The 144,179-nt window shown below is 38.5% G+C and overlaps 2 protein-coding genes across 4 annotated transcripts; both read left to right on the forward strand.

The window, feature by feature from the left end:
* Window positions 1–8,603: 8,603 nt before the first annotated feature.
* col11a1a (collagen, type XI, alpha 1a) lies at window positions 8,604–86,032 on the forward strand. 3 transcript variants are annotated; one of them, XM_010736089.3, is made up of 67 exons: window positions 8,604–8,991; window positions 13,825–13,986; window positions 14,674–14,887; window positions 17,348–17,510; window positions 24,205–24,330; window positions 26,227–26,319; window positions 27,592–27,690; window positions 29,173–29,457; window positions 30,910–30,975; window positions 31,228–31,269; window positions 31,382–31,444; window positions 32,629–32,703; window positions 32,840–32,923; window positions 33,708–33,764; window positions 34,927–34,980; window positions 35,096–35,149; window positions 36,240–36,293; window positions 36,458–36,511; window positions 37,613–37,666; window positions 38,094–38,138; window positions 38,364–38,417; window positions 38,535–38,579; window positions 39,148–39,201; window positions 40,083–40,127; window positions 40,835–40,888; window positions 42,052–42,096; window positions 42,618–42,671; window positions 42,802–42,846; window positions 44,559–44,612; window positions 44,746–44,853; window positions 45,003–45,056; window positions 47,341–47,394; window positions 48,442–48,486; window positions 48,669–48,722; window positions 48,966–49,010; window positions 51,305–51,358; window positions 51,989–52,042; window positions 56,145–56,198; window positions 56,316–56,423; window positions 59,120–59,209; window positions 60,399–60,452; window positions 62,488–62,595; window positions 62,744–62,851; window positions 63,363–63,416; window positions 63,622–63,675; window positions 65,363–65,470; window positions 67,823–67,876; window positions 67,956–68,009; window positions 68,215–68,268; window positions 68,808–68,861; window positions 71,393–71,500; window positions 71,902–71,955; window positions 72,129–72,182; window positions 73,173–73,226; window positions 75,802–75,855; window positions 77,645–77,752; window positions 78,062–78,115; window positions 78,569–78,622; window positions 79,443–79,550; window positions 80,692–80,745; window positions 80,849–80,884; window positions 80,977–81,030; window positions 81,137–81,377; window positions 81,932–82,044; window positions 82,412–82,480; window positions 83,948–84,181; window positions 84,785–86,032. In XM_010736089.3, the coding sequence occupies exons 1-67, from the start codon at window positions 8,877–8,879 to the stop codon at window positions 84,929–84,931; spliced, it is 5,427 nt and encodes a 1,808-aa protein (XP_010734391.3). In that variant the 5' UTR covers window positions 8,604–8,876; the 3' UTR covers window positions 84,932–86,032. The 3 variants fall into 3 exon arrangements, with proteins under 3 accessions (XP_010734391.3, XP_010734392.3, XP_010734395.2); XM_010736090.3 differs by lacking the exon at window positions 26,227–26,319; XM_010736093.3 differs by lacking the exons at window positions 26,227–26,319; window positions 27,592–27,690; window positions 29,173–29,457.
* Window positions 86,033–109,016: 22,984 nt separating this feature from the next.
* olfm3a (olfactomedin 3a) lies at window positions 109,017–128,365 on the forward strand. Its single transcript, XM_010736088.3, has 6 exons — window positions 109,017–109,324; window positions 123,750–123,893; window positions 124,314–124,469; window positions 125,340–125,559; window positions 126,682–126,788; window positions 127,125–128,365. The coding sequence occupies exons 1-6, from the start codon at window positions 109,205–109,207 to the stop codon at window positions 127,800–127,802; spliced, it is 1,425 nt and encodes a 474-aa protein (XP_010734390.2). The 5' UTR covers window positions 109,017–109,204; the 3' UTR covers window positions 127,803–128,365.
* The last annotated feature ends 15,814 nt before the right edge of the window (window positions 128,366–144,179 follow it).

The following is a 144,179-nucleotide window of genomic DNA, read 5'->3' on the forward strand; positions in this document are numbered from 1 at the left end:
TGACACGTGAAAGTGCAAATCCATTTAAATACAGAAATGACATGTTAAGTTGCTCACATAGTTTGTTAAAAAGGAGATTCCTGGACAGTGTCCATGTTTTCAAGCTAGTGGTTCTGTGTTTTTATCAGATGTATTTTAAATTTAGTGTACTTAATAATACTACACCTTTTTTTCTTAAGTATGTTGTAGGTGTTTACAGTCATTATTCTAAAAAAAAAAAAATCGTTGAGCCGTTGAAATTTTCCTACCTTCCAGGCAGCTATTGGTTACAAGCTATGACTGTGTGGTATGAGCACCAACGTGCAGAAACGTGTAACCTGCCTGACATACAGTAGGTAATCCATCACAGTTAATATCATCACTGCCATCATTGCATGGAACTGTTTGGTGTGCTTAAGTGCCCTCTGGGTATTACAACATCTCGGACAATAGAGCTAAACAACAACAAACTTGAAGAGTTTGACAAAATGGCATAATGATTTTACATTTGATTTGATCTTTTTTAACTAAAACAAGTACTGAAATGAAAACTGAGTAATTTTCTTATGTTACATCCTATCTTTGAGCACATTTTACAGCACATTTAAGTCCTAAACAAATAATAGGGTAATCAGAGTTGATGGAAATCTCTACTTTTCCCTGTTTTCTAGCATTGCACACGTATGCCATTTTTTAACACTAGAATATTCAAGGAGTGTAAACTGGGAAAGCATTGTGTTTTACAGTGACATAATGGCTTTGTTTAGTATGTATACACATTTGCAAATGGCACCTTTGTATAAGACAGCATTACATATTTTTACACATGTATAAATGAAGTTGTATAAACTAGGTTTAGTTTGAATTGAATCATAGAAAAGACCTTTGACTACCATTAATCGGCATGTACAGGTATGTAGGATACAGTACTGTATATGGGCTGAAGCAGAAAACATGACTGGAGGGGTCATGTAAGGGAACAGGAACAAGGACCTCAATGACATAATGAAAATAGCTTGGTAGAGCTTATTTGCTCCCTTACAATTAAAAACTATATGGTGGTCACAGACAGACTTATTTGCATCAAACATGCATCGAAACAATCCCACATCAAATGCCTACAGTAGCACACACACCCTGTAATTTTGTAATATGAATAGGGACATACAGTATACAATTCATCACTCAGCCAGTCTGTGAACCCTGCCTCATAGGCTTCCATTTAGAGGCCACAGTATTTCAGTGCCGCCCCTATGGGTGCACACTGCATGCTGTTACAGGGCAGATCTCAACAACTCAGTTACAGGGTTTGAGGGAGACACAGAGACATATGAAAAGGAGCTCTGTGAATGAGGCTTGACTTCCACTGCCCACAGAGCAAACCAGGAAATGGTCTGTGCCGACTAAGAAGAGCAAACCCCTGCTCTATATTGGTAACATGTGTGCTGCTAAGGCACTCTATGAGTTATAACTGCATGATAACAGGATTCATGTATAAAAATATTACACACTGTGTGTATGTCACATGCTGAATTTGTTAGTTGGCTTGCATTCAATGTTTTAACATATACATGATATCATGATACATACATAACTACATATACTCAATATCCAGTTTATAAGCTACACCTTGCTAAAACCAATGCCATCTAATACAACAATCCTGCAATAAATCCCCCCTTTGTGGTTATGATATTCAGTTTTAGTTTTAGAGAACTGATGATTCAGCAGTTCTACATAGAGGTATTTCTTTTATTTTTCCCAACCCTATGATATAAGTGGTGAAATATTAACAATGATAGAAACATCTGTCAATATTATGCAGTTGAACAGTTTAACAGCACAATAAACTACATCATCAGAGGTAACCATGCAGTTGGAATTAACATCTTTTTAAAAGAGTTTCAGTGAAAACTAACATTCATGAATAGATGATTTATTGCAGGACTGTTTTAGTAGTTTAGTTTATTAGATTACATTAGTTTTAGCTGTTTGCACTAATTAATTGGTAACTGAGTGTCATCCATATATATAATAGCCTGTTGCCTACTGTAAATGTATTCTTCATGTGAAATTATCTAATACAAATACTATCCAGTTAACTGTCACATTTGACACATAATCCTGTCTATTTGAATCTACACATACTCTAAGTCTATTAATAATTTATTGCTGGAACAGTTTAATGCTTAATGATTTCAGTGTATGTTTGGGGTTTCAATCCAAGTCTCAGTGTTGGTGTTGCAGCCATTATTGAATCAGAAAACCTGCAGTTTATGACTGCAGAGTTTACTCCTTTTCCTCCTCAAAGGGGAGTGTACTGAGTTCTACAGCCGTTCTGTGCTATTGCTGGTGTGAAAGCTTAAGCCTAGTTTCTGCTTCAATCATAAATATGCCTGGTAGATGGCTCGTTTACTGACCTTGTTGCACACACACACACACACAGAGACCTAGAGATAGTTAAAGCCACCCACTCACTTCACAGTGGCCCCTCTTTCTTCATTTTCAGCCCGGCTTTCTTCACCCACCATTTTGCCAGGAGATTTACTAAACTTTTCTTCTGTGTCTGAATATCAGTCACAACAACTTTCACCTTGTCACCTGTAATATAAGGATGGTTCAAAGAGGGTGTACAGTATATTTGCTGCAGAGTTTGTCTGCTGTCTGTTTTTTAACAACCACGGACTCACATACCAAGGTCATGCAACTCTCCTAACTCTACATTTTCGTCCTGAGGGCTCACAGCAGATCCTCCCCGTCCAGGTGGTGCAAACACACAGCTCTACCCTCACCTTTTTATGATTGGCTGAAAGCATAGCTGCGCAGTAGGTGATAAATTGTTCTATTAGGGAGGGAAATTGGTGTAGCACTCAAAGTGTCTATGAGGTTATCACAAAGAGTTACTATGCTGTGCTCCACAGCAATTTTGCAACTTTCACAAGCCCCATCAATTTCACATGAACAATTTTTATGTTATGGCTGGAAATTGCCATGTAAGAAATCTTTTGCTGTGGCTGACTACGGTTTATGAGCACAAAGTGGAGAGTTGCTCTTTAAACAAAGTTGAAGCGCTTAAAAGGTATTAAAATAAATGGCACAACTGAAAGTGTAGATATATTTTATTTGTCCTTTCTATGACAACCTTAACTGAAATCTGAATACCAACTATTATTATTTCACAATGTGGATTACTGTGCCTCATACCACATACATAAAACAGTAATTATCAAGTCATCTCACACAGAAACATTACATCAGCCCTTCCTCTCAGCCTGAATGCGCCTAGACAGGGACATTCCTGACTTTCTGAAACATATAAAGGGCTTGGTGCATGTCTGATTGTCCTTTCTCTCGTGTGCTGTAGAATCAGGCTGCTCTCCATTATGAACACCTGTAGTCCAGACCGGGCTGACTTCAGTTCACAGCACAGATTTGTTCTCTGCATTGTTGAGATATAACTTTAGATGTGTCTTGTTTGTCTCATGCTTGGAGTAGCTTTTCTGTATGCAAACCACATTCACTTTTTATGCTTAAATTTAGAGCACAGCCATCACAATATGTTAATCATACAATGATTTTACATTTGAGAGAAAAAACAAAACCAGTGCATGCTCTATATTCACTGACTGCAGTACAGTACTATTGCAAATAACCTGTAAGAAACAAATATTAATGGCTCTGAAAATCATGACAGTCCAATATGTCAAGTGAGTTAGATCTTTGTACTCTGTGTCAGCTCTACAGCTGATGCACATGTCAATCCATGTCATATTTCTGCATGTTTATCTAAACAAAATAAGCCCTCCACTACCACCATGTCCATATAATTGTATATCTTGGCCCTGCATGTGACATCTCGAAATGGAGGTAGCATTTAGCATTTAATTCTGGTGTGCTACATGGTAGACCACATTGAAAATGCATGGTTGTCACTGTCAGGATGCTGTGTATGACAACAAAGAGTCATTTAAATGGTAAAAATATATCCCGAAAAACACACAAAAAGAACCATTGGCATAGAAACCTTTTAAACAAATGAAACCCTGGCTTTCTACAGATTACCTCAAATTATCCAAAATCGGGTTAGGCTTCTAATGAAAGCATTTCAGTGCCATGATGGCTTAATTTACCAAGTGATACAAGTTTATAAAGTGTATTTATTCTTATGAAATATTGTGGTAGCCAAAAATAATGTTAGTGAATTGAGGCAACTTTTTCTTGCTTGTGTTAGACAGAGGACTAGAGTGAGTGTGGAGAAAGAGCTCTTTATACTCTCCTCTGCGCGGTGTGTAAACAGTGACAGACAGTGGCGGGTGGTTGGCTTGAGTGTGCCTGTGAAAAGTGCTTGTGTTTCGATACCATGTCAGGTAAAACTCATAGTAAGTAAAATAACTTTACTCATTTTAACATTTCTATATATAACAGTTAAAACAAATATCAAATTTTGAATTCAGGACCTTTTTGCAGCACAAAGTTTGTTTGTCTTTTTGTAGTCATTGGTAGCTTGCTATAGGATCCTGACCTGGGATTTGCCTTTTCCCCCCTATTTAGTGAAGTACCAAACAGTGACTTGCTTATTTTTTTGGTTGTTTTACTGATTTCAAGTACTTACAAGATGGTTATGATATTTCACCTCCTGTACGCCAACAACACAACATATACTTTCCTCGATATCATGATTGTACTTAACTGATCTCATCTGACCCAGTCCACTATTTAACCTCTTATTAAGTTAATGTTGGTTCTAATCTAAAAAATAAATCTGTATACATTTGAACAGTGGAACATATTGTGTGACCTCTCCTAGGCATTTCGGTTTTATTTACCTGGCCATATCCCTATATAGACAACATGGAACAGTGCACCGGTAATTGTTAAAACATTGAGGCACTGAACCCCTGTTAATCTGTGTGAGGTTTTGCATTCCAGAGTAAAAGCTGCTTTCCTTCCCTTTTCATTCATAAAGAAAGCTACATACAGTCTGAATCTGTTTTTGTAGGGGTTTTTTGTCTGTTGTATTAAGAGAATTCATGTTGTAACATAGGCTAATGGCTGTTGTAATTATGATTATTAAGTCCATCTGGATCAAAGGAGATCCACAAAGTCTGCAGATGGAGGAGGTGGAGCATAGATGGATGAGTCAACAAAACAACAAACATGGAAGATCTGTTTACTACAGTTGTTGTTTCTTTTAACTATTAGGTCGTTCTCTAATGTTTCTATTATTATAACCATGAAGACGAAGGCTGTTTGCATTTTTTTATTAAACACATTTTATTTCTGAAATGGCAATATCTTCCTGTTGATGGGGGCATCAAATGAGAAAACACTTACAGGGGCCTGTAAACATGTTATTTTTGGAGGGCATCGTCCGACAGATTTTGTTGTTTATTTGAGGGACTTGTTGGAACAATCTGTCTTTATTAGTTTGCACCCACATGTTTGCACTCACTCATTTTCTCATTTGCATATACAATAGGAGTTATGTGTGCAAATTGACATGATCGTTTTTTTTCCTTATTTCTGTCATTGCTGGCAAAAAGACAGACAGAGCAGTCCTTTTCTTCATCTTATCATGGATGGTCTTCAAATGCTGTGTATGCCCTAAGCTTTTCAGATGGATGGTCATGCTCTGCTCTCAAATAGCTTCAGTGTTTAGTAGTTAGAGCTGTCTTTCACTACTAGGTATTGCTAGTAAGGTGAGCTAGCTAAAGCGAGTAGCTGAGCTAGTTTCTAAACCTAGCTCTAGTATTTGGATTGATCATGGGCAGTGGCATGTGCAAAATGCTTCCTTCAACAAAAGACAGTGCAACTGCCATTGCGACTATTTGTAAGCACATGTAACTTTAAGTTTAAAACTGTAACATTAAAGCATGGATTACATGATTTCACATATTAGGATTTAGGATCTGACAGTTTGGGTGGTTGAAAGAATTGTGGCAGGTAGCCAAAGCACAACTATTCCCAAAAAGTGCAGCAGCATTCGAAAACCAAAAGAACGGAGTTTGAGTCAGAAATACCGTATAACGTTTTACAAAGACATACCTTTACTATTACCCTGATTGAGGGTCCCAGTCTTATCTTGTCAATGCCTTTACAGCACCTCCTTCCAGAAAACAGTTTTGAAATCCCTGAACTTACATCTTACTGCAGCATTTAAACAACACAGGTCACTGTACAGAATCACTAACTGTATCTGATACAATAGTAAGCAAGTAGACTGCATAGCCAGACAGATTATTCATCACTTGTCTGGTAGCATTTAGTTGGCTTGGTTATGTGTTGGTTTTTGGGCCATCTCATTAGAGGGGACAGTAATAGTTTTAGACAAAAGCTGGTTGTCATTATAGCCACAGCTGATAACAAGTATGTGCACATGCTGCCAGTAATCATGGGAGGATATTTGAGACAGACTATATGTTTTAGACACATATTTGACTTTTATTGTTTAGTTAGTTATATATACTAGTTATATAGTTTTAATTCTTTAATCATTACAAATGATGACTAATCAACTGTTTAAATCTGTGTTAAAATCTAACTTCTAAAATGAAAATCATTTCGGTTAATTAGTCAAAATGTTTATTGTGCAATACATCTCCACCATTTATCCATATTACCCTCTGCATGATACGAATGAGGCAGTAACTGTTGCTACAGTGACAAGTAATAAAGCCATTACTGCCACTGCTGAAGTTACCAAAAGCACTGCAGTTACTTTATCTACTGCTAATTCAGCAGATTTGGATTTACATTTAACAGGCCTGAAAACACTGTCTATTATAGTTATACTAATGAAGCATTTGTGGTTTATTTGGTGCCAAGTGTGAAGCTTTTCTTGAATGAACAGGGAATGTGTGACTTGCTCATTGTCCAGATTGTCCCCATCTGACGGGAAATCAAACTTCAAATCATACGCACGCTTCACTATCCCTGAGGCTACCATCTGCTGCTGTCACTCTAGCAATTTTCAGCTGCATCACCCATTGCTGACTGCCTTACCATTTCTTCTCTTTTAAAGTGCACACAGTTATTTTAATGATCTGATGTAGGAGATAATATCTGAAAGCCAACACAATATAAAGCATTTTGTTTTTTAAATTGGAATAATTTCTTAGAAATCAAAAAATCAAATAAATATTATTACTTGGACATTGACAAGAATCCATGGAAGACACTAGGGCCACTTTGATTGCCCATGCTCTCTGAACGATGAGAGGGTGAGATGTAGCATGAAACCTGTTCTGCCAGATGCCGATTCATTCCAGACAAATGGCTTTACTTTATGCCACTGGGCATCCAGGAGGAGCATCTGATAGCATTTGGCTGAAAACAGGCTGAGTCTGGCTGGCGAGGATGGACGAGCTTGCTGACAGACAGAGCCTGGTCAGGATCCATGCCTTCACTTGGGTGAGCAAAGAGATACAAGGAGCTGACTGTCTCCCAGACTGACCCTTGCTTCTAAAAGGCCATTAGAGGAACCCTAGAATCCTTCATCCCCCCACAATCACTCTTTCGGGTTGTCCAAAAGTGTATTTTGGTCAGCTTGCCTTATTGTATTTTGTTTCAGGATATTTACAGAGTCATTTGCAGAAAACTCTTGAAACAGGGGAAACCACTGGGAACGTTATTAGATTACAACAGTTGTTCTCAGTGCAGATAGCTTTTAAAAGCATAGTGATCCTGCAGAACTTTTTAATGATAAGGAAACTCTGATATATTTATATGGCATTTCAATGAGAAATGAATTCACATGATTGTGTGGTCAAAAATAAATTCATAGAGTACAAAGGGTGACAAACTATGTGTTAAGTTTTTTGGTATCAGTTCAGTATCAGTTTATCTGTATCAGATCTGTTCTCTCTGAGTTCTGTGCAATTCATATGTAACCAACATTCACATAGTGAATTTCCCTCTTAAGGGATTATAAAATCTTATCTTATCTTATCTTATCTTATCTTATCTTATCTTATCTTATCTTATCTTATCTTATCTTATCTGTGTTTGGAGCATCTGTTACACAGGTAATACTAATAGTCCACAGCCACAATTATAACTGATCCAGTGTCTGCACACTGATACACCATTGAACTGCACTGATTTCCTTACACACTGATGTCAAACTAATTTAAGTTCACATCATTCATTTTCATTTGGTGTGACTTGTGCATGTTTATTTATGTATTTCTGTGTGGTTTTGACTTATCACTGGCTACTATGATTTTGAATTTGTTGTGGTTCAAGAGTTTTACGAATTTATTAAAGTGCTTCATTGTCAAGGAGGAATCGTGGTAACATATTATGTTAAAACTGTTTCTAAAAATAATTTTGCTTACTACTGTGTTTATGATGCACACAACAGCATTTATCGTCTCAGCTGGTGTACGATTAGATCAATATTATAGACAGACCCTGCATGCACAGTTCTGCCATTTCATCATCCCCAGGTCGTTCAACTCTGTCACTGTTTTATTTTTTCTGCTCTTTCCTCAGACGCACTCGGAGCAACTTTGGGGCGCATTACAAAGTTGATGGGTGGACCCGAAGGAGAATTTCCAGCCCCGTGATTTGCTAATCGGGGGCTGGTTCCCTTGTCATTCCCCTGTAATCGTGGCTCCGGTTTGTGGAGCTTGCCCAGCCCTCCTGTCCGTGGACGCACCAAGTGTACCGACTGCACTCTGTGCGTTTTGGTTAAAGCCCGACTACCTTCACTGTGAAGGCTGGGCACTGGGAAGGAGGATCGGGGGCCTCGTTGTGGCTGAGAGAAGAGGCTAAAACTCCTCACTTATGGCTTTTTTGTAGGACAGTTTCCATCATCACTTGGGATTGTGGAAGGGACGTCATTAAAAATCACCTGAAGTCGCCCAAAAGTTTTATTCACTTGTGGGCGCCCAACCATGGAGATGCAAAGGTGGTCCACAAGGTGGAAAACGAAAAGGTGGCTTATGGATTCCCCTGTAACCGCATTCATCACTTTAATCCTGGTTCTACAGGCTACCAGTGTCAGAGCAGGTAAGATTATTAGGGACCAAACGTCTCCAAATAAACTTTATCTGGCCGAAAGGGGACGGAGCAGCGACAAGCTGGGAAAACTCGGTAACTGATGATGGAGACCGGGGGATTAACAGATTTACCTGGTCACAGCGGCAACATGTTTACTTCTTTGTCAAATTTACACGCGTTTTTCAGTGTTCCACAATCAAAGTAGTGACATTGAGGCGAGATTACCAAGAATATACCTGTATGTTTGAGCGCATATGGGAGCCACCACACAAAAAGTTTGGGTACAGTAAACCTGCATCCTGCTCACCACTGTGGTGAAGAGGACGTGTTCTAGACAGATAGAGATCGTTGCTTGGAGGTGCACATATTTTGTTTGCCAGAACTTTATATTAATTAACACAGTTAATAGCGGGATAATTGTACGCATGAATAGAAAACACTTCCGCCCCGAAGATGAAACATCTCGCCTAATTAAATTCATCCTCAGCCGTGGTATGCATTTATAGAGATCGGGAACACAGAGCAGCGTTCCCTGCTTTCTAAGATTGACCAAGGCTGAAAGGAAGCTCTTTGTTTGAACCGTGGTCCGCTAGGTGGATGTGGACACGGTTAGCAGGGTGGACACTGGACGTTTGTCAGATCTTGGACGTTGATAACATGTCACTTACAAATGTTGAATTGTATCTTATCAGGGTGATGGGATATTGAGTTGTGTAATATTGTCCGGTGGTGTAGTTATATTTTTATGTTGACCAGATTTTCAGTATAGAGGCCAACTCTTCTGTGGAAGTGGTGGATGCAAGTCTACCATGTGAAGAGGATAGACTATGCAGGATAGATGGTTAAGGTTATTCACTATTTTTTATTTTATTCTTTTTTTGGAGATGTGAGGATGTTCTGTCAGTGCAGAACATTATTGTGATAATAAATGTAGTAATGCAAAGGCCTCAGTGGATCTCAGACCTGTCAGTTCAGAACGTAAAGACCCTCTTGGTCTGCAGGGGGCTAAGTAGTCAGGCAGGTTCACCCTATCTCCACACTGCCCTGGTCCACACTGAAGCCCAAATGCTGGCTTGTGCACCCCCCACACCCCCCACCCACTCCCAGTGCCCAGCTCTTCCCCTCAACTTTGCACTTAGATGTTTGGTCGGCTGCAGGACAAGGCTGTGTTGTGTGAGTGGTGGGAATGCTTCCCCTCTAAGTACTGAGCAGTTATTTGATGATGGTCCTTGTTGCACTTCCCTATGATTTCAGAGCCTTCAAAGAGCAGGCCTGCATATAGGCCTAGCCTGCAGCCATAATGGCCACAAGTCACAGGGTTCAGGATTACATAGGCCTCACACCTTGGCCTATTGACAGTGACAGGTCTTCAGTAATTTTAAAATAGGATGCATATAATTGTATTATTGTATTTCCTGATATGCATTTTGAACAGGTTTTAATGAACACAAGCATGCTAGAAATCCTAACAAAAACAAGTCAGTGTAGTGCCCAACTCAATTTATATCATTTTTATTAATTAACCCACTTAAAATGTTCTTCTTTGATAGTCTTTTGTTTCCTGCTAGGATTATAACACAAAAGTTCAGAAGATACTGGACTGGAATCGTACTTCAAATCGCACTTTTCTAAGCTCATCAATGCCTCTCTTTTTGAATTTTAAGTATTCAGCTGCAGGCTCTGTTTTCCAGGGTCTCAGTCAGTCGAAGTTGTTTCTGCAGGGTGCCTTCTCCATCTAGCAGTGTACAGACACGTTTTCTCAGCCCCCGGGGCGCAGGCTCAGATGTGCATTCCAGCAGACAAAGCTAGCATTTTCAGAGTCCTCTCCCTAATGTGCTCAACAGGGAACATCAGATAATCAGCTCCTTGCTGGACCTTTGTCCTTTGTAGCTGACACATATTTATAGTCATTGCTGGATCATTTGGAGACAAGCGTTTCTTCCTCCACACAAAGCCACTCTCTTGAAATTGTGCTCGAACTAATTTAAACTCAGATTTTCAAATGTGGATGATCACTGTGGCTTTCAAGAGACCTCTATTTATATTACACAGGCTGTTGAGATTTTTAAAAAATGTCACTAAACTATATGATAACATACTCTGATATTCATATAGAGACATACAGTAAAACGGATGAATGAGAGAAAAAGCAAGGGGAAGAGTAGAGGGGAAAATGCTTTGAAAAACTGGGTAGGTCTCAGTGAAGTTTCTTTGGTATGACACCAGCATAAAGCTGTCTTGTTTTAGCCAGCAGCATGGTGGAAGTTAAAGGAAGGAGAGAGGGAGAGTGGGGGAGAGAGAGAAGGGGTGGGGTGGGGGCGGTGGGGGGTATATATAGAGAGAGACATTCTGGCTGAAGATATTATTAGAGTCTCAGGGAGCTGCAGGTGAAAAGGTCCTCCTTCATTTACCAGCCAATTTCACCTTTCTGTGAAGATGTAAGAGCTGAAAATGACACAGCAGGAGGGGGACTCATGATATCAGTATGCTCAAGTCTTACATATTATGTGATAAAGGGATGAGCTGAGACAGACTTTTTTTGGCCTCTGTCCGAACAATGGTATCATGTTATCTTTTTAAACATACTATTTACATTGAAGTACACCTGTGAACATGATGAAAATGATATCAAATTAGGAGATCTATGTCTTATGGTAATGTTTTATACTGCTCCTCCCTTCCCCACACATCTCTGTTTGCATAATGAGGTTTGGGTGATCCAGTAATAGAGAAATAGAGGCTGTCTTGTCTGATCTTAGGGTTGGCTTGAATTCTCTTCTACAGATGAAGGAAGGTCCATCTCTCCATACTGGTAGCTATATGGCCTGTTTGCTCAGCCCCGAGGGCAAACTCACACCAGCTCATCAGATGCACTCTTTTAAAACCTGTGCACACTCATTTGGCCACCTTAATGGATTGGCCAGTATTGACGTTTTCTCAGCACCTCTGTGTGAGGGTCATAGCCTGGCCAAATTGCCACATCTGGAACATATGAGTCCTGGAGTTTGAACTAAAAGCGACTCTGCAGGAACTCACAATGAGGTCCTCAGTTCACTCTCCAAAGTAAGTAGCTGGTTCATCCTCACAAGCTACAAACAGGCCAAGTGATGGGATGCAGATGCATGCAGAGAAGCAGTTTGCTGATTTTGCCTCAGTTTCAACATGACTTTTTCCTGATGTTTTTATATAATGTTGCTTATCTTTGTTTTGTCTGTGTCCTTGGTTGACATGGGAGTGAGTTGGATTGTGGTGGGATGACACTGAGGATGCCCCTTCATGCTTATGAGCTCAATTATTCCAAGTACAGTGATATATAAATATCCATTAGAGGTAAATATAGTTTCTGCCATCAGGCGCATATATCTTGTTTATTAGGTGTTTCCATTTTTGGACTGCATACAATTGAGAGTTGTGTAATATTGAAAGAAGATGCTCTCTTTGCCATCATCATGTGCATCTGGTCTATAGCATGTGTTGCATAAAGTGCTTAAAGAGAAGGAGACCAGATGTAGGTGGGGGCCTTGAAAATACCTTCAGCATGATAGTAACACAGAAACGTAAACTATTTATTCAAAATGTTCTGTTCTTTGCCTTCCATTTTTAAAATGGATTTTTGCACTCATTGTACATGCTTTTCTGAACAGAATGTAACAGGCAACAACATTTAGCCTTTTCTTGCTACGGCTGAAATGCTGACTAGAAAGTGTTTAGAGCGATATCACACTTTTTTTTAAAGAAACTTTCAAAGTGATATGACCTGTACATGCCAACCAAAACAGGGGTTTATAGCTGTCAGATAAAGCTTTCAGACACCTTGGCATGCTTATTACCCCACGTTATTATTACCCCACAAGAACAGATTACTGTTATTACATTCATAGTCAGCCACTGTATTGTCTGTTTTAGTCAGATATTGTTGTATTCTGTGGAGTGAAGTAAGTAAGCTTTGGTGTGGGGCTTTATTCATAGTGCCCACTTACTATCTGCCCATTGAAAGCAAAATGTGTTCTATAACTAGAATAACATTTACCTTTGTTAAGTGTGGACTGTATTTTTAAAAAGAGGTGTGTAAATAATGTTGTTCTCATCTTGCATTAATGTAACCTTTTACTGGACCTTTCATAGTAAAACATCTCCCAGGTACAAACGGTCCTTGGTAGAGGGTCGGTATAGTGCAGCACTTTAGTCTCTCTCCTGTCATGTTCACTAAGCTAATGTTTGATACTGACACAATGTTTATGGGCATCATTGGGCCACGCAGGCCACACTTTATGTAAAGTGCATCAGATTGAAGAGAATAGAACATCCTTTGGTGACTCTTATCAAGGTAAACCTATCCAGGTGTTATAGATCTTTTTTTGCACATTGTTCATTATGCTCTCAGGTTAGCCTTGACAGATACATTTCCACAGGAAGGCAGCCTTTTTAGACATGTGCAGCTCATTGAGGAGGTTATTATTGATTGAGTGGTATTTAATGTTAGCTATGGTCTAAAGTAATCATAGACAGTGTATATTGTGTCAATGATACTGTAATAAATGTGTCAGTGTTATTTCAGTGACATAGGATATATTCCTCAGCCTAAATCTGATTAATCATCGTATATTTTTTGGATCTGAATCATGCAGTGTCTCTATCACTGCCCTGTGTATGCTTACCAGAACAGGACATGTGCCACCATATAACCAACTGAAAATAAAATGCTTTGTTACAGTATGCATTTCATTTTCACTTTTGTCATCCACCCTTTGTGGTAGATATCAAGCACACCTTTAACCAAATGTTGCTAACAAAAACCTGCACTCTGACCTAACTGATGTTTTATCTGCTCCCCTGATGCAGAGCCAGTGGATGTGCTAAAAGTATTAGAATTTCAAAATTACCCCGAAGGAGTGACGAAAACATCAGGATTTTGCACAAACCGAAGAGCATCAAAGCCGGACGCCGCTTACAGAGTTGCCAAGCAGGTCCAGATCAGTGCCCCCACCACGCAGTTATTCCCCGGTAAGATACACTTCTCAACCTTCAACCTTTATCAACCTCTGTCAAACCTGTGTCTATCTATGCAGGAATTCTGTGCTTGTAACAGATTTTTGTAGCTTGAAACTAGACTAACAATTTAGTGATGCATAAGACTAAGGTCACACATTTGCGAATGCAGGTGAGTTACCATTACCTGCCAGGGCAAATGCACATGGTACTTCTTATCGGTTGAAGCTGCAGCTTCACCTTCACCAGTTTAGGTGAACTGGCACATGTGTGACCGTGCCCTAATGTTTTTTTCAAATTCTTGGAGGCTCAAAACACTGTTATACTAAAACAGAAAAACAAAATTAAGTATGTTTTCATGATACATAGATGTAGATGTAGATATATCAAATGTTGTATCTACCAAGGTAAAAATGAAGACATGTAAAAGATGCTTTCATAAAGTGGCTGTAGATGACATCATTATAGTGGTATATACTTCATTATATACAGTGTGATTAAAGACATTTTTAAAAAACTAAAAAATGTTTTAAAAAATAAATAAATAAATGTTGCTATAGATGAGAAAACTGAAGCTGAGGCCTTGTTGTATTGAACTGAAAGGAGAGTGACCAAAATATATATTTTTTAGAATGTACAAACTAGTCAGTTCTCAGTCATAATAACTATATTCTATATTCCCCTCCTGTTTTGGCCATGCAGGTGGTGTTTTTCCTGAGGACTTCTCCATCCTGACCACAGTGCGCCCCAAGTCCGGCCTCCAGTCCTTCTTGCTGTCCATTTACAACGAGCAGGGAGTCCAACAGCTGGGCGTGGAAGTGGGACGCTCACCTGTCTTCCTGTATGAGGATCAGACTGGCAAGCCAGCCCCGGAGGACTATCCTCTGTTCCGTACTCTCAACCTTGCTGACGGAAAGTACGTCAAATGTCATGCACGTAACATACTCAAACACACCCACGGACACCCTCAGATTCACAGTTGAAGCTGATCCAGAAGGAATGGGTGGAGCATGCAGGGAGGGGAGTAAAGTCATAGCAGGTGACTGAGAGTCTGGGTTAACAATGCTAGATGGTGCAAAGGAACATACTAAGTGTAATCCAACTGCACTTAAAACTTGTCCATACTATTTCGGCCATATCTATTTAGAGAACTAAATGACATTATATAAAGTCATACAGCATTTATAGTCCAGTTCTTGCAGCTGATACAATTTGATCGAGTAACTGCTGTTCTAAAAACTGGCTCGCCAGTGGTACTCTCATTTCATCATATGTTTGTGACTGATCAGTACATTGGTTGTCTAGAGAAAAAGTGAAATGGATTATACTATATTTTGATGTATCCATACATAAATATGCAACGGCAAAAATAATGACCAAATCAGCTAAAACATTCAAAAAGACTCAAACATTTCCTGATTTCCTGAGTGGTCCTTAATAAAAGCAAGAAAACAACCCAGATCTTCCCATTGTTGCACAACAGGTGCCCATGACTGGATTATCCATCTCATCAGGGGTCTGTGGGCACAGAGACAGGTCAGACATAGGGAGACACTGGATTATTGGGGCACAGCAGGGACTGCTATGGGCAGCTTGACCTCATCCATGAACTCACTGCCTCTGTTATTTTAGAGAGGGGGAAAAGGAAGGAGGAGAAGGGGGGCAGTCCTAAACTTCCTTTTTACCCCCTTGGATTACCTCACCAAACCAAAAACAGTGCTCCTAACCTTTTCACATAAACCTGATTATTGGCTCCCAGGTTCAGAAATCCCACTCACTCAGAGCTTAGCTGACATGAGCCCATATGCAGAGGCACGGGGGGGAATAGATAAACAGATAGAGTGCTGGAAAAATGCGTATTTTATAGTGTCTGCTGAGCATGCTATGTGAGCATAGTTTATTTTTTGAGCTTTTGAAGGAAGTCATAACCCGGTCACTATATTTATGTGACCCAAATTGTTTCAAAATGAGGTCTAGTGAGTACACAGTTTGGTAAATCCTTCAGGAGTCAAGCAATAACTCTGCTCTATGTGCAGGTTGCAACAAAGCTAGCTTTGTGTTGGTCTTGTAGGGCTGTTTTGTTCAGTTTTTGCTGTAGTTTTTGTGACCCACTGTCTAAGCAGCAGTATTCTCTCTAGAGGATTTTTAACTCTTCTTTGTCTGGATGAATTCCAGCTGCAAGCCTTGTCTAAATCTTCAGTGACTACAGCGCAGCCTGCATGCATTGTGCAATTCCTGTGGATGTATTCATTGTTACTAAGAGGCATATGCCAAGCTTGATAAGAGAAGCACAAAGATGAAATTGATGAGGTGAAAAAGAGCATTATCCTTTTCTTTAAAGGGAAGGGGAGGATTTCTACTGAGCTGTTCCACTGTATACCATCAGTTCTGTCTTATTTAGGCTTTAAAAGCTCCTCATGCTTTTAAAAAAAAATGCATTTACATTTACTTTTTTAAAATACAATGTTACTGTTTGTCTTCTGATCATTGTACACTTCAAAAGTTTAAGATATTTTACCTATTGAAGTCAACATTTGCTTTTCTTCCATATAAGGTGACATGTAATCCTTCATGCTGTACTGCTAAGCCCAGAAAGTGTTACACGTTTCTATTCCTCCTAATCTCCATTGCATGCTCTGGAATGCATCTGTTATCTAGCTGTGTTCAAAGGGAATTGGTCATTTTTATATTATATTAATATGATATCAGATATATGTCTGTGCCCGTGATGAACACTTCTTGTATTGCTATCTTGAGCCACAGTAGTGCCAGGTGTCATCTTCCACTTCAGAACAATGTTTTGACTGTATGTCTCCTGCTTTGGCAAGGCAGGCCTTTCTGAATTCTGACACACACTTTCCACAATGTTCACCGTGTCTGTCATACCGAGTAACCCAGAAGGAGGATTAAGTTTGGAGTTTAATGAGTGTAATCCTGTGTTAAACAGGGCCAGAGTGTGGGGGTAAGAATGTGGTCCACTGCTGCTTGGTATGCAATAGCCCTTAAGTGCAGTGGCAAATGGTTCAGAGGCAAGGGAGGTGTCAGACTCACGTGTGACCCCAGTTAACTCTTTGCATCTATGGGTGTTCATTGTCCATTGAAATATATCACAAATAACTCTGAAATTGATGTGTGTCATGCCATTTGCCTCTAATAAATCACATTGTACAATTTTCTCCTTGGGGTGTGTTGTGATGTATAACAGGTGGTCTCTAATCCTATTAGAAGTACTGATAATTGAATTTCATGTTATTTAAACATTTGCCCCACAAAGTATTCACTGTGTTCATTTTTGCACGTTGCTTATATTACATCATGGTCTTATTTTAGTAATTATGGTACACAGCTTAATTCTAATTGTTTTGTCCTTGACCAGGTGGCACCGCGTGGCCATCAGCGTGGAGAAGAAGACAGTCACCATCATTGTAGACTGTAAGAAGAAGATCACCAAAAATCTCCTCAGGAGTGATCATGCTACCATCAACACCAACGGCATCACCGTGTTCGGTACCAGGATCCTGGATGAGGAGGTTTTCCAGGTAAATATTTTAGTGTGGTGGAGTGTGTGAGCATTAGTCAGTTATGAGTTGCTTAAGCTTCACATTGGCACCGTACTTAGGTCATGTATTTGCATATTAATCAGACATGATGTAACAATGATTTATACGACTGAAAACTTCCCCAAAAGTGGTGGTTTACTAAACATCAAGTTCTTTGTCTAAGGGGTTTTGATTAGAAGTACCATGAGTCTGCCCTGGACCTCTTTGATGCTGCCAAAAAGGAATGTGGAGATGATAGAAACCAGGGATCCCCAGATCCACTGGCTGCAATCCTTTTTATTTCATGAGAAGTGTGTATACCATACATACTGTATATCTCAGATATCTGAGTCGTTTTATTTATGCTGCTGTGCTATAGTTTAGTTTGATGGCCATGTGGAACAGTCCTAGCAGCAGCTTTTTTCTTTTCTTGTTTTTGACCTTCTGCTTGACTACATGAGTAACTTGGTGTTATGTGCTGATATTTTCACTGTGTTGTCAAATTGCTTTAATTAAAAATACTTAATACCTAAAAATATAAAACTCAAAGTGGTGAAAACACCTTGACATGTAGCATTGTGATTTGAATGATGGTGAAAAGCTGATTTGTGACAAATGTTTCTTCCTCACAAGCTCATCCACACATCAGCTGAGGTTCATAAGTTATCCATGTACCCTTTAACTGTAAATCGATGGTGATACTTGTCCTCCTTACCTGGTCAATGCATTTTGTGTTATTTTTTAACTATAGCCATGTCAAAGTGCTTGGACTTGGCCACCTTTTGTCTATCATTATTGCTTGTTTGTGTGATTTTTCTACAGCACACACATAGGCTTTTGGGAAACTTCTCAAATTCTTTGGCTTCTCTTTACATTGTAAATAGAGACACCACCTTACATGTAATAGGTTAACCAAATGATTAGGGGTCATTCATGAAACGTTCTGTTGACTTTTCTTATGGTTGACTTGGAGTGAAGTGGTTGAATTGACCTGTAATTTAATTTCTCACTTAGATTCTCGATTAGATTGATAGCAAGTACAGTAGCAGGTATGTTGTATTCATCCTATTATTGAAATTGTATAAAGCATATTAGTTTGGGGAAAAGGTTATGTTTCTGCCATGTAAGCATGTGTTACTTGGCTCTAGAGAAGAAAGATTCCTGCTTCTATAATCAGGTCACTTTCTGGGATTTTGGGTATGTTACCACCTCCTTAGTCAGTGATTTGAACATTTTGCTTTGAGGCAGAGTTTATCCAGAGGTGGAAGCTAGCATGGGGTCAGGCTGATGTAAATAATGACAGACAATGGCTGAATTGTCATGACACTCATGGTCTTCTCTGGTGGGAAGTAAAGGTCACTGTAAGGCTATGTGGGGGCTATGTTTGCTTGTGGGAGAGTGCTGGTTTGTTTATGGGCAGCAGGAATGACGAGTCATTATTCTGATGCCATGTTTGAATGATTGATGTTGTTACTATTGTTTTGAAGCCATATTTTTTGGCATGCCTCCTCATCACCATGGTATCCTGGATATTTGAGGCCATTTTTGTGTGCACACAATGATTTTATCTGCGTTGCTCCTTTTTGTTGTCCTTTCCTTTGCATTATGGGCTTTATCTAACCTGCTACACTGAGGTCATTTGGATTATGGCAAGTAGAGTTAAATGAAAATATATATATATGTTTTTTTGGTCTTTTATTTGATAGACAGCTGAAGAGTGACAGGAGTTACAGGAATGTGGGGATAGAGAGATGGGAATGACATGCAGTAAAGGGCCACAGGTCAGATTCGAAGGGGCCGCTGCGGCATGGACTGAGCCTTTGTAAATGGGGTGGATGCTCTACCCACTGAGCTAACCAATGCCCCAAAGAAATTATATTTCATAGAAAAGCTTCAAATCATTTTGAAAAGATGCTGCCATCACACTTTGCATAGAAGTTATATCAGGTTGATGATATATAGTATAATGTTAAATATTATGGCCTTATTATTATTTTATTATGATGGCTAATTAATATCATTTTATCCTCCGTCTTTATAGACTGACAGATATTGGCAATTATTGTTTCTGTTTATTAGTTTAATTGACCTAGGAAAGTTATTAAACTAGCTTGCAGTGGGGTCTTGCTGATATGTGATTGTAGACTAAGGTTACTGTGTCATATTACTCATCCACTAAGATCTGGGGACTATTTTTTTAGGTGCAATGTTATATAAACAGATTTGCTTTCAGTTTTGATTAGATTTATGAGAGGGCACTGAAGCCAGTATTTGTATGAAACAGTATGTCAAGTCAGTGGTTGGTCAGTGGAAGGGCTGAAAATAGGAGCCATAAGTCAGTTAACAGGGTCTTCTCTGTGTGGTTTTTGGAACAGGTCTCCTGTCTGTTCTCTGTCCCTGCTCTCCTAGAGAGATCCACAGGGCCCTGATGCATGCTGGGATATGCAGGGGAAGGAAATACCTTGGCTCTCTGCATTCATACCAGTGGTTATAATAAAAAAATAATAATAACAAAGAAAAAAATTAATTGGTGAAATCAGTTTAGCTTAAACGTATGTCGAGGAAATTCTGCACCTTAGCAGATTCTCTGTCAGACTTGTTATTTTATTTTGTCACTATACTTTGATTTGGCAGCATTTACAATATAACTTGTTTCTTACTTGAATGTAAGAAATATGTGGACAAACCTATCATGTGATGTGTATTTATTTACTTTTTCTTCCAAAGTTTATTTTTTACTCCCCTTTTAAACTGAGGTGGGTGAGTTTTTGAGTTCTAGGGATAAATTGAATAATACATTTGTAGTAATAAAACATTTGCTCCTTTATTCAAACTCTAAGATTTATTTTCTCAAGCTGACCCGCATTTTTCATAAATGTTTATTCATACCATACCTACCCCAAGTTGGAGGCAACCACGTCGCAAAGGGATCTGGTTTGGATGAATGGAAGTCTTTCATTGCCCTGTCAGGCCTTCCTCATTTCCTCATCTCCTCCCCTCCCGTTCACCACCTCTTCCACCCACTCCACCCTCCCGACCTGGAGGCCTCCCTACCGTGCCAAAGCTATGAGACTGTCTATTCATGCCTGGCTGACATTACCTGTCTTAATGGAGCACCCTCATATACATACCTGCCTATTCCCTCTACTTGTGGGTAGCAAACAGTCATCAGTACTCAGTGTGTCTCACCTTAAGGAGTAGAAGGGGCTGAGGTGTTCGTCTAGATGCAACACCACCAGTATTGCCAGGAGATGTATCTTGTCTAATACCAGCAGACCTGGTTGTGTTGGATATTGCTTATTGAGTCAGCTATGCTTCATAGCTATTACCAAAAGAAACATCAATGAAGAGGGCCTTTTTCTGTGCTTTGCTCTTTTTAGATGGAATATGAAGGTTCCAGTTTACAAATTCACCTCCAACTGTCTGGTGTGTTCTGGTGTGGTCTGTATTTTTGCCTTTTCATGGTGTCTTAGTTTCCTTGTCTCAGGGAACTGTACTATATGGACTTTGGGGGAGTGACTAATTGTTGTAAGGGGTTGTCTAATTACAGTTAGCTATGGGTGAACTAAAGGTATGTTGCCCTGGGCAAAGGTATGTCAAAGGACCAATGGTGACGACTACTTCTGTTTTGATTTGGCCAGTGATGCCCTGCACTCACCCTGTAATTACAGCATACAGTTGTATTTTAGTAGAGAAAAGACAAAAGAGATGTCTGTCACAGCAAAACTAAACACTGCTACAGTATATGCTGACCATTCAAAACATGAGGTTTTCTCCTCTGTGGGAATCAAACACTTGTACTGTGGACTAATGTAACCTTTGACCCAGGGCATGTGTATTTATATCCCATGGTGCCTTGTGATCAGGATGAGGTCAGGGTAGATAGTGCTTATAGATAATGTTATATGTTGTCATGAGCTCTGTACTGTCATCAAATACCTTTATTTTCCATGTTTTTTCACATTATCAGTATGTGCCCATCATTTAATATTAAGAATTATAATACACTTAAATGTTTTCAAAAAGTTAATGATGCATTTCAAATACTTCATAAGCTCCACTTAAGGTGAAGACAAGAATGTATAACAAAGTAGTGGCTATAGCAAAGGTTCACAAGTTACAGCTGTTGATCTTGACCCCACTTCTCTTTCCTTTCTTGTTGACTGACACTGTGGTCATTAACACACAGCCTCACAGGCCTGTTTCTGTGCTACACTGTGCTCTTCTGGGCATATTTTGCAGCACTGGCATTGCTCCAAGTTGCCAGGGGCTTTTATCTCAGCAGTCTGCAATGCAATGGAAGACAGGCCTATAGCCTCGGCATAACTCTCCCCAGGTGTTTCCCAGCACAAAACATCTTTTACCATCCCAGCTGCTCTCGCTAAATCCCTGCCTGTCTGTCTCTGGATCCCACATGGTGTTCCCTTGCTGAGTTGATATCAGTTTCTCACTTGTCTTGTCTTGGTTTTGTGAGTTGGCTCAAAAACGGTATGTGACTCAGTTAGGGTTAGGGTTGGGTTAGGGTTAGGGTTACGTACATTTAGTCTTTTCTTGTTTTTGTGTGCATCTATTGAATGTGTCTGTCATGTTGCTCATGTCCTGCCACGAAACAGTCAAAAGTTTCCTAGTGGTGCTGATCTGGTCTGGGGTTGAACACCCTGTCTCCACAGCCTATTTGTGTACAGACGGGTGGCTCTCAGACACGGACTAATTAGAGCTGACTCTAGGCAGAGTTCAAGCATTCACTGTTGGTCTTAGGGTGACACATGAGGTAATACATGTCAACTTGACTCAGGCCAAGGCTTGATCTCTCTTTCTCTGTCGAGCCTTCCCAAACACATACACACAGACACCCAGGCTTGGCACCTAGATTTACTTACCCATGCCAGCTTTGGCAGGTCAATTTTGTCTTTTCATGGTCAGTATAGTAAATGTTTTCAATGGTGAACACAGAATTCAACCATTCAGGAGTCAGGAGTGGTGCATTTAAAAAAAAATCTGAATATGATGCTGGAGCCATTTAATGTAGTAATGTTTAATGTGCTGGTGGGTGAATTTTGTTTGGATTAACTGTATCCTATAGCTGACAGGAAGATAAGATCAAGTATTTGGCAATCTGATGAACGGTCCAGATTGCTCGTTATCTTGTTTCAAGTTTGGCGTGCAGATGCAATGTGTTTGTCTTGTAACTGACTGATTATATATACTTTTTATTGTTAGCGATGCATTCAACCAGTGAGAGAAATCAAGTTAAAGCAGCATTCCACCCATCCAGAGGCTCCCAGGGAGGAATCTCTGGACTGTCAACTGAAGCTGTGCAAGAAGATGTTGATGGATGGTTGCACAGAGAAAGTTTCAAGGAGCACTGCTTGTTTTCCCATGGGACAAGCCTTAGCATATACATGTTTATACTAAGGTGCATGTTAAGGATCCATAGATCTAGTTTTAACACATTCTCTTGACAAGTTGCAGCCTGCTTCATTTCTCTTCTGTTTCACTGCCAGTCGTCTATTCTGCCATTCAACATATAGTGTCCCTGCTGACACAAATGCATCAGGATTTTACCTCTGGGTCTGGCATCTCTGTGTGCTAGCCTGCCAAACATCTGAACCAAAGACATGCCCCTTCAACCACCCCCTCAGCTGTCTTAGCAATGTGTATAAAAGCTCAAAAACCAGCCCCCAGGAACTTGGTTGAAGCAATTATAGACTCCAAAGAGCAATCCAGATGCTTTCACCAACATGTTCAATGTCTTGCAGTGAGCTGTGTGCTTTGGCTGTAGGACTGATAACAAGGTGAGACAATGCTGGAATGGTTTCAAGCGTTGTGGTGTCGTGTCCCAACCACAGAGAGAACACTGTGGTTTGAGTGACTTTCCCAAATCATGTCTGAGGTTTACTTCTTCCTGTGTGCTATTTTAATGATTTTCCCAAAGAGTCATTGTGTATTGTTGAATTTGGTGTTGTTGTTCTTTTATTTCCAAGTTTAATTTTTCAGTTTGTGCATAATGATTTATTTGTATATGAAAAAATTAAAACAAGCTTTTTTTTTTGTTTTTTGACAAGGATCAATTAAATTTTGTTTGAGTTAGGACAACATTATGTACTGAGGCTGGATATTTTACAACTGCAGCAGTAGATATAACAATAAATGCTGAAGAATAAACCACACTGAAAATTCTCTCAGCCTTTGTTATTGCCAGTAAGAATGAAGTCTTTTATTGTAGCACACATGCCAGGTGTTGCTAGTGTCTTGATGATACATGTTTATTTGATTTCCTGAGGTAAACCCCGGCACTGATAATAATAATTTTCCTAGTGTCTGAACTTAGTTTCCTCCCTGAACCATGTGAGTGTGGGCTCTGTGGGCTGTGTCTCTAGCCGTTTGATCAGACAAGGGGGGATTTACTCTGCCAGACTCTATAAGTGTATAGGACACAAGAGATCACATCTGCAATTTAAGATTTACATTTATGCCACAACACCCAGTATGTGTGCTTGTGTGAGCAAGATGAGACATGACCATCCCCTAAGTATGCCTGCACAGCCATGTCTTGTCTCTTGCTAGTGATCTGGTTTTATCAGCATTTGTAAATAGATGATGATTTCTAATATTAACTGTATATTTCTTAAACTGTCATAGAACTGTCATGACACATGGGTGACACTGACTCCGTTTTTTGTGTTTTCTGCAGGGTGACATCCAGCAGCTTTTGATTGTGGCTGATCCCAAAGCAGCATATGACTACTGTGAGCATTACAGCCCAGACTGCGACACTCCCCACAGTGATTCCCTGCAGGCCCAGGAGCCAGAGGAAGAGGTCAGTCAACCAGGGTGGTGGTGGGATATTCAAAAAAGGATCAGTAGAGGGTCCTAAGTCATTTCAGTCATTTTCTAAGAGAATTAATTGATTATTCATCTGTGTATAGCATATTTCTTATACTGTATCAATGGTAGACGTAATAGACATGCAAAGAATCAGTTTAGAGGAAGACATTCTGCAGTCTTAAGTCACCTTATGTTGTACTTATTCAAAAGGTGGTATATAGTTTCAATTTTATTTTTTCTTAACACATTTTATTTATTCATTTATTTATTCAGTCAGCATTGGTGTGTGCCCTCAAAGGGTAATACAATGTAAAACAACACTTGAGGCAATGCATGGTGTTCATCTGGTCACACCCCAATCACTGATGTCATAGCAGGTGTTTTCCATCAGCTGTCAAAGGTAAAATACCTGATGTGCCCCTTTTAATCCATGGTAAGCAGTGCAGCAGCTGTTGTCTGACCTGTGATCTTTAATGTATATTTACCATTCAAAGTATCAACATAATGACAGGATCATTTATTGATCATAGTGCATAGTGCCCGGGAGTTAAATCAGCACTGATTGACATTCAGTCTAAAGTATTCATTTTGAATTTATAATTAAAGCAGCTGATTGGATTACCATTTCTGTCTCTCTGATCTTTTTCTCTGTCGCTGAATTGTCTTTTTCAAACTTAAGGATGCAATCTTTAAATGCCTTTTAACCCCATCTATTTGCTTCTAATTCTTATTCCTATGAGTAAGAGTTGAAAACAAGACCAAGCAGCAGCCAAGGACACAGTGGAATATGTCTCTATTTTTGTTTTGGTTCTTTTTATATTTGCTCATTAATCATCCAGATGATAATGAGGGATACAGTGAAACAATCATGGAGACTGACCAGCTATAAAATTGCAATGTGGAGCATGAACCTAAGTCAGTGCCAGCTTAATCCCAGAAATAATGTTTGATTAATTTAATAATTGGATATACACATGCTGCCAAGTCCCATACTTTAAGCTATTGAGCACAGTGTCGTGTTCAGACTTCACTTCCAAGTTGCAGCTTGAAATTATAAACTTTTATGATTTAAGGCCAGGGGGTTTCCCTGCACTTCATCTAGGTATTACTGTTTTGTGTAGTTTTTGTCTACTTAGCAATGAAGCACATAACTAAAAGATGGTGCACTGTCTTTAAATCAGACCACTTAATTGTAACTGAACTTGGAACATCTGAAGCGTATAATTTACATGCTTGGAGTGAGAAAGTTCCATTACGATATCCCTGAAATACAGCTGGTATTTTTGTCTTTGAGGTTTCTCTGTTGTTTTCCTTTGTTTTATGAGCTTTTAAACAACCCACCTGCTTACATGCTTGTAGGCTAAAACCCACATGGCTTTCATTTATTTACTCATTTGTTGACCATATGAAAACTATATAATTTAGCAATAACACTGTGTTTTCGTTACTTTAAGGTAAAGATGATTTTTAAATTATTAGTAGACCTAAAACCTAATATATTTGTATATTAAAATGAAGAAACCTAATAAATAATAACATAACATTTTGTGCCTCGTAGATTTTCATTTGATGCTATGCATATAATATTAATAATGCACTATTATTGACCCTCTAACCGTTTTTCAGTGCAGTTGCACTGATGAGCACTCTGGCACATTTAATACAAATTAAAATATTTTTTATTCCATTGTTATTGCAATTCTATATTTTGATATATTTTGTCATAATTCTACATACAATTATTTGGCTTTAACTGTTAAAAAAGCATGCTCACGATGATATGTGCTATATGTATCATCTTCTTGCTTAAAGACGCTAATGCTAACACTAAGACCTCTCTTCATCCCACTCTCTCTCCTCTCTCTCTCTCCTCTCTCAACTTCTCTAGTACACTACTGATGATTTAGATTACTCTCAGTTCTATGATTACTCTGAGGGAGCCACAGACATCATTCCAACTGATGAGTATTCTGAGCCACAGGTAAATGGAAAAAGGAAAAGAAAAGATGTTTCCTGTAATGTTTGTCTTGTGTCTTGTCTGTGTGTCTCAGTGTTATGTTTACCTGCACACCAATAGCTGGGATTAATCAGCTTTCTAATAATATTCTGATTAGAACATTTCTCTAAAAGCATCAGCCAGATTTGTTGATTTGCCTCATTTAATTAGACTATGCAATAATATATGTGAGCTGATCTGGTTATGACCTTACAGAAAGGCAACAGAAAGGAAAGGAATTTTGAGTGCATGTAAACATAGTCAGTGTGTCAGCCTTCTTTGTGTCTGTTGTATGAGGCTGCTGCCTTTTCTGACTGTAAAAATGCCACCTGCTTCGAGTGTTTTTCGTTTTTGTTTTTTTTGCATTCCAGCATGTCTTTAAAACTATTGTATACATAATGAAATATCATTTTAAAAACTGCAGCGGAAGAAATCACCGTGGCTAAATTATTAATGCAATAGCTCTAAAGAGTTGCTGAGTGGCAAATGCTTTGTGTTTTTGCATCTGACCCAGATAGATACTTATATGTGCCCCAAAATTCTCCTGTGTGTCATATGAAAGGCCCAGTTCTTGATTGTTGTGTAGCACCCTTTCTGCCCAACTGTCACATAATTTAAAGGTAATGTGGTCCCCATTCTAATTGCAGCTCTTGTAATTGGTGTACATGGTCAACATTTTAAAGAGCACCATGTAGACCAACTACTGTAAATGTCCTGCCACTGGAAAGTGGAGCACAGGGATCTGACAGTTGCGCTGAAAAAGACTATACAACAGTCGTGGATTGTGCCTTTAAACCCACTTTTGAATGTTCCATGTTTGTCTTGGTGTTTTTTGTCGCCGCTACCTCTTCCAGAGAAAGAAACGTAGTGTCTCCATGAAAAAGAAGAGGACCAGAAAGTCTATCAGTAAAACTAAGGCCAAGCCCTTAAACTTTTGGGCTTCCAAAAAATCACCAGCTAAAATGTTTGCCGCTAAGAAGAAGCAACAGATGCCTGGCTACCAGGCCACAGCGCCAGAACGACCCAGAAGCAATTTTAGGGTAAACGTTCATGTAAAGAAAAGACCAAATCCCATCAAGATCTTCCTGCCTTGAAGGGAAAATCTGTGATGGCAGACTTAGAGATCCCTAACCTCTTCTATGTAGAAGTAGCAGAGTCTGTAGCCAGCTTGGAAGGACCCCTACCAAATAACCTCTGGTTTGAGCCTTTGTGTTAACCCTCGCTTTATATTTCTTTCCTTTTTTCAACATGATTCAGCCAAACAATGTAGAAGGAGATTACAATACAGGCATTGACTACGGAACTATAGATGATACTCAAACTCAGTCTCCCTTTGCCACGAGCGGACCCAATGAGGTAATTTTTTATCTTCATTCTCACATACTTTTAAAAAGCAGTGTTAGATGTTTTGGGAAATGTGAGCCAGGAAGATTTTACCCAAGGAAGTATCTGGTATGAAATAACAAAGACACAACCATTCAAATGAATCAATGTGTCTTTTGACTCACTATGATTTTGGTGTGTGGCAGAACTGATGGACAGGGGAAGTTTTTTTTAAATGTTTCACAGTTAAACCTATTTTATAGTATGAGGCCCTATGGGCTGTCTATAGTATGCAGTGCTTACTGTACCGTATGTTACTATTATGATTAGGAAAGGATATTTGTTCTGGAAACGTGCTCTTTACCAAGAGCCAAAAATATGTTTTGTGATATTAAAGACAGATCCACAAAGGCTTGTCTGCTTTCAAAACACCCAAAAAAATAGAGTTAAGGACCCTAACCAAGGATGAAGAAATAGTTAAGTCTTTCTCAGTCAGTGCCACTTACAGTAAATAATACTGAAAATTATCTGTTTAATAATATATACCCTGTCCATCACACCATACGCTTGGTTTTGATTACTAGTTCTGCTAATTACTTTAAAAAGAACTATGATCAACAAGCCTAAAATCTCCTCACAGCCAGCTATAAATGTGCTTTTTCTACTGCAGTGTTTGACAAAGTGGATGTTATTCTACAGGCAGTTCTAAATATATAGAAGACTACTGCCAATGAAAACTGTGTAATTGCGTCCATTCTGTCACTCCTTAAATCTAAATCTGCAGTGATCATACTGTGCCAACTAAGTTATTGTGGTTGTAGTACTTTTAGTGCCAATACAGAGTGTACCAAGGCAAATGCATAGGTGGCTTGAATCACATTCTTTATTTTGATCAACATATTAATTAATTGTATGTATCTTGATGCACTCTGTATACCTTCACAGCTACTAGAACCTGATAATTGGTTAGATGTTAAAGTAAATTGCTTGTATCATTTCAGACATCTATTTCAGCCTTTCTTTTCTGTCTGTATCAGTATATCGTGTATGATTGTATGATGAGAAAGAAAAGAATGCTGAGATAGCTTCAAGAAAGCTTTGATCATCAGTTAATGATTTTATTCTGTCATTATGGTAACACTTTATTTGTTTTTTTGTATTATAACATTTCTATAATACTAAAGTGAGGTGTACTGCACTGATTTCATGACTGTGTGATTTAACAGAGCATACAGTATTTGTAAGATTGTCGATACATCATCAATACTTAATCTGTAAATGATTGATTCACTCCGTTCTTCTCAGATAACTTAAGATCATTATACTTAATAATACTTAATAAATAAGGTGTTACCATTGCTTTTCAAAATGTTTTCTGCATATCATGCTGAATTTTAGTCTGCTTTTATAACGTCTAAAAATAGACTATTTGCCTCAATTGCTTAACTAACATCATTATTTCCTTGGTTACTCACCATTGCTTCCACACATCTTCGCTTGGGTAACACCTGAAAGGCTGTGAAGGAGGATGTTGTCGGTGCATATTTCACTGAGGACACTCCCATTGCTCCGGAGCCCACCATTGTCCCAGAAACTGTGGACAACTCAGACGCTGGTGCAGAAGCATATGACTTTAAGGAATATGACCTAAAGGAGTATGACTTGGGCGAGGTTGACAACAGGTTGTATGATTACGGGGCATATGATGAGTATGGCACAGCCCCGCCCAAACCCACGGCAACCTACGATGATGAGGTGGGGCCTGGGGTTGCTGCTGAAACCGACGTTTCTGAGAGCACCGTAAGTACCACACCCTGACCTGGTGACTAAGGGGTGTGAGCATGAACGGCACGCGTCAGGGGTCTCTGTGTTTGTTATGGACTCACACTGTCTTCCAGTGCACGCCCTCCTAGTTGATTGCTTGGCAATGTGTCATTGACGTGTTGAGTGTGGAGTTTTGCTGCTGTCTCACCGGTGTGTGATTGGTGATTTAATGATTGACAGCTGTGATACGAACAATGCTTGCATCTGTCTTTACTTAGAAAGGGTGATTACTTTAGTTAAGTTGATCTCATTATGATTAATTCATTATTTATGCTCACACATTGTTTCTTCTTTCTTCCATTTTAATCTCGCTCCACACACAGCCTTCAATCAGTGTATGTCAGCCCAACCTGCACTCCACGCATATATCCTCAACAAGCCATACCGCCCCCTCACCACCCACTCATCTCTCAGCAGTCGTATCCCTCCCTGTCCTTCTCAGCTATTTTAACAAGTAGTTTGTCTACATACACAACCACACACACACACAACCACACACCCAGACGTAAAGTTCAAGATGTTATGGATTCCTTTCACTCCCCTTTGTGCCTCCAAACTTCACCAACCATCACAGCTTGTCACAGTTTGTCATCTAGTTTGGATAAATATTTAGCATATATCTCCTTTTCTTTACTTTGTCTTTATGTTTGCCATTTTGGCTTTAGTGTTGTTTAAATTTACATACTGACAGAACATTGTTAAACACAATTGTGTGTCTGTGTGCCTTTAGGCATTATTACCATATGAAGGAAAGGACTTTATTGGTCTTGCACGCCTTTTAGTACTGCTCTACACACACACACACACACACACACACACACACACACACACACAGCCCACCCGCTCATTCACAGACAAACACACCCTAATCCTTCCCATCTCACCTCACCTTCTCCACCTTCATCCTAAAACACACAGACACACAATGTAGCTGAGCTAATTTACTATCACTAATGAAATCACAGCTGTGTCCAACTATTTATTTAGGTTTAGAGATTTTTATTGGCGCACACAGAATGGGAAAGAAGACACTTTGCCAACATTAACCTGTTGGTGTTAAGCACTGTTTTATTTTGTCACGATTAGCCACACTGCACAATGGCAATGCAATGATAGCATTGCTCCATTTCAAGCACATAGAGGTCCATTCTTGCTCATTATAACTAACAGTTTGCCTGTTTTGTTCCATAATGTCATCTTACTGTGTGTTGTTCTTGTTTCACTCTCTGTCTCTCACATAGCTACAGTAGTTGCACCTGAGTATATAATATTGATTGATGATGAGTAAAATTTGTTCAGACACTAACACACATTCTTTTCACTGGCTGAACTCCTCAGTCATCATTGCTCATCATTGCTATTCATTCACCTGTGGACTATAGCTGCTGTGTGAAGAATGTCACCTCTGTGCTTGCTTTGTAACTACAGATTGCTGGTGTTGGAGGAGCCTTCGGCCAGAAGGGAGAGAAGGGCGAGCCAGCTGTCATTGAACCTGTAAGGCCCAAAAAGTTAAAGTTATGTGATCATGACATTTCAGGTCTGATTATTCTGTTTACAGAGTGAGCTGAACTCTCTTTATTATTAATTGCACATTATCTAAAACCAAGTTAAAGCCAACTCTTGAACTACAGCATTACTGTTTTACACTGAAAACTTGCAGGAATTTTACCTAAAATTTGTCGACTCATCCTGAACATGTCTGTTGTACTGGACAGTGTTTAAGTTGTGAGTGTTTGTTTTTTAAAGGGCATGCTGATTGAAGGACCACCAGGACCCCCTGGCCCAGCTGTGAGTATAAATGATATGAATAGTATAGTGAACATGGCTATACACTATTGTTGTCATAATTTAATGAGCTCGCCTGTTGTGGTGGTTCACTGACTTAGTTTTGTCCTTTTAGGGTCTTCCAGGTCCCTCAGGACTACAAGGACCCCCAGGCCCTGCTGGAGATCCTGGTGACAGGGTGAGTTGTCATTTATGTCCCCTAACCAGCCGCAGATTTTCTTAAAATGTGTATGCTGTAAAAATAAAGAGTGTTAATACAGTCGATGATTGTGCAGCAATGCCTCAGACCCCTACAGGTCATTTGGGCCATTTGATGAAACTGGGTAAAACAAAGTTTATACAAAATCAGCTGAGTTGAGCCATACCACAACCCATTTTACTTGACATAAAATGTAGACAACAACCCGAAAACCAACTGGAGATACACAGATACAGTATACTCGTATGTACTGGAGGACCCATGACTTGGCTGCAGCATGTAATGCCTCATAACGATTGATATTTGTGTAAATTTCATGTAAGTTTTATTTTCTACACAAAATTGACTATTGGCATAATTGACAGAGTTTTAACAGGTCAATTATTATGGTCAAACTTTTGAAGGTTAGAAGATGAGGAATGATATTTGCCTCGGTATATGCATATTTAATGCTTATAGCTCTTTAGACTCTCTGTTCCACAGACATGCTCACACACACGTAACATACACACCCAAATTCATGGAAAAGGATGTTGGTTTTGGACTGTAGACAGTAGCGTGGTTTACAGATGGACAGGCCTAGTCTATGTGTGCTGGAGGAGGAGGAGCACATGTTAATCAAACTAACAAACACAGCACACCACTCGGCATTTACTCCTCCATCTGTGTATCTTCTTGTGTGTGTGTGCATGTGAAAGTGTGTGGTTGTGCTTCCATATTACTGCCACTCTTAACAATGCACGTGATATCAGAGTTCAAGAGTCTAGACCAAAAGAACTCAGGTACACTTATAAACACGATATATATGGGACATTTTGTCTACACTTTTATTGATGATGATGATTTTCAGTGATCTATACTATTATAAAAAAAACTGAAAATAAACCTTATTTGAAAACCACAAGAAGTGCATATGTGGGGCAGCCAACAGAGTAGGCTAGGTAGTTAGGCAGCTTTAATTTAAACAACAAGTTATTAATTTAGCTATTTAGATATGAAAACATATACAGGCACATACAGTCATACAGGAAGAGGAATTCCAAATCTCCATCAACCTGCTGTCTTTTTTCAATATTCTGTTTTCTTAAATATGTTACAGTAAATCATTCTCATGATCAAGTTGATCACTTTATTAATGTGGTGATGCCTCCTTTGTATTGCAGGGTCCTCCTGGTCGTGCTGGTCTGCCTGGTGCTGATGGTTTGGCAGGACCTCCTGGTACCATGCTGATGCTGCCAGTAAGTTCTCAGAGTAATAAAACACAGAAGTACATACGAGTTACCTGTATGTAATTCTGATTTCTATGATAATGAATGATGAGGACAAACAGAATTAGCAACTTTTTCAGTGCCTGTGTCTGTGTGTTTTCAATAGTTCCGCTTCGGTGGGGATGGTGAGAAGGGTCCAGTGGTGTCGGCCCAAGAAGCCCAAGCTCAGGCCATCCTCTCCCAGGCCAGAGTAAGTAGAAAAGGACATTAAACTCACTGGGAAGCCAAAAGGCTGTGGACAAACCCCCACCCCCACCCTGTCCACTACACACAGCTGTAGGAGAAAAGGAGGGGAAGGATGAAGAAGACAGTATTTTGTTGGGGAGGGGAGGGGGAACACTGCATTTCGTTGGCCTTGCAAGGCTAAAAGGGGACATGCCGAGCTGGCTGAACAGCAGCAACATAAAAAAGGCCCTTTTAACAGATGGACAGACTGTTAAAAATACTTGAGGGGCTTTTGACCTGTGTGTGGGCTAAACCAACAGGTGTAGAAAATGTCTTATATGTGTCTTGTATATGTGGTAGCAGTTGGAAGAAAATAGAAAATCTGACAAAAAAAGAATGCCATGTGAACTCTATAGTATACTATATATACTATAAATTGTCATTTCAGATGTATTGGATGCATTTTTTAATATAATCAATTTAAAGTATAAATAATGAACAAAAATAATCATTTAATTTTTAATTCAATTTATTTATTTATTGCCAAATCCTAAGAAAAGGTATCTCAGGACATTTATGGACACTGTTCTTATATAACAGGTCTGGACCATACAAATATAAAAAGTATGTAACATTTAAAAATGCATTACATTCAAAACTGAAGCATGACCCAGGATACAAAAACAATTAAAGTGTGGAAAAATATACAAAGCTGTACAAACGCCTGTAATATATGCTCAATAGTATGAAGATTATCTTTTTTATTAGTAGAATTTGACCATGTTCTTGTCTGTGTGTCTGTCCTGCAGCTGGCTATGAGGGGACCTCCAGGGCCAATGGGTTTGACAGGAAGATCCGGGCCAGTGGTGAGTCTTATTTATTATTCAACCTATTGTAAGTACATATGATAATTAAAGTTGTCATGTGTCACATGATATCCATTCAGATGAGATATATTCAATATTATGACACAGTAACATATACTCAAAGCTTGATATTATATGCTCCAGTATTTCAGAAATTTTAACAGCTTAATCAGTAAATTTGCACTGAAGTCTAAGGGAAGTATCTTCTATGTGTGGTTTGTATATTTTAGTGTTTTTTGGACACATGTATTAGAGACGCAGCAGAAACCAGATTACTTCTGTGAAATGTTATTGCATCCATGCTTGGTGGCTCAGTAGCCATGCTGCCTGTCTGTTAGGTTCTATCAGCTGCCAAGAAAATTTCATTCTGTTGTTGCCCCCCACCCCTCCTCCTCCTTTCTCTTGGGCTTGTTGATACACGATCCACTATTTATCTGCAGGAAAAGGCCCTACAAAAGACACAAAGAATTGCGGTCTGTTAAATCTGCTGTTCTAGGCCAAGCACAATGATCTGACACGATATAGCAATAAGTAGATAGTACGTGTTATGTATTATCTGCTGCAAATGCACCTCTTTAACATGTTTCCTTTCTTGATTGATTACATGTTTAAAGCTCAGATTTTCAGTCATTTCAACTATTTATGATTCTAAAATCTCTCTCTGTAATTGCCAAATTACCAGCTTTGAGACCATGCTCGTCTGCAGACAGATTACAGTATATGCCCCAAATCTTTGTCTGGGCTAACAATTTAGCATTGCATTTTTAGACTTAAGTATATGCCAAAAGACACCCAGTTGTGTTAATATGCCCGCATCTCTTTTAATGTTAGACTAAGCCATCTGGATAAGATCTGATACCTTTTTAAACTGATGCTAATAACCGTTAAAAAACAAACCTTAACCACCCAAGTCAATAGCATTGTTATCCCTTTAGGATTTTTTGGTCTTTGACTACCTCATTTGAGTTCTCAGGTAGTACTTACATGTGTAGTAAAAGGAATGTGTGGATTCATGTTTCCACAGAACACAAAAAGAATTCCTATATAAAGCTAAACATCGCCATCTGCTGTTTACTTTACACAACCTCTCTGTCCTGTGGCAAACTGCATGTCACAATTTCAAAGACAAATATTGATGTTTGTTTGTATTTTCTTTCTTCAGGGTCTACCTGGCAGTCATGGACTAAAAGGTGAAGGTGGAGACCCTGGTCCTCAGGTGAGTAAGAAGTAATAATCTAAATAATGTGTGAAAATATTCCTCACCAGAAGGCCACCGAAGGCCAGGTTATTAGTCCTGTTGGTCACTAAGTGTTCTTCATGTGTCTGTGCAGGGTCCCCGTGGAATCCAAGGGCCTGCAGGACAACCTGGCAAAGCTGGCAAGAGGGTGAGTGAACTCAATGACCTGGTGTTGTGTGTGTGCTCACATGCCTTAGTTTTTCTTGATGTGTCATTGTTTGTACTTGTGGTCTGCACTCAAACGCTGAGAGGCTTATTTCCAGTCCAACAAACAATTGCTTGATATGTGCTTAAAGGTCTGCGCTGCCTCCAGTCCTCGCATCAATGGGTGGGCAGTTAATCTGTCTGAAAATGCCAAAATGGGAAAACTCGCTATGGATGTGGGGCGCAATTAGTATCATGGTGCAGTCACTTTTCAGGGCCAAACGTCTTGACCTAATTGGTTAATAATAAACGTAAATCAGTCATAGGGAAATGGGTAATACATTTATAGGTCAATTGTGGCCAACATGTAAACTGCTCATCTACTGCTGTAATATATTATTTCTTTCGAAAACAACTAATATAGCAACCAAGAGATAATAGTAATAGATAATCCAAACAGGATTTAATAAACATCACTGCAACAGGGAAATAAGATATACAGTATATTTCAGATTTGTCATCTTTTGTATGTTTAATAGTATTTTTTTGTTTGTTATCATGTCAACTGTTGTAAGGAACTGGATAGATGATTCCCAGTCCTCCTTAGTTCCACTTCTTGAATGCTTAATTTTTATACTGCTTTAATGCCGTTTAACACTTTGTCACCCAGTGATTTGTGTCAGTCAGCGTTATTACTTCTGTTCTACTTCTAGGTCTTTGTTGCCAACTCTGTCTGTGACTTCAGGCTGTGTATTCTGCTGAGAAACATTTTAAATATTTGTTGTTTCGTATAACTGATAAGACAAACTCCAACAAACCACATTGACCCCAGGAGAAGTAACTGTTGCTTTGGTAACAGTTGATTGGCATCCAGATAAATAAGCAAATAAATAAACATGCAGGGAATGGCTGTTGCATTAAAATGTTACTATTTGATAGTCATGTCTAAAATAAAGGGCACTTAATAATTATAAACCTTATTGCAATTTACTAGACTAGGTGACATTTTGCCCCAAAACCACTTGAATACCTGACAACTAAAATATGTAAGTCATTATCTATAGGTGTAATTTTTTTCTCCTGCTGTCTCTTAGGGTCGTGCTGGAGCTGATGGGTCCCGTGGAATGCCCGGAGAGCCAGGCTCCAAGGTACCATATGCCATCACACAACCTTTCATGTTCACATGACTAACTACAAATGAGAAATAGTGTAGTTTTCATGAAGCTATGAGCATGCTGCAGCCTATGATTACTTTGATGTGTGGTGATGTTGTGTGTTCTGGTGACAAATCCTCTGCTGTGTGTCTGCACAGGGTGACAGAGGCTTTGATGGACTCCCTGGACTGCCTGGTGAAAAGGGACACAGGGTGAGTTGTCAGTTTCAGTTTGTCCAAGTTCAGTTTGTCAAAACCGTGTGTCAAAAAAAAAAAAGTATATAAAAAAATTAAACAGCTTTTTAGTCTTTTACTGTTGCAGTATCGACTGGGGTTGAATCCCTGTGAGAATTGCTCATTGAGATCCAGAGATCTGGAAGGACTCCTAATGAACAAGTGAATGAGTTATGTTATTTTGCCTGAGAAACAACTGCTGTAGATGTTTTTAATCTTATGGTCATAGTTGTTGGGGATTTTGTCTTCAATTACTATAATTGACTGAAGGATTGGGTATCTTTTAGATACTAGCTAAGGTTTTGGATGTAATGAAATATATTTGGCTGCAGTCAACAGTCATATTTGGAATTTCATATATAAGATTACACTGAGTAATTTGCTTAAATGTAAGTGTGGTGAGTGAATGGCTGCAGTATCATGAGGGGAATAATTCAATAAGAAGTTGTAATTTGTTTCATTTTCCTAATGTATATAAGACTGACATCTGCAGGCAGTTTTTCACTGATACCAGGTAGCCATTTTTGATAGAATAACCCGCAGTTTATGAAGTAGTTTGGGAAACAGAAATTACTTTATTATGAAGGTCAAGAAAAAACAAATGAAAGTATCAAATATGTCTCTCACCCCAGTGGAACTTCCCCCTGTGGAGTATACATTTTTATTGGAAAAATGTAATTTTTGATGCTTCTTTAGATTAGAGAGATGCGCTCATAACAAATAACATCATAATATAGGAAAAACAACTCATCGATACATAGGAATGAAGAAACAAAAAGGTTTTAAAGTAAACAACAATTTCAACATCAGTAGAACAGTATAATTGAAATGTATAAGACATAGAATACTGCACAATACAAGTTTTCAACAACATAAAAGGCAAAATGATGCAGAATGTATCAAATATGAAAATTGAGCAAAGCTAAAAGAAAATGTACCACACATATAACAAGCCTGTATCTGATTGGTTAAAATGTTTGGAACCTAGATTGAAACATTAAGGCCTAATCAATTTATAAAATGATGAATAAATCCAAATCCATCTCTCTTTTTTCTTCTCCCTCTTTTATTTTCTCTCAGGGAGAGCCAGGACCAATGGGACCCATAGGTGCCCCTGGAGAGGATGGACAAAGAGTAAGCACTTCCTCTTTTAACTAACACCCTTAATAATGTTTAAGAGAATTGCACTGGACAGAGGTGATCCACTTCAGTTACGTCAGCAGTGGCCCGCCAGCTGAGCCCTCAGGCAAGAGGGAGCAGGGTGGAGACTATGAACTGGGAAGGAGGAGGGTTTGTGTTTAACCTTTCCTCCCCCTGAAAACTGCATAACCATCACCCCCAGGCCCTTGCTACAGTCTGATGTTTAGTTAGGCTAAGATTAAGCCCGAATTAATTCAAGCTTTTGAGAGTTTATTACAGGTGGTGACAGATGATATTTACTGTTTCAAAACAAGATGCCATTATTTACTTCAGATTTTATTTATTGAACTCCAAGATTATGAAACACTGAAGCACTCTATTAAAGATTAATTCAAAATATTTATGTCTTTTCTTCCCTCAGGGTGAAGATGGAGAGATCGGGCCCAGAGGATTAGCTGGCGAGAGTGTAAGGCTTTTCTGTTGTTGGTATAGTTTCATTAGGCTATCCCAAACAGGGGATTCCAACATGTAGCAACAAGATCCTCTTGAGTCTTGCTTTTCAAGTGGTCTCTGATGTCTGATCTCTCTTTGACAGAAGTATCCGCCAGAGCACTACTGGTGGTGCCCTATTGAACATTATTTATTGATGTATTGAGCAGAGAATAAAAGTCTTTGCTCTCATTCTTCTTAGGGTCCTAGAGGTTTGTTGGGACCTCGTGGTCCTCCAGGACCCCCTGGAGCTCCTGTACGTATCATCACCCACTACCGCCCTTTCTGCTAATATCACTTCATGTACCTGGCATGAGTACGTGTAGAAGTACTGCTAGATAGTACATGAGTTTACTGACTTGTCTCTTTGCAGGGTGTTGCTGGAGTTGACGGGCCTGCAGGTCCCAAAGGAAACATGGTATGAACTAACTCTCAATAAACATAACTTGAATGTTGCTCTTTCAGCTCCTAAGGTTGAAGAGATCCTGGGACTTGTCTGAGCTGTACATTACATTTTCTATAAGTTTACACTGTCTAGGTGAGGCTGTTAAAACCCTTTAGGATGTGCAGCTGGGAGGTCAAAGGTCATTCTTTTGCCTCAAGACCTAAAAAAGGGAATAGGCTCTAAAAAGGCAGCACAGGATCAATTACAATTTGTGGTGCTAAGAAGTAAAAAAACATGTAACAAGAAATGATCACTACTTTTTCATGTTCTCCAAAGTCAAAAAACAAGGGCTTCATATTTGCACTGTAAGAGTAGACCACAGTTTAAAGTAACTACACAACATTGTAAATAGAATACAGTAGGTTCACAGCACTGGTTAGTTAAGAGGCAATCTGAGAGGTATTCATGTTGGTGTAGTTGAAGTTTTGTAGGTACAGCATATTGAAGACAAGTCACAGATTGATGTATGTCATTTGGGACAGAGGATTGCACTGGGACTAGTGTTTGTTGTCTAGTTTTGACAGCCTCTATCATTTTTCAGGGACCACAAGGAGAACCAGGCCCACCCGGGCAGCAGGGAATCCCCGGAACACAGGTGAATGAATCAATCATATACCCATGGCACCCATGACAAGAGCAAAGACAAAATGCAGTGTAAACTCATGCACCATGTCCACAGACACAAGTTTTATTCTTCATTGCTGTCGACATCTTCCACAAACTCTAAACGCAGAGAAAAGCAGATATACGTTGGACTCATTGTTGACAGCTTGTAAGCTCAGAGATACAGTTGGTAGCTTCATACTGAGCATCAAACAGCATTGTGTGGTGTTTTTTTTTTTATTTCCAGGTGTAAAAGACAATGTTGTACTTGGTTAAATTTAAGTTACATAATCAGAAGTTATTTAGATTTTATAAATTTACTCCACCACCTCTCTTCTACCTACCCTTCTTCCATTCCTCCTTACCTTCCTTGAAGACATTAAAAAAAGTACACACACACACATGCACAGACGTACTCCCCACGCGCATTTTATCTTGGGAAGGGTAGTGTTTCGGGGTAGATCCATTTGAAAGCATCTTATTCTTTTTGGTGAAATTCCTGCAAAGCTGCCACACCTGTTGGAGCAAGCTTCAGAGCCTCAAATTACCATATGACACACACACACACACACTTACCCACATACACAACACTGGCACACATCAGGTCACCTTGAAGTGCATATATGGAAACGTGCGCAAATATTTAAGTGTAGGCAATCCTACAAGCATGCTAAATGCTAATATGCCGACTGACCACCCCTCATTACAAACACACACACACACAAAGACACAGGTTTTACATTCCTTCACTAAGTCAACTATTTACGGCTCTAACAAGTTCTCCAGTTTATACAGCTTGTGTCTGTTGTGCTTGTTGCTGCTATAGCAACAGCAACAACTCTTCATATCTACTTATGTGTACTTGTCTCATAGGGTCTTCCTGGTCCTCAAGGCCCCATCGGACCACCTGGTGAAAAAGTATGTAGCCTTTTCTTTTATTATGTATTATGTATATTTATTATTTTTTTATTCTTTCTCAAAATGTATATTAAACCTTGAAGCACAATAAGCATGACATAAAATAGAAGCCTGACTGATGTTTTCAGACTAATTAGTTATCTATATTACTACTATAAAAGGTTTCATGTAGGATGGAAAATTCCTACTATACTGTTGCCTTTCAATTAAACTTTAGGTAACCTGCAGGTCCTGAAAAAGTCTAAAAAGATTAACTATACTAGAATTGTAAAGAGAAAAAAACTAAATGTAGATATCTTAGTTTGATATATGAAAAGAAAATCACCACATTCACCATGTGACATTCTTTTCACCATACATACAAAATAGGGTTAGTAAACGTCAATAGTCAATTTTATTTATAAATGTCAAAATCACTAATCACCCATTTGAATCCTGTTTAATCTACTAAAGATGGCCTTTTTGTCAGGTTTCATGCCTTTTAGCTTAAATGAAACATATGTAGTGTTAACACATTTAATTCATGATTTTAGTCATGCTCTCTTAAATCTAACAAAGTAAATGTGCTAAAAATGTTTTATGTTCAGCCTTTGGCTACACACTCTGAATGAACTCTATATACTGTAGCCTAGGTAATACACGATTCTGAAAGTTATTTGTAACCTCTAATCTTTGACCTTCTTTGTGTTTTTCTTTTCCTCACACAGGGACCTCAGGGCAGGTCGGGGTTGCCTGGATTACCTGGAGCTGATGGGCCTCCTGTGCGTGCTCTTATCACCTATATACGTACATACAGTATATGAGTATTACAAACACACAAAAAAACAAAAAAGTGACACCACTTTACTCCTAATACATCCACTCAATCTTCAGACACCATTGTTTCTGAAACTCTTCTGCAATAAATGTGGATACACTGTGTAACGATGGATTTAACCTCACAGAAATCTGTCATGGCGTTTTCATCAGCAGAAATATAATAAGTGCCTTTGGAGCTTTGTTATTCTACACCTGTAGTCACTCATGTCATCTCTCCTACTCTGCCCTCGCTACAAGAGGTGTGCAAGTTCAAGAAGCAGGTATCCGTTAATTGTCCCCAGGCCCCAGAACCTGGTGATTTACAGCCTTCTGCCTCAGCCTCACACCTCAAATTGAAAGTGCCAGGTGTTCAAAGCTAAAGGTTTCCATGTATGAGGGCGGGTATGGAGCTGTTTGTATGGGCATGTCTACCTGCCCCATCACCCTGACACCACCACGCTGGTAGCGATTAATCTGCCCCAGACTTCTACTGAGAAAGTCAATTTTTTGCTTTACTGACATACACAACATCACTTTATGTTAGTTTTTCTCTTATGCTGCCCTAATAGTCACACAAATATGCAAAGATTATATTGTGTGAGACTGAACACCTCACACACATCTTTCACTAATTAACACACACGACTGAATTGGTGCAGCAGAAAAAAACAACATAGCGCACACCCTGACAAAGGACTAGAGAAAACCTGTGTTGTTGGTGTGAATCAGTCCAAATGCTGACAGTGTTTTATATGGATTCACCACTGCTCAGCTTTGGTGTGAAAAGGCATATACAGGTTACACAGTGTGAGTTTTGAAAAGTGATGCTCATTAGTTAGTTAGCCCCCCGCCTGGTAAACAAGCTTTTCTTCAAGCAGTTTGGTCACCCCTTTGCTCTTACTCTCAGATTTATACCAATGTTTCTTTGCCATGTCATCTATAGCAGCTATTAATGACAAAAAAGGCCTTTTCCCCTGTAGTCTATGGTGGTGACATCAGTTCTCATATACTGATGCTTAAAAAATATAAATGATCAACTAGCTGAGTAACATCATTTATTCACACCATTCACTCTGTTGGGTGTTTAGTTTAAAAATAACATTGTGGCAACATTCTTATTTTATAGGGTCATCCTGGTAAGGAGGGACCTCCTGGAGAGAAAGGAGCCCAGGTAGGTATATTTGCAAAAGAATTGTGTCATTTGGATGAGATATTTATTTGTGTGTGGTGTGGTAAAAAGACCGTAATGTCATAATGTGCAGTTGGTACCAAGGTGTTTAAAATTATGAAATGTATATAGCTTGTTTTTAATATACTCCAAAGATAAGTCTTTATAACAGAAGCAGAAAAAGGACAACAGTATCTTAACATTTTCGTTTAAATAAATCATATCACTTTTATTTATATTACATTACATGACAATTCAAAGAACATGAATGATACTCGTATGGTCAGTTATCAAATGAAAATATATTTGTTGACAAGAAAGTGTATGTTTCTATAAATTTAAAGTAAGTAATATAATTAGTTACTTAAGAACAACTGCAAACTACCGTCTTACTGTACATAGTCTGCTCAGTTACAGTAACTGGTTACTAGCATGTAGAGTAAATGCCACCTGCATTTAAATGCTCATGAAGACATGTAGGGTAAATGTATTTTCTATAGTAACTATTATTTTCGTCTCTCCAGGGTCCATCTGGTCCACAGGGTCCTATTGGTTATCCTGGTCCTCGTGGTGTCAAGGTATGGTATTAGTTTTTATCTAGACATTTGAATGATGAGCTCTATTCCTCAACGGTTAAAAAAAATCATTTGTTTTATTGTACTGTCTTTTTTTATGCTTGCTCATTATCCTGTGCTTCCTGTCCAACAGGGTGCCGACGGTGTCCGTGGTCTCAAGGGGTCAAAGGGAGAGAAGGTATGAATTGCTCAACTGTTTTCACATTATTTCTCAATTTACCACCCAGATTATAGCCACCGAAATCGAACAAAGATTTATGAAGTTTTCTCAACAGAAGTTATATTCTGACCCACGACAACAACAGAAACATTTTATTTCAAGTGTTACTACTGCAGCAGATATATTTGCCACGTTGAATCAACAGACTATATTCAATGAGTCCAAACTGACAATGTTTTATGTCAAATTACTTGTGTGAACTTCACCTGGTGATGGAGGTGAAGACAGCGAAATAAAGTTTGGGATCAGCCCATAAATATATTCATGTGAGAGATGTAACTGTAGCTGTTCATGTGCCCTCCCAACTTCATTTATCTCTTGTAACTGGAGTGGACAGCTGCTGCAGCCCGAAAGTACTATTCAGAGGTCAGTCAATAGCCATCTTTAGTGGAGACAGAGACTTTTCTGGAGTGACCCTCAATCAGTTGTTGGATGTAAAGTCGTCATGCTCGAGGCTTTTGGTTTCACAGCAATTCATCTCAAGCACTTTTGAAGTGTTCTGTGTTACCATGTAGAATTTAAACTAAGCTGCTGTTTAATATGTATGACATTTATTTAAGATCGATACAGTTATGCTGCTGTATAAAATCCATTATCCCACTGAGGGGTGTTGTTCTCTCTACAATGACAGGTATTCATATCAGTTTTTTATTGAATTATTTATGGCAAGAGATTCAAAAGCCAAAACCTGAGGAGAAAGGGTTTGTTATGAATAAAGGATGTGCTTTACTTCAGGTGTGTGTGTGGTCTTCGTGATGCGAGGTTTTGGCAACAGACATGCTCAGTGCTGCATAATGCATCAGATAAGGTTGAGAACATGGACAGGTGACAGACTAGAAACAGAAAGTGTGAAAGAAAAGAGGCAGAGGTTAGGCTGAAGTGAATAGTGCCCTTCAACATCCATTTGATTTTGTTTAAAAATGTTGGTTTATTTGCAAAAATCATAGAATTGCAATTTGGTTTCATTATTTTTACAAAACACTGTATTTTTGAAAAGGATTTGAAAATTTCTCACATGTGAGTATGGGCTATATATTAATGTATTAAGTTTATCACATCAATATATCCAAAATGCCTAAAAATAGTTGGTCAAAACGTAGGGCACATGTTAATACGGCACAGCTCATTTACCAACGGCGAAACAGTTCCTTACATATGTTGTTCCACTAAACGGCCAGCAGATAGCAGCATCAATCCTGTGATCCACAGAGTGAACATGGGCAGGCTGAATATTTAACAGATGTTCAATAAATACAAAATGGTCAGAAGGCTTAATAAGTTCCCAGTGAAATGAAGAAAATACGTTATCCATTCTCTCTCAGTGGACCAAATACCTTAAAGGTCCAGTGTGTAAGATTTAGGGGGATCTGTTCACAGTATATGGCAGAAATGGAACATACTATGCATAACTATGTTTTTATTAGTGTGCAATCACCTGTTTTCTGTTACATAAGAATGAGCCCTTAACATCAACAGACACCAGGGGTTGTCTTCCATTTAGTTCAGCTCTAGATAAAGCAGTTTCACAGCTGCCATAGTTTTTCTTTAATGCTTGGAAGGCGAGGGTGAGGCCAGGTGGTTGCAATTAGAAACTACACCACTAGATGCCACTAAATTCTTGAAACAATAATATGATTAAATAACCGACTGGCAAATGTGTCTCATTTTAGGGCGAGGATGGTTTCCCAGGTTTCAAGGGAGACATGGGAATCAAAGGAGACCGGGTGAGGAACATTTCTGAAATAACATCATCTTTCATGCAAATAACTTCCTACGTGTCCAGTCTGCTCTTTTTCTTTTTTTTTACATAGAGGGAATTACTGTACATTACTGTGATATTCTGTGTGTGTGTTATAGGGTGAGCTTGGCATGCTTGGGTCCCGTGGAGAGGATGGTCCTGAGGGTCCTAAAGGCCGAGCTGGCCCCAATGGAGAGTCAGGTCCCATTGGTCCTGCTGGAGAGAAGGTAAAAGGGTTACTACTACTAAGGAGTTTTGAAAACTGATACAAGAATCATATCTTGCCATGTTTTAATCTTAGTTCCTCTTTTCAACCTTGCTCTTGTTATGCTTACGTTTTGTTGTTGGCTGACAACTTCCTGTTAATGTTTGTCAGGGTAAACTGGGCGTTCCAGGATTACCAGGTTATCCAGGAAGACAAGGACCTAAGGTAAATTAGCATCACTCTCACCACAATAAGGATTTTTTTTCTACTGTACCAGTCTGCTCTGTCCTTCTCTGTGTCAGTTATAACTGTCAAGGTGCCTTGATTATCGTTGCACACTGGCATAACACAACAGGCAAAAGACATCCGTCATAACTAATAGCTGTATAATGGCTATAAAAAAGTTTATATACCACTTACCATCCATTACTAGGAACTTTTGGGTTGCCAGATTGTAAAAGAGAGTTACCCACGTCCAGCGTGATATTTCTTTTGTCTTTTCGGCTCCTTAATTAATCAAAAACATTCCAGTGGACTGTTGGACCACTTACGCTCAGTGAAGGTGCTCCAGAGCGTTCCAAAATACATTTTTGATCAGCATATTGCGTTTTTTTAGTTGCAGTCTCATGAGAAAGCAAGAACAGATGAATATGACCAAGATTTACTTCTGACGAATATACTACTACATTATTACAAAATAGAAAACATTAACAACAATCAAAGGGATATTTTAACATCTTTTTCTACTTCTATTATTCCAGATAAGTCCCTAAAACTAATCTTTGAATCAACTAAGTAACTAAGTCATTAGTTATTTTATTAACCCTATTTATTAACCCTTATTTAGGGTATTTTAAAATATTACAGAATTTTTCATAAATCACTCTTAATGGATTTTTGCACAATTATGATGATACAGTTATTCTAAAATAATAAGACTCTAAATCTGTTTGTGTTTCTTGAAACAAACCTTATCCTATAAACACTGTTTTTATCTACCCACCTCCACCTCACACACTCTGTAAACTGTAGCTGTGACTGTGCTAAAAGAGCAGTGCCCTCCATATGAAAGGTTTCCTGCCAAATCTGAAATGGTGGCATGTATTGTAAGATGTAGAAGTTAATCATGGAAATTATACCTAATGTCTTACAGTGTGTGATAAAATGATTTATTGATGTTAAAAGATCAAACCATTTTTCATTTTGGTTTCTTTTAAAATCTTTCATTCTGTGAAATTGTTAAGCAGAATTTATCAGTCCATAGAACAAACTATATAATTCAGATACTGGATGGGATGTACTTGCATTTATTATTATAGGGGCATTATCATATAACATTATTTTAAAACCTAATTTACCTTATTATTATTATTATTACTTATTATGTCTGAAATCATTGTGCATGCTGCCCACCATCTACTCTGTCTGACAGTCCTGTAGAACCAGTTTTTGTCACCATTTGTCGAAGTGAACATGAGTTCATGTTGAGAGGTGTTGCCAGCCTGGATTCTGATGAAGTAGTGCCACAGGCATGTCTAGGCACTGCCTATGAGACTCCCAGCCACAGAATACTCTTTTATTATTGCAGAGATTTGTATCTAATCAGAATTTACAAACATTTGAAGTTTTAAATTACGGCAGGCTGTCTGAAGTTGACCCACAATCTCAAAATGAGGAACTAAATGAACAAGTCAAATCTTTTGACAGTGCAAGATTTATGTACAGAGACGTGGTTTATTAGAAATAAGGAATAACCGAGCAGTAGTGATGTGTCATTGATTATTTTTTATTGAATGTCCCTGATGCAACGTGTGATGCGGTGCTGCAGAATGGGTAAGCTGCTTTTTAGTCCCCTGCTCACAGAGTTTGACTGAAGAAAAATCACATGACCTTGTCTTGTGTTTACAGGGGTCTTGTGCTTAGCCTGTTGTTCTCTTTGTGAATGTGTGTGTGTGTGTGTGTGTGTGTGTGTGTGTGTGTGTGTTCCCCAAACACTCATTTAAGTTTAGTTAATTTGCCTGAGAAACTTCCTCTGTTCTGCCAGCTTGATAAACTGCAGAGATACCAGCGTGTGGAAAGTTTGTGAATTTTGAATTTAATTTTTTTTTGGCTTGGGAAGGCAGTTGAGTTTTTTTTTTTTTTTTTACCTTTTTATGTAAAACTTTTCACTTCATAGGAATATAGAGACAGTGTTTTACAATTTAAACACGTTCATTGTATTAAATAGTGGTGTTCAATCCAGCTGAAGCAGAGACATTCTTTAGATAAACAACACTAACAAGTCACGAAGGAACAATGTATTGAGGTCTTGGAAGTGATCACTTTTGTATTTCAAACCTCATACTAAATTCATGGAATTTTACATACAGCCATAGTGCTCAAGATGATATCCAAGAATAGTGCAGATGAAAACAGGATCTGCCTTCATTATCATGCATGCCCTGAACCAGCCAGCCTCTCTCCTGTTTCTCTCATCCCCCTTCATGATATCTTCCTTTCTCATTGACAGGGCTCAAGTGGTTTCCCTGGGTTCCCTGGAGCCAACGGCGAGAAAGGAGCCAGGGTAAGAAAACACACACACACTCATTGAATACACACACTGTGCCTGTTTGTGTATGAAAATCACCACACCATTATATTCCAGAACAAAATAAAATTGATTCCTATTATAAAGACCTCTGGTTGGTGACTTGGCACAAAAAATGACTGCAGCAAAATCAATGTTGGGGAGAGAACAAAAGATGTGGAAACCATTGTACTTATATTGAGCCCCTCTCCCCATTTCTGGGCTTAAAAAAGTTTCACTCACACAGTTTTGACCCAAAGAAAGAGTTAAAGGCACAGGTTTTGCTTTCAACAGTTATCTATGATCTATAATAAATCTTCACCTTATTTAAAATGTTGTTTTATGGAGGTAATCAAAAAAGTATCAACTTTGGATGATCTTAAATAAAGCAGTGGAAAGAAATTTGTTATATCCTTTGTTGAGTACATCAGAATCATGTAATGGTCACTTTGAAGTACATTATCTCACTTATGCCAAGGCTACCTGCCAAAATGAAACACTTTTTTTTTTTTTTTTTTTTCATAAAATCAAATTGTGTCCAGTGTTGACTTAAAGCCAGAAAGTCATTTCCAGCTTTGTATAAATATTTTCACTGCATGTGTTGGCAGGCTGTTTCTGCTGCTTTAGTCAGCCAACCAGTGGAAATAATATTACAATTCTTTGTTGTCATTCAAAAAGTGCATGTTACAGACAACTCTTTTTCTTGTCATTGAGATATGACCTGTTGACTTTTTTTGAACAAGGATTAATTTACATGTTTTTTCCCAGTATTTAATTGGTACACTCAGGCAAGTAATGTTTCTTAGTGTAATGTAGATCAGGAAAATGTTTTTAACAAAACTACAGTTGATTTAAAATGATGGAATTTCAAGCTGCTGATTGAGAACAAGAACAATTGTTTGCAGCTGTTTGACACAGTAGAAGTGATTTTATCCTTTTTCTGTAGGACAGATGTTCAAGTGCTTTCAGAAGTAGATGAATGTTGAATAACGACAAATAGTTAGTATGTGTGCCTAAAATGTTTTGCCTTTGATTATCTGACAGGGTGTTGCAGGCAAACCTGGTCCAAGAGGGCAAAGGGGTCCAACGGTGTGTATTTTAACTTTATGATTTCCATGATTATTAAAACAAATTGTGTTAAATCTTGTATTCTCCTGAAGTCTGTTAACTCTAACAGTTTTTTGGATATGACATCAATAAATTAGACTGTTGAAACATGTACATAGTATTACTAGACTAGGTTTGACTCTTGAGTTTTTCTGTCTCTGTAGGGTCCTCGTGGGGGTCGAGGAGCCAGAGGTCCAACTGGAAAACCAGGCCCTAAGGTACACCAACTATACTTAACACAACAAAATACAACTCTCACACTGATTAGGCTTTTTACAAGGTAGTAGTTTCTCAAGAGGTACAACAATAAAATAAACCAAATGAAACTTGAAATAAAATTCATGATAGATTTCTGAACAATGCTGACTCCTACTGCCCCTGTCGTGTCCCATGCCAAATACACACACAATACAGTGCAAAGATATGACATGGTCATGATTTGTTATTGTTGTGTGTTGCAGGGCACAGCAGGCAACGATGGTCCTCCAGGCCCGCCTGGCGAGAGAGTAAGTCCATAATACACTGTGTATGGGATGGCTGTAATACATGTGAATACAAGAAGGGTTATAGCTTTGTGTCAGTTTGTCATTATTGTCTTTGCATTAAAAATTGGGCTTAGGCCATTCAACATCATTCAGCCATTTAAAATCAAGCTTGTAAACCTTTGAGTTAGTGTGTGTTTATGTCTTTCATTTTATCAACTTAAATGAAATTCTATGAAGTATTACTTGCCACAGAAAAACAAGTTTAGGTTCACTGGTTAAAGCTACACACTTTCCACATACTGCCACACAGAACAGAGGCTGTCATCTGGGGTTCCTGTTCCTACCTTTATCTAATAGACGGCAGCACTTTTGTTTTGCCATCGGTTCTCAGAGTTCATTTATCCTTTATAGTGTTTTTCAAATATAGATTTATAGATTTTTTTATTCAGCAATGAGTTAGTCTTAGTTGGCTCACTCCTTGCTAGCATTGACAATCTCAGCAGTTGCTTTACAATAAAAGCATTGCAACAGTGCCACCATATTTAATACCTTTCATTACATTTTGTTAGATTTCCAGTGGTCCAATTTGCTCTGTAACAAAGAAAATGGAATCTGGTGAAGTCCAAAGAAGGCATGAAATACAAAAGGATTGAACTGTTAAGCAGCTGCAGCAAGTAACATTAACTTTTGTTTAACACTACAGGGCTAGAAAATTACTTAATTACAATTCATCAGATCATCAGAAATCAGAGCTTCCCTTCTGTAAGATAAAGTCTGGAACCAAACTCTATAAAGGCACCTCTTGTTTTTCACATAGCTACACGACTGGATAGAGTCATCATACCTCGTTAAAATAGTCACATTCAGTGTTTTTAATGTCAAGTGCCAGTGTGAATCATAATCACTAACTAAGTCATTATTTATAAAGTTTAAGCATCTTAATCTAAGTTAAAGTTTAAATTAACTGAGGCCAAAATGCTGGCTCTCAGTCCTTCAGGACTTCCAGTAAAGTGTGTTGGCATGTTGAAGCGGATGTTGACAGGCAACTTTTCACTTTCAAAAGTCATGATTCTATGTAGGCACAGTCCAATTCTGAGAGATTCAAAGTTATGAATCTTCAGCTGCACAAACTGTCAGTTCATGAACTCCATCTGTATTTCCAACAGCTTCTGCAGTCATGTTTCTTCTAATAAAACATATTGTAAAAAAATCTTTCCAAACTTATATAGATCTTCTGATATCTTAATCAGTCCCAAAACAGGGCAAGTGAGGTGAAGCTTCAAATCTGATGAATATGATTTAAAGATGAACTTAAATGATCAAGTCAGCTTTGAGGCATATTCTTATTAGAATGCTAAACATTAAATCAATTTGCATTTGATATTTTATAAGTGAACAAAATTGAATCTTACTAAATGCCTTACATATTTAACCATAACTTTCACACATCTTTTGAATATGAACATGTCTGCCAGTTAGGTTCAGCACAGTGACCTCTTTTTCCTCACATTTCACACTGTCACCATGTTTGCCCTTATTTGTGTGTGTGTGTGTGTATATATATAATTTGCTTATAATATATATCATGCCATTTTGGGGGTGCATACATTCAATGAAATATTATTAAATATTTATAAAATATCCAATTGGATTATCTTAAAACTTATTACATAATTAACTTTTTACAGTCAGGAGAACATTATGTTAGTATACAACATTTTGAATACAAAGACATTTTCCTATTGACTGGCTAAACACATTACTACCCTTTCCCCTGTATATCATAGTTCGGCATTTAACAGGAAATTACCTTATTTTATCAAGCAGTTTATTCACTTACTCAGAATCTATCTTTTTCAATAGTTAACTCCAGAAATGCTCCTTTTTAAGAAATATCACAACTCAAACATTAGAGTACACTTTTATATTAAGCCTGGTTGGACCACTAATAAAAAGACAGAGAAACGTCTAAACCCACAATTACTACTTTTCTCTGTGGCTGGATAATGGAGGGAGTGTGAAAGCTTCTTTTTTTTTTTTTTTTTTTTTTAGTATTTTGCCACTTCAGTTTGCTTGCTTTAATAACTTGGTGAACATTGACTGACAGCAATCATTTTAGATCATTTTCTGTATTTATGTAATAATTTTATTTGCTTTCTCAAGATGCGCTGAAAATAGTCCACATGACATCCTTCCAACTTTTAAACTAGTTACTGTTGTGTTTTGTTTTGGTTTTACTTTCGCATAATGCAGTAAGATCACTCATAACTTTATTCTTTGTGCATCTCTCAGCAATGTTTGTTTGTCTACTGCAGGGGCCTCAAGGACCTCAGGGACCAGTGGGCTTTCCTGGGCCAAAGGGTCCACCTGTAAGTATTTTACCTTAACGGACACTATACGCACTTGACAGGTAAATGTACAGTAAAGCTTGTAGTTTCTCACTAACCTCAGTAACTAGTTCAGTGTCTACACTCTTCCTACTGTCTCAATGGTAAATTAGCCTAGTGTGCAAACATTATAAGTCGCAATTGATTCAATTTGAGGAGTTCATGGGGTGCAGTAATACATAGCAATATCCTTAATTCTGTCCAGGGATCATTAGTCTAACTGTTATTGAAGCAGAACCCATTTTCTCACTCCTCAGTCCAGGCAGGAGACAAGTGGTAATTTCCACCTATCGATTCAGGTTAGATTCATAGCTGGCTCTCGGCTCTCAGCCCTCAGCTCTTAGCCTGTGATGTGCCTTTCATAAAAAATAGAACATGTTATTTTTTCATTAGTGTTCCAGTAGTCTTAAGTATGACTGCCTGCCTGAAAATGATGTTTGTACTACATATATTGTGCCTACAATGCATCTGCACAATACTTCAATAATAAAATATAATTGCTTGGAAAAAAAAAAAAAACGTTTATTCCAGAAACAGGGATAATCTTGTGATGCTATTATTCACTTCAAATATGAATGTGACAGTGATAAATGTACTATTTCTACCTCACAGGGACCACCAGGAAAGGATGGGCTGCCTGGACACCCTGGTCAGCGCGGAGAGACAGTGAGTTGTAAAGCTGCAATATCCTGTTTGAGCTTTCATAACCCATGTGGCTCTGTTTTAGTTTCAGCCTCTAACTTCCTGCCGAGAGCAGAAAGAGAAGACCTCACTTTGAGCTGAAAACTTGATATTTGGGCAGATTTGGCATATTTCCACTGCAAAACTGTGACACCTCATAATCTATGAGGTGAAATCTATAGTCTTGTTTTAACCCCACAGGAATTAGCTTTGTTGTGTTAATGGATGGTAGTCTGTGTATTCACTGCCATTTAGGTTAAAGTTGCCAACAAGAGCCCTTTACCTCTCATTCTTCAAATTGCCTTTCGATTGTAGGACAACTCTGATCCTCCCAATCAGTGAGCTGCACTTCAATTGAATCTCCCCACTTTTCCTCCTCCACATCTTATCTCTATTGCTCTTGTATGCAGGGGATTACAATCAGAGATACAACATTGCAGTGGGATGCCAAAAGGGTAGACATGTCTCTTAAAGCAAAACTCTAAAGACAGATCCCTTGTGAACATTGTCTGAGTTTATCTGCTTGTCTCCATTCGCACGCACACACACACACACACACACACACACACACACACACACATAGACAGCATACACTGAGTTATGTCTGAGTGAATCCAAATGGCTCAGACTCTTATCTCATAAAGATGGACACCAGGGAGTTGGGCAACCATTTCTGATGCAGTTTCTATAGGATGCTGAACCTAGATTGTCCAGTTGCAACAAGGTGTCCTTGTATAACATTGCGTAATCTGAAATAATTGAACGATGATACCTGAGATATAATCCAGAGACATACAATTTATTGCAGCAGCATAGAATGGTGGTTTGTATAATCTTTTTTTCAAAATGCAGTTATGAGCTTAATTGGAAAAGTCCTAGTAAATCTGTACTGAAGATGCACTGATGCATAGATGCCGTATCCCACGGGACAAGATTTATCTGACAATTAAAAAAGAACAAAACAAAGCAAAGTTTGACTTGATCTAGTTGCAATCTCTTACTCTCAACTTCGATTCCTCTGTACTTGGTATGCATCAGTGCACCTTGGTTTGACGAGGCTCAGAGGGCAATAAATTCTACTAAAAGCTTGACAGATCATCGCCTCTATCATTAAAGCTTCCCTTTCCGCCTGTCTTTCCTATAGATAACGTAATACACCACACACCAGTGCTTCCCTGCCTTCGCTACTATTCAAGTAACAACGATAGTCTTCATTAAGGTGTTTATGGCTGTAGATTTATGCGCTGATGAACAAGCTCCACAATATGATAATATATCACAGCAATAAAGATGCTTATAGGCGCTCAGCCTCAGCAACGCAAGTTGCATTTGAGGAAGTGCAAATAAAGATTTAAGTCGGTGTCTCTGATTCAGGGCCGATACTGTAACAGCATAGCCTGAGGGTTTCCTTTGAATAATACATCACCATAAATCACAACACATAGTGATCAATAGACCTGGAGTAATAAGTCAGCCAGGATTCTAAGGCCTTGGATTTGATAACTTTGTTTGGCTATGGGATAATAAGTTACAACTGAAATGAGTTATAAATGCAGTGCCTCAGTGAAAATTAATTATGTATGGAGTCTGATGACTGAGGGATTCAGAGATCAAATGGAAATCAGCAGAAAAGTCAGTCAGAATGGAAAGTCAGCACCCAGCGCTCTGCCCTTGGAGTTTGATATGTTTGCTTTATGCTGATCACTCCCAAACATTAATAATGGTTTTCTGTGCTCCCTCATGTCATTTTGTTTTAAAATATTACATGTTTACATATACTCAGATAAATGTGCCAGATATGTCTCCTTTAGATTATGAAATCGATGTTATGGTAGCAGTCTATTATTCTGTCTTTACACACTTTGCATGCTGTATTAATTCACTTCACAGCATCACAATGGGTTAATATTTAGGGATAATAGAAAGTACTTGGAAGAGGACTCAAGCCAATGTAGATTGGATTGTTCCTCTCACAGCAAGACAGAAGTTTATCTGATCTGTGCTGTAGTGTTGGAGTCAATGCCTAGGATGTTGAACTCCTATCTTTTTTGGCTTGTCCTTTTTTACTGTGTCTACTGAATCTTCAGCAACACTACCTGTAATGACCTCATCTAGAGTGTGTTATGGGCTTTCATTTATAGTAAATTACAATGCATTCATAACACATTATGACTACAGTCATAAACACATAATGATTTATAATGTACTATATCATAAAACATTACATGACTTATAATGAATAATAACCAAATGTTGTGTGCATGCTCTTGACTAAACTAGGGGACTTATAATGCATTATGACTACGTATGCACACACCTCAACAATAAAATGTAGTAAGAACACATAGCATGCAATAACATTCTGTGCAGTGTGAAGAGTTACAGCATGTGTTAAGTAAAGTACATATTGAAGCATCTATAATAAGGCAGGCTTGCATTTATAATAAGGCAGGCTGGCATGGACTGTTATACCTTAAAGAATCCTCACTAGCACTTAAGCTTCTTATCGCACTATACCTTGATTGTTCCCTTTTCTGTAAGTCGCTTTGGATAAAAGCATCTGCTAACTGCATCTTCTAACTACATGTTTACATGTTTACTAATGCCATGGATCCATTATAATTCACTTATAATATAATAATATATATATTATAATGCCCCATAATGCTCTATAGATGTGGTCTTCATAGAAAGTGTTACTGGAGCTTTTTAAGCATATCCATAAGGAATGCTGCAATGAACAAATTAAGCACATACTGAATATGAACAAGTTTGCTACAACTAATTGGTCTGTGTTGTGCAGGAAACAACAAAATTGAACAATGGCTTATTTAACTTTTTTCTCACATTTAAATTAACAAAGACTTCTACATTTAAAGCTGCATGCAATTGTTGACAACTATGGAGCAGGAGAACTCCAAAACACACGGATGGAATGATATTACCATTAGTGTATAGCTTATAAAGCTGTGGCTAATGTGATAGCTAACAGATGCCTAATTACACATTCAGCAGACTTAGAGCAACATTATCATTCCATTGTATTCACACATTTTGCTTTATCTTCATATTCACTGGTCTTTTAACTCTGGTTTGGCTCATCTCCTCAGAGAGAAAACTAAAGGGGTCTTTGGCTATAAATGGTGTACTCTCTTAACCAGCCACTTGTTTGCTTGGGTTTTTTATTTGTGTGACTCTTAAAAGAAGCTGGTTAAGAAAGATCTTTTCAGGGTCTTTAACAAAAATGCCCTGGGTGTCCCAATGGATCTAATTCATTTAGCTTTGGTGGTAAAGCTTGTTTCCATTTCTAATCATTAGCCTTTGAATATCTCTATCAGGTCTATCAGATCTTTGCCTGCCTCTCCCCAGCAGATGACTACATAGAATAATGCAGATGCCACCACAGTGTCACTCCAAAGAGTTATCTACTTCTGCATCCCTCTGTTGCCTGTGTGCTTTTGTAAATCTCAATTTCTAAGCTCATGTGATACTTAATTGCTGTACTCAGGGGCAATAATACGAATGGCCAAAGAGATAGACCTTGTATTCATGGATATGGCATTTCTAAGCATGATATTAATATAAAACATAAAATGAAAGGTTTGTTATAATGGTTTCCCACATACTTTTTTAGAAAGGTATAGTGTCTGGTCAGATTTATGGTCACATCTATTCATGAATGTGTCATCTATTCCATCTATTCATGAAATTTGATTCCAGCTAGGGACCTTCATTGCATACCATCGCCCTCTATCTCTTTTCTGTTCGTCGCTACTTTTGATTGTCAGTAAAAGTTAAAACCCCTAAAATCATATCACATCTACTTTATGAAGAGATCAGTATATGTATATTTAATGTATAACAAAAGGTTATACATTTACATGCAGTTATGTACCAGCCAGCATTGTAATGTCATAAATTCTACCCTTGATTGTTAATATAACCTGATGACCTTTATGTTCCTACATCAAAGCTGTAACATCAGCTGAAACAAATTCGAGTTTCTTTATTTGGGCTTTAATAGATAAGCTGTGTGTTTCCCTTGTTTTTATAAACAATATAAACAAGGCTTTATAATCCTTTTCAGGGTTTCCAAGGAAAAACTGGTCCACCAGGCCCAGGAGGTGTTGTTGGGCCCCAGGTAAGAGAAATGTGTTTTTAAAGTATAAACTTATTAAAGTAAACGTGTCTTTTTAGACCTGTAGTGTCCATGTTGGTTCATTGTTATGTTGAATACAAGTGTGTGATGACATCTTAGGGACCAACTGGGGAGACCGGTCCTGTTGGTGAGAGAGGCCACCCTGGACCCCCTGGCCCACCCGGAGAGCAGGGTCTTCCAGGTGCTGCTGGCAAGGAGGGAGCGAAGGTATGTATATATATTTTGTATAGTAGCACAACATGCTAGAAATCCCCCCTTCTGTGGTTAATAATTTGTTCAATAGGACTGCATTAGATTTGGTTAGTTACACTGAAGAGAAGAAGCGAAGGTGGCTATATAGAGGTCAACAGTACAGAGGGGGGTGCAAATTCAGTTTATGCAGTTGCAATTATCATACATGATTTGATTTTGCAGATTAAGCCAGAGCATTGACAACCAGTTATATTTCTGGAGGGCGTGCAAATCTCCATAGAGTACTGGATTGCTTAAATAAAAATGAGAAAAAGCAGAAAAAAGTCTATAGCTATAGATTTACTCAGAAACACACCACAGCAGATGCCAAGTCTCACCATTACTCTCTGTGCTACATAAGAATCTAGCAAGTGACTGCTGAAGATACAGTAGCTGAGATTTGGGGAGCCTTGAGTTACATTCCCTTCCTGGCCCTTTCCTAGACAGCAATTGAGTGCCCATTAGGAGCAGACAGTAGCCATTTTGTAGAAGTATGGGCTACGCCAAACCAACCCCCTGACTCCCAGGACCACTCAGCGTCCCCTGTCCCCCACCCTCTCCTTCAAACCCCCATGTCTTCTCCTTTCATTTTCTCCCTGTCTTCCCGAAGCAGACAGTTTAATCAAGTCCGCTGGCTAACTCCAAACTCTCCACTCCTCACAGCCCCACTTTCCTTCCCACGCTGCTCAGGCCTGTGCATCAGTATGCCAGGGACACTTTGTGGAGGTCTTGGCAGCAGAGCCCAAATCCTCTTATACCTCTCAAGCCCACTCTTCTGTGCCTCCCTGTTTGCAGATAAAGTCAGCCTGCCAATACAAAAGAAGCCAGAAGTAACTTTTTCTGAAGTCAAATGTCCTTGTTTTAGAGACGTGGTGTACAAAATCAACCAGGAGGTAAACGAAGTTGCTTTGTAATTATTGGCACTATTCCTTTCCTGTAGATAGACTGCAAGGGGACTTTTAGAGTTCATTCATTGTCTGAGGTTAGGGATAGAGAAGTGTGAGAGTATGCAAACAGTTATAGAAGCTGGACAAATTTTAGCTTGTCTTTTCCTTTTATTATTCCTTATAGCAAGCACTCTGTCTGCTCATTTCAGTCAAAAACTTATCTTTGTCCATATTATAGTGTTATGTAAAGTCACCCCAGATTTGTTGTGTTTCACATGGAGGCTGATTTTGTGAAAGCAGTGGTGCATTAATTTTGATTAGAGTTGAGGCTTATAGATTGACTGTGTGGTGACAGTGCTAATGAATCCACAGAAAACATACATGCTTCAAAATAATTGCAGCTAATGGGCCATTAAGATATATGTCAGCTACAAAACAAGTACACTTCTGTTGCTGGGGGGATGTACAAATCCATTAGCATATTATAGATTTGCTTGTCATATGCTTTTTGATCTGTATTCACTTTCTCAGCTGTTCTCAGAGTTCTCTTTTGCTTGGCTGCAAGCTGTATAGTGTGGTACCTTTTTTTAATATATAAATGCTAAAACGTGCATGCTTGTGTACTGCATGTACACATTTAACCAGGGGGCTCAGAGGGAGGATATTAAGCATCCGATTTACAAGGTTCTGTCGGAGTGCAGTGCAGTTCTCAGATACAAGATTTAGCTGTCATGTGCTTTGCATCCTCAAACCAATACTGACACCATGCCAACACCAATTCAGCACTTCACAAGCAATAAAGTTACATTAGAAGTTGTGCATGTGGATAACTCAATTTTAAAAAATAAATAAATAAATAAGAAATCAATCTAAAATAAGTGAAGTTCTAAACTCCTAATTTGATTTTGCAAAGAGTCAATCTGTGACACTATGAGGTGCCACTGCTGCAGCAATGACTGAAGGCCCTTTCAGACTGACACAGTATAAGAAGAGAGGCTAAACTGAACCTTGCATTTGCTATGCAAAATAATTATATGCAATTTTAACAGTAACAGTTGCAGTCTGGAATCTGTAAATGGGGACCACTGATCCATCTGGTAGCAGTCTCATATGAAAGAATCAGAGGTTAAACACTTATTCAGTAACGCTTATCATACGGAATGTATAATATGATTATGTGGATACTTCAACTATGAATCAAGCTGCCTGAGGGACTAGGATAGCACTTTGATTTTAATATATGAATTTTATGTTAGTAATCTGGCATTGCCTACAATTTTTGCGCATTGTCTGGCAATGCTCAGTTGGCATTTTGCTTTGATGGGCACCATTTCAGGTAGGCAGCAGAGCAGATGAGTTCTCTCCTTCACCCAAAAACCCTTCTTACACCTGATTGGATGAATGCACCACTTGTTGAGCTGTTATTAATCTTTGCTTCAATCTCAATAAATCTAAGATGAGCAATAGGTCATGAAGCATCTGCATTTTCTACATTCTAACCCCCAGTTTAAATAGTTCATCAGGTCAGGTTAGTTTGTTTGGTTCTTAAAAGAGGCTTTTTGCTTTGTGAGACGTAGTCTGACTCTGTGAGGTTGGTATTTTAAAATGCTGCTGTAATTTTCTATGCACTTTGCATCACTCATGGAACAAAGCATGGTCAGAAATAAATTATTTAAAAATGTTATTATTACATTATAGTATTTTAATTATTACATTGTTGTATTGATGAATAGCTTATAAAGTACATTAATTCTAACACAGAAATTTTTGATTGTGTGTGTATAGGGAGACCCTGGACCACAGGGATCCCCTGGCAAAGATGGCCCCCCTGGCCTTCGTGGCTTCCCTGGAGAAAGAGGTCTACCTGGCGCCACGGTAAGAGCTCCACTCTACCTGCACCTATTCATCATAGCATCTCTTTACATGTATTTGCTAGTAGAAAGTGACAGAACATTGTTATATAACAAATGGACTAGCATCTATCTCGAGCTATTCACTTCATTAGAGACACCAGCCCTGGAATTCACTCCTAACAATCAATCCAGTGTAGAGGAAATCCAAAGCGACGTCTTACAAATGAACAGGCGTGCCTCTGCATTGCTCCGCCGGCACTGACACCACTGTTTTAACCACTGCAATGCATCATGGCCGTCTATTATAGAAGTAGGGAATTGTTTGTTAGGGAGCCATTTGTGAGATCTTCCCCAGATTTAACTCAAGGACTTGTTTTTCATATTTCAGCATTTTTGAGGGGCAGCAAAGTTGTTTGTTTGACTCTATATGCATTATTTACTCAATAAATTATTAAGTGGGAAATGTTGGCAATTAGACTGTGGTGGCTGGGAATGGATATACTGTTGGGAGACAAAGTGTTTTGCAGCCTGCATCCTCAAGGTCAGTCAGACTCTGCAGGCCAGCACGGCTGATTGTTTTCTGCCATTGTAATTTACTCCAGCACACAGCCAGAGCCAGTAGAGACTCATTACCCATACTGCCATGTGCTTTTTTGTAGCCCACTAGGGACCTGCACACACACACATTTTGGGCAATGACAAACATACAAGAAAGCATACTTGCCTACAACAAACTCACGAGCACGCATGTACAAAATGAAAATTGCACACAATTACATACACATGCAGTCCACATGCAGCCATATATGTGCAAAGAAGTCCCACCACTCTCTAGCTACAATATCCATAGGAGCACATTTATGAAGGGAATGATGTGTTTTTTTTATTTTAATGTGTTACCCTATTATGGATGTTGGATTTTTTCTCATGGACTGTATTTTCTGCCTTGGATTCTGGCTGATGGTCTCCCAGAAAGAAAATGTCAATAGCAATGATGTTTCTTGGAGCAGTGCGCTGAGGTTAAATGCAGTCAAAGCACATTTCCAGTGATGCCTGGCTAAAGTGACAAACCAGTAAACAAAGGCAGACAGTCCTAGCTGGAATGGCATCTGATGATGGAGGTTTTGAAATGCAGGGCTACTGCATAGGGTGATTTAAAATTACAGAGTTCAACAGCTAAGTACTTGTGTGTTTTTCCTCCTTCTCCTCAGGGCCCAGCAGGTCTGAAGGGAGGAGAGGGGCCCCAAGGTCCACCTGGTCCTGTTGTAAGTATTCTGTCACCTGTGTACCATTGGGAAGTTGACTTAAAAGATGCCTTCTTTCCTCTCTGTGTTGGATTTTATATTTGATTTTGTATTGATTAGTGTGGATGCTTGTACATTATATTCTGTGTTTTAGTGAGGCCCACATATGCCAAGCACCACAGGGAAGGTTACATCATACATTTGGACAGGAAAAGCTTTAAAGATGGCTTCAATTTACTATGGCCAACTGCTCGGCCATCTTTATACTTGCTTTTCTTTTGACATCACCACCAGGGAGGAAGGACATTTTAGGCAGTGCTGTTAAACTTATGAGAGACAGCTATCATTTATTTATGTGTTATAACACTAATAAACCCAGGTACGGTTTAGTGAGCAGCATGCTCTTTTTAAGCTTTGTAGTTCTGCACATTCCTGAATGTATACATACTCGCACAGCTAGGTTAAATGCCTTGCTCGAGGACACCACAACTGTAGCTACAGAAAGAGAAAAACTGATGAACTGCAAAAGCGGTGACATTGAAGGCAGACATCAGAAAAAAATCAGTCATAGCAAATTAATCTAAAAGTACATGTGTAATATGTATAAACTTATTAAGCTATCTTGCTCACATTATCTGTGTTTTATTTGTTAATTTTCCAGTGAAAGCGTCACCAAATTTCATCTCATCCCACTGCACACAGCGATTTGTCACAGAAGCGATCATGCGCTAGAGTAGCTGGGTATCAAGACTGTTTGCTCCATTGCTTCCTGGCACACAGAGACAGAACCAAACAAACAAACAAACAAACAAACACATAACAAAACCACACAGCTAGAAGAGCATCCATATGGTGAGTCACGGTGTCTAGTCATTCTGGGCGGTGCTCCTACACATCCCTCATTTGTCCCAAAGGTTGCATCCTGGCACTTTACACCTGCTCTGTTCTCTTACATTCTTCTCAGGTTGTCACAAAAACTCAAGGGCCTCTTCATAAGACTCTCTCTTATCTTAATCATTAGTTTTGCATTTTTTGATTCCTCAATTTGCATTCACTTATGTATTAGGGCCATGCTGTAATATTAAACATTTCTGAGGTAAACTAAATCATCTTCAGGGCCTAAATCATTGTCTCTAGACATTTGACATAATGTACTTTGTTGAAGTTGCAATTTGAAAAAATAAGAATTCATTTGATGTGTTTTTTTTTATTACATAGATGTGGTTTACAGAACAATTTCCATTAGATCACAGGTGACAGAAACATGATATACATAATAAAGACCAAAATCAGCACAAAATATCAACACCTCAACAATCTTTAATGTGTAGATTTCACAGAACAGTCTTCATTTTCTATTTTGGCTTTAAATTTTCTTGCTTTTGATTGGCTCTCTGTTGTTACATTACCTTCATTGTTCACGGTTTTGCATTGTCTGTCAAAGCACTTTGCAAAATTTGCTAAAAAATAGTTATGATTATGTTTATTTTTTTTATCATTCTTACAGTTGACAGTTGTTAGGTAAGGCTATGTATATTTTGGAACATGAAGTCTGTGTACAGGTACACAGCCAGTTAATTCAGTGCAACACAGATTAAAAAAAGAGTGTCATTGTCATGTTTTATGGATTTAGAAGAACACTGAGTTCCTGTATCTGAGTACTGATACACAGCAGCAGCCTCTTTTCGAAATGCATTTTCAGCTGCAGGAGTGAGATTCTCAGAGCTTCTAAGCCACCAAGACATCAACTCCTAGACAGGAGATAATACTTGCTGCTTTCAAGGAGCAGCACTGCTTTATCAGAACTTAAAAGCCACCTGCCTCTGTGTGTTGCTTCAGGTTTCATCCTTAAAAGGGTTTGTGTATGTAGGCGTGTATGTGTGTGCAGCTCAGTTGGGTCTTTGTAGAGGTTTTAATGGCAGTGGTTATTGTTCAGCATACTCAGGTTATATTTTTGCATAGGCCAAATGTGTGTCATTCTCCAGAATAAATAGAACACGGCTTCTGCCTTTTCTTTTTAAGTCATCATCTCTCTCTGTTTTCCTCACACTAACAGGGTTCTCCTGGTGAGAGAGGTCCTGCTGGTGCAGCTGGTCCAATTGGCTTGTCTGGTAGGCCTGGCCCTCAGGGTCCCCCAGGTCCTGCTGGAGAGAAGGGAGCACCTGTAAGTACTTTTTTTTTTACCTATAGTGGCCGATTAAAAAATCCTCCTTTTACCTTAAGAGTTTTTCTTTTTTCTTTTCCTTTGACCTTCACTTCTACTGTTTTAGTTTTTCAAAATATAATTAAAACAAATGTCTTTCCTTTCCTAGGGCGAGAAAGGGCCTCAAGGTCCTGCTGGTCGTGATGGTGTTCAGGGTCCTGTTGGTCTGCCCGGACCTGCGGGACCTCAAGGTCCACCTGGAGAGGACGGTGACAAGGTTAGTTAACCACACTCACCACTACCCATCCTATCATGTTGGCCCAGTTACAATTTCTGCTCTATTCCCAAACTGAAATATGTTTTGAGACTGAACCAGATTGCCAATCAATCTTCATCCCCATGTTCCTACTCAGGCCATCTGCATCGAAAATATGTCTCTCTCTTCTCCTCATTCTTGCCTATCCATCTTCATAACCAAATGTGTCAGTAAACACTATTAGAGGAGATGCAAAAGTGAACTACGGTTGCTTGTTTCATCTCCTGTAATCATTATGCCCCTTAAGGTTACTATCAGGCATTCTATTGAGATGCCAAACATATGCCAGTGCAGAGGTTTGACAGTAAAAAACACATCTTTATGTTTGTGCATCCATACAGTTCTGCACATAATAGTTATGTGTTAAGCTGAGGGTTTTCAAAGATTTTTCATAAGGTGTTAACATTTAGAGAAGATGCTAAACTCAGCTGAGATTGTTCACTGTTTACGTGTGTGTATTTCTCTTTCCTAGGGAGAAGTCGGTGAGCCCGGTCAGAAAGGAAGCAAAGCTGACAAGGGAGAACAAGTATGTCATGATAAGTGAAATCCATTCACTCCTTACTTGCACAGACATTTACATCAATTTTTCACTGTAATTAAGGAGCTGGTGATGTTGCATATTCTCTTAAAGGGTTCCAAGAGTGAGCTGTGTTTTACTTACAAATTACAAAGAAATACTTGAGTGCTTTTATGCGATGTTATATTAGCAAGTTTTTCTTGTTTTTGTTCAGGGTCCTCCTGGCCCAGCTGGTCTCCAAGGTCCTATAGGCGCTCCAGGTCCTGCTGTAAGTACAACTGTCCTGAAAAGCATCGATGCAACTTATCTAATGGGCCACATGTGAATGTGTAATATCTATAGCTTCACAAACCAAACAGAAGTACAGACAGGAAAATACATGCAAGCTAGAGATGCTTATAGTATTTTTAATTAATTGGCAATGCAGATAACTCAGGGGTGAATTCAGAAGGATGGATAGCAACAACTTAAAGCTCCATTAATTGTGCATCACTTGCAACATCTATTTATCCCCTTTTCAAGGTCTGACTCAAAAATAGATATTGCGCTAATGATATTAGATATACAGTCCAAACACAGCAAACACTGCAGCTAAGTGCAATTTGCCTCTGTGTTGTGTCTGATTGCAATTATCCATCTAATTATCTAAGTATAAATGCTGGCTCTGTGCCAACACCGTAGGCAGGACAAGGAAAAGAACAAGATAGGGTGTAAACCTAATATATTGTCTGGTCATCAGTGTATACTGTATATATATATTGTTAACGTTAGAAATGCAGTTGCAAGGGCAATACTTTCCAAACACAAAATGTTTGATTTGAAAGAGAACTTATTGGAATTCTAATTATAACTATTCTAATTACATATTAACCCCCTCCTGCTCGTTCATTTGTTTTATCTGCGGGATGTCAAATTTTTCTATGACTTACTCAGTATTGAGTATTTGGGGTGCTTTAACTGTGCGCTTTCCGTCATGCCTCTCAGCACATAGAGAGCTGTTACAGTGCATAACCATTGTCTCTGTTTCTCACAGCAGTAGGTTATATATTGTTTTCTAGTTTCATTCCCTCATGGTGAATATCATGTATTGCACTGTCTCTGCCATCTGTGCGCATCTGGTGTACTCTGGTGCGCTATTGCTTCACCTGGCTATAATCACTGGAAAGTCCGAGCATGACGTTCTGTAGAAATGTGCTTTAGTTACCACCAACTCTCTGAAGACACTAGGATATATATATCATTTTCACTCATTTCCACTCAACTGTGTGTGGCTGTTACAGTAGCACAGGTGTTTGTGATTTGGACTTTTTGATGCTCATTTGCATAAAAAAAGGATCATACTAAATATGTGCAAATAGCACTTGAGCACTTTGCTGTTTGAGCAGTTGGCTGCTTAGTTGTGAGTTAATTTCACCCTTTGCGGGTGCTTTGAGAATTACCCAGTTGCTTTTTGTCCTATTTGTGTAGGTTTAGCAGCCACAAAAGCCATGCAATCCTTTTGTCAATTCGCCTGTCAGAGTCTAAAAATACCCCAATGTGTTTAATTTTCAATGAGGAAGAGTACATTTCCTCAAAAAGAACTGCACTACCAAACACTAGGTGTTTTCATCAAGATAAATCACGATGATCAAGATGAATTTCCTCCACAATATCAGTAAACAATACACACATTTAAATGACCATTATTTACAACACCATTTATGCCAGCGTTGATTTACAAGCTCATTAGAATGAATATGTAGTTTAAGTATAACACAACAATGCATTCAATAAAAATGTTAAACTTGGAAGGAAAAGTCACAGTGTTTGTTTTAACATTATTGTTTACTATGTAAAGTCTAAGTAGAAACTTTGATCACTATATGCATTTTACTAGTAGTAGAAGTGTAGTAGTCAGTAAAAGATCTCAATAAACAAAGCAAACAAACAGTGAATGAGTGTGTTTTTTTTCTCAGGGAGCTGATGGAGAGCCTGGTCCCAGAGGTCAGCAGGGTATGTTTGGACAGAAGGGAGATGAAGGTTCCAGAGGTTTCCCTGGACCCCCTGGTCCCATTGGTCTGCAGGTTAGTACCATTTACACAACACAAATGCTACAAATAATGCCATGTGTCATGTAAACAGCTGTCCAGGATAACTGTTTCAATATTGCAAGTCTACATTTGACATACTAAGCTATGAGTAGAAATGGTAAGAGGCATTATGGATGTTGTCTTTCATACATACATTTATTTTGCAGTAGTGTTAAATAGTTACATTTACTTTTATTTGTGTACATTAATACCTCCACTCTATCAACACTATAAATGATTAATTTACTGTGACAGTTACATTTATCATTTTCATAAAAGCATTAAAAGCATATTGTGTAAAAACACATGTACAGACTAGAAATCCATAGCAACTGAATTATATATTCCAGTCATTTACTCACTCATTCTGCTTGTGGTATCAGTAGCAGTGTCTAGTGATGACAAACAGAACAGAAGAATCCGGATCACTCAACTACCTCTTGAAACTGTGCGGAGCTATGACACTCAACCCACGCTGTGCTACAGTGCATTATTGGCAAAGACACAAACTCATACGCTTACACAGTTACCCATTCAGCATACTCAACTTTAATTGGATCTGTGGTGTGCATTGTGTGTTGACCAGCCTTTCGGCCCACAATAATTACTCGCTGGCACCTGGGTAAACGAAGGCCAGTAAGGACTCAACAAGGCTTATCTGTGTGTGTAATTCTTTAGGCATATACACATCACGTGTGCTACTTTTTCTTCATGTCATGTTTTTATAGATGTGTATCTGTTAATATTCTGAAGTAATGTAAAGTAGACTCTGCATATCAAAAACACAGCTGAAACCAAACTGAAAATATTGGGGTAATGTAAAAGGCAGATCAGCTTCATGCAAAAACAAGTAAACCAATCTACGCAACAACTAGGCTTATTGACGTTTTCTATCACTGTGATAATAATGTAACAAGGTCGGAGCTTCCCCTCAGTTCTTAGCCCATTTGTTGGTAATTATCTGTTTTATTAGTAGTCAACTTCTTAAACTAAACACGTTAAGAGTTTGCTGCAGAGATTGGGTTCATTGTCTTGAGAAGATTACATAGACTACTGCTCATCGTTCCAAGGTACTATCCTATCTCTGCACGATTGTATTCAATGGACTTTTAATTGGGAGTAATTCACTTCCCATTGCGATTCCATTAATTGCGTGGACTGACCTGCTCCGATCGTCAGTTTCTCATCGAGCACATTTACCATGCTGCATAATTAGTAGCTCTGCTAACGATCTCAGACTAGAGGAGACCTTTAGATAGATGAGATTTCTCAGCACGGCAGGAATCAGCATGCGACTACACACACACACACTCTCACACACACACGCGCTTTTTGATACCCATGGAAAATACTTGCAACAAGGGGCGCAAATACACACACATAGATGTAGGGCAATGCACATATACACAAACAGTCAGCAAAGAGTCCCTAGTTGTGAGTATTTGTGGATGGTGTAAGCATATGTATACGAAGTAATCCTTTGATCTCCTCCCTAGCAAACCTTACACTGATAAACTGCCTCTGAATCAAGAACAGACACACACACAGAAGGCAAAGTAGGGTAGAGCGATTTAATCTTAGCAATTACTCGTAGAAATGTCAGGGATCAAACGCACACATGAGGTCTTGACCATGCTGCTCATTTAATATGCCTGAGTGAGCTGAATCTATGTCTGCACTTTGAGTGAATATGAACAAAGGGAAAGCAAATTGTGTTAGTATTGTCTCACATGTTTGATGAGGTATGGGCAGAATTGTAGAATAAAATAATTTCAGACTCACCTGAGTGTTTTGAAAGGAAGCTTAAACCCCTGTTGTGCTACACAAGTGTGGAGACACGTCACTGAGTTCCACACTACCAACAGCTATTTAAGAAAATCCTTTAATACACAGTATTCAATTTGACATATTTACTTAAAGGATTAAAATGACTCCTTCTATCATCACTTTCACTGCTTTTCATTCTGTTAGTGCTCTATTCCGTTTATAGTTCTAGTTTTTTTAAGGTCTCTGGTTCATCTCGTTGTAGACTTCTTCTTGACCTTTCATATATTCAGTGAATATTTCAGTGAACGGATAATAGCACTATACTGTAGTTAAAACATGATTCAAGTCAGTCATTTATTCATGTCTGGCTCACAGATATTTTTAACTTTTCAGTGCATTACTACAGTGTATTCCAGCAGTCAAATCAAATGTCAGATTAAAATCTCAGGCAGGATCAGATGTTGTAAATGCAGCACAAACAAATTTAAATCAATAAGATCACCAACAGCACCTTGTGCCTTTAACATGATTATATTTTTTTCTATAATATAATTGTTTTTTCATTTTTGTCATCCTCAGGGGCTTCCTGGACCTCCTGGTGAGAAGGGAGAGAACGGTGATGTTGGCCCCATGGTAAGAGACACATCTGTTTTTGTAAACACTCTTGTTATATTTAAATACACTTTAACAACACTGCATTTCTTTTCTGCAGGGCCCTCCTGGTCCCCCTGGTCCCAGAGGTCCTCAGGGTCCTAGTGGAGCTGATGTATGTATCGATAATTGTTAACCATGTCTATACACAAAATTATATAACCTGTATTAAAAGGGGCTGTGACATAAAATTAACTACATCTTTAGGGGCTTTACCTCACCTATCTTTTGCTGCAATGCCCCTCATCAAGCATTGTCTCCCAAGTTGATGAATGATGACTCATCTCTTTCTTTCTTTCTTTTTTTCTTTCCTGCTGCAGGGTCCACAAGGTCCTCCAGGCGGAGTGGGCCCTATGGGATCTGTGGGTGAGAAGGTAAGAGTCAGAGCCCAGGGTGTTTTTCTTTGATTAGTATGATGTTGGGCACTAGGACTGAAATACTGCTAGCCCACCCGTTCCAGCCCACTCTAGACCACCCAGCTTACCCCACTTTTGTTACCATCTGCAGTCGATTTATTTAATATACCCAGGCTTTTTGTCTGAGTTAGTGCTTTGACACTATTAATGTCTATTTTACAACGCTTCCAACAAGATTCGTCCATTTTACTGCTATTTGGCAGACGGCTGCACTATAAATACTTAATGCTGGACCACGGCTGTTAAAATGACTGAAATATGAAACATGAAGGGCTAGCACCACTTAAAGAGGGCACTTGGAATACAGTAACTTTTAACACCCCTGTATCAACTACAATTATAGACTCAGTCAAGTTAATGCCTGGCTTTTGTTAAAAAATAACGTCATTGATGTAAGAACTATTTTGTTTTTCTGAATTTTGAAACTCTTGCATATGTAAGGGTGAAGGTTTATCTGTTTATCAGACACTTGACACTAGACATTTGTCTAACCACAGGGTGAACAAGGTGAGGCCGGAAACCCAGGACCACCTGGAGAGCCTGGCACTGGGGTAAGTGAGCTCTGTTATTGTTTTGCTAGTTTATCAAACTAAATATGGATTGCAGGCATACAATGCTCGTATGTACTGTACGTGCCACCACTTTTTCTCCAGCAAGGTAAGTAACAATATCAGTAATAAATATGTGTAGGTTAACCCCAGGAAAAAAACTGTTAATGGATAGCTTCAGACAAATATAGAACCAGGGCTTATCTAATGAGAAGGTTATTTTCTTGAAAGTGACACTGTGAATTCATCACACTGAACGTAATTGCTTCTCACATTTAGAATAGTCTCAGCATGGTTCTTTTGCTTTGCACCCCATGTCCACATGGCTTGCCAAATTAAGTCTCTTCCTAGACTCTTAAGACATAATTACCAGGAGGATACGGCTGGCTCTACTGTCCTTAAAGAACAATGATTGCAGCCACCATGAAGCGAGTCAGCATCAAAACACATACCCACTTTGCTGAGTATAGCTTTTAGCTGTGTTGCCATGTTTTGATAGTTACAGTGGGGTAGAAGTACTTCACAAGTTTTGTAAGTCCTCTTCAATACCATGTATTTAGATGGTTCTGACTATCTTATAGTTTTTGTTATATTAAATATCAGATTCAATTTGAAATTATTTTGAAAGATTGCATCTTAATCTACCATATCCATATGCTTGCCTATGTTGTTGCCAGACAGAGATTTATGAGAATTTGATTCGCCTTTTTTTACTTTTACCAAACACCCATCATTGATGGGTCTATTAACTCTGCTGCCTCATTTATCATTATTGAGGTACAACAGCAGATTGAAAAGATGGCCTTTCTCCAGTGGGAGTGGCGGAGGAGCATGATTACAAGCTTTCATAATGTCCTCTGCTAGTTCCCCATCATACTGTTGGTGTCATTGATATTTCCAAAGTCAGTGTGCAGCACAAGTCCCCATCATAAGCACAGCCCAATCTAATACCTTACAGCTTTTTTTTTTATTTGTCTTTTTACATCAGTGTTACATTAGCACTGATGGCATAAAGCAAAAAAGAGCAAACTACAATATAGTATTGAGACAGCATTAAACATTAGTTACTACCCACAAAAGAAATGTAACTAAGAAAAAAATATACCAATACATATGATTAATATTGAGTTTAACTTACTTAAATTTAAATTTTAATCTACTGTATTTTGTAAGGTCCCATGTACAATATTCAACACAATTATTACAATTGGAGCTTTAATATTTTTAATATAGCTTAAAGATAATTCCTTCATTCATCCTCATCATACATTAAACAAACACATGAAACATACACAACAGTTAAAGTGGAAATAGACAACCATTGTGCTTTAACTTATCACAATGAAGTAAATGTTGTTTGCACAATGTAATGAAGACAATATAGAACAATGACACTATCCACATTTAGAGTAGTTCCCCACTTTCAAGCCTCACTTTCACTATATAATTCAGTCTGCCACTGGTCATGATATTTCCCGGGGGAAAAAAAGACTCAATTTATGAGGCTAAATGAATGCATAAACTTATATTTTTCTCCTAATGTTTCCTTTAATGTTAATTTTAAGTCTTACCTCCACCTGACGCCAACCCCTGCTGTAGTAACTTGTTTGTGCAACAACGTCACTCAAACTATGTTATTACTATGCACTACACATGATTACAATAGCTTTTGTCAGTTCTGAAATTCAGTCTAAAATTGTAACAATTTTAATCTACCTCATCATTGAATCTCCTCTCTTATTCATAGAGCTATGCTCCGAGAAAAACAGAAAGTGATTTTGTTGTGGTCATAGAGGCATAAACCTCCACATGGAAACACTTGGTGGGGATGCATAGTGTGTACAAACACCAAATAAAAGACTTAAACAATGTTTCTTTTAGCCAAAAGAGTTCCACTGAATGGAACATAAATAGCTGACTACACAAGTGCAATCCAGCAGATGGGTACATACGGGACAATCACTCATTCAAATCATCAACAGATTTGCCACCAAATCACAATTCAGAGAATCTGCTGAATTTCTTCTGGTCACAAGGAAAAAGTGGTTTTCACATGAAACAGGATGAATGCACCATTGTATCAGCACAAATAGAACTAGAAGCTGGAGTTTTCAAAGTTTATTACAGTACAATGCCAGATGGTGAAGGGGATTAAAGTAAAATCATGTCCAACATATTCTCATAAGGGATTATGGTGTTTCTAGGAAACATAGACTTAATTGTATGGATGCTTGAAATGCCACATATTGCACCTTTGAGATTACTGTAAGTTGCCCCTTCCAGGACTGTAGAGGCACAGTAACATCATATCTAAGAGATCATGGTGCAATACCAATACAATACCAGTTTCCAGTGTCATTTCTGTTAACCACCCAGAGTTATTGTCCTCTGCACACTGAAATCAGCCTTGGCTCTCAGCAACCACAGGCCACAAGTCAGTTTTTAGACTCCATTCAATTCAGTGTAGATGCTTAAAAAAATTATGCCCCATGATACTGATGTGATGAATACCCTCCCCCACCCCAACACTATAGGGACCTAAAGGCGAGAGAGGAGAGAAAGGAGAGGCTGGCCCCCCTGGAGCTGCTGGACCTGCTGGTGCTAAAGGACCCCCTGGAGATGACGGTCCAAAGGGCAATCCTGTAAGTCTGCCAGATATTCTCAAAAAAAAAAATGTTTTCCAGCACTCAGTCTAACAGGATCAAATGTACTGCTTTAAAGGAAATGTCCCCCACCAGTCTTGAGGCAGGTAATTTTAGCCTAGAACATATTCAAGAGCTAAAAAGCCTTTTTATTGAGGGAGATTATATTTTATGCCTGCATGGTAATGGAACGCAGTGAGGCCTTTTCTCTTGGATTTGCAACATCATCATTAAGTCCATCAAATTGCCTTCAATGGTTGTAACCAGGTCCACTAGGACTAAATTACTGTCTAAATTACTAACCATGTCCTTAATACCTGTATCCAGGGAAATTATGTCTTAGCAGCAGTGCCTCAGGTTTCTTTTGCTGTGCTGATGCATCTCATTTCTCTCCCTTAAAGGGTCCTGTTGGATTCCCTGGAGACCCTGGCCCTCCTGGAGAGCCAGGTGTTGCTGTGAGTATGACATCTTATAAGCAATATTTACCCTATACAGTATTTTTTTTCTGACTTTTTTTTTTTTTTTACTGTGAATCATGTTAAATCCATAAAGTAAACAGTATGGTAGATATGGTATAGTATGGATATTTTCATTGGCAGACATCTAACAGCACACATCTCTTTTACAGGGCACTGATGGAGAAGCAGGAGAGAAGGGAGAAGATGGCGAGGCCGGACAGCCAGTAAGTTGTCATTTCACGGATTTTGCCCCGAGTTAATGACTGCACTAGTATATAGCATGTATATGGTTCACTTGAGAGATGCTTTATCAGTGCATAATTGAATAATCTTAATAAGGAGCTTTTTTGCTACTGTGTATGAATGATTATGAATATTTCTTATTTATGTTTATTTCATATTCCATATTATAGCAGTCCACCACAGGTTTCCCTGCAGTAAAAGTTGTAATTAAATCTAGTTGGTAAATAATTTACACTGTAACGCTTGCTCCATACTCTTGGGTGAAGTGTAACTAAACATGGATTTAGATTAAAGTATTAGAAAATATAAACCGAACACTAATGTGCTGGTCATGTGTAAAGTGCAACAAATCAACAATTCTTATTAATATTCATATTCAACGTAAATTAGCCTTTATAATTGCCAATGAAAAACACACAAAGTATTTGATTTACTGAATGTTACATTTATGAACTGTGATAGCATACTATATTATATACAGAAACTTCGTGTAATGGCACAGTTTTTTTCAGAGTAAACATGTACTAGATATCCTTCTGTTGTTTATGTTTACATGTAATTGTGTACTCAGCCTGTAAAATAGCTGAATAATTCTGCTTTCACTTCACTTCAGTACTGCAAAATATTTACCAATGCAAATGATTAAAAAATTGGTTTGATTGCCTGTAATTAACTGAGAGATAATTGGATGAAAGTGTCTTGGTGAGCACAGTATGTATCATTTCAGGCAATACAGCATCTCATCCAAGTTTGGGTTTTGGCGTAACTCTTCTGGACTATCCTGGGGTTGAATATTCCCCAAGTGTCAATGTCCTCTCTGTGTTATTGTCCTTTTGGCAGACATAACGAGATATTTAGTGAAGCATGCTGTGCTCATCAAAATTCATATGAGCACTGACTCATTTGTTAACACAACTTGTCTCATTGTCTTTTAATAATATTCATCATCTCCTTTCCTTGCTTGTTTTCAGGGACCTCCAGGTCCATCAGGAGAAGCTGGCCCACCTGGACCACCTGGCAAGAGAGTAAGTCTCATTAAAACTAAAATTGCTACAGTATTTTTTATTTGTGTGCGCATCACTGGTGTTCTTCTGGCTATAATCCAAGATAGACCAGTGTAATGTTACCCCACTCATGTCATCATTGCATGAGTGAGTTGTTGATATGAAATGGTTTGCTGACCAAAGCTTTTGTTAGTTTTAAAACCATGACTCAACAAACCTACAGTATGTGAACTGTCTTAGCCCTGTTTTTAAACAGATGAAGGGAGTGTGTATCTGTTGGCATGTATTATGGCTCCTTAGCCAACAGACTGGTATTCCGCCTCACTTCGCAACAGCTCCTTCTCAACAACTCAGTCTTGGCAGTAAAGCAGGAGAGATTCATTTTCATTAAAAGGAGAGTGGGGAAAAAACAAAGTGGGAGATTTAAGGGGTCAAAGCGTTGCGCTGTCTGTACAGAAATCCACCTCAAAGACTATTGAGAAATGAATGGCAAGATGTGAAAATCATTCTTTTTTCTTAGTAAGAAATTGAAAAGGCTTACCAAAAAATAGCTGTCTGTTGCAAACTCATTTACGTCCTTGTGGCAGTGGGAAGAAAGTGAGGGAGATATAGCAAGTCTGACACATTATTGATCCATGGCTGTTTGACTGACAGCCAGAGCAAAACAAAGGCATAACTTGGACGTGGTAAAGTTGTTAAGAAGTTATGAAAGGAGAGGGGCTGGCTTTAGGAGTGCCCAACAAGAACAAAGGAAATTGAAAAAAAATGTAATCATTTAATCTGTTGTTTCTGATGTGATCATGATCACCCACAATTTTGTCAGGCTTCACCAGAGAACCTGAGTCTCTGAGTCTCTAAGGTTAATCAGAGTTAATATAAAATACACATTTTTTGCCACATAGAGTTTATGCTTCTATGATGCCCTTTCTCACTCTACCCAATAAGAAATCCCTTTCACAAACCCAACATTATGAGGGGGACTGCACATATGAGAGATGGAACATTAACATATTTTCAATATGATGTGAAGCTTAAAGTCCACATGAAAATGGAGAACTATTCTCATGTTTTGAAAGAAAACTCACAATCTCAAGTGACTGACTGCATTTCAAAGCAAGACTCCAAGGCTCACTCCAATGGGGAAAAAACATGTCATGCATTTTTAAACCAGGGTTGATTGCTTTTCTAATGTGCCCAATGAAATTTGCATTCTGCGTATTTAGCATAGTATCAGCATATGCTGCACCTAAATGGCCAAGGGATTATGGTAAGGAAAAGGGCTATTTTATCACACACAGGTCTTCCCGTAATCACTTAGAAAAAATTGACCTGAGGTGATCCTGCTACTTCCTGACAGTTAGCTCCTTTAAATATGTAATTCCTCAGCAAGAGTTGTTCATGATCTGTTGGCCCTTTTAGTGTCTTCTCAGTATTTTTCCTGTAGAAATTTGAAAGAATCTTGAAATCTCCCTCTATCATGGTCACTAATTCTGAATAAGTCAATTTAGCATAGCAGAACGTTTAACCTGATTTGCAAGTGCCTTAATACCGCAAATGTATTCAACTTTGCTTCTTGAAAAAAGAAATATGGAAAAGTTATTAACCTCATCTGGCTTTAACTTTCATTCGGGCTCAGGTCACTAATGAAGTTTTTACCCTTCTGTCCTTTCTCAGTAACAGGTAGCAATTTTATTCAATTAAGAAAAGTAATAATCTGTGGCTTGTACACCTGATGCTGCAGAGCCAACACAAAGGTGCTCTGGCAACTTACACACCTACACGTCGCTACAATTGAAATGGCTCTTTGTGCTGATCAAGAGCCTGCCTCTTCACTACCAGTAATAGGTACACACACCAAGAGAAGATGAAAGCTCCAAGACAGAAGGCAAGCTCACATTATAGGCTCTCAGTCAATACCACTCAGACCTCAGTCGGCCAAATGAGAGTGGAATTTGGATAGAAAACATTTTTTGAAGAGGGACAACTGGAGGAGGAGTTGGAACAAATCACTGTGGGCCTGAAAGATTCTGACCAGAGAGAAAAGATGACCTGCCGAACTTTAGCATGAGTGAAGCCGGTTGTGTGTGTTTTCTGTGCATATTCATACATGGCTGCTTAAACTGTACAGTATGTGTTTGTGGGCAGACAAAGCCATGTTCAAGTCACTAAAATAGGCTGAAGTAATAGTGTACTTTCAAGGGCACTGGATGATCATCTCTGCTCGGAGACAGCACCCACCAAGTATTCATCAGGCACAACAATTCTATAATATGAAATCTAATAAAAGTAAACTGAAATGCCAAGAGACTGGAGATTCAACCTGTCTGAATGATCTCTGGTGGGGATGTAACGTTCCTTGTGTATAACATAACAGAATACAACTTTTTCAAAGAAAAAAAAGAAAAAAAAAGAACCAATATACAAACAGATGTATAACTTAGTTATTTTTCTCACTAGTGTTTATGATTAGCTACAGAAACAATGTGAAAGATCAATGATGAATGAACATTCACTTGCTTCTACAGTCTTGTTGAACTGTTAGTGTGTGTTTATGCTGTGTTGAAATGCTAAAGCAATGTCCTGTCATCCTCCTCAGGGGCCTCCGGGGGCTGCTGGTGCAGAGGGCAGGCAAGGAGAGAAGGGCGCTAAGGTAACAAAATCAATTCATCCTTTGCACAGTAGAGCCATCTCAGCAAGTCCCTTGGCTGTCCTCCCCCCTCACTGTATCCACATTGTTCCCCATCTTGAATTAGAAGCACAAAAACGTAGAAGTAATATAATTTCCAAAGTAAATTAGATGCAAATGTATGTATGCAGCCTATTTGAGTAAAACTAAGAATTACTTGTTTCTTGCTTTGTGCTGCAGCTTAATTTCAAAAAACGACAAAAGGAGTAAACACTATTTATGTCTCACCCTCAGGTATACAGAGTTATTATTCTTTTCTCTTTTTAGTGAGAGAAAGCCCAATGAAGTTCTCTGAAACGGCACTTGTTTTACACCAATCTGGAGTGTCTAAATCTATCCATATAATCTGTTGCTTTGTGTGTAGGCAGAATCAATTACCATGAGTTGGTGCACACTTAATGTAAATCAAATTTACTACAAAAAAATACATTTCTTCTTAGCTAATCCACAGATTACTTTCCTGTACACTGTATACATTTAGATATAATAACTTTTAATGAAGTACATTATATTATGTTCTGAAATGTGGAAATATTTCAAAAGAAAAACGAACTGTACTGTACTGAACTACTTTAAGATAGAAAAGTTGTTATAAATTCTGAACTACTTTAAGATAGAAAAGTTGTTATAAATTCAGTAAAGTAGCTCTGACCACTTTGCAATAAACCTGTAATCTTTGAATACCTTCCAGCTCAAACTTGATGCTTCCATTAGCTCTGTCTAGTCACTGTGCATATTGATGCATGTCACATTACAGTTGGCCACCTGTAACACACGATCTTGAGGCCATAATATTTTTCTCATGACATTAAAATGAAAACATAGCAGAATGTAACACCATCTATTGTTGTGCCTGTTCTGAACCTCATTTGGAGGAACAAGGACACTTCATAACATGGACTGTTGTTTACTTGTCCCCGTTTACCCGATCTACACACTGCATAATGTCTCAGCATAATTTAAATCTAAAAGCAGCCCGCAGCTGAATTCTGATGAAAGATACTGAGAGGATCCAAAGTAAATCTGCAAACAACATCAAGTGTGGCTAGAGATTTTAAAAGTAGATTTATTTATTTATTTATTAAGAACCAGATATACCACTGTTGCTAGAATTTACCTGCGGAGAGTCCTCTCTGGCTACAGTTTCCTAAAAACACAGCAGACATCTAAAGTTATGGTTTGTTTGTTTGTTTTTTTGCTCTTAATTTTAAGTTAGTTGTGAGGAGTTTACCAACTTACTCGACACCTGTGAGAGACCAGAACAAATGAGAGTCAGACACGAGAGCTTTACTTTGTACAAAGGGCACCCTGCCACTGCAACATCTAAGCTACAGATAGCAGAGAGGCACAGAGCAGTTCCTTGTTCCTTTATTTATAGAAGTTTACATGACATGTGACTGGACAGGGGCAGTCCCTGTTCCAGTAAAGTAAAACATTTGATTCATCATGAGTACAGTGTAGTAAGATGAGTACAGTGTAGTAAGACTACTGATGCTGGGACATGTGACATTCTTTTAGCCTTCTAACATTAGTAATGTCTGACAAAATTTCCTTAATCTCTAGATGTTTTTGCTAAGATTTGAATTAATTTCATCAAATACATACATATCCAAATATCAGTAAAATATCAGCAGCTTTAAATCAAAATATAAAAATGATGCATCAGTCTGCTACAGGAAGCTTAAATTCCTAAATCATGTTATATTCTTCAGGTTGAGTCATGCTTTAACAATACTTATATATCCAAATGCAGGGTGAAGCAGGTGCCGAGGGTCCATCAGGTAAAACAGGACCGGTTGGACCCCAGGGGCCATCAGGAAAGCCTGGTCCCGAGGGTCTGCGTGGAATCCCTGGCCCCGTTGTAAGTCTGAACTGCAACAACAATGTTTCCTGTGAAACACTGCATATACATTCAGCTGACATGCATGCTCAAACATAGACACACACCAAGTGTACACACATAAAAAGTACTGCTAAGGAATGATGATAGACTTCATGGAATAATCAATACATCCATTTGGCTTATACTTTAGTTTCGCTTGTTTATTCCAGCACGCTTTTTTCCCTTGTTTGGGCTATTAATCATCGTGCTCAGCACAGAAAATCAATGGCAGGCCAGAAAAAATACAGCAGGCTATAAAGCTTACTACAATTGAATGGCTTTTCACAGGGTGAACAAGGACTGCCCGGCTCTCCTGGACAAGATGGTCCACCTGGTCCCATGGTTAGTATGCACAATCTCTCCCCTCTCTCTCGTCTCACTATTTATCTATCCAGCTAGAGTTAGCGGGGATATTTTTTTTCACTTTTGACAGAGCTAGGCAAGAAGTTTCCCCTTGCTTCCAGTCTTTAAGTTCAGTTGGGTTGAACTTATTTCAAATCTACATTTCTACTCTACTAAACATTTACAGATGGAGTTGCTATTAAACATCTCATCTGTCTCTGAATGTGCTTAAGACTGTCTTCATTTTTAATATGTGGATTGTTTTTATCTTTTTTGCAGTTTTTTTTCTCTCTCTATAACTGACACATTTCCTGCCACTTTCATTTCTTTCATGTTTCTTTGAAACTGAAACTGAAATTTAGCAAGGACAGCTTGCTGGTTTTCCTCACTGTCTATCTTTATTGTCTTTTGTTCCTGTGAAATTGATTTTTAACTTGTGCTATTGTTGTTTAGGGTCCTCCTGGTCTTCCTGGTCTGAAAGGTGACCCTGGGTCTAAAGGTGAAAAGGTGAGTGCACCCCTTTTTTCCTATTTCTGACCGATAGCTGGTTTCATTTCCCAATGCCAAATAGGTTTGAAGATAAACTTGAAAAGAATGAAAGGAACCTTTGTGGTCTTGTTCAGACTTCAGTCAAGGCTGCCTGCCGCTTGCACAAAGCTTCCACTACTGATCAAAAGCAGCACATCTTTTTAAATTACAAAGCAGCGTTAATACCAATACAGGCTTATGTTAACATTTAGGAAACAAAATTAGTTTTTGCCAAAGCTGCTGCGAGAGAAAAACTCTTAGTGGATTGAATATGCAGCTGAAGGTGATATATCACTCTAATCTGTCTAATCTTTCTCTTTTCTTTGCTGCCACTGTCAAAATTGCTGGTGAAATATAACTGCAAAGGATATTCAGACAGCGCACATTACTCTATCTAATTTGCCTCCCACACACTGACATGATGGCTTGAGAGAGCAGTTTAAAAGCACACAAAAGAGGCACTGTGTTCTGTGTTGTGCGTTTTAAACGGTGTCAAATCAGTGGAAATGGTTAGAGTGTGCCTATTTCAGATTCATCATCTTTGTGTTGTGAAGTGGTGTTTTTGTGGTTTTTGTCTGTTGCAGTAGAGACATTTCAATTAAAATATCTGAAGATTTGTATTTAAGTAAAGCTTCACTCTTCACAGCATCCCATATGCATTTGACTTTTGTGGAAGAAAGCTGTTACACTTTTGCCTTTGTCATGCATCCATGCAATAACTTTAAAGTTTGAGTACACAAAGGGACATAGCTGTTATTTGATTGTTCTTTGAATGTGCACATTTGTGTTTGTCCTGCAGGGTCACCCAGGTTTGATTGGCCTGATTGGACCTCCTGGTGAGCAAGGAGAGAAGGGAGACAGAGGTTTGCCCGGGCCCCAAGGTTCTCCTGGCAGCAAGGGCGACGGTGTAAGTAATTGATGACTCCATTCCCATGTTGGTCCTCGGGCCCACTTGTCCTCAACTTCCTGCCATTTCTTAGCCCCTTTGCCCTTCCACTGTGACCACAGGTCTTGCTACAGTCACATGCTGTTGATTAAAACCCAATGAAAAAAGCAGCTGAGGCATGCGCTACAATGCACACCTCTTCATTGACCATATCCTCAGTGAGCACATAGTGAGCACATTGGTCTAGCTTCTGACAGAATTGGATTAGAAGAAGCTCAGTCTGAGTGGATAAATCTTGTATTTTGAGTTTTCCATCGCATCTTGAACATCATGAACTATACGCACCAGATTTTATTTTTACCACTTGTTTCCATTGTGGCCATATTCTGTATATCTGATGATCCTTGTCTAGTGCGATAATATTTAATAATAATAATAATAATAATAATAAGTAATGTTCTGCATTGTGGAAAACACTAAGAGCTTCCTACCGAAACGTAGCATTAAAATTTAGATATTTTCTCAACCATTGAGCCCTCTAGTTAAACAGAAAGCAGTACTGTAAGGAGGTTGAAGCTTTTCAATAAAGGACCGATGACAGCCTTCATCCATTTTTAAAAAAACATTGCAGAATAACTGAATACGCTATTCTGTCCTGCTGTGGCCCTCAGCCTTCCCTGGCTTAGTGATTTAAGGTGATGGGTTAGATTGAGCATCTAGAGATTAAGCCTAATAAAATTGTAATGTCCCCTTCTGTCAGAGCACAAGGGCTTCAAAAAGTTTTCACTCAGTTTACCATTTCTATTTTAGGCACTCAATATATATTATTTGGCTTGATTTCCTGACAAAATTGAGCTATAAGACTGTGAATTGCTGGGTTCAAAGAAAATCACCCCACAAGTGCACTGTTTGGTCCCTTCTTGATGGCTAAAATAAAGACTTTGTCTCTATCTCAGTTAATAAAAATCTCCATAATTCCGTGTGAAAGCTTCTTACCATTATGCATCTGTTGAACTCATAAACTAAGTATCATTCCATGTCCCTGGTCGTTCGCCATTATATTCTAGCTTTTTCATTTCACTCATTATTGAAACCTCACAATAATACTTTTGTCTCCAATGCTTCTTTAATATTTATCTGCTTTCATCTTATCTTATCACAGGGTATCGGTGGATCTGCCGGTCCTCTCGGTCCCCCAGGGCCCCCTGGTCTGCCTGTAAGTCTTTTACTGATTCAGCCATTCATTTAGATTCTACACTGATGATAGAATGACTTTGCCAAATAACTTGTTTAACTTGTTTATGTCCTGTCTCTTGCAGGGTCCTCAAGGTCCCAAAGGATCCAAAGGTTCAAGTGTGAGTACTATCAGTGTTTTTAAGGGCATATTGTCACTATGTGTATGTTAGATGTATCTTGGATAATGTGTTTCTATTCAATTCAATTCCAGGGTCCTGCTGGTCCAAAAGGAGACACTGGTTCAATTGGTCCTCCTGGTCCTCCTGTGAGTACCACTACTGTTTATGGAAACTGTTTAGTAAGTTGTGACATTGTACCAAAGGTCAGTCTTGAATAAGATGTTAAACAGTTTATCCCACCACATCTTATAGGGCCCACCTGGTGAAGTTATCCAGCCTCTGCCCATCCAGTCACCCAAGAAGACCAAGCGCTCCACTGACATGCAGTCAGACGCAGCCATCATGGACTATGGCGAGGGCATGGAGGATATCTTTGGCTCACTCAACAACCTCAAACAGGACATTGAACGCATGAAATACCCCATGGGCACACAAAACAACCCTGCCAGAACTTGCAAAGATCTGCAGCTCTGCCATCCAGAGTTCCCTGATGGTAAGCAGAATCAAATCAGGAGTGTTGAATGTAAAAGTAAAGAAATACTGAAAGAGAAAAATCAAAACTCTCCCCATTTTCTAAATCTTGTTGTTGGTCAGGACACCTGTTTTTTCTTTAACAAAAGAACTGAAAGGTTTTTTTTTCCATTTTGCCTTTCATATCTTTTGGTCTGTCAGTTTTTGTAGATATGTGCCCACTATCTGCATCTTTTATAGTAAATTTACATGACCTCTGGGTCCTCAGGACCTATCCACATGCAAAGTGGAACAATAAGAATAAAAAAATGTCATGTACATTAGTATGGATTGATTTAGGTTTATTAGGTTTACTATTTTTTCTCCTGTTAAGGAAAACATTTTTATAAAATTGCTGCACATAAATTATACCTTGCTTCAGGCATAGTGATAACATTTTATCTCACAGTGTATTAGCCATGAAAAATGAGCATTGCATTTCTCCAAAGATGAATTTCACATAGGATCAATAAATCTGGCACATTTTCCTGTGGACATTAGTGGAACGGAATTTTGAGTCTGATTGGTTCTCCTCAGGTGAATATTGGATTGATCCCAACCAAGGCTGCTCTGGGGATTCTTTCAAAGTCTACTGTAACTTCACCGCTGGGGGTGAAACCTGCATCTATCCAGATAAGAAGTCTAATGGAGTAAGTGACTTTGGATTTGTCCCCATGAGATTTATACTTGCCTATTTCAAATCATCATTTCACATCAGATATTAAGCCATTATGCTAAACCAACACATCAACAATTAGCATAGCAGTAGGCTGAAGTTGTCAAAAGAAGCCATTTGATTTGCTTCAGGGCTAAGCTTGTATAGATTTGACATTCAAATGTGTGCAAACAACACAAAATCCACCAAAGGGCAAATGCTAAAGTATGATCTGACTCTGAAGTTTGTGAAAACAATATTAAAATAACAAACAGGTTTATCCTCTGCTCCCAGATGATAAACACTGATGCTACCCATAATATCTGTGAGTAATATATTCTGTCTGGTTTTGTTTTCCACAGGTCAGAATATCTTCATGGCCCAAAGAAGTCCCTGGGTCATGGTTCAGTGAATTTAAGCGTGGTAAAATAGTAAGTCTATAGTGCTATACTAAATGGATTGCTCAACCTCTCCTATTTTTCCCACATTCTCCTATGCACCTGCTAATAGCCTCAAATAGCAGCACCTCCCATGCAATTGTGGTGCGGTGACCCAAAGTTGCTCCCCATAAAGGAATCTACCTAATGGTTTAAGTGTTCATTTTTTTAGGCAAAGCCAGAGCAGAGGGAGTTCAAAGTGCAAAGTATATGCTTTTGTCATGAACAGATTGGCTTTTAGTTAAAATAATCTCCATTCTTTTGAACTAATGCCTCAGTTTCATTGTCACTGTTACAATTCTTGGACTGCTCCATATAAAGAACATAGCTTAAATAAATTTTTTTACAGAGGCTTCATCCAGCATTCCAGTCATCCTCACTTTGCCATTGAATAATTAAAAATGGTCTGTGCTCCACAATCACAGAAACAAGTTTGTCCTACTACATCAAACTGCGGTCATGCTGAAGTATTTCCACTGATATAAAAAAAGACTGACTGTGACAGGACATTATTCGGCTTTATGGGATTAAAACTACTGTACTGTACTCAGGACTCTTTGAATGCACGTGTCCCTCACAGGTTCACAAAAACTTAATGTTCATGGTCATGAGTGTTCTGAAGACCTGTTGTTTCTCTAGATTGAAGCATTGTAAGGGAGACAAAGGGATCATATAGTTCACACTGAGACTCAAAATACATTGAAAAAATTGTTGGCAGACATATGTGCCATTAAACTACCATATATTTTACAAAGTACTGTACATGTGGTATTTAATTACCACACATAATATTGGAATGATGTATGGACATCAGAAGCTTTAATCAATGTTTTTGCTTTTTGCTAGTAAGGTGATTCTTTCTTTGTGTCTTTTGGAAATCCTGTTTACGTCCTTTATTTACATGGAGACAAAATGCCACCAGTCGTATGCTCATATTTTCTAGACAGCAAGTTAACATTATAATCATTTTAAGACTAATTGATGCTTCAGTGTAAAAATCCTTGTGTACAGTAGCATGTCTGCTCTGGCTGGCTGTGAAATAGTTTTCTTCTGGGTTAGTGACATTGACAGTGAACCTTGAATCCATCTGAACAAATGTCGGTATGACTGTTTGAGCAAAAATGGATTGTTATGTGAGGGCTGTTATGTGATGTATCATGTCTCCACATTTGAACTCCTCAGTGGTTAATTTGGATGAAAGTACTGTGCCTCCAAGTGTTACTTTGCAACAGCTGCTAACCGTCTAAAATCAGTTTTGTGAATCAGATGAGTTAAGAGACATGGTATTTTGCTTTATCATTATGTTTGACTTTTCCTTTTTACATATTTCTTTCAGACATTCTTGATTCTTGATTTTAGTTTTTTTGTACACATTCATAAATCCAACTGTTAAGTGAAAATGTAGACTCGTGTTTGCTTCTTACATTTGACCTGTCTCCATCTCTGTTTGCCCACCAACAGCTTTCCTATGTTGACGCAGAGGGAAACTCAATAAACATGGTACAGATGACCTTCCTCAGACTACTGACAGCCTCGGCCAGGCAAAACTTCACCTACAGCTGTCACCAGTCTGTGGCGTGGCATGACGCTACAAGCGATAGCTATGACAAGGCGTTGCGCTTCCTGGGCGCCAATGATGAGGAGATGTCCTATGACAATAACCCTTACATCAAGGCCCTCTCAGATGGATGTGCGGTAAGCCCTGTCCATAGATACTGTTGGTGTAAATGAGCAGGGAGTGGAAGAGTTCAGTCTGTCACTGGCATCACTCAGAATGGCAAAGTGTTGTAGTACAAATGATGTGTGAGGTATTTTGGTGTTGGCTTTCAAATTTGTCTTTCAAGTTAGATTTCTTTGATGAAATAGCCTAGTTAGCCATGGTTATTATACGAAAAAAGGTTATACTCCAGCAGAAATGATTTCTGACACATTTACTCCTATGCTGTTTCAAGTATATGGAGAAGAAGTTTTTAATGTTTGTAATCAGATTCTCATCCATTTGGAACTTGCTGAACAGAACTGTTACTCCTGAAATAAAATCACATTAGTACTGAAACAAGGAAGAGTAAAAAGCTATGATTGTAACTGATGAAAGCTGATGACTGTGAAAGCACTCTCAAACACACATTATTCAAGTTTTCCCAGTAGCTTACTGTAGGTCTGGACTGGCCTAGTGATCAGAACAACCACACAGTGAAAGGTTTTGTGCAGTTAGAAATGTGACAAAATGTGTGTTTGGGATTTTGTTTGTCTAATTGTTTCCTCTGTGTCTCTGTGCTTGTGTGTCTCTTGTTGCAGACGAGGAAGGGCTATGGAAAGACTGTGATGGAGATTAATACTCCCAAAATCGATCAGGTTCCAATCATCGATGTCATGTTGACTGACTTTGGGGACCCTAACCAGAAGTTTGGGTTTGAAGTTGGGCCCGTCTGCTTCCTTGGCTAAATAAAAACGAAAAAGAAAAAAAAGGACTTGATGGGGCCAGCAAAGAAAGTCAAGTTGAGACGTTTTGGGTACCACCAAACCCCATTTCTAGCCCCCCACCCTTTTCTATGCCACATGCAAGTTTTGAATAAGAGATGGTGTAGCAAACATGTCTTTCCATGTATGTACGTGTAACCCAGGAAAATACTTGTTGCCCTTGTAGGGCTTGAACCACATGACTTAACCACGTTATGGAGCAAAGGTGAAGGACATTTGAACGCGTGGCAGAGGAGGGTGAATCGGAGGTAACCAAGAGAGGGGGTCAGGCGACATGAGGGGACACAGACCTCCTCTCTGGACTCTCCAGGTGCTGTATGAAAACGACTACAATGGTGCTTGTTCAAAAAACACAAAAAGAATAAAGAGGTGCTAAGAAAGAAGGTGTATTTTGATAATTATAAAAAAAACTGTAATTATTATTTTGTACAATACTGTTATTTCTGAATCCACTTTCAAAACTTGCATGTGTATCAGATTCTGCTTCCGGCTCTTTAATTTCAATGTTGGTTAGATATACAGTGTAAGTTAAAGACATCATTCAATCAAATAAATTTATAATTCTGGTATTTTTTGTTGAACACATACTGTGTACCTGTCATGAAGCAAATAAAGCGAGCATTCAAACAATTCTCTATTGCTAAATTAGACTGTATCCCCTTTGTATATATTGACAGTCCAAAGCTTGAGGTTATTTGCTGTTTTGCCCTTGTGACCGTAGGTAAAACAACTGGAAGTATCACACCAGCACGAATACGACAACATCTCCCACTAATGTTGTGATCCTGTGCTAGTAGGAAGCAATCATGGCATTCATTTTCCTTTATTTAATTCTATTTGTTGTTTTTTTTCTGTTTTGTTTCCTGACAGGCTTTTTATTTTGGTTGTATACCTCAAACTTTCTTGATAACCTGTAAGATGCAAGGATGTTATGCCCTGTATATACCTTGGTTAAGCAATTAAGTTTATATATTTTGGGTGGGGATTTTTTAAGAGAGAATTACAATAACTGTTAGACATCCACTGTTCAAATCCTTCTGTGAATGCAATGAGAAGCCCTTTAGGTGACCCATTTTTGTAACTAAAATGAGAAAATGTTTTAATGTGCTTTTTATAGTTCATTTAAATATTAAAAACTGGATTCTAAACAACAGTGAGCTGAATGTCTCGATGGTTTGTGTAAGATGACTTTGGAGTAGATCTTCCTACTGTAAATGTCAAATGCTTTAAATCAAAGATATGTTAATTCGACTAAGACTCTGGGCTGGTGCAATTCCATCTCTCTTGAAACCAATAAAGTACCATCTTACAATAATTTCCTTTCATTCTGAGTACATGAATGGAAACATGGATAAAATGTCTCCTTTTGTTTGTCATAAGAAGAATGAAAAAAAGTACAAGCTTATTTAAAAGGTCCTATATTTGCATGGAGATTAGTTGTGGACTATATTTCACCATATATATGAATGCAAGTGTTTATTCCTTTATAAGCACACAAACACACACCCAGGTTCACTGGATAAGTGTACCTGGGTGTGTGAAGCCCCCCCCCCCCCCCCCCCCTTCAGATAGAGGGAAATATCAGGGCTCATTATATACAAAGAATGTACAGGCTCCAATAGAGTGGTGAGGGATTTTAACGCAGTAATCTTAAGCATATGTTTTACACAGCTGTATGTTATGACAAATGTGAATTATTTTCTCTTTTATGTACCAGAGCTGAATTTCAGAGCTATGTAAGATTCTTCTTTATCATCTTGGAATTACCTGAAAGTCTTTTGATCGCTTCTACAAAGAAGAACTGTGTGTGCAACTTCTGAGTGACAAAATTGTGAAGTTTTGTGTGGCTGGGTGGGAGAAAGAGGTTGTTATCTCCAGCAAAGCACATGGAGGTGTGAGCTGAGGCTTGTTCTCACACATGCAATCCATACTGTCCATACCTACAAATGTGTACACATCTGTAAAGTAGATATGAAGCTGGAGCAAGCTAGGCTCAGCTAAAAGACCTGAAATGTGCAAAAAAGAAAAAGAAAAAAGAGTTTGACTCCGTCCAAAGGTGACAAATCTTAAATTAGTAAGGTGTTGTTGAAAAGAATCATTAACATTTTTACAGGAGGCTTTGTAATGGATTATTTCTTGGTTCAGGTTTGGGGATTCAGGCTCAGGAGGACTGAATAATATTTAAATCTGTCTTTTTTCTTCATTAAATTTCAAGGAGAGGAGTCACAGGATTACAGCGATATACTGTAGTTGCAACAATCTGCACAGCTGGAATAGAACGCTTATAGTATGGACACCTGCAGGATTGATTCAATGAAATTTTATTACATGGGAAATGTGCTCTCCTTCTTGCTGAGAGTTAGATGACAAAATCTATACCACTCTCACATCTGTATGGTAATGTGAAACTACAGTGGCTTGTTAGTGTAACTAACAGCTGGCCTGACTCCCCAAAGGTCACAAAATCCACTAACGCTAAAGAGACAGATTTTGTTATGGCTAGCTCGGCTAATTTCCCCCTTTTTCCAGTCTTCATGCTAAACTAGGCTAACCAGTAGTTGCATCTCATTTATCGTGTACAGACATGACAGTAGTATCAATATTTTCACATAATTCTCAGCAGGGCAAGTGAATAAGAATTTAAATGTGCAAATGATTCCAGACAAATCACCGCAGCTCCTCTTCTCTTCTTGAAATTATTGCAAAAAACCCTCCAAAAACAGGCCAGCCTAATTAGTATTCAGTCCTTCTGAGCCTCCTCGAAACAAATGTTAGCAATGGCCTGTGTCACTTCAAAGGATTGACCACCGCTAAACCTTTTATTTTCTCCTCGAAGAGTGCAAAAGAAATCCACATAATAACAACTGACAAGCCTGTGCTGAGCAGCAAAAGAAATGGACTTTGTATTTTCGTTTTATCTTTCTTTCTTTGGAGTGGGGGTCTTTGTAGAGAAGTAACCAAAGAGAATACTCATGTGGAACCTCACACACAAGAAAAACAATCAAGAAATGTTCCCTGGTGGTTCAGCTCCACACTCATGTTACTTTCAACTTGCTTTCCAAGTCCTTACAGACAATACCGTGTTTGTCTCAGGAGATTACATGCATCCTTAATAGGTTCTTTTTACATATTCAAGACGCACAGTTCATTTAAATGAAGCAATCAAACTTTGAGTTGTTGTGGAAGATCATAGTAATAATCTCCTACATTATCATATAAATAAGTGTCACTTCTGCTATTCTCAATCACTGATTGACAGAACACCATTATGCTTTATACCCAATTTGTAAGGGCCTCTATACTTGCTGTTGTAAACACTATGTGGTACTAAAAAACCCTCTGGTTCACATGAAGGTGTGTTTTCAACTTTTCGGATTGGTTAAAATAAAGAAAGAAAAACACCAACATGACTGAACAAAGAGTGGCTCCTACAATGCATTCTTTATTAACAGGAAATCTGATTGAAATAAATCATCAAACTAGAACCGCACTGTTTGACTGATTGTCGAGAAGTGTGGTGCTGAAACACCACAACACCTTCTCAAGAGATCTCCCTTGCCCCTAACTCTCTGTAGTGTCTCCAGTTGCCCTTTTTCCTACATTTAACATCCCTCCTTCAAAACTTTAATCGCTTAACGACTAACATTCAGATCACTACAAGCGTATTGACGTACTGGCAACTGACGTATGAGATTAGTGAAAACTTAATTCACACTCTATGTATTCTCAAGGTTTTCTGACTCAGACAGGCTCTTGCACTGACCTTATTAAGCCCTGTTATATTGACTGTAACCAGTCAGTGTTTGTTTTAGGTGAGTGTACAGTATGTACATACACACATAATTACAAGGACATGGACCATTTGGTCTTTAGCAACACTACCTGATGCCTCAATATAGATGATAGGAAAACCATTTGTGGCTGTTGAAATTGCACGTCAGTTCCTCTGGATCAGAGGATGTGAAGAGATAACACAGCACCCTAGGGATCACACAGGGACTTAACAGTGGGTTTTAAGTGTTCCTGAGATAATCATCTGAGACAGGAGAGCAGCTATCCTCCCTTTGGGCCCAACAAGGAAGAATCAAAGAGACACAAGCTTTTTACAGAAAGGTCTCAGGTTAAAGTTGAAAATTGAACAACTGTACACATAGTTCAACATGTGTTTGACATTGTGACATGACAATGGGGATCAAAATCAGCGTGATTATATTTTAGATGTAGAGAGTAATAGCTTTGGATACATACATAGGGGAAAGGCACCTCAGACAAATATCAGGTGACCAGAATCACTTGGTTTCATCAACTGTCTGAACTAAATTTCATGGCGATCCATCTGAGAGTTGTTTTGAGAGATATTTTAGTCAGGACCAAAGTGTTGGACAAACTGACATTGCCGATACTAGAGTCACGCTGCCAGCTAGCTTAAGACAATACTACTGAGATTTTTAGGTCAGTGACTTTAAAGGTTTGCAGGGTGGGCAGACAGAGAGAGTAACAGCCATTTCAGAGCTCTTTGCTGAGCAAGTGTGGGTGCTTTAGGTGGTAAAAAATAATATGATATATATATATATATAATATTTGTATTGTATTATGTTGGCACTTGGTACCACATCCTACCAACTACAGAATGGCTTATGATATTGTGAGAGTTTCAGTATTCTAATGCCACCTGTTCAAGAGGCAATATGAGGCTATTTCCAATTTGTGATAAAGACAGGCTGAATGAAAGGCCAAAATACAAACAGCCTGGAGCGCTTCATGCTGAGGTCTGAATGCCTTGGAAAGTATATTAGAAAATTAATTAAGTGTTTTGTATTACTGAATTATCATAATTTTGTTTTCAAGTAGAACAAGAATAATGTTCTTCATGACGGTCCACAAATAAATGCAATTTAGTTAAAAGGGCTTTAATTAAATACATTTTGAAGATTGGGAGTTGTCAGAGTCAGAACAGTCACAATGGTGTGCTGGGATCGGCCAATTGCAGCAGTCGCTCCTCCAGTTCAAATGAGGTAAACCAGCTGAGTGGAGACTTTCCAGACTTTAATGCTGCTGACGAGAGCTAAAAATTAAAAGGTGGATTTTTGATACAAAGCAATATATATATTAACGTCTTCTTCAAAACATAGTTTGATTTTAACAGCTCTAATGGAACCCTAATGTTGTCTGAAACACCCCTATCCCCTTCCCTTAGATAATCCATACATTATCTGTAACCACTTATCCTCATCAGGGTCACAGTGGGGCTGGATCCTATCCCTGCTGATTTTGGCCAAGAGGCAGGGTATACCTTGGACACATCCCCGAAGTTGCATCCCCTAAATAATAAAAAAAGACATGCCTCTCACAAATACACAGATGAATAAAATGTGTTTCCCTGTACCAAATCTCAAAGTTCCATACTACATACTTCACAGATTGATTCGTCTTCACATTTGTTCACTCTATACTCCATTTTTACTATTCCTACATGACCCACCAACCCAGAGTAGCGCATTAAACATGCAGGCAGAGTGCTCCGTCAGCACAAATAAGGATCGAGTGGCAATCATTTTAAAGCACAATTCTGGCTCTCTGCTCCACGCAGTCCTCAAAAAGGGACCTGGGAAATCGGCTCAATACATTGACTGGCTAGGAAACCCAAGGGAAAGATCTCCAACCACTCTGTCACTATCACATCCATTCTTAGCAAACTTTGTGTATGGATGTTTTTTGGGGATTCAGTTAATTAGCGACCTGTTACTGTGTTCTCTATAGAAGAGATGAAGGGGCTGATCAGCTACTGTAGGGAGCAAGAGAGCTGAAATTACTTTTATTACCATTGACAGTTACATATATGCCAGTACCTCATATCTGCTCTGGGACTGTACTGAATTGCTGCTGTTCAGGGTCTGTCAAGACCTCCAGTTCAGAGTTATGTAAGAGTAAGGCTGCAATCAGGCCACTGAAAAGTGGATCTTTCAGGTATTTATTTATCTTTAAAAAGATTTCAAAGAAGTTTTAAACAAAAAGATAGAAATGTGATGTAGATGTCAAAAACACTGTTATTGCAATTTCCCCCTCAGTAAATCATCCACCTGATATGTATTAAGGCGAGATTCTGTTTTAAATGTAAAAATCACCATAAAGCTTCATCTAAACAGGTTAACCTCTACATATAGTACGGTAAAGCTCTATATGCTGCTCTGTCCCTCCACTTCACATCACTCAGGCAGATGTCAGCTGTCTGCTTTGGTACGTTATCCCTGTATGTCCTCTTGTATGTTGTGTTCATGTTGTTGCCCTCTCCAATCCCTTCAAGGAATCATAAAGATTTGATATTGACACATGTTCTTTGTGTTCAATCACTTGGCCACAGTGACTGTAGGGACAGCAGGGCAGCCAACACACGCTTTGTCAAGTGTCAAATGAGAAGATCACAGTGGAAATAGCTAGCCTGGCTCCTAACAAAGTAATATGTTATATCCCATTTGTACCCAAGTGTAAATATGACAACATAGTTGTTTTTACAGGGGTATGGTTTCTTGTTTCCCTAGAGAACTTTACATAATGTATGTGGTGTTTTTTTGTTTGTTTGTTTTTTACCTATGAAAGAGCAGGACTAGCTGTTTTTATTTTATTTGTTTTATTTTATGCCAAGCTAAGCTAACTTCCATTCATATTGCTTCATATTTAATGGACAGACATGAGAGTGATGTCAACCTTATTCTCTCTCGGAAAGAAAGTAAACAGGCCTCTCTCTCTAAATGTTGAACTATTCCTTTAAGAAGATAGCCACAGGCATACTTATCACTATACTTACAATACATATATTGTATATTCAAATACAATAATGGTTTCCTGATTATTAATCATTGCCATCATCTCTTCCTGCAGTACATCATCAATATTAATATCCCGGTCCCTGTAGTGGTAATCATGTGATGGATAGTGACTGCCAGGAAAGTGGCATGTAAGAGCAGTCGGTGTGGACTCCATGCATCAGTCACTCTCAGAACCTTGGAGAAAAGTCAGACAGCTATCAATGATTCAGTGGACAAAATGACACTCCTGTGGTAGCACTGAATCAGTACCTGGTGTATATGTTCTTGTTCTCTGTTTGCCTTTCAAAATCCTCAAGTGGACTTCAAGGCCATATTTAAAAGGAGAGATAAAGAAGCAGGAGAGAGTGATCAGAGAGGCGCACCAAGTGATTGTGAACAAGCCCTAAGGCACATGCCAAGGCTCCCCTCGTTAGAAAACCTGAGAGACCGTCAACAGCAGATCCACTGGGACCCATAACAAAGCTCAACACATGCAATGCTTCAAAAAAACGCTCTCATTTGAATAAGTTCAGATGAGCCCTGTTCTGCCCTATTCCATCCTGTGCATGAGGTATCGCATCCGTGCGTGGCATTGAATCCTGAGCAGGACAACAGGCTGCCTGACCTCCCTACCAATAAATTCGAGTGCATATCCTGGGAGGTAGTGAGCCGATGCGCTCTTAAATAGCAGGTAAGGGACAAGCGTGAAGATTGTGTTTACCAGCCAAGGACAAGGGACGCAAATCTCACAGGGTGGGGAAGACACTGCAGAATAGATCTTGGCAGCACCTGTTAAAACATTTACAGCTAGACTTTCCAAAAGCCATTTCTTTACTTGAAAGGACACGAGTAGATCTCAAGAAAATGAAAGCAGAGAAATGAAGGGACAGCAAGAGAGGATAGGTCTCTATGTTCAGATTTTGTTAATAATGTTAGAATAGGGATAAGGACAATAAAGAATATCTGGATCCTTCTAAAACAGCCGCTTAAAGTCATCCCTTTAATAATAATGAAATGGTTCTGCTTTGGTTAAACTGGCACCTACCTTGTGTGGGTGTATTATGAGCAAAAATATTGTTGAGTGAAAGTTGTTTTGGACTTTGAAGCAGACCTTGCTTGTCTCTGTGTGAGTAGCTGCATAATTGATTCTGTGAATAATTAATTCTCTGAGAATGCTGTGGTTAGTCGGTTAGGCAATTACCACTGCGTGTGTGTATAATGTGTGCACGTGTGTACTAACTCACTATTCCACTTTCTTTGTTTGTTTGTTTCAGTGTTTGACATGCTAAAGTCAGGATTTAATTAGTTAATACTTGATGAGCAATGAAACTCAATTCTGGTTGGCTTGGTAACAACACAGTATCTCAGTCTTTTAACAGCACATTTAGGTACTTAATCAGTTTCTCCTGCTTTAATATCACTTTTCAGCCTCAGTGTGTCTTAATATTTACATACTGTAATTGTATGAAGTAGAAACACATTGGTTTGTACTTTCTTTTACTGATTTTCTGGGAAATAGTTCAAATGTTCTCTACATTTGGACAGAAACTTCATTAACTATCCTGACCAAAATAAATTGGACATGCCTATGAATCACATAGCTGCAGTGGTGGAAGGTAACTTAAGTACAATTTGGGGTACTTTTGCTGTACCTGACTCTGGTATAGTTTATGTTACTTTAAACCAGTGGTTCTTAACCTGGGTTCGATCGAACCCTAGGGGTTCGGTGAGTCGGTCTCAGGGGTTCGGTGGAGCCTCCGCCCTGGAATTTTTTATACCATTTGTTACGACATATCTTTGTGATCGTTTTCGAGGATGCTGGACATAAAAACTAAGAAAAGGAACAGACTTTGCTGTGAAAATAACATGAGGCTGGCACACAAGGTGAAGCCACGCATATCTGAACTGGTCTCTCAAAGGCAACAGCAGAGGTCACACTGAGGTAAGTTGTTGTGAGTTCATGCACTGTGTTGGTTTTGTTATTTGAACAAGGTGATGTTAATGCACGGTTCATTTTGTGCACCAGTAAAAAAAATCATATTTTATTTTTTACTAAAGAAGGGTTCTGTGAATGAGCATATGAAACTGGTGGGGTTCGGTACCTCCAACAAGGTTAATAACCACTGCTTTAAACCTCGCCTCCTCTACAGTTCAGAGAGAAATATTCTGCTGCATTTATTTGACAGCTGCAATTACTAGTTCCTTTTCAGTTTAGGATTTACCCTAAAAACATATGATTGGCTACGTAAAACAAACTGCAATCCACTGTTAAACATGAAACTTGTGAAAATGTACATGACTATGAGCTTTCAGTAGTTTCAAGGATGAATGACTACAGATTTGTGCTGCACAGCTTTGTTTTTTATTCGTCCTTATCCTATTAATCATTTCACAACCCTTCAGATTTATCTTATGAATCCATTGGTGTTATGAAAGTAACATGATATTTCTGCACTGATGCATCGTTATTAATGTAATAATGTATCTGTAGTTAAAAATACGAAATAAATTAAATTACAATGCACGACTTGTAGTATTTTTATGGCTGACAAGAAGGCCATAAAAAGTCCCATCCACTGTTTCGTTCTAAGGAAGCTCCTCTGTTGTCACAGTTATGAGAAATTTGTTCCCACCGAGACAAGTTAGGAAGACAGTTCTATACAAGGTCACACCTATCGACCTGCCGCTGATGGATTTGATATTTAGCCCACATCTCCCCTGCAGCCTTATTCACATCACAGCCATTTGAAGTCCTGTCACACTCAGAGAGCGAAAAATATTCTACCTGAAAGATTGGCATTTTCATTTGGAAATCAACTATATGGCAGCAAAGTGCTGTCGTCATTTGGAGCGTTTTTTTTTTTCCCAGACCCTCTTTATTTTTCATCACTGTTGAAAATGATTACAATTTCTGTTTCCCATTACCATTTTTTTCTTCACTGAAGTCGTGTTGATCTGCAAAACAGGTGACCTTAGCATCAAATCACTCAATACATTATTACATTGCAGCTTCACTCTGCAGTTTGAGAACTCGCTCACATAAATCGGACTCACATTGAGAAACCATATTAAATCCATAGATTTATACAAAACAGTCGGTATTGGCATAAGACATAGTTAGAGGCAATTGGTGTGCACTTCTATTTGACCAGGCAATGGAATACTTATTTGAGCTGAAAATTGATGATGTCACACATCGGTGGTCTAATCCTTTGAGTTGGTAAAGCCCTCAAGGCAGCACAGAGTGGGCTCTATCGCATGCTGCCTGATTGTACATTATGCCTATGAGGCCTGATATGTGTAGTCTACAGCAGCCTGCTGGAAACATAGACACCTGCTGTTGCTTACTATGAGTTACTGTACTGTATAAGTTGGTGATACTGTCACATGGACAGGTTGTTTTCTGAGCTCTGAAATGATATGATGTAATCTATTGTAATCTATCTGTTCCATCTGAATCGGAATATGAAGATACTTCCTTAAAATTCTAGAAGAAATATTATATATCTATCCAAAGTTCAAAAGTGAAGACTTTTTACAAAACCTGTTGAGGACATGAATGTTGAGGTGTTATTCCATCTCACCGTTCTGTATAACACTTACAAACACAATGAGAAAGAGGCATGTCTTGAGCCAGTGGTGGATGTAGTGACAGAACCGATGACCGATGTCTGTATAAAAAGAGCGAGCTGGAAGGAAGGGACACAGACACACAAGACAGTGATGATGCAGTGCTACACGCCTCGTTTGCTTTGGTTTAGTGTAAAAAAAAATAATGACAGGTCTTCTTTATGGCAGGGATCTCTGTGTTAAAAGGGCTCCAGCTTCTTCACACAATGTGAATTTCACTTAACAGCCTCATCACTTCAGGCCTTGTTGATTAAAACGGTTGAAAAGAAATGTAAAGCCTTTACCTCTGACTGTAACTGTATTTATTGACAATAAATTCCAGACTGCCGCCTTAAGCAGAGAATAATTCTGCATTTAAATTAGCAAAACTAGGGAGGCAATTTACCACTGAAACAGGAAATTAAAACACTTGGGACATTGGTGAACTGAAAGCTTCAGCTGCAGAGAGTGAAATGGGCTATTATTGAGCATTTGACCATGGGCCAGTTAGGCTGACATTTTAATGACACATTTCTGGGGTAATTTTACATCTGTGTGGCTTGGTCAAAGAAAGGGTCACACTTCTTTCCTCAGGTCTTTTGAGAGAATGAATAACTGACCTCCACCTTGCCACATACTTTATAGGATTGAAGAAATCATAGTTACTGCCTGTTCAGGACATGCAATATATCAAGGAGGGGATGTAAAGGGCACTGGACCCTGAAACAAAACAAAATATTCTCTGAATTGCATTCAATTCTTCCTCTGCAGCATTGGGAAACTGACCATTCACTAATCCCCACCCCTGTTAGCTACTGTTGCTATATGCATGTCAAGCTTTTCATTCACACACAGCACACTGCAGTTTACAGTGACAACTGTGTCCCACTCAAATTGTTAGTAATGGCTGATAGAAACCTAGTAACTGATTTCAGACAGAAGCAGACAAAGCAGGCATTGCTTTTCCTGTCGGCAACTGTCCCTACAAGATTTTATCAGCTGTAGCTATCCAATTAAATTGGTTAAAAAAGCTGTCTGTGGCTGGTGTATTCATGTCTGCAGCTACCTCACAAAACAAGAACCCAGCTTGAGGTCTTATGCACTTGATGGCTATGTGGCATGATATTGTGATAAAAGCTACAGTAACAGGGCCCCAGGCAAAATGTCAGCATCCGCAGCAGCTGATGCAGAAGACATGGAAATAAAGAAACATCATTGTTCTTCTATTGTAACAATGAGACCTAGTGTCATAAGTATGATATGGTAAAGTCAGACTACACTCTGCTATAACATTCAACATGGTTTCCACATAGTGGGAGAAACATCATTACACAGTGGATTTGCTAGTCATAATTATGTCCATTTTTTACACAGTCTGTGACCTCACAAAATATTATATTATGAATGATACAGGTCTTAAATGTAATATCAGGACATTAGTGTATTTAGCAGTCAGATGTAAATGCTACCATTTGTAGCTTACATTAGAAATGACAGACACACTCCTTATACCTTTGCTCTTGTATTTCTGGCTTTGGAGAGTGTTTAAAAAAACAAACAAAGAAACCACTATCGAAACTCAGCATGTGTCAGAATGTGGCACTGCCATGGTTGAGTAGCCCAGAACAAACAAACTTAACACTGACTCAAGATACACATGGCCCGTCACGTTTTGAGAGTTTTGGAGCCACTATATGTTCTCACACTTGGAAAGGGAGTGTGAATCTGTTTTAGAGTTTCTTTATCTTCTGGTCTAATGTCCTCCTTAACAAGAATATGGAAATTGACACACAGACATATCTACTCAGCTCAAATGCTTCAAAGTTGGAAAGTTTATTTACTGGTGCTGCTACAATTTTTCAGTGAAACTAAATACATCACAACAAATATTCATCAAATTATCATAAGAGTGGAATATTCAACAGAGATGAGAGTTTTGATTAACATGAAGAGTAGCTGTTAATAACAAGTTCATGTTCACCCTATTGACCTTCTCAATCGTTACAATCTTAATTTCCATAGGAAGATTAATATGGTTTTAATAAAACACCAAATATCAGTATCTGGCCTAACAGAATTGCTTGAGTTTTAATGGAAACATGCAGCCTTGAATAACCTTAGATTTGATCAGCATGTGATAATCAATATATTCCTGCTGTCATTTTGCAATTTTGGAATGTAATTTACTCTACAGTTGTAGCCTCTTTCTATCTACTTTTTCATTTAATGATGTCCCAATTTTTCCCAGAAAGACTATGAACAATCCCCACTTAATAGGCCTGAACACATTGTATACGGTTCTTGATTAAAAGTGTAGGCGGGGATAGCAGGAGTGCTGGTGATAGTACAAATAAGGAGTATGAGTTTTTGTGGTTATTATGCTCCTCATTGACTTTAATGGATTCAGATTTCTGAGGATCCTTAGGGTTATGATTCACATTAGAGGTGAGAATGGATGCCCAATATACATTAGTGCTTAGAGATATGGAGCCAATATTGTAAATGCTGCCTCTGAATCAGTTAGTTATTCAGAGCCTTCAAGTGAGTGTTATTGAAGGCTAAAAGTAAAAATGTTTTTTTTGCTGAATTCAATACTGCACAAGCACTATGATTCGGTTGCGGTTCAGGATTGGCAAGCTGACATTTGCACAAGTCTTCTCAGTCATGCAAGGAGGTGGTGAAATTGCTTGCAGCATACAGTATAACATGCTAAACAGAGGGGGAGGGGGGGCATAATCATGGAGAGATAAGTGACCTAAGACTTAGATTGACAAAAGACATGCCTCTTACATTTGCTGCATTTGCTTCAGTCTATAATTGGCTGTTGAGCCAATCAGTAGGGAAATCAGCAGAATAATGCACACTTACCACCATCAGTAGTCAGAGTGTTCTTCTGTAAGGCATGTTATCACTTTAGGCTTGGTTGGCATTAAAGGCTGGAGAGCAGATTGTCAGGCCCAAGCCCAGGGTCTACACCAGTATTCCATAGTGTTACACAGGTTTTAGTGTTTTTCAACAATGCTTCTTGCTCTTTCCTCACACTAAAACCCAGATGGGTAACACTTTTCCCTCAGAAGAAAGTAACAAGTTTCACATTCCAACTCTTTTTTATTTCAGAGGTTTAGTTGGTAGTGAGCTTTAATTGTATGAACATCATGCTAACACCATGCTTCAGTCTCAGCAGTGTGGACGTAGTGATTCTTCTTGCACGCTTATTTATTGGGTTCATCCCAGTTTGACTGGTTGGGTGCACACTATGCAAATTTCAGTTTGTGGACATTCTAAATGAGATTAAACCCCCAGAACTGAACCGAAGTTGAATTATAAAACATAAAGTTAATACTTCAGCCCTTACTTAGCCTTTACGAGCAGTATGCAAACATTTCATAAGTGGTTTACAGTATAACACACTATAACATAGTTTTAAGCAGACATAAGTGTTGATATTATTTAGCCACAAGTAGAATTTCAGCATATTTTATATAACACCTGTGTTTTATCTGTTTATACAGTCTGTTTTTCCACTTATGGCTGCCTGCAGGAGGAGTTACAGTTGTTCATGAACACAATGATTAACACATATATCTGTTTACACCTGCATTATAGACTGTTATAAACCATTTAATACATATGTATATACTGCTTAAGTCCATAATAAGTGGGGGGACCTAAAGTAAATTAAGTGTTATGGACATAGGCTAATTATACTTATCAGATCTGTCTTGTTATATAGTAGGGTTGGCCCTGCAGCTAAGATCTAATAACAGTAGGAATGGGATTTTCACATAACAAATGATAACACTATAATAATTAATTAACTGAATGATAATGATTGAAGCATTAACTCTAATTAAATTGTACATTATCACAATGATTTGCATAATTAGTGCAATGTACTGAATATCTTTTCACATACGTAGTTCCTCTTATGTGATAGCAATTTATGTACACTGTACTGCATTACATTTCTTTATTTCTAGGAAATCCAGAGGGATCCTGCATTTCCTCCCAGACACACACAGAAATTCATTACAGTAGCTTAAAGTAGAAAAGGGGAAGGCTCGTTTGGTTTTCAGTTAATTGCTCTAACCCTTTGGCTAAATTAGCATAATCTTCTAAGTGCCAGATGCAGAAGAAGGATGCATTAAACTCTCTAGTCACATCGCAACTTGGAGATACTTTCTTAGATATCAAACATGACTAATAAGCAAAGGCATGTTTTATTGTGGAGGATATAGAGATCTATATTTGGTTCAAACAAACGGAGTAATAACTCCAGAGGCCACTCAACCTCCAGCATTCAAGAGGCAATTATACAGCTAACAACTAATTGGTGCACTGTACATTGTAATTAGGTGTGCACATTGGGATCAATGTGTTGCTGTTGAAAGTTCTTGAGCTTCATTTGAAGAAGCAACACCATGTCAAGGAGACAATTATATATCCTAAATAAAAACAATACTTTTCTAAAGTCAGTGGAATTAGAAAGTTAGATATCCAGCAAAATATCCAATGAAGAGGTTGCATACTGCATGAAAAATAAATTACTGCTAAATCATCAGCTTTTAAAATAATAATAATTTTGATGATCATCCTCCATATTTGCATTGATGGACAGTGGGGAGAAAGGTGGTGGTGCTTCATCAAGTTTTATTTGATCAGTGAAATTAAAGAATGGATTATATTGTTAATGGTAAATTCATTACTTTGACATGGTATACTGTGAGATTTCATTTAACACAACACAATTTACATTCCAGGTTGGTTACCAAAACACTTTGGGCCTTATTTTACTCAAATGCTTTTCCACAAATAGACATTTTGGCATGTCATGATAGCGAAAGCACAGATATGAATAATTAAATGAATTGCTCACTGTCATCAGCATGCACATTACCAAGAGCATGAAACTGACGCAACTAAATGGAAAACAAGCCATTAATAATTTTATTATATTTGTGCTTTTCATTCACTGGCATGTGAAACAGCCTTCTGTTAACGGGGCATATTCTATTTATTCCTAAATGTCATGGATACCCATGGTGAACTCATACAAGTGATTCTGAGGATTTAGCTGAATGGATCATCAGCTGATCAGTTGATAACTAATACTGATGTCAGCAGTGCAATTGTGCGTCACTCCTGTACTCATAGCATGCAAGAAGAATGCAGAAGACCGCCCATTAACACGGCACAACACTACAGGTCCACATGAGGACAAAGACTCCACAGGATACCATTCAATAGCGTCATTTAAATTAAAATGTGTTATTTTGTAAAATAAACAGAGAGCTGATTAGTAAGTGAATGGCAGCCTTAGCAATGTCCACTCAAAGACCTAAGTACTTTTCAGACCCACCAGCTCTGCAGAATGACAAAAGACCCCTCACACATAATGTGCTGTTTCTTCCCCTCCTCTTTCCTTCTATTTTTTCTGTACCACCAAATAGCACTTGATGTTGCTGAGCAACTAATGCCAGAAAAGAGCAAGGAACAGAATGAAAAAGGAATAACACAGCCGAGGGAATGACAGAGGAAGGATGGTACAGCAATAGCACATCAGGTTTTTTAGATGAGTCGAGCAAAAGGGCAGGAAGGCAATTCTGGAACAAAATGCTAAGGAGAGAGAGAGAAAGGCGAGAAAAGAGGAAAGGGAAAGCAGAGTAAGCGGTGATGGAACAATTTTAATAAAAATTGGATATTGGTCTGTCAGTATTGTCAAGCTCTGGCATGAAAAACATGAAACACATGCATATCTTTTCATAGGAGCTATGGATGGCAAACTAATGTCAGCCTGTATTTTATGGCAGCAGAAGAGGAGACGGCCTTAAGACACTGATGTATGTGTAATCAAGGCAACTATTACATGATCAGCACTTTTCTTACTTTGCATACGGTATACATACATGATATGTTGTATATTCTACATAAACATATTTTCATCATAAAAGTAACAAATATGTTTTGGGATAAATCACTAATTGAAACCAGTTGATTATTAATTATTAGTAGTGGGTACAGCTTTCATATGTACAGTATTTAAAGTGTCCTATGTTGGTTTTAGCTCATTATAGGGATTATTCTTCGTGTGTTAACCCACAATACAGTCCAAAAAGGAGTTGACTTAAAAGGCTTTTTATTGCCAAGACAAAAAAACACGAACAGACAAGACAGGAGGACTCCAGGGGGGGAACTTTGGGGCAGGACGATAAGGACAAGTGAGCAGATGAGGGTTGGCTGAACGTGGCTTGCAGGGCAGGTGACTGTAACCGGGCTGGAGACAAAAACAGGTAACCAGTGAAAAAGAAGTTGGAACCCAAAAAATATCTACAATGAAGAATCTACACAGAAGGTTTCTTTGGAGCTGGTGCAGGAATAGTTACCATGTTAGGTACAACAACGAACTGGTGGAGTCTGGAAGGGCGAACTGGAGTTAAATACTGCAGGAGGTTGATGACATGATGAGAAGCAGGTGTGGGAGGTAAGCAGGTGAGACTCAATGAGGGAGTGGTTGAAGAAGTAGGTCAGCCACAGGCTGCCTGCACAGACAGGGGAGACCGACGAAAAACAGACACAGAACACGAAGGGTTCACGTGTATGTACAGTAGCGTGCCAGGTGTCAGCTGGGCTTATCTGCAGGGATGACATGGTCATTGTTGTCTTGATGCATTTCAGTGCCAGTGCTTGATGGTGTTGTCTCATGACCAGAGTGTTGTTATCATGTGTATGTAATGACTGCTGATGTACGTACAATGGGAGCCCGGTTTTAAATGTCAGTGTCAGATGCAGGGCACAAAGACTTTCATCTCAGTTACATCTGTGGTTTGCTTTTAGTTCCATGATCAAAATCTATTGCATATTATTTACCCAGGGGATACTTGCTGTAAGTGCAGAAGTACTGATTTAAGTTTAAACCCAGCATATGCATTTTCCCTAGTTGGATACTTCATGTCACAACAGAGGAGCACTTGGACCGCTCAAGTGCAAACCTCAAATTAAACCACTTCAGAGATCTTTTCCCAAATGCTAACACCACATGAGACCCTTACTTCTTTAATCCTTAATGTTTTACCTACATATTTGTCATCATCCACCCACATCATGCACCCACCAACCCAAAAGTATATTTGACCATTTTTAACCATGTCCCTTACAGACTGTACACACCACTGAGTCATATTTTATTGAACACTTTTTCATTGTCAAAATATATACTACCAGTGTGTTGGTTCTTTTGGTTCTTGTGGATGTCTTCACACAGTCTGTCTGTAGTTGTTTTCATGCTACTGACTGCATATGAGAAAGAGACAGTGGGGTTTTCCACGCCCCACTGTCCTGCCTAAAGCTTCTACTGCAACCTGCGAAGACTTTGTGTCTTTTTTCACTGATAAAGTGGCATCTGTCAGGCAGAATATCTGTAATATGGATGTGCCCCTTGATGATGTCTGTGCTCCTATGGCGCAGACTGCTATTTCTGAGCGGTTTGAGACCTCTGTCATCTTTTACTAAGGTGGTTAGTGGCATGAAATCCACAAACTGTCCCTTAGATATCATTCCAGCCAAGTCTGCTATAAACACTTGTCTTAGCTCAGGGTTTGTTCCAGCTGCCTTAAAACACGCTTTGGTTAGGCCCCTCTTTAAAAAAAATGCATCTTGACCCCTCTGTGCTCTCCAGACCTGTCTCCCACTTACCTTTCCTTTCTAAGGTCTTAGAAAAAGTTGTTTTTACTCAATTACAGACATTTCTGAAGATCAATTGTATTCTTGATAAATTTCGATCTGGTTTTAGATCCCGACATGGCACCAAGTCAGCACTGTTTTGCCTGTTTTGCCTTGCCTTGTCTGTGGATGCTGGGAATCCTGCTGTGCTGGTGCTGCTGGACCTCACAGCGGCCTTTGACACAGTCGACCATGCAGTCCTTGTATCTCACCTAGAGCAGCACGTTGGCATCTGTGGCACTGCTCTCCAGTGGTTTAGGTCTTACCTGGCAAACAGGAGTTTCTCTGTCGTGATTGGTGACCACTGCTCCTCAAGTGCATCCCTGCCCTGTGGGGTGTCACAGGGATCTATTCTTTGACCTATTCTGTTTTCATTGTATATGCTACCTCTGGGATCAATTATAAATAAACGCAACCTGTCTTTTCACTTTTATGCCGACAATTTGCAGATATATTTGCCCATGAGGCCAAATGGAAAACATTGCACTTTCTAAGCAGCTGGACTGCATTACAGATATAAAGCAGTGGCTGGCACAGAACTTTTTGCACTTAAATGACAGCAAAACATTTCTGCATTTTGTTTGGTTCACCTTCTATTTTAAATGTTTTCACTTCAGCCCCTCTTTTTAAATCACATGTCAAAAATCTTGGGGTAACATTGGATGATGGGCTCAAATTTGACAAACAGATTAGCTCTGTTGTCAGAACAAGCTTTTTTTCAGATCCGTCTCTTGGCCAAAGTGAAGTCTTTTCTCAATTGGCAGGATCTCGAGAGGGCAATCCAGACTTTCATCAGTTCCAGACTGGACTACTGCAATGCCCTCTACGTTGGCCTCAGTCAGCCCTCCATTTCTTGTCTCCAACTTGAGCAGAACGCTGCTGCATGATTTTTAACAAGGACGTCCAGTGCGAAAACATTACCCCTGTGCTGTCGTCACTCCACTGACTTCCTGTCCGTTTTAGAATCGATTTTAAACTACTGTTGTTTGTTTTTAACGCCATTAATGGCTTGGCCCTCTCTTACTTGTCAGAGATTTTAACTTTTTGTAATTGAGCCCTTTTTTAGATTGGTGTTCAATTCTGACTAGGGCATTACTGTTTCTTAGGTGTACTCATTCTATCTGCTGCTTTCTGTGTATTTCTGGAAAGCTTTTAATACCCTGCAGCGCTGCAGCACTACAGCACTTTTAATTGTATTTATTTGTTATGTATCTGTTATGTATTGTTTTATGGCTTTGTTGTAAAGCACTTTGGGTACCATTTGGCTATTGTAAAGGGCTATACAAATAAACTTGATTTTATTTAATTTGAATATTGCACCTGTGTGAGGTCATTTCTATTTATTTAATAGCATAAGGTAGAATGTATAAGGGGATGTGTGAACGTGAGCATGGTTGGTAGTGTGTGTGGGAAGAATAGACCAGCAGGCAGGCATTCATTTTTTTTTTTTTTTATTCAAACAAAAACAATATCATTAGTGTGACCACTTTGTGACCATCTCCTGCAGATAATTAGTAAGGAAGAAACCTTCACACTACACCTCCACAGACCAACAGGTTTAACCTTTATACCCCCCACCCGTTTTCTGTGGCCAATATATGGTACTCAGATGTAATTTGATAAAAAAAATAAATAAATAAAAATAAACATTTACCCTCTCAAGATGCATAATCAAAACATGTACATTGTTAGCAAAGAAGTAATGATTCCCATATTTGGAACAAATAAGACAACAAGAAAGCAGAAAAAATAAGCATAAAGACATTTGAAAGAGGAAGTATACAACGTCTTCTTAAAGGGTCAGGCAGGTCCCCCTAATAGTCCCCTCATGAAATCCTGTGTGATCAAAAAGACTAAACACAAGTAAACAAGCGTTTCTTAAACATCACAAGTATGGCTCATATAAATATCAATCAGATTAATGAAAGGAATGTACACCTTTCTCTCAGCATACTGTACAGACCAACAGAGGTTCAAGGAAATTACATACTGGAAAGAGAAAGCAGTTGACCACTGTGACAGAATGGCACTGCTAATACACTGTCCTACCATCTATGTTAGGTGGATAAATGATTTTGAGTTGTATATTGTCTAGCTTTCTGTTTGTCACTGAATAGATACGTTCCAAGATAGTGGCCTTGTCACTGAGTACTGTTTCTTCAGGTGCTGAGTGAATCATCTGTGGAACTTGTCTCTGTTGGTAAGTTGTAAACCTAATAATGCTTGGTGTTTTAAGAGTGAATAAGCTTTGGTGGAATCTTGGCATTGTTGTTTCTTTTCTGGCTTTGTTCAGGATTTGACGTTGCACAGTCAGGTTGTTTATTGCTCAAGCTCCTGGCTGGTGGCGTCAAGGTGAAATACTCCTTTCTCTGTTCAGTCTGATGTTTTGTAGCTGTGTGTATAATTTCTGAAAGAAGAACAAGATGAAAACAGGATATTAAAATAGTGGCATCAATATTTTAGAAAGTAATATATGAAGTTAATTGCAAAGAGTATGTTTTGGGGATTTTACAATATTTATTAAAGAGCAGCAAACCCACCTATAGAATTTCACTGATGTTGCTTTCAGTCTGACACTTCTGCAGTCTTGCTTTAAAATAACAGCATCATGTTTCTGTTTGTAAAGCATTATGTGAAATCCCCACATCGTACTGCCTAAGTAGCTTTTCAGTTGCCACGGCATGTTTTGGAGTTTCTGCTATGTGGAGATGAGGTTAGCAGAACTACTGTTCATGCTTCCCTTCAGCTTTGTGTGTTCTTACCAGTTATAAACTCAAGAGATATGAAATTATAATAAAGAACAAGCCATTCATGCTAATATTACAGGGGAATTATACAATTTGGACCAAAGCCATTGGAAGACAACACTGTCTTGGTAAATCCTGTTTGCTAAGACTGACTGTCCACCTCATGACACATTCCTATTCCCCAGACTGCTCATTAGATGACCTTTGGACAAATGAATGCAGATGAACATGCACATGCCACATTCATTCACACGCATGCGCACACATTTATTCCTCAGTGATGCATTAACCTTTAACCACAAGGGTGCTTCTGATAAATATGAATGGTAAATGCACAGACACATGTTCAAACATTTCAAGACTGATACATGACTCATTTCAACCCTGTCATACTGTGCAGACAGTCTTTGATGAGTTTAAAATAACTCTCAAGGACACCAGAAAAGAAGTACATGAAAAGGAGAAAGAGAGCAAGAGTCTGACCTGTTTCGATGTGGTGAATAATGCAGGAGCATATAGTATGTTAACAGCATTACATACGACAAACACCAGAATCTGCAGTTCACAAACACAATCTTCTGAGAGAATATAGAAATAAGCCCATTGGCCTCCTCCAGTACAAGGTCTGTTTAATTTTAATTACTCCAACTTGACAGACCTAGCTCTATTAAAACCTGCTTTCATTAAGACTCCATTATAGTGGTGTGAATAGGCATTGCATCACCTCATGATTGTTTTTTTTCCTAATCTACGTTATAGATTGGATTTAATTCTGTTAATCATTTCACCCCAAAACTAGAGGTCATGTTTGTCTAATTAACATGCAAAAATGCATGCAAGGTGTCAAAGTTTTCTCTTCAAACAAATGGAGCTGAGGATGGCTCTGTAGAGCTCATTGGTAAGCAGTGCCTAAAGTGTATTGAAAAGCAGTTTCATCCCCTGTTGCTTTAAACTATGACAGCCGTTTTTTTCTGCTATGGAAGGAACACTGTGTTGCAGTCTGAACACAGCATGCCACCGAAAACAGCAGACTGCTCAAAACATACCAGATAAACTGTACAGAATCTGAGCTAAGACACAAAACTGTGGGTCATGGATAAAAAATAGGGATGAATCTGAAAAAAAGAAGAAGCAGAAAACAGTCCTGTTAATTCAGGTATTAAGAAAGAACATTCACCCCCACCTAATGCATGTGAAGGTTGTGTGGAGTCTTCTTTGAACAGGTTTGAATTATGAAGGTTCCAAGTTTGGTATACTCACAGAGTATACAGTAGAAGAAAGATTGTTTACCACTTCTGCTACTCCCACGCCAACTTGTTTCTGAGTGCAACCAGACGTAAGTTGACTATTTATTTCTCCAGAACAATTAGCCCTTCAACACACCTCCAATCAACAGCTAACATGCAAATAGTTTTTTTTTTATTCCTCTCTCTTCTCCTCTACATTATTTAATCATGATTGACACACAAAGAGAACATTTGTAAAAATTTAAAAAATTAAAAAAAACTTTGAAAGATAGAAGATGCATGTTAACATGCCCATGTATAGCAGGTCATGTTTTACCATGAGTTTAGTGTGTTGGCAGTTTGTTGATCTGATGGTGGTTCTAAATGAAATGTTCAGGAATCACCAAAGTACATTCATCTTGAGGGGGGCATAAATGTCTGTACGAAATTTAAATTTAATGGCAAAGCATTCTATAGGTGTTTACAAATGTGATCTTCATGGTGATTATAGATGAAAATCAGGGTCATCAGTGTCTTAATATTCATACCCCACGCATGTATGTCTGTACCAAATGTCATAGCAATGCATTCAGTGCTTTTTGAGAGAGTTTACTAAAAGTCAAAATGTCACCCTGCAGAAGTCAGTTGATCACCAATGTCACAAGAATACAAGAATGACCCCCGGGGCCAAGAGAACAATGATTCGTAAGACCTTCCGCAAAAACTAAACATTCTCATGAGGATCTACAAGCAAGAAAAAAAACCCCATAAAGCTATATTGACCTTAACTGAGATTGTTCTGTATTTTGAAAGACGTGTCATTGAATTTATCAAGCTACTTTATATACCAGAGAGTGAGAAATGCATTGTTGCTGTAATGAAAATTCACAGCAGATACTGTAGATTCAGAGTCTTGAAAACAAACCGTGCAAACTCTCAAAGTAAATAGTTTTCTTAACAGTGACACCCTGTTGTCTTGTCTGGTTAAGAAAGTCCGCAGAAACAAGAGAGAAGTGAGACATTTAAAAGGTAAAGGAAATATGATGTAAATGTAACCAAACTGAGGAGAAAATACATACAAACACAGAAAAGGAAAGGAGGATGTAGACAAGATTCTTCTTAATGTCACACAGCTGATGACCAGATTACCATGACTTTAACTGCCTACAGGCAGCACTGCATCTTGTGCCGCTGCTGTTCTGGAGGCAGCATCGTCACACTAGCCTGCACTGGCATCTCATCTCCCCACTGCTGCTCAACTGCTGAACAGCTCCATGAATATCTCAGCCATGACATATTCATGAAAGTATATGAAGGTAACTGGAGATGTATGCAGGACCCATCAACCGCCTTTGTTAATAAAAAAAAAAACTCACTGCTCTCACTATGAATGGGAGACTTCTCATCTGGCCTTTTGTTGTTGTTGTTGTTGTTGTTGTTGTTGTTGCTAAGCCTGTTTCATGTCTGGTTTCTATCCAGGTGACCTTGAAAGTTATATGTATGTATGTATGTTTTTCATGAAAATGGAGTGTGAATAGTGGTGTGTAAACTGTGATCTCAGCCATCACAATGTCATTGCTGCATGATTAGTGATAGACACGTGCAGACACATAAGTTTGGGAACATCAGTCCTTATATCACTGTCATCCATGCATAGGGTGGAAAATAAATACCTAACACACCAGAGATGTTGATACTGATAGTAAAAGGTGTGGGTACTGAAATCGACAAGATAACATTCTTCTTTTTGTCTTTCTCTGGAAAAAATCAGAAGGTGAATATGAAGGTTATCAATAGATAGATAGATAGATAGATAGATAGATAGATAGATAGATAGATAGATAGATAGATAGATAGATAGATAGATAGATAGATACCCTCCTAAACCCATCCAGTGATGTCACGTCCTTGGTGCGCCTCCCCTGCAGTCTGCTGGAAATGAAATATTTGAATATTTCCCCCTCGCTCAAAACTTTTTTTCCTCCTTCCCTCCTGCCTTCAGTCGGAGCACCGTGGAGCGGTGGGTGTGATGCCGTTGAACGTGTGGTCGCTGAGCCGCCGTCGGAGCGGTCCTTCTGCGGTTCGACAAGAGTAGAATCGCGCTAAGGTGAACATCAGTACAGGAGCTCTATGTTAAAGGACTGCACCTTGGAGAAAAGTGGCTGCCCGGAGCCCGTAAGCATGCGGGTCCTGTTGAGCGTTCTGTACCCCGTCCTCTCCCTCACCATCTTCGGATTATATCCCTCTATGGTGAGTTTCACATTTCATATTCATTTTTCTTTTTATTCTGGTGTGTGATATAATCATTGCTCACGTTTAACTGTTCTGTTGTGCTGGCTGTGAGGACATACTGCTGATAGTTTCTCTATAGTAACCCTCGCTCCGATACGTGACAGTGCCAAACTTCACTCACAAGTCTTAGAATTTAGTGTTTCCTTCTTTATCACCACTAACATAAACCCGGTGAGACCAGATTCACAGGGCTTCACGGATCCACGGGAAGCACTACACTTCGGTGCAGGTTTATTGTGCCTGGCTGCACTTGTTTTCATAATAATTATTATTGGAAACTATGAACAATCAGTATGTCTGCAGCCCTCATCCACAAAGCTATGCTTAAACAAGTAGCTGGTATTAATTCTGAAACTTCCGACTTGTTGAAAACCCATTGTTAGTTGTGTGATTGTGTGTAGGACGAATTTACAGACGCCTTTAATCCGTGTAGGTGTTTGAGTGCTGTTTCATTGGGAATATCATTTTTCAGAGCAGCGAGAAAACATTAAACTGACTCATTTTTTTTAGTTGCGCACCATTTCTCTATGAAGAATGGGGAAAAAATACAGTTTCAGTCAAACAGAACATCGAACCAAAATCTTTTCCCATAATAACACTGCGTTAAATGTATGGACCAAAATCATGCTGAAACACAACTAATCATAATCATCGATATTCACCCATCTCGCCCACTTGTGGATCTTCTCCTCTTTGTAAGCTAAATGGCTTATAATGCAATTGTAAGTACATTAGGCATTTCAGCACAGACTATTGATTGCTTTCTGCCTAATACTAATGGCCACATATTATAGCTACCAGTTCAGTAGGAGCATGATTATGTCCCACAACCTCTTTGTACCCCACCAAGGACTGTCTCTCTTCTGTCTTGATTTAATACAGAGCTCCTGTTTCTGTCACTATTGGGTATCTTTGTGCTAAACCTTAAGCAAATTGGAGGAAAACTGAATTACATGGGTCGTATTGTACTAAGGGAAAGATGGAATAACCGTGGTTAGATCTGACAATCCAAAGTCCTGTATGATAAATGGATAAATCAATGTGTTGCTCAGGGCTCAGAGTCTTCTGGTGGTGAGGGTGTAGAGCTGTCCACTCTCTGGTGCTGAAGCTCCACTCCACAAGCTCTCTGTCTCTGCAGCAACCCAAGGAAAAGGAGAAAACGTTATCCATCATTTCATATGCAGCTTTCCAAACCCTTTTTGAGCAGAGCGTAATGATGCTGATGAGACTCAACGGCAGATAGTGCTTTATTCATACGGTTGAGATCCTTGATCTCCCCTTACTCTTGAAAGACTTAGGTGATTAATCAATTAGTCCATAGAAAGAAAATGAATCGATGGCATTTTTGTTAATCAGTTCATCCTTTATATCATTTATCATGTAGAAATACCAAATGTCTCCTAGTTACAGCTCAGCTCCTCAATTAGTACATGCTATTTTCAAATGCCTTTTGTTTTTGGACTGGCAGAAAGGCATCTAGGTGAAGCAATTCAATGAAAAAGAAATGAATAGATTATTTCAATAGATCATCGCAGCTCTATGCAGCTGTGGCATACAGGTTATTGCATCGACGGAGGGCTCTGTCATTCTCTAGATATTTTAGAGGTATTTTTCTGCACTCTAACCTCCGCGTATCTCTGATGACTATCATTCATTTGACTAACTTTCAATATTTGGGATCAAATCAATGACTACACCAGGAATATGTTAGATATTGCTGGAGCTAGAACTGCATGCAAATTTTTAGCATAGCCCCAAAGGCCTTTCTGCTTCAGTGTTAAAAAATGATCTGGAAAGGCAAACCTTTTATGGTATTACACTAAGCTGTAAATTATTAAGCTGTCACTCACAGCCACTGTCAGACCTTGTACACAAGGCTTTGTTCATTTTAGTAAGAGGTGGCAGCCTCTACCTTTTGGCATTAAAGTCTATGTGCTCGTGCTGCCTTTTGTGTTTTTCTCTCCACAGGTTCAGTTTAGCAACTTGAAAATGACCTATTACAACCCAGATCTACTCTGAGCAAAGTGGCTAAGGCTAGGGCTAATGGTATGGATTTTCCCTTTGCCGTGGTGTGGCATCCAGTTAGGCAGATATTGCCTCTGCAGTGTACACAATGGATCCCTAAGGAGCCTTTCTGAGAAAATGAAATATTTGCATAGTGTAGTTTTCCCTTATGGTCCATGGCAGCCGGGTAATTACACAGTGGCTGCTAACGGCACTGTGTTACTCTCATCATGATCAAAATGATGACTGGAATTTGTGTTTTATGATTACACATTATATCCTGCACCTGGAGGACGTATCGATTGGAGGAAAAAGAGAGAGACTTAATAGACTTCAAGAGTCTGACGTCAGACCAGTGCCAGAATTCAACTACCCACTTTAAATTCAATGGACATATCTTTATGCAGTCGTTGCAGATAATGGCTGTAATTTTGTCTAAAAATCCATTCGGAGATTTTAGTTTGAATCACATTGATTTTATATGTCATATTTCATGTTTTTTCAACGTTGTCTTTCGATATAACTCTCTGTTATGATCCGTTAAAGCCAATATTAGACAGGTTATGCTTTTTTTGCATGACAGTGCAGCACAGTACCTCCAGTAGCACAGTACCTGCTGTATCTGCAGATACATATACTCACTATATATTCTAGCTATATTTGAAATCAAGTTACAGTTACTGGCGGTGATGGCTTGACATTTGGAACTGAATACTTTAAAGATGAAATGAGCAGTAGATAGAGTGTCTTTATGTATTTCAGCTATGCTAAAACTACCAGTTTGTTGGCAGGACATGGCTTTTGTACCAAATAGTGACATCCTCTTTCCTGGGATATGTAGTAATCTGGTCTGTAAGAGCAAACAGTTGCAAAGTATTCTCACAAACTTTAATTTATCTTAATGTGTCTGCACATTGGTGGATAAACAACAAATGATGTGCATGGCTGCGAGCAACAAAACTCGAGTAACTGTAAATAATCTGGATGTTCAGTTTCTCTTGGGGATTTAGTTACAGCACCGGTGGGATGGAGCTTTGTGTAGGCACTTGCTCTGCATGTTAGGAACTGTGAGTAGGTGGCTACAGGAGTAGGCGGCAGACAAGCATACGCACACCCACATGTAGTCCCACTCACGCACAAAGTCTAATCCACAATAATGTAAATGCCAATTTTTCCAGAGTAAGAGTTTTCAGCCTCGGCTCCTGTTGAAAGCTTCAGTTCTGTTTCAGGTTTTGATCACATGTGCATTGATCACACATGAAAACTATGAAACACAATCACAGCTGCTAAGGTTAGAGAAATCCTGCAGAGAAACCATTACATCCTTTCACCGATAACGATGTCATGTGGATCATTAATGATATGAAGCAAAGAAAGGCATTCTTTGAAGTTATTGTGTATTGTCGAGCTCAAGGGGTCACTTGCCAGTAGCTGGTCTTCCAGTCCATTTTCAGCTTTCATTAGCATTTATGTGTCAACATTTATCTGGCACAGATGCCAGATTAAACGATGAAAGAAAGACTGTGGGGACACACCTACACAATGCACACAACCATTTAGTAATGATTAAAAAAAGGTTGAGGTTTCATATTTCATACCAATACTGGGTCAAATTAAAGATGACATCCTCTATATGTGTCAACAGAAACAAAGCAAACAGCTAGACACACGACTGTCATCAAAGTCATTAGTTGTGACGCTGCATGTTTCATGTTTGAAGCAGGGAGGGGGTTGTCAGAGCTGATGGACTGGAAATAAAGAAAGTAAGTCCACTAGTGATGGATGTGAATCGTTTATAGCGCCATCAGGGTAAATATATGACACTTTTTGCTTGGAGTTAGAGATGTTAGCCTGCGTGAGCCTGTGTGAGGTTATAATGAGTTTTCTGTCACTTTATTTGAATACGTGCTTTAGGATGTGTCAGTTGTTAGGTACGTGGAAAATGCACATTTTGGCAAATGGCTTCATCCTGCTGACTGGTAACAAGATAACTAAGTCAGTGACAGTGGGAGATAACCAGTTACGTTTGGACGATTTTCTGTACTTGCTTTATGCTGATTTGCCGTTTTAATACAATTCCCTCTAAAAAGACATCAACAGAGGTGATATTAATGTGTATAATTATGAAATGCTTAAAATCGGTGTATTTTTATATATGATGATTGTGGCTCTCTAAGTGACTTTCTCTTGTTTTTAGCTCTTTTTCACTCCTCTGGGTGAATGCATCTCAGTTAATAATAGTCTAAGCATAATTACAGGAGCTGAGACATGATGTTGAAACTACCAGGGGCATAGTTACGGCCCTCTCCCTCTGTTCCCCTTATAATTACTCTAATTACAGCCCAAGCAGTCTCCATATCAGAAGCATATCACTGGATGGGAGCTGAAAGACTGGACTTGAGAGGAATAGAAGACATTTGTGGCCTCAATAAATTTATACTGTGCTCAATCAACCTGTGAGATGATTATGGGCTATGCTTGTTAATTTTTTACCAGATAAAATGTCATATAACTTAATAAGTATCTTGAAACAGAAAAGCTGATTTATATTAGAGCAGACTTTAGTTTGAGTTTGATGTGAGTTACCTAAACTTAAAAGGTCCAGTGTTTTGGGGGGCTCTATGTACAGAATATGGCAGTAATGGAATTTAATATGGAAATCTATCTTTTGAATAATCATCACCTGAAAATAAGAATCATTGCGTTTTTGTAACTTTAGAATGATCCATTTATATCTACAGATGCTGTCGGTCCTTTTCTACCATATTGAACTGGCATGTTTCTACAGCAGCCCAGAGCGGACAAACCTAACGTTGGCTCTAGATAAATTGTTCAATGTTTTTCATGTACTGTGCATCCATCATAGTCTCTCCTTCATTCTTTAAGGGTAAGTGGAGTGGGTTGCAATCCAATGCAAAATCAGACTGTTTCATTCTAGCATAAGTATCTATATATATATATATTTTTTTTTTTTTTCTTTTTTCATTTTAAACAATCCAAAATATTACTTTATGTTGCTTAACGTTTAAATAATATGGGCTGCGTTGCAGAATGGAGCAGCTATAAAGTTAGCATCCTAAACTTTGCTAGTAACAGGTTCCCTATAAAGTTAGCATCCTAAACTTTGCTAGTAACAGGTTCCCCACAGGTATTACAACATGGTGGATGTGGCAGTTGTGAATTTTTGAGAGATTTTTAAAAAATAAAATATTGTGTAGCCACACAAACAAATATAGTTCATTAATGATTAACGGTGGTGCACAGCAAGAAGGTTCTTGGTTTGAACCCCGTCTGTGTGGAGCATGTTCTCACCGTGACTGCGCAGGTTCTCCGGCTTCCTCCCATAGTCCAAAAACATGCACTTAACAGGTTAATTGCTGACTCTAAATTGTCTGTAGGTGTGAATGTGATTGTGAATGGTTTGTCTGTGCCCTGTGATGAACTGGCAACTTGTCCAGGGTGTATCTCACCCAATGTCAGCTGGGAGAGCTGCAAACCTAGTGAGGATAAGTGTTTACAGATAATGTATGTATGTAATGATGTGCTTATTGGCTTTGGAAGTTAACACTTAGTCTGTGAAAGTTCTCAGTCATTTAGGTCATCATTTTTACATCGTAGTTACTATTGGATGTAATAAGATAGTACTCCAGGCATTCAAACTATTGTAGCCAAGGTTAGAGCAGATAAAAACACCATTTTATCCTTATACTGAAAAGCCTAGATTAAAAAACAGCATCCTACACACTATTTAAATGTCAAGTATTACACTTTCCACAGCCCCATGCACATTGCTTCAACATGTTGAGAAATCCAAAGTTTGACAGGCTTGTCATGCCTGCTTACAGTTGCTAAGCTGTTATTGGACAGGGAGGCGTTTAGCAAATTGCCAATTGTAGACTTCCAGTGCAGCTACTGTACAATACAGATCAATACCAGTCAAAAAAGTTTGTTTCTCACAATTTTGCACACAATGTTCAGTTTTCATACAGTGGTAACTCCAATATATAAGAGAAAAGGTGACCAATTTCTTCACCCGCATGAAGGAGTCCACAAACTAGTTAGCCAGCTAACATTTATATTGCATACTCAGCTTTTATCTGCAGCAACAAGTTCAGGCACTTTATCCTCAAAGTTGCAGAATCAAACAGAAAATCACTGACTGAAGTAAAAACATAGGAACTAAGTTTAAGGAAAGTAGTTACAGCAAATAAATTGCAATGTAACTTCAAAGGACCTCTTGCAATGCACTGAACATACTAATGTGACGGTATCTAAAAGTTTAAAGCACTAGTCTGACGATATTAGTTTTACTCAAGAAGATCCCATAATTGAAATCATTGCATATTGCCCTGCTGATTCCAAACCAGTGTGAACACATCCATCCTCAGAGCAGAGGCTGAAGTGAAGAGTCTTTTTTACAGCTTCATCATGTACAACATACTGACACCAATCCACAGCTTTGGTCCACAGATTGGTAAAGAGCAAGATCAGATGAACTAACCTTGCTATAATGTTTTGTAAAAAAGGTCTGCAGATTCTGTGGATGTTAACATGGCAGGAACGTCCTTTTCTGACATTGGAAAACTGTTGAGAGTTTTATATGCAATACTAATAAGCATGCTTTTACTTTACAAACACTTACACCAGGAAGCTGCCAAGGCATGTGCATGTTGATGATGCAGATTTGATCAATTAAACAAGGGTCCTTATCACAGCACACTGCTCCACTAGAATTACCAACATGATAAATAAAAATTCAAATTACAGGGCCTCCTTGGGTAAAACTTAAACCGAAAGATTAATGCTTAATATGGGGGTCATTTTCCAAAATCTTCATCATCCCGTGTTTTAATTGTGGCTATATTGATTTACCTTATTTACTTCAAAACATTCTGGTGTTAATTGTGGATACTTCTCTATGAATAAAAGAACAAAGGTACCCATCATAGCTTGAGACATCCTCAACTTGACTTTGTTTCAGCATACCGACATATAGCTTTGCATTAAATCATCACAGCTGCTTAGTATTCTGCTTGTGTATGCATGTGCCATTCACTGTGGCCTGGAGCTGTCCACTGGCTTTACTCCACCGATAATGTTTGATGACTGTTTCATTACCATCCTCCATGGTGGTTATGAGTGACATGTCGTCTTGTTCAGTCAGAAAACTCATTGAAGCACACCCTAGAGAAGAAGCACAAGGGTGTGAACAAGATAATGCTGTAGCTCATTGAAAGACTGTCGGGGGCAGAATGTGCCGAGCTCCAGCAGAATTATCTATTCAATCTTCTCCTCTCCGGGGTCAAAAAAGGCAACAAGGTGGCACGCCTCTAGGAAATTAATCTCCCTGCACGCCTTTCATCACAGTCACATCTAAAAGAAAAGATGGCTTTCTCTTTTGCTGTGTCTTTTCCCCCCTCCCTCTTCCCTTCCATAGTATGCAGCATCTCTTTGGTAGCTGCCAGGATTGCTGTTGCTGCTGTGTTTAGGGGTGTTACCATTTGTCATTGCTGTCTTAGATGTCTGCATCAGTCTGGTTACAGAGCTGGCTGCACATGCAAGTTCATCTTCCCCTGCCATTAGAGCTAAAATGTTTACTCATTTAAGCGGTATGATCATCAGTTACAGTACTGACATGCGCATTCCACTTCACTTGCCTCCAATACCCTGGTGGTGTTTTGTTTGGACAGGTTGATAGATGACTAGATAGATAGCATCTGTTTAGGTCTCAGTCTTGTGGCAGGCAGGACAGCAGCATTACTGTGATATGAGATTTAGTTTTATTGGCATCTCTGGAACCTGGATTTATTTCTAAATTTACTAACAAGGGCTTTTTGAGGATCTAATATCACACAATGCAAATTTTAGCCTGCTAATCCAAGACAAAATCCTAGCACTTGTTGCCTGCCTGTCTATAAATAGGCAATAAATAAGTCAGTAAAATGACTTAACTGATATTTTGGTGTGCTGCTATTTAATAGACACATATATCCATTAGTAACAAAGTTAGTAAAGGCAAGTGTGACTTTTGAGCGATATCTGTAGTCTATCCCTAAACCTCCATTCTTTTGTTATGTCTGAGAATACACTTCATATAGTCCCACTTCTATGTTTCACTAAACGATAATAGTTACTTACAATTCAACTATAATAATAATTAATTTCTGCCATGGCAGTGTTTTAATTTTTCAGCTCAGGCTTCTCAAATGTGGTATCCCTCTAGAGTGTTTCTCACAATACCAGACCCATATGACTGCAGCTTAGTAAATGGAATCAGCCATCATGAGACCGGCAAAAGAAATTAGATCAAGAGACCAAGGCCATACTCAGCAGGGTGGATATTCGTTTACTGTGCAGACAGTCAGTTACAGTATGTGGGCTGAGAATCTAGTGGTTATAAAAGATCTGCTTAGCACTACTCATGTCCAACTGCTTTGCATGCAGGGGTGCAAAGAGCAGCAAAACATCTTCTGTGAAATTAAAGTGCTGTGATTTTACAGCAATGTTACTCAAGTGTATGGAAAATCACTCGTGTAGAAAAAATAACATTCATAGATAAAGAGTGCAAGCAAAAGAACATAGACCAAACGAGGTTATTGGATTGGAATTTGAAAAGGTGCATGCAAAAGTAAAGCAGGAAGCAACACAGGCCCCCCCCTCCCCATCGTTTTTCAGAACTTTAATCGTAAATTGCTCACGGACACGGGTGAGGGCACGGGAAGTGATTTGGATCTGATGCCAGCAGCTAACTCCCTGACATCATTTACTAACTCAATCTCAACCATATTAAGCATATTAACCTATCCATTCACTTTCACTCTCTAATCAGCCCCCTACATCTTTTCTCAATCACTCAAAAAGGTTGATGAGGACAAAGTTAATGGCAAGTGTAGAGTAGCTAAGGAAAAATAATGATGGCAACATAACAAACAGAAAATGGGTTCAATAAGGTGTGTGTAATTGACAGGATACCTGTGTGCTGTGAAGAGCATGGATCATATCTTCCACAGGGAGTAAATCACTATCATTGTTGTTTAGACTTTATACGCGCATTGTTGACTTTGCATGATTTCACAGAGTGATCTATGATTTTAAAAGTCAAGTCTGTCTTTGTACAGAACACCAGCTGTGAGCAGACAAAGCTGTCCAGCTGAACACAACAACAGTGAATGTGATGGAACTCTTACAAGCATCATTTTTTTGACAAGTGACAAGAGAACAGCTTTTTCACTTAAACTTAAGATGTACTTGCTGATGTGGAAATCTAACAAACAGGCTTCTCTACCAATCTGATTTTGTAAGGCTTTTGAGGCTTTGGAAGTTACGTAAGAATGGTTCTATAAGCAAATTTAAGTAGTAAAGTAATGTGAAAACAAGAGTTGTATGTTCGCCCAGTGCTTAATCTTTATATTCAAACATAAACGTTACTGTGTGATGATTCTGGGAATACCACTATAAACCCAAACCCATCACCCCACCTTCTACATCTAAACTCCCACTAGTGCAAGTCACCAAGATACCAAACCAGCACAGTTGGGAAAAAAAACTTGGTGATTGTGCCAGTGGAAATGTCAGAGACCACCAAAGTTATTATAATTCATCCTGAGGGCGGCTCAACAGTCATTAATGGGAGTCCATTTAGTGCTTGGCATTCTGCTCAAAAACATTTAAGCTATCTTGTTATTTTTCCAGGAGAAAAGTCAGGGGATCACCAAAAGTAATTCAGCTGCATTGTCTGGGAACCATAACTCTCCATACAAAATATTGTGCCAAGTCATCTCGTAAATGCAGACATATGAAAACTTGCCGGTGCCACAAATGACAAGTCTAGGGATCACCAAAGTCATGAGGATTGATGACAAACCATTAAAGTTGTTGACACATTTTACCAAAAAAACAAAAATGTCAACTTCACGGTTGTTTAGAAATTGTAGGCTCGACCAAAGCAGTGGACCAACTAACATGACGTCATGCTGCTAGTGTGGCTATAAAAGCTTTCTTTTAGTGTGACTAAAACTAGCCACAATAGAGGCATATGCTACTACAGGCATTTCTAATTTTAAAGAGGACCTAATAAAAATGGCACCCTTTTAGCAATATTAGGCAAAATCACTTACAGTAAACTAGCCCTGCAATAAACATGACAGACACATAACACAAAATAATAAAGTTGTTGAGAATTTCATGTCATATTATTTTAGTAATACCTCTATTCTTTCTCTATATATAACTCTCTGTCATTTGGCCAACAAAGTAAAACCAGATGACAGAGAGTTATAATATACAGTACTGTAAATGTCACTCTTGGCTTCACTGAAGCATGAAAAGTTTGAGGGCTAATTCACAGTTCAATCAGGTCTCCTCGCCTCATAAAAGTCCAACATTAATAGGCTCTAGAAGTGAGACTGACCTTGTGTGCAGCAATAAAAGTAATAAAGTCATGATCATTCTTTATTAGTGGCTACTGATAATCTTTGACTCACTAAGTTATATTAGATCATTCAATAATAGAGGCCTGTTGTTCATCCAATAAGAGGCCAATGTTAAATAACTCTGTGGGATGTTGGGGGGATATAATAATAGGAACATTTGTACCATGATGTGATGGTTTAGTTATAAAATCTGACCTGTCTGAAGATTATAGGGTTCTATTTTTGGTTTGGCAGTGTGGAGGCAATGTTCGGGTCATTTTGCAGACCTTAATTTGTGAGTTCAGTGTATATTGTCAGGTTTTTACTGTATTGTTGTGTTACATGTTTGTTTCCAGAATTCAGAGTAACGAACAATTTAATTCTGAAAAATATATATATATGTTAAAAAGGTTAAAATTTAAAAAGATAAAATAATAGAAATAATAGAAATGTTTAATGAATGTAGAACGAAATGTAAAAAACAAGAACAGACTTGCCGTTGTTGTCTAGGGGACAGTAAGTGGCCAGAGTAGTAAACCAGGTGAATGTTTGGAAACCACTTTCACTGGCAGTATAAGATAAGGAACATCAAACCTGTCTTAGTTTTATAGCATGATGTGTTTGCTGCACTGAAACATCTTTGTATTTCATTTAAAGAAGAAACTTCTAAAAACTGCAGCAAGTGAGATTTAAAGCTCACAGTCTGTTTTAATGCAAGTAAAACCTCTTGACTGACATAATAAAATTGCTGTGTTTTTGTTTGTTATTCCAGGACTCACTTTTTAAATTCCATCAAACTGTATTTTACAAGTCTTGGTTTTATTGTGCATTGAACATTTACTAGCTAATATGCTAGCGTTTTATAAGGTTTTATGCACTCAGCCTGACAGTGGGAGGTTATGGAGCCAATTTTTTTCTTGTTTGCAAGTACTGTTTAAAAGCTGGGCTATGGTTTCAAAAAGCCGTCTAACTAGATGTTATGGGGTGATGTTTTGGTAACACCTTTTAATTAATGAGTGAGTTTATGATTGTTAAGTAAGAGGGATAAGAATAGAATCAGTCTAACTTAGCATGGGGAATATCTCAGATAGACCTGTCTGATTTTTAGAAACGCCTTAGTGCTGAGTGGGCTACTGGCATTTTTTAAAATTCATGTGAAACATAAAAACACATGGCCTCAGCAATACAGGATCCCTTTCTTTAGTGATACAGTGTTCGCTGTTGTGTTTGAATACTGGCACAAAATATTGTCTATTGGTAACTTTACCAAGAAAATATTGATGACTACTATATGTCTACCTTCAAAAAGTCATTAGTCAAAACCTGGCATGGAAAGATCAAGAATAAGAACTACAAAGGATACACAAATGTATCTTGGCAACCTATTACATGTTTGTGTGTGCAATACATACTGCATGTAACCACTCATGCATGTGTGTGTGTGTGTGTGTGTGTGTGTGTGTGTGTGTGTGTGTGTGTGTGTGTGTGTGTGTGTGTGTGTGTGTGTGTGTGTGTGTGATCCTTGTACGGAGAGCAAAACTCTGCTAGGCGGCTGGGGAGAGCTTTGAGCTGCTGGATGCTGTTTTGTGAGGATGATTAATGACTAGACTTTGGCACGCAGCTCTGTGAAACCAGTGTAGCCTTGAAGCCTGATCCTTTTCCATCTATTGTAGTGAACACTAGAAAATATTGAAAAATTAGTCTTTGATCATCAACGGCAGAATTTAAGTAAAACAAAATGTTATTAAACTGCACAAGTTAAAATATGTTGTTCCTCGTGTATAATGCAGTCATACTTTAGCCTAATCAAATAAGCCATATCAGCCACGGCTTCTATAAAACTGTGCTGTCATGCATTAGTCAGTGATTTTTAATAAATAGGTAAATATCAGTGAGATGGATTGTACTGTCACTGCCATCTATCAGCATAACCCTATATATTTGTTTGTTTGTTTTCCTTTATTTTCTCCTCGGTACACGTCGTTGCCCTCCCTGTTTATTCCTCACCTCATCTCATCATCTTATGCTTGCTGCCTTTGCACTTCTCTATAGTGATATATCTGCCTGCCTACCGACTCTTCAACCTCTGTCTCGTCCCTCTAATTGACAGTCAAATCCTGTTTTTTGTCAAGATTGTCCTCTTTTCTTTGTTTTGTTTTTTTCAGCTACTGTTTACCTACATAACCACCTCTTGTGTTTGTTCATGAACTTCCTCTGCCCCTTTCCAAACTTTTCTTCTGACATGTTACTGGGATTATAGTTGATGACAAGGTTTACTTGCAGAGTCCTTGGTGGAAAAGTACATGAATATTTATATGAATACAAAGGCGTCTTCAGGCTTGCTTGTCTGTTCTTGCTTGATTGAAGTGTCAGCTGAATCTTTCTTTTGCTAGGGAGCTCATGGCCACAGGTCCTATGAATAATTGAGAAAAAGCTCTTGAAGTTACATAAAGTTACTCAAAGTTCATGCTTTTAGTTTTCAAAGTTTTCATTCTACAATTACTTATTTTCCACGTCAATACTACTCTGACCCTTGCGGTTATGAAAAGTAATGCAATCGAAGCAGGGTAATTAACCATTTGCTGAAATGCTGCAATTGTGCTGTTGCTATTGAGTGTCCAGTAATAACTAAGCAACTGTAATTACTGTAGGCACAGTACTCTTGTTCTCTTGTTCACAAGAGTTATATTTTGTGTTTAGAGGTTGGTGTCTCTTTCTTTTGTCTTTTTAACCAAAACCATATTGTTGGGTCTCTGTAAATGATTATAAAGACAACAATCTAGAGATGCTCTATATGGAAGGTGTCATGAGATCATTTCTAATTTCTTCTGATGTGATGCTATATGAATAAATTGATTACATTTGAACACTGGAACAACAATGTAAGGAATGAATGAATTAACTGTGGTGTGGTGTGTGCTGTAAATGCATGTCAGCTATCTTACTTTTTTTTTTTTTTTTTTAAAGCTTCATTCATGATGGCACACATACTGTGTAGTATTTGCAGCTATAAAGCATAACAAATATCTGTATCCTCTGACCAAAAACAGCAAATCTGCTACCATTGTCACTAAACAGTATATGTGATGTGCAAGCAATAGCATAACAACAGTAACTAAAGAGGTTGGTATGATCAATTATCCTGTCATTCATGATTTTATAGAACCCACAATATGAATGTATAAGGGAGATAAATACTGAATAGATTCCTGAGATGCTACCTTTGTAATATACTGTATGGATAAGGACTTTGTTAACAAATAATTGTCGCTCCCTTTTACAATGCTTACTACAATAGCTTGCACCTGTTATAAAACTGGGAGATGAGGGGAAACAGCCTCCAGACATTTTAAGAGTGAAGGCTGCCACATTTCTATAAATTATGTGCATAATGCAGACATGGCAGAAGGCTTGTCTTCTCCTTGCTCGTCCTTAGAAAGTGTGTTTTGACAATTTTTTCTCTTTTATTTGAATTTTAAAATGTGCTTAAAAAGATAATTTGTCAGCAATCCAGATGCCCAAATGTTTGTAATAAGGGGAATTATCTTACTGAAGTAATACCAAATGTAGTAGTGGAGATGGGAGACTAATTAATGTGTTTAGTCATAGTAAAAAAGAGATTTAAAAGCTACTTCAAATATGTATCACAGATTCATTTATATTCCATTGTAGAAACATTGCTAATAAACATTAAAACTAACAGTGTGCTAAACAATAAACCTTGGGCCACACCTTTATATCACAATATACACTGAACCTATTAGAGATTTATAAACCAGTTATTGTTACATTAAGAGAAGAGTGTGTAGCTGCACACCGTTCTTACCGCTGGTGTTATTTTCAAAGTGAAGTCATCAATGCTCAATGCATCAATTATTTGAGGTTAACAGCTTTCCAAAGAGAATCAGTGTTAAATATATATTAAATCAATTACCTTTATGTGTATATGTGTTTCTTTGTACTTGCAGACTATTGGCCCAAAGGAGGGCTGGCAGGTGTACAGCTCGGCCCAGGATGCTGATGGGCGCTGTATCTGCACAGTGGTGGCTCCAGAACAGAGCCTGTGCTCCAGAGATGCCAAGAGCAGACAGCTCCGCCAGCTACTAGAGAAGGTAAGCATGGAGCATATTTACCACCCTAGTACAGCATGCACACACACTCTCTCAAAGATGGAAATGATGAAGAAACAAACCTGAACAAGCTTTACTGTCCTTTAGAGGAGTATAATACTACTACAGTAATACTCAATGTTTTACCACATGCATTTAACACAGATATGCTGCTAGGCTTTACCGCATTTGGTATTTTTTAACAATAGCCTGTTACATATTGAGACACACATGCAGGCTCACTGGGGAAAACCCATCAAAGTGCCTTTCAATTAGGTGCAGTGAAAGAAAATAAAGCGACAGGACAAAAGAAGAGAAAATGCATTATTTATTTACCTGTCAAGATAACTATGCTATAGGAACTATACGAATAGCGACCCTGTTCAAGGTGATTTTAGGTAATTATGGCTTGTTTTATTCTAGGTTCAGAACATGTCTCAGTCCATTGAGGTGCTGAACCTGAGAACTCAGAGGGATTTCCAATATGTCATGAAGATGGAGAATCAGATGAAGGGCTTGAGGACCAAGTTCAGACAGATTGAGGATGACAGGAAATCCATCATGGCCAGAAACTTCCAGGTATATACAGCTTTGTTTGATCACAGCCTGGTTTAATCAAATGTTTAAATGGATCTTTTCTTTTCTATTTATTTATGAATTGATTCAGTCATTCATTCATTTTTGTGTCTAAATAATATAAATAATTTTGTGTAACATTGATCTAACAAAAGCCATTTACACCAAAAACTACATCCAAGCCTTATTCAACTTTTTAGGCCTTACGTTTTTACTTTATTTTATAAAGTATATTTAGACGCTCTGTTATTAAGAAAGGGCCTACACATTTAATTTCTTCAGAGGCTGTTTTGCTGCTGCAGTTGCGTGAGTGGATTGCACTAAACAACTGATACAGGGTTAAGAACATGGTTGCAAGACACTGAATGAGTTGTAAAAATAGCATGGAACAACAACTAACTGGTAAAGACATCAGAAATAAAGCCATGGTACAAAAGAATACAATCAATCTGAATATAAAATGAAATCTGTTTTAAGAAAGTGCCCCCTTTTTAGTCAGCCTGGTAAATACATAGTGGATGCATGTATGGTTTGAAGTTAAAAAGGTTTTCAAATAAATGCACTGAATAAATGATTCATTGCTTCATGGTTGGTTTGTTCCATTACTTACTTCATACAGCACATACTGTATAAGGTCAGTCTGCTTTCTTGTGATGACTTATACGAGTCATTTAGAGACTGCATTACCATGTTAGCATGCAGCATACACTGTCGGCGTATTCTTTTGATAACAAATACTTAACGTACTGAGGCAGGCTTTACACTTCTGTCAAACAAACTGTAATTTTGTTTGTCCCTGACCACCACACCTATCAACATTCTTCCACCTCTCTCTGTTTTCCATTTCTGCTGCTGTCACTGTGTCTTCTGCAGGAGCTTAAGGACAAGATGGACGAGCTGAAGCCGTTGATCCCCGTGTTGGAGCAGTACAAGATGGATGCTGCACTCATCTCCCAGTTCAAGGAGGAAATCAGGAACCTGTCGGCAGTGCTGACAGGGATCCAGGAGGAGCTTGGGGCCTATGACTACGATGAGCTCTATCAGCGAGTGCTGCGACTGGACAGCAGACTCCGCAGCTGTATGGGCAAACTAAGTAAGTGGTCAAATCCTTGTTAGAGAGAGCACTGGCATTGGTTATAGTAAATAAATAGTACTAACACAAGTGACATTACATTATAGTATTTGCATGTTACAAATTGTCAGATCATTATAAAAGTCTTTTTATCCTTGTTGTATACTATTGTATAGTTGCTGCTAAAGAAAATAAGTATAAGTATAAGTATAAGTTTAAGACAGTGTTGTCTGTATTCATTATAAGACACTTACTGTACATAAAGCAGGTTTCTGTCGAAGTCTACTTTCAATTGTTGTGATGTTTTTCTTTGCCCTTACATCCCACATAAACTTTATTTCATTTAAAAATAATAATAATAATGGTGGTGTGTTCTCACCTCGATCTCGTGCCAGTAATGAGGAAAGAAGCTCTTTTTGTCTCTGTTCTTGTGGAGCGCTTGGTTTATAGCCTTTGGTCCTTCAAAGAGTAAAATGTTCCAAAAGCTTTTAAAGAAGGCTTGTGAAAGTAACGTACAATACCTAATTGCCTCATAACAGGCAGAGAAAGGGATTTGTGGACCTAATATCTACAACCACAGTCTCCACTTATTTTACAATGAAGCTTTATAGGAATAAACTATTAATTAAATGTATTTTCTGCACAATCATTTCCTTTACAGAGTCCATATAGGACCACAGACTGAAGGCAAAATTATGAAAAACCACTTGACATTTCTTATATTCTGGATTTTTTATGAATGCTATAGATGGGGGAACTAGGATGAATGTCATTGGCAGAGTTTGTATGAAAGGTGCATTTTCATTTTATCATAATTAAAGACTATTGTCATAATTGTTTACCAAGGTAATCAGCTCATAACTAAAGATTTTGATGATACATGAGGTCTGCATATGAATAGTCTTTAGGTACATAAAAAGGGATAATACGGGCTAGACATGAGAAGGCTGAATTGCCTTTAGCTACAAGCAGCAGTTGCACCATTATGCTTCAAGTTAAATAAAGCAGCTTGCTGCCAGTGCTATCTTAGTATGCACAGAGGGCACACTCTCTGGTGGCACAGGCATGAAATTGGCTTGAGAAATCTAGTTAGAGACAAAAACCGCCACAGCTCATCTTATCGCTGCATTTCTTTATTAACAGCGTGTGGAAAATTAATGAAAATCACTGGACCTGCTACAATAAAGACATCTGGAACCAGGTTTGGGGCATGGATGACTGATCCTCTAGCATCAACCAGAAACAACAGGGTGAGTTATGAAAGTAGGGAGTGCTTTCCGAGGCCTGTGCAGTGTGTACAGTACAATATCTTTGTTGTGTTTCTAGATTAAGCAGAATGTCACAACAGCTGAAGATGAGACTAACTTTTATCATGGAGTAGGTTTTGATTTTAGCTAAGCTAATGTAGAATTTTTGTATTTAATTTTTTTAACTTAATTGTTTTTTAAAATCATGAGAATAAAAGTCTATCATTTTAAACAGAGGTTACAAAAAGAAGAATTTTTTCATGGTTAACGCAATGTTTATCAGGCTACGTCAGGTCAGCTGTTTCTCACTACCAGTTCTCTTCATCCTCTCTGACATAGGTCTGGTACATGGACAGTTACACTAACAGCAAGATCGTGCGTGAGTACAAGACGACAGAAGACTTTGTAGCAGGAGTGGTTTCCCGAACCTACAGCCTCCCATTTAAATGGGAAGGAACTAATCACATTGTCTACAATGGATCTCTTTACTACAACAAGTACCAGAGCAACATTATTGTCAAGTACAGCTTCGAGACAGGCAGTGTGCTGGCCCAGCGAGCTTTGGAGTTTGCTGGCTTCCACAACATGTACCCATATACATGGGGGGGATACTCTGACATTGATGTTATGGCTGACGAGTTGGGAATGTGGGCTGTGTACGCAACCAATCAAAATGCTGGAAATGTTGTCATCTCCCAGATTGACCCTGACACCCTGCAGGTCCTGAAGACTTGGAACACTGAATACTCCAAAAGGAATGCAGGTGAATCATTCATGATCTGTGGGACGCTCTATATCACTAACTCTCACCTGTCTGGAGCAAAGGTTTACTACGCCTACTCTACGAAGACTTCGACTTATGAATACATAGACATTCCTTTCCATAACCAATACTTTCATATCTCAATGCTTGACTACAACGCCAGAGAGAGAGCACTGTATGCCTGGAATAATGGACACCAGGTAATATTTAATGTCACCTTGTTCCATGTCATAAAGACTGATGATGACTCTTAAAGATACTATTACAATCCACTTAAAGCACCATCGTTTGTGATACAAGGAACTCCTAATTAATCATGTTTTCTTCTGTTGAAAATGGACTATGGTATCTTTACTTGCCACTACTTGAACTTTTCTGATTTGTGGCTCTGGATTCTTGGCTAAGCTGAGCATGGACACCAATGGAAAACATGTTCTACGTTTTCTACATTTTCCTTTGCTGCTGATCAGATTGGTATGCCTTATTTGCTATGTGTTGGGTCTGCTAGCCGAAGACTTTTTACAACTTTTGCATGAATGTGAACATTTTGTCTGCCGTGATTTCCTATAATGTGTTTTGTTGCAAATCTGTTTTGCTTACAGTGTTTGCTGCATTTCTGTATATTTACAAGTATAATTAAAACTATTTAAAGCTTGAAGGCAACCTCTGCATATTTGCTACCATGTAAAGCTAGCTAATTATTAAAATATAGTAGCCATTCTTTTAAAAGATGGGCCTGTAAAATATTGCTGTTATGTATGTCTCTGTGGAAGAAGAACATTTGTATTTTTTATAAAAACAAAACCATTGGAGAATATCTGTGCATTTTCATTAAAATTAAAATATTGTACATTTCATTAAAATGTTTTTTGCTGGTAATATGTTTGCCATGATCTAATCTAGAAACAATTTGCTCTCAGGGAGCTGTTCAGTGATTTTAGCATATTTCAATAATTAACCTATGATTTCCATACAGAAACATTAATCTGTTAGTTATATAAGTTACAGTAGTAAGTAACAGTGTGCTACAGGTGTCTTCTCTTTTCATAGAGCTTTTCTGGGGAATAAATGATGTGGGAACACAACCAGTCACACTTTTAAATGGGATAAGTCTAGGGATAAATTACAATATATAAGGCTGCACCAATAGCCAAATGAAACTAATTTTGCAGCTTATACAACAGTGTTTTGAACATAAACCAAAAATGAAAGAGGATTTTTTTTCTCAGGAACTAAAAAGTTATTATCTACCAAAGAAAAAGGAATCCAAAAGAACTGACTTGGCTTTATGGCTGTTAGATAGACGAGGATCTCTCCTAACTCCTTTAACAGAGTGCACCAAGCCCTATAACTATGGAAGTACTGATAAGCCTCAGAGCTTTTCATCTACCCTTATTTTCCCAAAAACCTCTACATGTATGAAAAGAGAAAACTCCTCTGCCTCATACCACTGACTCTTGCAGACACTGGCTCAGCCCATAAGGTATCATGGGGCTAAGAATAACATGCATATACATAATAAAAAGCCTCTCTCTTTGTATTTATTAAAAAAATGGCAAAGATGAATAGATATTGGTAACTTATGATGATGGTGATGGCAGTATCTCTCAGGAAGGAAGGGCTTTTCTTGCACACAATATGAAGCTTTCTGATGGGTTGAGAGGCACTTCAATCAGCATGAAGTGGCAATAAGCTGTGAGGATGATTCACATCGTTCACTATAATTTCCATCTCCTCACCATCGTGTCACTATCTTCAATAACAAGTACATGTTTACTTTATTGTACCTGATGGTGAATTCTGAATACGTCACAGTGTGGCCTATCCTTTTTATGGGTGAACACGGTCACGTTTTCATGCACATATAATCAAAGATGCCTGAGGCAAAGTACATTTGCATGCAAACATATACAAAGACACACAGTTGGAGGTGGGCTTTAATCTGTTAATTTCACAAGCAACCACAGGAAATTGCAACATCAGTGACTGGCCTCTGACACAACCTACAATTGCCTTTAATTTAAATGAACCGTAAAGTTAGATTTTCACAAAAAAAAGTAAATTATCAAATGAGATGAAACTTAAATCAATGCCTAGAGACTAGAAGTAATGTATCACAAGTACCTGCAATAAAAACACATTTGTAATTATTTTTTGGCTGCTCTGATTCATGTATTAATTGCTTATCAAGGGATCACTAACATTATAACAGAGGTTATAGTGGGTCTTTATTAAATCAAAAAATGTTTCATGCAGAGAGTTTAATAAGCATTGATATTTCCACTCTTCCTCCCTGTACATAGCACGTGTTTGGATGGATAGGAGCATCAGATCAAAGTCTGCATGTTTGACCACACACCTCTTTATCTAGGCTCAGCGGCTGTCACAAGATACACAGCACAGGCTTGATACACTCCAGTTGCTACTGTATATCAGACTACCTCAGGCCTGCACTGGCTTCAGGCTATTGGACTTCCCTGTGATTTGTTGATGATTGTGCTAGTTTTAATTCTCTCAGGGCCATAACCACTTGGGCCAAAGATGGTGTGCCAAGTGGGAAAAAGACAAAAGGCAGACATCAAAAAGGTAGTTCTATCATTTCTTAAGACAATACCAGAAAACACAACAGCACAAATCTGAACTAAATTTGATAAAATTTCAGAATAAAAATGTGATAAGGGATCCAATCCTGACCCCTAAATATACGAGTCACAATGCCATAGATAATAGGATGTAATAGATTATAATGTAAGCACAGGTGAAGTTTGTCTAACCCTTGGAACCAAGACCAACAACCCCAAACATCTGGCTAGTGATTTTACCAGAAATGTGACCAATAAGGCAGCACATGTCAAGTGAAAACTATATACTATACTCTTTGATATGATATGAATATGATATGTCAGACTAAAAGATAACAACTAAGTGGTTTTAAATACATACTGTGTCATCATGCCTTCCTTCAAAGTCCTTCCTCTGAACTGGTGAACAGCAGTATCATTTGAATAATATCACAGGTACTAAAGCTGCACATTTCAATCTGCATGATTGTTAATGTATTGGACAGCTACTCTGAAAAACGATGTTGAGTGGCAATCTTGTGTAAGTCCCCCTCAGCCAAGCATTTTAAAATGGCCAAATATTGTGATCATCTCCACCCAAAAAAAAAGAAAGTGGGTGGAGTGGTTTTACAAAAAGCACTTATTACAAATACCTGTCACAAATCCCATGTATTCTTACACAACATACACAATAAAGAAACAATTGAATGTCCTTCAGCATACTTTAATTCAGCATTTTCTCAATAATAAATGACATTGCACATAAATGCTAGTAGTGCATTCATTTTTATGTGTTCTCTGTTGCTGTCTTGAAGTTGTGTGGAGGATTTGTGAAATCCTGATCGAAAACATTCTGTACCATAACAGTGCCTTCTGGTGTATTTTAGCAGAGGATCACTTGGGATTTTTCTGCGGCTGCTTTTCATTGATCCAGAGGCGGCTTTGCAGGGCTGCTGCACACTGTTCCATTTCAGCTAAATTAATGGAAGTTCCCAAGAAAAGTCATTTGTTCACATGCTCTAACAACTAGGTGGCCACTGTCAATGATCTTACTGAGCTCATAATTGATTTCAAATTTACCTCATCTTAGATTAAGACTACAAACCAGGGTGCCTTAAAACTTCTATTCCTTGTAAAACTTTTACTCTGAGGGGCTTCATACTCAGTATCAGTTTTCTGCATTACTTTGTTTTTCTGTGTCATCTGCCCAGATTTCATTGCTCAGGGCCTTATGCTGTATGCCAATTCCCTCAAAAGCTGGGAAGCTGAACCGAGTGTGTGTTGGACTTTTGTGAGACAGTAATTTCCTTGAAGTCAAATAAAGGAGGCAGGAAACACCTGCCAAGGACAGTTTACGTCCACGTAACAAAACGCAACTTCTATCTTGGCTGACACATCAACAGAAGAGACTTTTTTTGATACATTCTAATTGTATTGTGAAATCCCACCCCTCATCTCCCAAAAGCCCTAATGTAATATAATTTTTATAAGAGACATCCATAACTACTTCAGCAAAGTGAGAGTTTAGGTGCCACAGTATAGTCCAAATCAAATGCTAATTTTTGTCTTCTGGATAGCTCTCTCTCTCTCTTCCTTTCTCTCAGTCTCAGTCATGTTCTGTCGCTCTATTGTATTGTGTATTGAGTTTCATCACCATGAAATAAGGCTGGACAGCTGCCCATCATGGGAGTAATGATCTCACAGCACTGTCAGGCGATGTAGTAGATAATTATCATGTCACCCCAGTGGTGATTCGTGATGTGACACGCCTTGACACGCCTCATGATGGAGCGAGAATACTGCCACTTAAAGAGGGCAGAAAATAGAATGGGACAAATTATCATATTACATTGCTTATATGCCCATAACTTTTAATAGATTGATTGCCTGCAAGAGTTTTCCACAGGATGCATGCGTTACCCTCGTTAAAAGGCAAAAAAGCAGTAAATCGATAGCTCATTTAAATTATCCCAGCATTCAGAATCTCTGTCACTTCTCCTGAACATAGTTTCTATACACCTGCCCTTTGTCCTTTGTACATTTTCACAGTCAGTTTTAATTACTTTAACGGATGCTTCTCTTAGATCCTGGCAATCCTTGAAAGATTTCAGGTACAGAGAGTGAAACTGGAGACTTGATTAAAATGATAACATACCTTTATATATAGAAAAATCTATTCAAGGATGAGGCATCTGTGTCATTCGAGACAGCAGTACAGTAAATTCCACAAGACACTAAAAATTGTTACACTACTTGACCCTTTGCTAAACTTCATTAGTTTAGTACACTAGTTAATAGTTACTGTTGCCATACCTGTCAAGCTCTCCATTCTCAAATGGCACGATGCATTTCCGGCCAGCAAACCTCAATTTTCTACCAAAAAATGTCTGGAAGTAAACCAGCTGGAATAAATTTGCCTGTTGGTTCCAGGGATCAAACCAGTGACCTTTCAGTTACTGGCTGACATATTTTACCTCATTTCCATCTCGCCTCCTGTTTTGAATCTTGACAGTATCAGATTGACAGATTGGACAGAGCTTCTGGGTCTGCTAAGTGAAGCCAACATGGAAGGGTCTCAAACAGTGGGTGTTAGGCTGCACTTGAAATCAGCGCCTACATGCATGCATTTGAAATTAGAATGAGGGTGTGGTGCAAATTTAGTCACTTCTGGCTCAAGAAAAGATGGAAATGGCTATAATGCCAACTTCAAGGCTTCAAAAGCTTGACCATAATGCTATTTCTGGACAGTCAACCTCCCCAAATCTGATAAAGAGCAGGAGTGGCTAAAGGCACTCTGATAGCATCCAGGAGCGGCATAGTTGAGAAATATTACATGATGGATGTGCTAGTCACTCTTGAACTGGGCTTTCTTAAGAAACCTGTAACAAAAAAAAAAAATGTCGGTGAAATAATGTTCGCCTCAGTGGTAGACATAGTGTTTTGTGACTGCTGTAGGTAGCTAATAGTTAGATCTTTACACGTTTGCTCTTGTGTTTTTGGTTTTTGAATAGCTAAAAACCTATGTGAGGAGTATCTCTTGCTACAGGCTCATAAATACAGGTTCAGCAGGTGGAAAAAATCCAAAATTTGGTGCCTGCAGTATCTAGTGTTAATGTTACTGGAATATTACTATTGTTGTTAGGGGAAGGAGCAAATGGTCAGTTCTCTAAAGTACATTCTGATCCAGAGCCATGCCTAAAGCTATATTTTTTTAGTATTTGTGTGAATCTTTTCCATTACTCTACAGTGATATTTGTGAAGAAGACATGACTCTGTCCTGTAACCTTGGCGTTACACAAGCTTTTGCCCAAATCTTATGGTCATCTTTATATCCCCACAGAAAGCATTTAACCCCCCCTAATGATGCCTCTGGGAGCGATGCACTAAGCTTTGTCTCAAAGGGCAAATCAAAGTTTATGCTGGCCTTGAAAGTAAGATTGCAGGAGATGATTTGTTGTATTATTTTATTATCTTTTGCTCTGAAGATTAAATGAACGAGCTTGTTTTGAGCCTAGCTGAATGCCATTAATCTTTCAGGCACATAAGGTTCTGGATGCCAAGTGCCATTTAAAAAGCTCATTCAATGCAAAGAGATATATTTATAAAGATGGCTTTTATTGTTCAGGCTCTGAAAACCTATTTAGACAATAAGGAATGTAAACAGTGACATATACTTGAATAGTAATGGGGGCCTCCATAAGGACCCTTTGCAATAAAGAAATAAAGCAACAAGGTGGGACGTGTTCTTTACCTTTCATTTTCTACACTGCACTACGAGAGGAGAGAATGTACCCATGTTTGATTCAGCCTCACATAACCAAAACAAAAGTAATTGAAACCTTATATCAGCAGTAGAGTTCAGGTTGTGCTAATTTCCATATAAATCATAGGCAAGCTTTGTTATTTTGCTTTTGCGGTTGGCCCATACAGTGGTCTACACCATTCTCTGTACTTTTTCAGGCACATTTCAAGTGTAGCTCTAATATGAAGTGATATGAAGTGTGTGTTTTTACTGATGGCAACAACATTCCCTTGAATATTGATCAGTGAATTTTAATAAGCTCTAAAAACAAACTCTGTCATATCATTATGTTAAAGTTACTAAAGTGGTGTTAACAAACAATCGAGGTGTTGCCAGATAAAAGGCAAATATTGTGTACAATAGACATATGTCAGATAACACAGCCACACTGAAAAACGTAAATGTAAAAGAGAAAAGTCGAGCATTCTGAATGACATTTCAGTATCACGATTGTCATTATGCAGATGTCCAGTGAGTGCTGGTGGTCTATGTATTTCATTAAAGTTATACCTGCTTTGGTGCCGCTCCCCTGCTGTGAGAACCCACCCCTCAGTCTACATCAATAAAACATTCATCCATTTTCTGTAACTGCTTATCCTCATTATGGTCACAGGGGGGCTGGTGCCTATACCAGTTGACTTAGGGTGAGAGGCGCCAGTTCATCACAGGGCACATAGAGACAAACAACCACTCACAGTCACATTGTCTTTGGAATAGGAAGAAGCCGGACTAGAGAGAGAACCCACGCAGACACGGGGAGAACATGCAAACTGTGAAAAGGAAGGGAAAGTAAAGCTGAAAATGGCTTGAGCTGAAGTACGAACCAGGAAGCTTTTTGCTGTGAGGCAGCAATGCTAACTACTGCATCACCATGCCAACGTTACATCATCGTCCTCAGACCAAACCCAGCACAAGAAATAAGTGGGTTTACCTGGCTCCATATCACGAGTTTCCCCTAGCCTGACATGTACACTGCTTGTTGTTTGTCATAAGTCAAATGAGAATGTTTGACACTAATCAGGTTCATACAGCACTCATTGCCCTGTCACTCAACATTTACTGCTTAACCTGAAAAAATATGAACAAACTAAACCTTGAGGTAACTTGCAGTGTATATGATAGTTTCTTGAGACACGTTACATTTAACAGAAAATATAAATAGATGTTATTCAGTGTAACACATGAAAAAGCTCTTCTATTGTCTCTACACATTCTGTATATCATTCTGTACATTGAATCCCAATTATTCAAGTGATGGAACAATAAGCAAAACGTGTGTTTGAGTGAAGGGGGGCCGTTCATATAATAACATCAGAAAGCAGGGCTACAACAGAAAGTGTACCATCCATTATAAATCATAAATAAATAATTAATTATATATCAGATAAAGAATATAGATGATTCTTCTCCAGGAGATGACAAATCAAACCTGTGTGAAATCCAAAGTGTCTCTCTTCACAAAAAACTATTACTGGGACCTACAGTGAGAAAGATATTTAACTGCTATTGAGCAGCGTGATGGATCATACTGAAATGATTAATCTTTTAGGGGTGCTGTTATCAATTATGAAGCTCGGTTTGTCTTTATTCTCAGAAAATAACTGTATGCTCTTTCATAATTCATTCTTCAGGGCACCTCTAGATATTTCACCTTCATTTCATCACTTTTTCAGTCTCTGCTCTTTGGTGTTTCTCTCTGGAATACAAATTGACAAATATTAATCTGAGTGTCCAAAGTAATAACATAAATTCATAGTTCCTGTGTTGTCTGTCTAATCTAGAAACCACACTGCTAATGCTGTTTTATAAGCTGTTGTGACCTCACCTGTTGTTGGCTCGGTCAGGTGATGAATGGTTTCTGTATCAGGCTGGTGGCACAGGAAGATATACTGCAGGTGACAGGATGAACATCACACTGGAGCCAAAGAGGGAAAATTAATTAACAAAAACATCCATGGACACAAATCACAACAGAGAGATTTATCGAAACTCTTTTCATTTGTTTTTATTGAAGAATCTGCTTCATTTATGTGAAACATGTCTCAGTTGAAGCACAGCGAAGCTTACAGTTTTACAGTTTACACTGACTGCCTGTTTCTTCTGCTGTTCCTTTCTGTTTAAACATGATATTGTTAGTTTTACAGTGTGATTCAAAGTAATTGCTATGGACTGAAGAGTGAATCACTCAGTGCACAAAGCCATCTGAGTGTCTCTGTGTAAAGACAGAAGAAGTCGCTGAATCATTTAGGGCACAGCTAAAAGAAATTTGAAAGAAGACTACACTTAATGAGATGTACCTGGGGATTCAATGGTCATGGTATTATTTTCCTACAATTCAATCCCGTTAAAAAAATGAGCGGCTGTCATGGCCAACATTGATTTATTCCCACAGGTGTGCATTAGTTTCAGAGCCAGTGCTTTTTTATGGCAAGCTGCCAGAGATTAACTACAGCACATCAATATGCTTCGTATAGAGACATCCTCATCGGATTTCTTCTTACTCTGCTGTCTCAGCTATAGCTCTGCTTTTGTTACATTCATTTCTGTGGGATTTATGGAAGCGTAAGCCTGCAGTCAATGTCACTGTCACTTACTGTAGCTTAACTTTGTCTGTCACAGAGTTGAAACTTCATCTGTAGACCCGCTTTCAGGCGGTATTACAGCAGGTGATAAAGTGTTGGAATATTTTAGTCTGTTCTATTATTCAGTAGTGTAGATTTCCTGCGTGTGCATGTTACGCGAGCACAGGGGCTGTACATGTTTTATAGTTCGGTCATTAAGATATTCACAGATTCATTTTGGTAAAATGTTAAGCTAAGGGACCAAACTTTAACCCACAGATTAAATACATTCTCAGTTGTGTATCAGGGGCCTTCTGAAATGCTTTTGCATAGTACACCTAAAATAAATTAAATTGATATTTTGAAATAAATGAATGTATATGAGTAATAGCTGAGAGAGTATTAGTTTTATTATAGAAGTCAGAACAGAATTCCCTCTGTCCCGCAGTGAAGACACTGGTGATAGTGAGTATGTGAAAATTGTGAAAACTCTTCAACCTTGCTTATCCTGCATATACAGTGAGTTTCATTACCATAAACCATCATAGCATCTTGCAGGATCTACCTCTCCGGAAGGACTTTTGCCTTCACCTTAATGGTTCCCAAGGTGTATAGCTGGAGATGTTATCCGAGCAGTTAAATTAGGAAGTGACTGCTCCAAAGCTTTAATGTCAGCCTGTCTTCATTTTTCGCAGACAAGCTGCTCTTTGGCAGTCAGGAAATGCTGCCATATGATTGACGCCCAAATCATGTGCAAATGAAATGAAACCCAGGAGTCTCTACGGACGGGACTCAGGTTATTGAACTACCTTCAAGGGTGCATGAAAACAACAGGGAATTGGAGCTGAAATTAATACCAGTATTGAGGTGGTAAAAAAATAACCAACATGGATGCTCAGGAGGGGATTAAAAAATAACAAATAGCTCAGTAATTATTACAGTTCCACTTATTAAAAATTCTCCTCGTACCCTGGAGAAATTAATCCTGTCTGGCTGGGGCCTAGTCTTAGAACTTGGTGTCTGGTGGGATGCAATGTCTAAACACTGACTCACTTTGAGGACTTATCTTAACTGTACTGTTTTCACGATGGACTCAGCTGTGTAATTATATTTATTACATATAACAGTTACATGACATGACAAAAGAGTGAACAAGAGAGTGATTTATTATATAGCCACAACTTTTTACCAGCAAGTTTTTACCATTGGTGGAAAGTAAGTAGTATGGTACAATTAAACAAGTACCTTTACTTTCATACTTTTTGCTGCAAATATATAAGTTTTCCTTTTTATTTTATTTGAAGTTAAAGTATTTTTTACAAAGCAGTATTGCTACTTTTACTTAAAGGTGGGGTGAGTCATACTGGAGATAAATAGTTGATTGTTGAGTCTCAATTCCAGGCTGTCAAAAACTGACGTAAATGGCAAACAAAGTGGCTCGGAGTGAGCCGTACAACATATCAGGTAGTATAAATGCTGGGAATCAGACTCCATAACTACACTGTAATTACAGTGAAAATAGGGTGAACAAGGATTGCTTTATTTATATCAGAGACATACATTATAATAAGCATGCAGCCACATTTCAATGCCTTGTCTAATTGGTAGTGTTCTGCCACGTCAATGGCCTTGAATGATTGCTGCATGCCTCTCAGAAAAGTTGGCAAAAACACAGCATTATTCTTTATACTGTATGCTCGCTGTACTGTATGATGTGATTATATTAGGTACATTGACATACACTTTTGATTCTCAAATGGATCTTACACTGGACAAGGGAAACTGTATTGCTGTTACCCAGATGAAGAAGTGTATGATTTAATGGCATGTAGTTGTTTAGAGCCAGTGTTTAATTTGTCTACACAGTACAGTTGTACTGTAAAACCTGTGGTTGCAAGCGCATTAGTCTAACTGTGATTTTATTGGCTACATTACAGACACTTTGCATTTATACATTCAAAAAAATCACATCACATCAAAAAACTATTGAATCAAGAGGATCATGATGAAACAACATGTGAAAATTAATTAATTAACTTTCAATCAATTCCTCTCCAAAAGTATATAAAATGATATAAACTGGATTTAATGTAAATGTTGAATGACTAATAAATGCCTAAAAATAAATTAATGAATGCAATAAAATTCTGGCTATGGGACTGCTTCATCAGATGAGCCCTTCCACTGTATTTGAAATAGCTGAGAGAGATGTATTCTCCTGCAATGTGACAGTGACAATCCTCTGTATCTTAAAAGGAAAGTGAGAAAGAGCAGTCTGAAAACTGGAACAATGAGTGTCTAGAGTTGCGAGTGTGAAAGTATGAATTTAGACAGAATATAAATTGAGGTCATATAGTTGCTTTATTATTTTATATTGAGCAGAATAGACAGCTAAAAAAATGCATGATTTTGTAATTAGACTTACATCCAAAATGATTCATGAACATATGAAAATGTTGTTTTGGAGCCAGTGCAATTCACTTTAAAGTTATGGCCAACTAATTTCTTATTATCTTATTTCATTATTAACTTTTGGGGTTTTTTTTTTTCAATAAGCTGCAATATGCACACACAGCTGTAGTGTTGACGGAGAGAAATATTTTTTTCTCATGGATGCCACTAATTAGCCCCTGCCTACTGTATGAAGTGAACTTAAGTACATGTAAATAAAACTGTCATGTCATTTCTGTGGTGGATCTCTCTATAAAAAATCATAATGTGCTTATATTTTTCATCTACAATCCTAAAATCACACACAATATACACAGTGCAATTTCCCACACTAATGTAATTTGGCCATCTGATTATATAGTATGGCAGTGGAGAAGTGCAGTGGATGAGTTCAGCAACCCTGTGGCTGGTCTTTATCACACTTGTAATAACAGAAGAGAGAGTAATTCCATTGATAATGAAATCTGACTCAGTATATTCTCCGGCCTACTTGTCATTCTGTGTGCACTCTATTCAGTGTGTCACTTTTTGGAGTAAATTAATCATTCCAGCTGTTATTTACGTCCAGTGTGTCCACGGTTGTATCAACCAAATTATTGTCATAAATCTCACTAATTCTGGAGACTTTCCAGTTTGGATACGGGATAGACCTGCAAGAACTTAACGGCAAACTTTGAGACTAGAAATGTTTCCCCCTTTCTTCTTGTTTGCATTCATAAAAGTCAACTGTATTGATACAAGACTTTACAAGAGTTTAATGAGCCCCTCTGTTACACTAAATATCCCTGATGATTAAACACACAACTAAACAAGCTTACTGAAACACTATAAATGCAAATTTGGGCAGCTGAAATGCAAATACTATTGCATTTGCACAGAAAAAGCCATATCCTGACTCATTTCTTTCCTAATTGGAAGGAAGGTCTCACATTGATTCTCCTCTAATTGATAGAAACCAAAAGAGGACAGGGAAATAGCACTGATGAACACAAAAGATCATTCCTTGCACTTCTGCACTGTCTGAAGCTTGTATGCTTCTGAATAGATCTTATTTTACATCTCTCTGATAAATATTCAGCACCAGATTTACATACATTCATTTTATACCAGCAATCTGCGTGTAATTAGCGTCACAGTTACTAAGGCTGGAGCCAATTTTGCAGACAGCGACTGGGACTGCCCTTTAGTCACATTCTCAGAGTGAAGGAGAGCTCAAAAGGTGCAGATTAGTGTTGGGATTTGCCTGAGATCAGCAATGTCAGAGAAGAAATAATAATGTAGTGATGCTGCATAGAGGTACTGATTAATGAAGTTATTAGGTTGCAAACATTTTCAAAGGCCACCTGAGAAAACCTATTTCTGTACTGTGTTTATAGAAAATTGTGTAAAATTATACAACAATCAGAGTCAACTTAGCAACTATAACCAAGGAAATGAAAAACAGAATAATAAGGTGCACAAATAAAAATGTAGATTAAAAAATAGCTTACCAAACATTTGACAAGGTCTGACTTGGAGAAGCTGGAGGGCACCATTGATATGAGGACACATCTCAGGAATTAAATAGTAACTAAAGACAAATGCACTTAACAACACTAACGCTACTGGGCATTTCTCTGTCATGTTGTGGCTGTGACCATGTTTTGGTCCTTTGATAACCTCCTCAGATTTGGTCATTTTCCCCTGGTTTATGGTCTACCATGAGATCGTACCGGATGTTTTCTTTTAAAAGTCGACCAGCTTCTCTATGCCATTTTTGTGTCTAACTTCCAGCCAGCTTGATTTGTACATCTGTCGAGTAGAGCGGAGAGCGACTTCTGGGTTGTTTCTGAGATGCACCGTGGTGCACCTGGAACATGTCACTTCCATGCATGGTGGAATTTAGCTGTAAGTAAGCCATGCTAGAGCTTAGATAGCTGTAATAGATTGTATCATAAGAGTGAAATAAGAGCAAACTCATATCAGCAAAAATCCCTCCTTCCTGTAACCTTTTAAACATTTTTGGAATCAGTGTCTACCCTGGAAAGAAACCATTGAACTTTTCAACCCTCCTATATGGATCAATTGAGAACTATGCGCAGTGAACTCAACAGCAGCTGTATTGCCTAATATGTTGATTGATTGTATTTTCTGAGTAGCTGCCAGAAAGACTTGAACGCGGCTGGTGTACATCTAATCCAGATCAGGCCTAAACTAATCTATTAGTGTGGAAAGGGTTTTAAACTTCTCATGTATAGGTGTTACTTCTCTATCTCAGTATTGAATATGGGCTGAGTAGCCCAATGGCATCCTGTGCTAATTCTTTGGAGTGCCTATAGCCTCCATAATCTTTAAATGCTTTGACTTCCAGCCAAAATGTGTCAATCACCTGAGAACCCTGTGGATGCTGCTTTTCTCCACCGCCTCTATAAGCTGTCAGGGGTGTGCAAGGAAACACTCTATCTTCTTGTGTCCTCTGTCTCCAACATAAAGCACTTGTCCACAGTTTCATTTTGAGCAAGTTGAACAAAATGCATATAAAGGCTGTTTGAGTTGTTCTTGTACACCTCACCCACTCTTCCCCGATAAATGCCAGTCTTTAGCATTCAGTGCATGACTGAATTGCCACCTAGTGAATCCTCTTGATCCAGAACTCTATCAATTCAGTCTGCCAACACTAAAGCTGGCTGAGCTTGGTGATAACAATTTGAGTGGACAGCCCCTTTTATTAACATTCCCACAGGTATTCAAGTGACACAGAACAATCACATATACAAGATACAGAATTAAGGTCAAAAGACAACATATTGCACTGGACAACAGATGGAATAACACTTTACAGGTGTGTCTGCTATATATGAGACAAATTAAGTGCTACATTATTTTACAATCGATATCAATGATAATTTGTGATAAATACATTTTCTGTGGCTTCTCCCAATGAATCCCATGTTCTTCCTATTCAATGCTTTCAATCTAAAGCAGCAGCAAAAATGTTCAGTTGGCATTAGCAGTGGCTTAAATAAATCTTAGATATGGCTAGGAAAGAGTGAACAGTAAACAATAGGACTGATATAAAGCAGAAAAAACTTTACATGCTTACATGCTGCATCATTTTCTGTTACTCCACTATCTGTTTGAAGGCAGTTTGAATTCAGCATGGGAGAAGTGGACAAAGAAAACTATATCGAAACAGATATTACAGAATGTAAATACCTTAAATGTTTGTATTGCAGGAAAAAAGATCCCCATAAATAGTATGATAAACAGGGTTTCATTTCATGAAGGATGATATAATAATGATTTAATTTGTTTTGATTAAGAGAATCAAAGCCACTGTAGAAGCACAAATTAAATCCTCTCATTGTAGGTGTATGTTTTGGTTTTATGACATTCCTCTCATCTACATTCTGTTTTTTAGCAGCACAAATCTCTTAAATAATGTGCCCCTTTGGTGCTGCATTTGCTCTCCAGCCTGCAGTTTTCAGCCTGCTCCTCCCACATGCAGAGATAGGCAAACATCCTAAATGCACTTGTTATGTTCCAGGTCCAAACTATGACTGCAAATTTGTTTTAGGCGAGCCTTCCAAAGCCACAAATCCATTGACCTCTGGTGTAATAGCTTTGACCACATTAAATGTTGTGACAACCAGGGTCACAGCATACCAACAGAGCTTCTGGAAAGTCTGTTCTACAATATGAAAATACAAGGCTTACCTTCTGTGCTGACGATACGGCAAAACAAAAATCTATTCATCTGTATGTGATATGTTTTTTTTTTATATAGTTTCTTCAAAAATAGTGTTAATAAATGAAAATATAGATTTTAGATTGCAATATAAATGGAAACATTGAAAGCTAGACAGTCTTTCTTTTTGGTATGTTTTGTTTTTATTGTAAATAAATATATTTGATACTGTAGTAACACAGCATTCACACGTTCAGAGTTACACTTTCTGTCCAGCTAAAATTGACAAGACATGTATGCATGTGGTGAGAAGTAACTGATGAGTGGCATGCTCATGTACTGTTCCTACCAGTGCAAAGGAAAACAAGGAATTAAAGGGATCTGTGTCAGTTTCTAACACATGTGTGTCTGTTTATTGTATGGTAGTGTAGCTGCTTTGAGGTGTATAATTCATTGCGGTATCAAAAATAGAGTAAGGTTAGAAACTCCTGTGGTTTCAGAGAGCTAATTTACATTCATGTGTGCTACAGCAACAAGCCATGGTTTACCAAAGAGCTCAGGCAAGGGAGACACATTGAGGGAGCTCACAAGGCAGAAAATAGAGAGGAATACAGAATAGCAGAGAACCAGCTCAACAAGGCAATAAGAATACAAGGACATGTTGGACAGGTACTTCTATACCTGATTCGGACCACTAGCTCTACATGGAGGCAATTAGTCTAGTTTTGTATCCATGATGCAATTTTTCTTTGATGATTTTTATAATAAATAATGCATTCTATAAATGCTAAATATTGTAATACATTTATAAATAATAAACAGCATCCTTTAAATTTAAACAGTGAAAATTGCTTTTAATACAAGTAGGCCTTACTAATTGTGGCAGATGACAATTAGGAGAGAGCCATTATGTGATTGAGCTTCTGAGCTGGTATTTGTTGTCACTGTGACATGTTACTATGTCCTACTCAGGGACTTCCACAAAAGATTTGAAAGCACGTTGCATCACACAGATTTGTATTGTTTTTTTTTCTCTTTGTCATCCTCATGCACTCCTCAGAGGATTAGGCAAGGACAGAGTATCCTTACTGTTATCGCTAATCACACATTCTTCTGCCTCCTGTCACATCGCAGATATTGGAATGTCTACCGCAGAACTGGTAAGAGTCAAAATTAAGTGATTTTGCACATGTAAGATGTTCTGTCTTTCTTGGCTTTTTGCTCTTTCTTGTGGTGCAAAATATTTTCATTCACATTTTCCATTCAGATTTTATTTTTTATCTATTTTCATCAGTCAATAGCTGACTGTGCAGTCGAGTGCATAGCACAGGCTCACATAGTGTAACAACTTTTCGCTTTAATTTTATGGCCTGAAGGCGACTATGCAACTGCAGTACGCTTGAAAACATGAACTAGCTTTGGAGGAATACACTGTAGTATCAGCAGGTGTAGAAAGGCTGCCATCAAACAGAACCAATCAAATAACTATTTTTCCTTGCCTACAATACAAATGCATTTCAAGGCCTTGCATTCTTAATATTTTGTGATGGAGGCAAACAGCCGTGAGCCGACCTGCAACAAGAGTGTGA

Source organism: Larimichthys crocea, chromosome XXIII, assembly GCF_000972845.2.
Source record: "Larimichthys crocea isolate SSNF chromosome XXIII, L_crocea_2.0, whole genome shotgun sequence".
NCBI classification, from domain to species: domain Eukaryota; kingdom Metazoa; phylum Chordata; class Actinopteri; family Sciaenidae; genus Larimichthys; species Larimichthys crocea.

Coding starts and splice junctions, on each gene's coding strand:
- col11a1a (XM_010736089.3), top strand. CDS start 8,877: ATGGAGATGCAAAGGTGGTCCACAAGGTGGAAAACGAAAAGGTGGCTT. Junction 40,889..42,051: donor CTGGAGCTGATGGGCCTCCT/GTGCGTGCTCTT, acceptor CTTATTTTATAG/GGTCATCCTGGTAAGGAGGG. Junction 65,471..67,822: donor CTGGTCCCATTGGTCTGCAG/GTTAGTACCATT, acceptor TGTCATCCTCAG/GGGCTTCCTGGACCTCCTGG.
- olfm3a (XM_010736088.3), top strand. CDS start 109,205: ATGTTAAAGGACTGCACCTTGGAGAAAAGTGGCTGCCCGGAGCCCGTA. Junction 125,560..126,681: donor CAGCTGTATGGGCAAACTAA/GTAAGTGGTCAA, acceptor CTTTATTAACAG/CGTGTGGAAAATTAATGAAA. Junction 126,789..127,124: donor CATCAACCAGAAACAACAGG/GTGAGTTATGAA, acceptor TCTCTGACATAG/GTCTGGTACATGGACAGTTA.